The following is a 144179-nucleotide window of genomic DNA, read 5'->3' as shown; positions in this document are numbered from 1 at the left end:
GGAATTTGGAGTCACACAGCAAACAACAGCATGCTATTAACTACTACCATATGTTGATCATGAATTTGCAACACATGCTGGCTTTTTTTTTTCTTTGAAGTGAAGCCCTATTATTATGGAGTCCAAATCTTTAAGAGCTGGAAAAGCAGAGAGTTTAGCAATCCACCCCATGTGGGGATTTTCTCTGCGGGGTCCCTTGTGAGGAGGGGGTCTCTTTACAGAGATTTGTAAGCCTAAAATGTCAGGGCAGAGTCTAGTCTGTAAACAGAAAGAGATTTCCTCTGGGTGGGGTTAAAGGCTGATGCGACCTACGTCATCTTTCCCGTCCCATCCTCCCCCATCCTCAGACCGAGAAGTGAGCAGGCCAGATTTCACTGCAAAGCAAAAAACACTGCTTGGTGGAGCCATGATGCTCCTTGGCCCACTCAATCCCATCCTAGCTCTCACAGGCCCTTCCAAGCTCCAGCCATGACGTCCTGGTCCCTGGCCTGCGCCATCCACCCTGCAGCAAAGAGAGGGGGCTGCACTCCTGGGCCCTGTCCATGCCACTGGGGAGCACACTCTGGCCTCCATCCCTGCCCCTCCCCCTTGTCATCACTTCCGCTCTCAAGTGGCTACTCCTATGTCTGCAGTCCTCAAGGGGAAGGGCTGAGACACATCTCTAATCCATGCAGCTGGGATCCAAAGCCAAGGCTTCTGTACATGCCATCAAATTTCAAAAATACAGAAGGCAAGAGAGTGAAATAAAAAATATATCTCCTTTCTTTCCTATTCCCCAACCACACAGTTCCCTTCTTCAGAGGCAACTTCCTCCTTCTCCATACCAATGTCTGGCATGTCCTTTAGGAGATATACTATGTATCTGCAATCATAACCATGTCTTATTAAAATATTTTTATAATGGTAGTGTATTTTACATACTGTCTGCATCTGGCTTTTTTCACTTAATGTATCTTGAAGGTATATTCATTTCAGGACATATAGTGCTATACACACACACACACACACACACACACATATGTATATATAGGCTGCTTAGTATCACATCCATACCTCTGATGGTTAATTTTATGTGTCAACCTGGCTGGGCCATGGGGTGGGTGCCCCAGGTACTTTGTCAGACATTATTATTCTAGATGTTTCTGTGAGGGTGTTCTTGGATGAAATTTACCTTTATTATTTATTTTTGGATGAGGTTTACATTTAAATTGGTATACTTTGAGTAAGCAGGTTGCCTTCTGTTGTGTGGGTGGGCCTTATCTAATCAGTTGAAGGCCTGAAAAGAACCCAAAGCCGACCTTCCCTGAGCAAGTGAGAGGTCTGCAAGCAGGCTGCTTTTGACCTTAAAACTGCAACATTGGCAGGGTGCCTGGGTGGCTCAGTCGGTTAAGTGTCTGCCTTTGGCTCGGGTCATGATCCCAGGGTCTTGGGGTCCAGCCCTGTACCCACCTCCCTGCTCAGTGGGGAGTCTACTTCTCCCTCTCCCTCTGCTACCCTCCCCCCAATTTTGCCCCCCTCCCCCCACGCTCGCTCTCAGATAAATAAATAAATAAATAAAATCTTAAACAAAAACCAAAACAACTGCAAATTGGCTCCTTCCTGGGTCTCCAGCCTGACTAACTTTGGACTTGAACTGCAACTTTTTCCTGAGTCTCCAATCTGCTGACCTCCTTCATCAGATTTTGGACTTACCAAACCTCCACAAAAACATGAGCCAACTCCTTAAAATAAATCTCTTTTTATACATAACACACATCCTATGGTTCTGTTTCTCTGGAGAACCAGACAAATACAATATGGTAATCTATTTGACCAAGTCTCTGTTATTGGACGCTTAGGCTTTTCATTGCTTTGCTATTACAAACAAGGCTGCAATGAATATACTTGTAAGCATGTCATTATGTACATGCCATGCCCATGTTGTAACCACTATGGTATTTTGCTTCTGTGTATAGGAATTTAGAAAATCCTCTCCCCTAGCAGTAGCCAGGGTAGCTTAGGTAATGCCTTGCTACAAATATTATTGTGAATGTCGTTAGTCGTTATGGAAGTGCATCATGAGATGCCCCACAAACCCACTAGAATGGCTAAAATTACCAAGACTGGCCATATTAAGTGTTGGCGAGGATGTGGAGCAACTGGAACTCTCACACCCTGCTGGTGGGAGTATAAAATGGTGCCAGTATTTAGTAAGAGAGTTTGGCAGTTTCTTGTGAAGATGAAAGTACACCAGTGGTATGATCCAGCCATTCTGTTCCTAGAAATTTGCCCTAGAGAAATGCAAGGATGCGTCCACACAAAGACTTGTACACAAATATTCACAGGAGCTTAATTTGTAATAGTCCAAACCAAGAAACAACCAAATGTCCATCAATGGGCAAATAAGCATATTGTGGGACATCCATACAATGGAATATTCCTCAGCAGCAAAAAGGAATGGCCCACTGATTCATGCATGAGGTGAGTCCCAAAATAATTATGCAGACAAAACATGTGTAAATACTGTATGATTCCATGTATATAAAACTCTAGAAGATACAAATTAATCTGTAGTGATAGAAAGAGAATCAGTGAGGATGAGGAATATGTTCACTGTCTTGATCATGATGACTGTTCCACAGATGTATACATATGTCAAAACTCATCAAATAGTAAACTTTGAATATGTGCCGTTACTGTGTTTCTCTTTCTCTCTCTCTCTCTCTAGTGTTTCAATATAAAGCTCTAACATTGTATTTTAAGTGTCAAAAGGTATATATTAATGCTTTCTTCTTTCCCATATTTTTTCGAGAAAAAATCTTAATCTTCTACGTGTAAATGAATGGCTTGGGACAATCGGATCATGTCACATACCCAGAACAGCTAAAGGGAAAAGCACATTAATATTTTTCCAAACTATTACCCTGCTTACAAATTTACGTTGTGAGCATGCTGCCTAGCCCCCACACGGCTCTTCAGCCTCATCTCCCATCACACCCCAAAGGCGAGGTAAGCCGTGTCATACCGAACCGTCAGTTCCCCAGATACACCAGCCGTGGTCCCTGGGACCTGCAGAGCAGGCCACACTGAGCCCATCTGCAGAGTCTCCAGAGCAGGAACACACTGCCAGCCTTAAGGGCAGAGCCTGAGGACGTCCGAGGGTGATGCCCTTCCTTGCTCTGAGCTGAGCTCTCCTTGCCTGGTTCCAAGCTGTGGGCGGAGAAGGATGAGTCAGTGCCCCAGTGCAGCCTGCGAGAGGCCAGGGCACTCCTCACTGCTTGGCAGCCTGTGCAGATGCCCTCTGCCAGGCCCAGACAGGCAGATGCCCCAGATATAGGGCTGCATGGTGGATGAGCAATCGGAAGCTCCTGTTAGGACACAGCCAGCCCCCTTGTGTGTCAGCACAGGCCGGAAGCGAGAAGAACACCGCTGCCTGCTGCAGGTTAGAGCTGAAGGGGCCAACACTACCTGGTCCGGCCTCCCTTCGAGGCTGCACACCAGAGGGCCAAGAGCCTTTTCAAAGTCTCATGTTTACTGTACTTCAGCAAGCCCTGAGCCCCCAAGGCCTGGCACTGTCTGAAGCAGAAGACTCCAGCAAACTTTGCTCGTCTTCTATGCAATTTCCACTGGCGCCCACTGTTGGTGCAACCTGCCACCCCCCCCTCCCCCGCCCCCATTCCACGGCCCAGCCCGGTCCTATTTTCCCAACCCCTGATAGAAGGATCTGCTGGCCTCTTTATGTTTCTCTTGGACTCCAGAGGACAATATTCTCAATTTTATGAGTTGTAGAAAGAAAGAACACATCCTGCCCAACCCCTGCTCACCCAGGGATAAATGTTAATGGAAACTGCATTGTTTATTACTTTAAAAAAAATTATAGTCCAAGTGTTTGGCCAGTTCATATTTGCAGGATGAAGAGAGAGGTGCTTGAAAGCTCAGATATTGAAAACAAAAAGGTGAAGGACTCTGGGTTCTTTGGTTTCACTTGGCTAAGACCCACAATTGTGTAGACTCTCCCAATTTGCAGGACTGCTTTAGCTTACAGGCATGGGAATCCTTGTATTCCCTGGGAACTCACAGGCTTGCTTATGCTCCTCGGCCTTGTCTGCATTTTGGAAGTTCAAGAAGAGCTGTTAAATTGAATGGTGAGGGTGGTGGAATATTCCTTTCTCAGTAAGATGTATTTGGAAGAGTCTACCATTAGTAACAACATTCGGTAAACAACATGTACAAAGAATCCCAAAATCAAGTGCTTGTGAGGCATCAAAGGCAAAAGAGTTCAGAGGTCTCATTTTATCTTGGCCGGAATGTACCTGAGAGTAGGAGCAAATTTATGCTGCCCAAGTAGAAACTGTTTGACATGCACTGTCAAGGTTATGAGGGCCTGGACAAGACGAACAGGGGGCCTCTATGCATAATTCTCAGAAATAATCTGGAGACTACACATCAGACCAGAGGTAGTACAGGACTGTATATTGGTCAGGGTTCAACCAGAGAGTAACAGAGTAAGTATATATTAAGTGATTTATTGCAAGGAATTGACTTATGTCATTGTGGGGGCTGGCTGGGCGAATCTGAAATCTGTAGGAAAGGCCACCAGGAAGGGCAGACTGGAACTCTGGGGATGGATGGAAGCTGCTGTCCACAGGTAGAATTTCTTCCTCAGGGAATCTGTGACTCTGCTCTTAAGACCCTTCAGCTGATTGAATCAGGCCCACCCAGATTAGCTAGAATAATCTATCTTATGTAAAGTCAACTGATTATGGATTGTAATCATACCTAGAAAATACGTTCACTGCAACACCTGGATTGGTGCTTGAATAAGTGGAGACTGTTACTCAATCAAGCTGACATCACAGATTCTGTCTGTTGGCCTCAGGCTAAGCCATGTCCGTGGAATCCTCCTGAGAAGTCTGGAGGACCAGTAGGTGAGTGGCAGCTGGGGCCCCGGAGGGATGGGTCCCCCTGTGGTAGGTGAAAGGATGGGCCCCAGCCTGCATGGGAGTTGATCCTGGGATCCCAGGAAGACCAGAGCCTCAGAGCTGGGTGAGCCTTTAGACACTCTCATTTGAACACTCCCTTTGTGCCTTGAGAAAACTGTGGCTCAGATCAATGAAACAGCCCAGACGAGCTAGAACAAGAGTTGAGGTCTCCCATGTGCAAGGATGAGGAAAGAAGGAGAAGGCAGAGGGGAAGCAAGGAAGGAAGAAGGCCTGATAGAGAAGGAAGGGCAAACAGGTTCTCACAGCTCGGAGCTGAGAGGGACCCTGGGGTTCCCTCATTGCACCTAGGGGGAACCTGAAGCCCAGCAGGAGGGGAGTTCCTCTAGGTCACTCTGTGAGTTGAGGGTGAGACTGGAACTGAAGCCAGGCCCATATCTCCTGGGAAGGTGCTGGGTCCCCCCACCACCTCCCATTGCCCTCTCAGGGAGCCAGAGAGGCTAACAGTGACTTCTCTTGCCCTCAGGCATTTGGAGCTCGGTGTTCTAAGAAAAATAGAATCAATTCATCAATCTGAACAATTAGTTTCAGAGCCAGAGGGCTTGAGGATTGTGTCATGGGAACAACCCCAAACACAGTCTCTACCCTGAACAAACATAACCACCTGTGTCCTGAGTCTGCAGGTGACTCCCCACCTCAGCCATCCAGGTCAAGGGCACCAGGGACAGGCTGCGTGGCTCCATGCAGGCCTCCCCCATCCCAGTTCCCCAGTTCTCACCCCCAAAGGGACACATGGCTCAGGGCAAGCGTCCTCTGGACAGCAGGGTGGGGCACCATCTTCTTATTTTTCTCCTGCCTCTTGCAAATGGCACCATGGAGCACAGAGAGGTAATTGGCACGAGGCCGGCCAACAAACCACTGCCTGAAACGCTAGTCCTCTGAGTCTCAATTCAGCATCTTACATGTGCGTTTCTCCCACTACTTTTCACTCACTTCCAGCAGCCAGCCCAGCACATAGGTGATGCCGTAGAAGGGCCTGGAAGTGTTCTCACTGCGTGTTGGTGGGCAGATGAAGGAAGGCAGGCTGGAGAGGGCTCAATAAGGTATAATTTAGTTACTCTAACTCTTACATTAAAGGAGAAGTATTTGAGTATGGTTTTGAGGCCTCGTGCTTCAGAAAAGTCACCCAGAGAAATACTGTGGGCCCCTGGGAGAAATGGGAGTCTTGGCTGCTCCGTGACTGCGTCAACAGGAGTTATGACTGTGACTCATCCAAACCACACTCTGGCTCTGCAGAGTGCGTCAGTTCTCCCTGTGGCTTCCCAAGTCCCCGCTCAGAATGGAACCCTTCTAGAAAAGAGGAAACCGATGCTTGCAGCAGAGACATAAAGCCGCTGCGGGTCACGTCACACCGCTGCTCAGAGATGCCCTGTGTTGTGAAAGGTCACATTTCTAAATGGCTAATGTTAGCACCAGATGCCAAAGCTGGGCATCAGGTTCACGGAGCTCTAATGTAGAGGCTTTGGCCAGATTGAATAGTCCTTTTATCTGTGATTCAGGGTCGATAACCCCATTTCTGGATTGTCCATCCATCAGCAAACATTTATCAGGCCACTTTTCATGCTAGGTGGTTTGGTATATAAAAAGATTGATAGACCTGTCCTGGCCCATGGAGGTAGTAAGACAAACGCATACAGATACTGAACAAAACCAGCCTGGGTGTGCACATAGAATGCCACATGAGTGGTGCCCTCTGGAGTTGGGCAGTGTGGCGGTCCAGGCCGAGAGCTCAAAGGCAGGCAGATCCCAGGGGGCTGGGCCGCTCAGGGAAGACAGCTGTTCAAGGACCATATCCCTCCTCTTCCTCTCTCCTGCTGGCAATCACTGGCTGGGGCTTTTGCCAATGAGGGTAGGAGCCTGGGAACAGCCTCGTGAAGCAACAGATAAAGGAGGGCACCAGTGTGAGAGGCAGAGGGCCCCTTCCCATCCTCCTTTTTTGAAACATCAATAGGGAAGTGGAGAGGGTGAAGCTGCTATTACCTTGTTGTGGATTGTTCAGATTCACTGTCTCAGTAGAAACAGGGTCTCCAGGAAAGGCAGGCTGTCCCCCTGTCGGGTCTGTCTGCTCTGGAACACCCTGGGAAGGGCCCCTTCTGAGACAATGACCCCTTGCCCTGTGTCCAAAAGAGAGAAGAAAGCAGGGCAGACTTGGGGAGACTTGAAACCTCATCCTCTGAGGACAGGCTAAAGGAAATTTTATTTTCAAACCATGTGAATATATTTCTTGATAAAATAATTACATTTGAAATTGTTCTGAGAAAAAAGGCAGTGTTATAATCACAATGATGTAATGACCGGAACCAAAAGACCAAATCAGGCACTTTGCAGGGCTGGCAGATGCAGGCACATGACCACTTCCTGTCACCAGGCTAATGGTGACATTCACACGGGGAAGTAAGGATGATGAAGGCGAAGGCACCACTCTATTAGAAAGCTGCTCCGAAAATTAGTTTCCCCTTTCTTTGGCTCTCCAGAGACAGGCCTGGCTCTGGTTCTCTCCGTATTCTGTCTATTTCAGTCCATTCCACCCCAACAGGTGGGTTTCATACCGTCCTCAGCGTGGCAAATGACGTGCATGTGGGTAGACTTGGCCCTGCCTCTGTAGCTGGTCAGTCTCCCCAAGGTCACCTCCGACCTCATGCACTATCACAGCTCAGAGGAATCTGATTCCATTCCCATGATGCAAGTTTTGCTGCACTGAGCTTTTATGACATTATATCTGTGTCTTGGATGAACTTGGAAGCAGCCAGATCACGTCCAGTTGCTTGAGCTTATTCTAGGCTCAGATGTTAACAAATACATTGATGAAATCAGCTTCCAAACTTTTTGTATTTTCTTGTTTTTGATTAAGTAATACATGCGCATAATTCAACAGTCATAACCTGCTCAGTGCTCAGTGAAAAGTCTTCCTCCCACTCTTGCCCCTCATATGCTACCCCCTTCCAGATTCTTTCTTATTAGTTTTGTATGTCTTTTCCAGAATATATTTATGCAAATATACATAAACACGAATGTATATTTTATCTCCCCCCCGTCCTTTGTTTACAAAAATGGTATGTGTACATTGTTCTATACCTTTTTTCTAAGGTCTTAGAGATCTGACTGTTTCTGTTTATACAGAGAGCTTCTTCATTCTTTCCATTAAAAGGGTGCAGATTGTTTATTAAACCAGTTTCTGTTGCTGACAGGCTAAACTAGTTTGGATGGTCTCAAACTTTCGCTATCACTAACACCACTATGATGAATCACATTGCTCATTCACCATTTCACACATGTGCAAATGCATCTGTCCTATAAATTCCAGGAACTTGGACTGCTGGGCCAAGAGGTGTGAAGACATTTGAAATTTGATGAGTTTTGTCAAATGGCCTTCCACAAGGGTTACACTGGTTTATATTCCCACTAGCAGCCTGAGAGGGACCAGTTTCCCACAGCCATGTCAAAAGTGTGTATTACCAAACGTTTGGATTTTTGTCAAGCTATTAAGTAAAAAATGGATTTCAGTTCAATTTTTGGGGGTAACTTAATTTTGATATAATTTTTAAATTCTTAAAAAATGTGTAAGAATATACAAAGAGTAAGCAAAGACTTCCTATATATTCTTGGTTTGGCTTTAATTTGCATTTCTTCTAGTGAAGAGTTAAGTTGTAATTAAAGCCAAAGAACTGACTGACGGCATCATCAACACAACTAGGTACAAGGTGTTCCTATGGACTACATAGAAGCAGGTAGAACAAATCCTTGCAAGCAGCAAGACCTGCTGATCCTGGTTTCCATGCAGGGATGGGGAGGGCACGGTGAAGGTGGGATTCTGCTGGGGCCTCCGCAAGCTGGAGAAGTTGCATTCCCCAACAGACGCTCACAGGAAGCTCGGCAGGCCACTCCTGGAGGGCAGCACCCTTGCTGGGAAGGTGCTCTGCTGGCTCCAGCTTGTGAGTAAGGGCAACTACACGCGGCTGGTAAGATGGGATGGTGCAGGCCCTATGAACTCTCAAAATCAACCAACCCGCGATCTCTCCCAAGACAAAGCCCCATGTTAAAGAGAACTGGGATATTATCCAACTTGAACGGCATGGGGACAATGGAACGGAGGAAGCAGGAGGTCCAATGGAGGGGGAAAACAGAGCCAGCAGGCAAGTATGAGGCCATAGTTTTCAACACTTGTGAGAAGAGCAAGCCCAAAGACGTGCTGGCAAAAGTACAAAAAGATGTATGCCACAAAATTGACTGTAGCGCTCTTCGTAACTGCAAGAAAACAGGAAACGAATCCAAAAATCCATCAATAAGATAGTCAGCCACGGCGCATCCGCACAAAGGACTCTGGGCAGTTATAAAATGGAATGAACGATATGTGTTTACTACCAGGGTGTGATGTCTGGGATACAGGACTCACTGAAAAAAGCAAGTTGGAGAAGAGTTGAGTATGCCACTATTTATTGAATAAATGAGGGTGATGGGAACGTAAGTACACATGTGCTTAGATTAAATTCGTTTTTAATTAAAAAATATCTATGGGAGAGAGAGGACAATATACAGGGGATATAAAAACTGGATACCCATGAATATATTTTTTGTAGATTTGACCTTGGAAACATGTTGGTTTTACTTAACTGTAAGAAAAAGTAAATCAAAAGGAAAGAACAGCCCTTAAAGTTGAAAAAAAAGTCAATCAGATGTAGCTGTGTATCCAGTTGATGACAAAAACCCACACAGAGAGGAATGACTTCAAGTTACTTTAAAGCCCAGTCATTCAACTTGTGGGGAGAGGCTCACATCCTTCATGTTTTCCTGCCCAAAGGCTCTCTCTTCTGGAGCGGGGGAAACAATGGAGCACTTCTTGGGTATATGGTATTGTGGGGTGAAATGTGCACCCCCAAATTCACAGGTTGAAATCCTAACCCCCAGTATCTTAGAATGTGACCTTATTTGAAAATAGGGTCATTGCAGATGTCATTAGCTAAGATAAGATTAGCTCATTAGGATGGGTCCTAATCCAAAGGACCCAGTGTCCTTATAAAAGGGGGAGTTTGGACAGCGACACACAAGTAGGGAGAATGCCACATGAAGGTGAAGGCAGAGATGAGGGCAATGCTTCTACAGGCCAAGAAATGCTGGAGATTGCCCTGATTCATATTTTGAAGGCTATGGATATCTGCTCTTAATTTTGCTGAACATCGAGTTCACTGATTTGGATGTCCTTCTTGATGTTTTTCTACCATTTAAAAGAAGCAACAGAAAGATGCTAAACCTATGTTAGCCTGTTCATATCAGAAGTCCTTAAGGTTAAAATTTAATACCACAAGCCCAAGTCATGATTTTAGCCAAGTGCAGGGAAAGTCATTTTCCCATGGTGATAATTACATAGTACTTTTCATCTTCAGGGTTCATGGGCAACACCTACCAATTACTCCTTGCAATACCCTGGGGCAATTAAAAATAGAAACCACGTATTGAATTTGGCTAAGGGAGATAATTACCAATGTTAGCAGACAAGAAATGCCTTGAGGGATTGGAAATGAATAATTAAATTGTGGTAGAAATATTTCAGGGAATAATTGCCTTCTGCTTTCATTGGGGTAAAGAAATTATGGCTTCCTTGGGAAGCAAATCTTATTTGCATTCTATAAATGAAGAAACATATTCAGACAAGAAGGTTCTTGTCCAGGTAAACACCAATTAGCCAATAATCTAAACTGAAGTTAAGATGAGAACTGTATAAATCCACAGTATTATGAATTTTGAATCAATTTTCTTCTCTGTTAAAAAAAGATTGCTGAAAGCAGCTCTTAGTATCTCAAAATCCTCATTTTGAATATCAGTAACCATTGTCCACTGTGGTGGTTAGAAGGCTTAGGTTAGTGGTTCTCAAACTTTTTGGTCTCAAAACCCTTTATATTCTTACAGAGTATTGGGGATGCCAAAGAGCTTTTGTTTATTTGGATTATAGCTATTGATAGTTACTATATTAGAAATTAAAATTGAGAAAATTTAAAAATATTTATAAATTCATTTTTAAAATAACAATAATAAGTCCATCATATGTTAACACAGACAACATAATTTTATAAAAAATAACTGTATTTTCTAAAATTTAAAAAAAGCCATTAGAAGAATAGCATTGTTTTATATTTTGAAAGTCTCTTTTTAATGTTTGGCTGGACTCTCACATCTGCTTCTGATTCACTCTGTTGTGATGTGTTCTTTTGGTTGAAATGTATGAAGAAAATCGAGCTGCACACAGATATGTAGTTGGAAAAAGGGAGTATTTTAATAACCTTTTTGATAATTGTGGCTTTTTTTCTTTTATTCTACATAAAAAACTAGTAAGTGGTAATTACTTTTTTTTAAAGATTTTATTTATTTATTTGAGAGGGAGAGAGTGGGGGAGGGTCAGAGGGAGAGGGAGAAGCAGCCTCCCCACTGAGCAGGGAGCCTAAAGCGGGGCTCGATCCCAGGACTCCGGGATCATGACCTGAGCCGAAGGCAGATGCTTAATGACTGAGCCACCCAGGCATCCCTGCAGAAGTGCTTTATGTGGATTTCCCATTTTGTTACACAGAGTATTTAAAAAATGTGGTCTCAAAGGTCAACATAACAAAATTAATAACGTTTTGTTCATCATGAACTTTCTGAATCCAAACTAGCATTTTTAAACTGCTGATGTGTGATGGTGAAGAACACCAGGATGACTAGTTGCGCTCAGTACTAGAACCACTGTTTTGATTTGTGTTAAAGCTCCAGCAGGTTCATCTTCCATTGATTGTGTGCCACCCACCAGATGTCAACACAGTGAAACAAGCAAATGATATATTGTTATGAAATTAATTTTGAACTCAAGTCCTCTGAAAGGGTCTTGGGGATCCCTAGGGATCATACTTTGAGAACATTTGGATAATGTGCCTGAGTGAATACTGAGCCCAGTCAGTATTTAAGAAATTGACATTTTGAAATCATTCCTGACATGATCATTAGGAAAACAACGTGAGAGAGACAGAAGCAAAGGCAGATAATGGGTGGATGGATGGATGGATAGATAAGATTTCAGTCTGGCTTTGGAGGTTTGACACGTTTCATATAAATCCAGCACTTCTTTATACCTAGTACCCTGTCTTTCTCCTCACTTTATAATCTTGCTTCTTGTGAACTATAATTTATTTTTAGTGCCTCTCCTTCTCATTTTTCACCTCTATTTCCCATCGCCACTGCTCCATTGAACCTACTCTCATAGACCTCACTGAATCTCCCAAAGGTTGGGAGTTGCTAAATCCAACCTTTTCTTACTTGAGACTCCTAGAGATCTGACACTATTGACTACTCTCTCCCTTTTATTCTAAGTTAATTGCATTTTTCTCAAATTAATAATACATATAGTTATAAAAACTGAAATAATAGACTTGTTACATCTACACACACAAATGTAATGCTAGCAAGAATGTGGAATGACTGGTTATTAGAATATACTTCTAATGGTAAGTGATACCAATTTTCTGGAAAATAACATGTATATATAATAATAATATATTAGCTAAGATTTTTTAAAGAAATTTTTAAGAATATCTATAGTAAATAGATATAACAGTAAATAGAATAACACTTTTTAAGAATATCTATAGTAAATAGATATTCTTCAAATGGCATTAAAATGTTTGTACTTTCTTATCTAAGAAACCCATTCCTAAGACTCCATCCTAAGAAAATAATAATTTTTAAGATGGCTTTAATGCAAAAAGGTGCTTTTTGCAATGCTATTTATAGTAGTGAAAATACTAGAACAGTTAGTAAATTATGGTTTATCCACCTGATAAAATATTATATAGCCATCAAAATGGATTCCCGTAAAGTCTATGTAAACACGAAGAAAACCATTTTTTATTTATTTATTTATTTATTTATTTATTTATTTATTTATTTATTTATTTATTTAATTTTATTTTTTAAAAGATTTTATTTATTTATTTGACAGAGAGAGACACAGCAAGAGAGGGAACACAAGCAGGGGGAGTGGAAGAGGGAGAAGCAGGCTTCCTGCTGAGCAGGGAGCCCGATGTGGGGCTTGATCCCAGGACCCTGGGACCATGACCTGAGCCGAAGGCAGACACTTAACGACTGAGCCACCCAGGCGCCCTATTTTTTATTTTTAACCGTAGTTAACACACAATGTTACATTAGTTACAATATATAACATAGTGATTTGACAAGTTTATACATTATGCTATGTTCACCCCAAATGTAGCTACCATCTGTCACCATACAACCTTGTTACAGTATCATTGACTACATTCCTTATGCTGTATCTTTTTTTCCCCTGACTCATTCTGTTATTGGAAGCCCATATCTCTCATTCTCCTTCACTCTTTCTGCCCAACCCCTTCCTCTGGCAAACTGTCAATTTGTTCTCTGTATTTATAGGTCTGATTCTGCTTTTTGTTTGTTTATATATTCATTTGTTTTTTTATAATCCATGTATGAGTGAAATCATATGGTATTTGTCTTTCTTAGTCGGACTTTTTTCACTTAGCATAATATCCTCGAGGTCCACCTATGTTGTCACAAATAGCATGATCTCATCCTTTTGTGTGGCTGCATAATATTCCAGTGTGTGTGTGTGTGTGTGTGTGTGTGTATCACATCTTCTTACCCATTCATTTATTGATGGATATTTGGCTATTTTAAATAATGCCGAAGTAAACAGGGATGCGTATGTCTTTTTGAATTAGTGTTCTTGAAAGAAAACCAGTTAAAAACTAGATATAAACTTGTATATGTGCTGCTTGTTACAAATGTTATCTAAAAGACCTTTAGAGGGGCACCTGGTTAGGTGTCTGACTCTTGGTTTCAGCTCACGTTGTGATCTCAGGGTGGTGGGATCCAGCCCTGAATTGGGCTCAGCACAGAGTCTGCTTGAGATTCTCTCTCTCCCTCTCCCTCTCCCCTTCCCCCTCTCTCTGTCTCTTTTAAAAGATTTATTTATTAATTTATTTATTAGAGAGACAGAGAGAGAGCGCACGCACAAGGGGGAGGGGCAGAGGGAGAGGGAGAGAGAAACTTAAGCAGACTCCGGGCTGAGCACAGAGCCCGAGGCGGGGCCTGATCTCACGACCCTGAGATCCACTCTGAGCTGAAGCAAGGGTCAGCTGCTTAACCAATTGCACCACCTAGGCGCCCCAATAAGTAAATCTTAAAACAAAAAATCAAAGGCCTTTAGAGGCAATTGCAAAAAATATATACAAAAATAAGATGGGCTCTGCCAAACAATAAAATAAAATCACATAGTACTAAAATGCTTATTATAAAGTACAGTGGTTCCCTTCCTTAGCCCTCCCAGCTCTCCTCAGTCTCCCTACCCACTTTGCCTGTCCCTGCCTCGCTTCCTCAGATCCTCTCTGCAGAGACAACTACTATTGATGCTTATACTACGTATTCTTTCCATCCCTGTGTTTACATCCTTCTCCAATGTGACTTTGCCGTTCCTAACATCGAGAGGGAGAGTCTAGTTCTCCATCCCTTGAACCTGGGCTTAGCTATATGATTTGTCTGGGCCAATGGAACTTTAGCAAATGTCACACAAGCCCTGCAAATGTGCGTGTGCATTGGGTTTGCCCTTTCATGGTATTCTTACAAAGCCTGCAAGAACTACATGAAAGAGGGAAGCCTGGGTGGCTCAGTCGTTAAGCATCTGCCTTCGGCTCAGGTCATGATCCCAGAGTCTTGGGATGGAGCCCTGCATTGGGCTCCCTGCTCGGCAGAGAGCCTGCTTCTCCCTCTCCCTTTGTCTGCCGCTCCCCCTCCTTGTGCACACTCTCTCTGACAAATCAATCAATCAATCAATCTTTTTTTTTTTTTCTAAAGAACTATATGAAAGACCTAGGCCATTTGCCTGCATGATGAGACACAGATGGCTAAATCATCACCACCACCCCAGCTGACATGGAACCAGCCACCAGATGGGTGAGAACATTCCAGACCATCCAGCCTCAGCTAAGTTCACCAGCTGACCACACAATTCAGCTGAGCTGACCTAAACCAGAAGAAATGTCCAGCTTATTTACAGTTATAAGAAATAAAAAGATGTGTGTGTTTTTTTTTTTTAAGATTTTATTTATTTATTTGAGACAGAGAGAATGAGAGACAGAGCGCATGAGAGGGAGGAGGGTCAGAGGGAGAAGCAGGCTCCCTGCCGAGCAGGGAGCCCGATGCGGGACTCGATCCCGGGACCCCAGGATCATGACCTGAGCCGAAGGCAGTCGCTTAACCGACTGAGCCACCCAGGCGCCCGATGTGTGTTGTTTATGACACAGCAAAAGCTTACATATATGTTCTTGCAGCCTCCCCCCTGCCCCTGCATGCACACACTTCCATATTTTTAAATAATAGGTATATATGCTATATTTTCACAAATCAGCTTTTCATACTATCTATTGGCTTCTGTTATGATAAAGATGTATTACTGTTGCTGTCATCTATTCTGCCCCCAAATATACATATTTCAATGTTTTGTGAAATCAATAGTCAGTGTTTATTTGATGATGCCATGTAATCATTATCCACAGCTAAACATTGTGGTATCCTCTGGTTAAATTTCTTTCCCAACTTTCTGTTTTTCTTGAACTTACAATAATTGCCTTGTTTACTCATGTGCTCCATTTTCTTGGCGCTTATTGTTCTCTAAGCCTTGCCACACTTTCCCAGGGACTATCATGACAGCTTAGTTGGGGGGGGGGGGTGCCAGTTCTGAATGTTTTCTTCCTGACTTACCTTCTGGTGACCTTTCTCTTCGATCTCTACTGGCTGTTCCCCAGGCCTCCCGCACAGCTGTCATCCCAAGACTTCCCTTTGCACTCAGGCTTTGAAATGCCCTTTGCTTTTCTCCTAGATTTGATTCCCTCTTCCCTGGTTCTCATGTCTTCCTCTTTCTTGGTTTTCACCTTTGTTTTGGTGTCATACATCTTCGAGTAGCTTCCTCAGGATGAAAAGCCCGTAAAACTGCAGAAGGCAACCATGCTCAGATGTCCAGTTTTCACCCTGAGCCCTTCATCACCTTTGGGAGTCTTCATCCATATCTCACCCCTGTCAGATCTCTTGTTGTCTGCGCCTCATGCCTTCCTCTTTTGCGGCTTCATTTCACTTCTTCTGGTGGCTTTCTGAAGTGGGAAGTAAAATTTTTGAGCCTTGTCTCAAAATATAGTTATTCTTTCCCCATCCTTGATGGGTAGCTTGGCTGTGTGTAGAAATAAATTGGAAATCATTTTTTGCTCAGACTTTTAAGGACAACCACTATTATGTTCTAGTTTCCAGGGTTGTTGCTGAGAATTTCAAGGCTGTTTGATTCTGATTCTTTCCATATGGCTTGTTTTTCTTCCCCCTCTCTGGAAGCTTGTAGAAACTTCTCTTTGTTTCCAATGTCTTGACATTTCACTCTGATGTGCCTTTATGTGGATCTGTTTTACTCCAATGCTATGGTCACTGAGCCAGCCTTTCAGTCTTAGAAACTCATCCTTGTAGTTTTGAGAAATGTTATTATAGTAATGATTTTCTCACTTTTATTTCCTCTCTCTCTCTTTCAGGAATTTTTATTATTTACATTTGGATATTTTTGACTAATCCTCTTATTTTCTTTTTGTTCTTATTATATCTCAGTTAAACTCAATACAAAACTCTGTCAATATGATTTCTTTCAAAGCTGGAAGATTTGGAAGTATTCTGCACAGACTCGTTTCTGTCTCTGAGTATTTCAAACCTTGTTTCTCCTCCATGATCCAGGTACTTCCAGAGCAGGTTGTTGAAGGACATGCTCACATGTAGGGAGACCCCTGGCTTTGCCTTTCATGGCACATCACCAGGTGAGTCAGCACAGTGGGAATGACAGCAGTCCTGGAAACCATTCCCAAGACAAGGAAATGCAACTGAGGCACATAAATTTCCACACACTCAAAATAATGATACCCCAATTCAATTTCTCCTTCCTTGAGTGCCCTATATCCCCATAGCCACTAGGACACCACGTGATACAAGAGGAAATGTTGTAAAGGAAAAACAGAGGAGGAAATAGCTGTCTTACCCAGTGGGAGTCAAAATCTCTTATTTTTTGCAAATTAAACAAAAACACATGATCATTTTTTAACACACAGAAAGAGACTTTTCCAGGCCCAAACAAGAGAAGGGTCCTGAAGCTGAAGCTTGTTAGATCAAAGTCTTAAACAATTTGAGAATTAGTAGGCTTAAAGCATTTTGAAAGCCTTAATTTAGAATCAGAATTATAGATCTGGAATTTGACATCATTTAGTTTAACCTAGTAGTTTTGCCCCTGAAGAAAATAAAGCCAATTGAACTACTGAGGCTATGACCCAGGAAGGTGGCATAACATAAAACCCTCAAAAGTAACAATAAAGAAATTTAAGCAATGGAGAGAGTTCCTCAGAACACCCTGAAAGGGGCTGAGGCACGACCACAGAGTTCCCTACTTACCAAGTCAGAGTCTGGACAAGGAAAACCTTACTCCCATTATAAAAATGATCATAGGCGACTAACATGCTGATCACAATTAAGCTTACCTATTCATCAGTTATGTCTTAGAAAGGAATAAAGCTATATTTCTTTTAAAACATTCTATAACATGTTCTTTCCACTGATTTAGACCCTGGGTAAGAATTTAGTGTATTTTAAGGTTGCCTGATATTTTATTATGAAACAAACTTTTTCAGGGTGCCTGGGTGGCTCAGTTGGTTAAACATCCAACTCTTGGTTTTGGCTCAGGTCATGATCATGAGATTGGGCTCTGTGCTCAGTGAGGAGTTTGCCTGGGATTCTTTTTCCTCTTTCTCTCTCCCTCTCTGCTCCTCCCTGCACAACCCCCCTGCCCTGTCTCTCTTTAAAACAAACAAATAAATAAAAATCTTTAAAAATAAATAAATAAAATGAACTTTTTCAACAACCAAACACACACACACACACTTACTCATTCACTGGAAATTAGATAAAAGGAATATCATAAACCCATAATTTCTACCAGCTTAACAACAATGGTGTTCATTTTAATATATTTACTTTTGGTTTGTGTTTAGTATTGCTGTAAACACAGTATAGACAATTTTGTATTCTCTTTTCACTTAACATTATATCATAAATATTTTTCCTTGTTTCACAATTTTAAAAACTAGAGTATCTCATCATATAGGTGTATCATAATTTACTAAACTATCACTGGTCATTTAGGTTGTTTCTAAATTTTTCTATTATAAATAATGATAAAGGATGATAAAAGATGTCCTTGTGCAGATCATTTCTCATTTTTTAGACTTTAAGAATTGATTTTTAGAAATGGCATCACTAGGTTAGAGAATGTGAATGTATTGTAGCTCTTAATACATACTATCAAAGACTTTTCCAAAATGGTTGTGCCAATTTACAATCCCACCAGTTATGCACAAAAGTATTAATTTCATGATATCATCAGATCAGGATATTATCTTTTCAAGTTATATTCCTTTAATAAAGGGAGGGGAATAATATTTCATTTATATTTCAATTCTTTGATTTTTCATTTTCCTGTACGTTTCTTAGGAAATTTTGTTACTGGTTGTGAATTGTCCATTCATGTCCTTTGCCCAATTATCTGTTTCCACTGTGATCTTTTACTTATGAATTTCTAGAATATATTTAGATAGCAAAGATATTCAATTTGCTATAGATTATCTTTCACTGTTGCCCTTAGTTTATTCATTTTCTTTGGTACTGTTATTTATACTAAAACTCCATTTTGGGGTGGGAAGGAAATCAAATCAATTGATACAGCTTAAATGTTTTGTTGACTTCTAATATTCTGTGAAGCAGAAATCAAAAATTCCAGTTTTCTTCTCTCTGTTAAGCTTCTTTCAGGTATATAAGAAATTCATTGAGAGGTTCCTGGCTGGTTCAGTCAGTAGAACATGCAACTTTTGATCTTGGGGTTGTAAGTTTGGGCCCCATGTTGGGTGTAGAGATTACTTAAAAATAAAATCTTAAAAAAAAAAAAAAAAAGAAATACATTGAGTACTATCCCTACTAACGTACAGGGAAATAACAATTCTATCAAACCATAGACTTTGGGCAGGTTGCTAAGTTGTTTCCATAAGGTAGTTGTGTTTGTTTTGGGGCCACCATCCCGTGTGATTAAAAGGGAAACATTTCAACACAACCATGAAATACGCCAAGTCAGACTTTTAAGAAATGGACATGACATCAAGAATTCAAAGGAAAGAACCATTTGAGAAGATGGTTAAGGACGTCTTTTGAACAAAGGAAGTGCTTTTTGAAATATTTCAATAGAACATTAAAGGAAAACAACTGGGTTCTCTTATTTTTATTATTTTATTTTATTAAGGAGCATTTTTCAGACAACGATTTTTGCTTCATTGAAGGGGATGGGGGAAAGACTAACTTGAATCCATATTTTCCAGCTGTCTCACACCTGATGAAACAATTTAATGAGGAATAATGGGGTTTTAAATTGATTTTTAACTAATCCTCTTATTTCTTGGAAGTAATGAATATACTGTATTATAGATCCATTCATCTGCTATAAATGCTTTTACTGACAGTCAGACTCTCCTTGGTAGAAGTCTTTAAAAATTATCTTCTCTAAGAGTGCTATGATGAAAGTTTATAGAGAAGGATAATATAGAAGAACACATTTTAACTGTAAATTATGGTGTGAAAGGTCAAATTAAAATAATATAATGAAATAATATCAGTTGGGGTGGGAGTTTTACAGCTGAAGAATTGCAATCTGCTCGTATATCCTTTTTATCTACCTTCCATGTCATCACTGGTCATATTTTATCTCTTTGTCTCTCTGTGCTGAGTTCTGGGTCTCTTTGTCAGTGCAATCTTCTGATTCATTAATTTTCTCTTAAAATGACTCGATCAAGAGTTTATCTGATCTATTGAGATTTTTGATGTTTGTTTCATAGTTTTCCATGTCAGTGTAGTTCCTTCTCCTGTTTGACCCTTCCATTTCTCCCCAGTAGCCAGTCCCCTCCTCCACCCCCCCCAGCAGTTTATTGAGATGTATTTCACCGAAAGTGTACAATTTAATGGCTTTTAGTATATGCAGAGTTGTGCCACCATCACCACAACCTAACTGTAGAACATTTTCATCAAGAAAAAGAGAACATTTCCAACACTGAAAAAGAAACTACATTAAAAACAAAAAAAAGAAGAAGAAGAAACTTCATCCCCTTTAGCATTCATCCCCTGTCCCCCACCAACACCAGCCACTGGCAGCCACTAATCTACTATCTGCATATAGATTTGACTCTTCTGGAGATTTCATAAAAATGTCTTATACAATATGTGGTCTGTGACTGCCTTCCTTCACTTAGCATAATATTTTTGAGGTGCATTATGTATCATTCCTTTTTATTGCTGAACTACATCCCATCAGTATGGATATACTACATTTTATTTTTCCATTCCTTGCTTAATGGACATTTGGATTGTTTCCATTTTTTCCTATTTAGTAATGCCACTATGAACATTTGTAATGAGGTTTTGTGTGCACTTGATTCTCTTCATACATGTAGGAATGGAATTGCTGGATATTACAGCACCTCTATGTTTAACTTTTTGAAAAACTGTCAAAACTTTTTCACAACAGATGCACCATTTTACATTCTCACCAGCAATGTATGAGGGTTCCAATTTCTCCACATACTGGCCTTGTAAATTTGGACATGTAATTTAACTTCTCTGTGGCGTTAAATAATTTAAAAGTACCTGCCTTATATTGTTGAAAGGATTAAGTGATTGGATCCAAGCATGGAACACAGTGAGGGCTATGTAATTTTTTTGTGTGTGGGGGGGGGAGCGGAGTGTTACTGTAGTCTAAAGTGGAGAAATGTCATAATTCATTATGAGTTAAATTGCTTCCACTGCACTCCATCTTTCAGGGTAGCCTGACTCAACTATGGCCTTCCAGATAGTTTGGAAATATTATCCAAACTAGGATAATTGTCCATGGACAATTCTTTCAATGTTGCAGAAGTAAACAAAGTCTCTGCTCTTCTAGAATTTACATTTTAGTGGCGAAATAATCAACAAATCAACATGTAACTTCAAGCAGTGTTCACTGAAGCCGTATCAGTGCACTAACCTTTACTCTGAATCCACTGGGGTCTCCATCCAAGAATATACTTGACGGAGAGGAAGGCCTTTCTATTCCCTAAAAGGTAATGTACTTGCCAAAGAGTTAAACCATGTATTTTTTTTTATAAGACTTTATTTATTTATTCATGAGAGATAGAGGGAGAAGCAGGCTCCCCAAGGAGCAGGGAGCCTGATGCGGGACTCGATCCCAGGATCCCGGGATCATGACCTGAGCCGAAAGCAGACGCCCAACCATCTGAGCCACCCAGGAGCCCAAACCATGTATTTTTTAAAAAGGTAAAAGCCTTAAGTCTCGTACAAATACAAAATGAACACGTGTCAGATATTTTATTTACTCACTTAATGAGGAAACCAGTAACATATCAGAACCAGTTTAAAAGGAGAGTTTAAAGTACTCCTATTCTTAAATTGTGAATGGAAGATGAATTTGCAAATAGAAGCAAAATGCCTTTTTCTGAGGAGCGGTAAGATTCAATGTCAGGTTCAACGGACAGGAGTATTTCCTCTTGGTATTAGTTACCTACAATAGAGCTGTACAGAGTTCTACAAAGAAAGGTGGACAGCCCATATACAATCAGGATACCCAGAAAGGTGTGTCAGACTACGGCTGGTTTTTCACTGAAGGCACCCCGTAGTCTTTTGGTCCATTTTAATGAGCTTCACAATTTTTCCCAGTAAAGCTCACTCTTATCTGTATAAACCCAGCAACCAAGCAGTTCTTCCACTTTATCTTGCTCCTGTTTTCCTCAATCCTCTTAGTTGCCTGAGTTAGGTGTTATTTCTTTGCTCCCACCAAAAAGCCCGCAGAGTGAGAGAGTGTGAAAACCTAAGCCTATCCCCTCCGACAAGCCCCCAGTTTCCACTCCCGCAGTGACGAAGGCGCCCGGGCGGGGACTAGCAACGCCCCTTTCCCCCTGGCACCGCCCCCGACCAGCCAAATAATCGAGCAGCGCGCAAAGGTCACGTGAGCAGTCGCAGTCCCGTGACGCCCCCGGAGCAGAACGTGGCAGACATCACTCAAAAAAGTCCTTCATGCCCGTTTTCTGCCACCAACCTATCTCGTTTCTGCCTCTACGCATTAAATGCCTCTTTTCTTGCCGCTCTCGTCCCAGGGATGGTAAACTACCGGGATACCCCGAACCTTTCTAGGCCTTCGAGCCTGCCCTTGCCCTCGCGTAAGAGGCGGGCCTCCTTTAGCGCTAAAGGGACTCGCACTTCTGATTGGGCGTGACGTCTTGTCAATCTCCAAGTTTTCCCAATCAGGGGCCGAGCCCACCCCGCTTTTCGCTCTTCCATTGGCCTGTGTGCGGGGAAGGTGGAGGAAGAGGGGTAAACCGAGGTCGCGCGAGAGCGGCGCTCGGCACTCAGTGCGCAGGTGCAAGGAGCTGGCTGTGGCCCGGGCCGGCGGCGGGCTGGAAGACGCGTCGGTTGGTTTTGGAGGCTGTGGCAGAGCTATCTGGGTTCGACTTCTGGGCGGAAAGCGTTTGTCAGGGGCACATCCTAGAACGAAGGTTGTGAGATTCCCGATGGTGTCCATGACTTTCAAACGGAGCCGCAGCGACCGGTTCTACAGCACCCGGTGCTGCGGCTGTTGCCATGTCCGCACCGGGACGATCATCCTGGGGACCTGGTACATGGTAAGGGCGGGCGGGGCTGGAGGGTTGGGGCCCAGGGGAGTGCGCATGAGCGGGAAGTGGGGGAGCCAGGTCTGAAATGAAGGGAGTGTTCACTGGGAGGGGGTGGGACTGAAAACGGGGTCTTGGGTGGGGCGAGAAGGCATAAGGGAGCCTCTTTTTAGGGTGCTGTAACTTTGAGGGAGGGGACTGTGGCCAGGAATCGGAGTGGGGGTGGGTAGGAATGGGGAGATTGTTCCTCGGCTCCAATTAGAGGAGAAAATCGGGGTGGGGAGAAGCGGGGGCGTTGTGGGCGGGCGAGAGGGGCATGGAGAATAGGGGTAGGTGGGAGAGATGAGGATACTGGGATTTGGTGGGGAGTTCTGGAAACTGCCTGATTTCGGTCCTTTTTGTAGTTCCGTGATCAGAAAGAACACTCTTCCACCTATGCTCGCTGGAGTTTTTTTCCCCTACAAAACAATTAGGAGTAGACCTTGAGAAATGCAGCGGAGTTTCGACATTGTCTTTCCTGGAAGGAAATCGAAAGGTCCAGCTGTAACGCAGTTGCCTGTGGTTCCTGGACTGTATTTGTTACAGTGTGTTTGTGATGTAGGCAGAAAGGCCTCTGTTGTAAATCTGGAGATTGTCTCGGAGGCCGTACCTTTCTGCCAGGATTTACACTCGATCGGCCTTTTCCTGGTGCAACTACCCCCTGCCCATTAGACGCTTTTTATTCCGTTTTTTAGGAGACCTTTATTGAGAGCCTTCTCTATTCTGGCCACATACACTGGCATTTCCTGGGTTCCAAGATCTGTGTAATTCTATGTCATAACCAAGTTGACAGTGTTATTGATTGGTGGTTCACCAGTAATACTTTTGTGATTTCTTACCACCATCTCCAGTATCCCTACACATTGAAGCTAATTTATGACTGTTGGGATAGCTTTAGGCTATAATGATGACTTTACTGAAGCTTTGACAAACTTCTCATATTGTTGACTTCATTGGCTGCTTTCACTAGTGACTTTGTAATTGGTTGTTTTTGTGGGGTTGTTTTGGTTTGGAGGGTTGTGGCATTAGTGATACTGTATGGTTTCTGTTAACTTGCGTGAACTACAAAAAACAAAAAAGGAAAAGCTTTATCACATTCTTTTTGCCTTTCTCTGTTACCATTCCTTACCCAGTGCCTTGAAATCATTACCATTTGAACAAACACCAGATGAGAATAATCTTAGTTAGGCAGATACTGTTTCATGGCCGACCCCCAGGGGACTACTTCTGACCGGGGATTATTTCTGACCGCCCTGTTTTGCTTTATTGGTGTACATTAAAAACAACAAAACTTGAATGTGTAGGCTTATTTGCTTGTTTCTGAGTTTATTTTAGTATTTTCTGTACTTTCATATTCAGAAACATCATCTTATTGATATAATATCAGATTTCCCCTCAAAAATTCTCTTTTGTTTTATATTTTATCTGATTTGTAATATTAGACATTAGTCAGTTAATGGCAATCGCATTGTATTTCTAACTTCCTTTTCTCCTACATTTTGCTAAGGATCTGGGTCTTCAGTTTCTTTTGTTTGTCCTTAGTTTTGCCTTCCATTCCCCTAAATGAATCATTCAAATCTTTAGGGTCCTCAAGCCTACTCGACCCTGCCTCCCTCATCTTGAGAAGATGACCTCCCCTCCTACTGAACTGAGAAGTTGTGTCCATCAGCTGGGACTCTTGCCTGGAAACCTAATCTTCCCGTTTCTTCTCAGACCCTTCTCTCCATTCACAGAACAAAGGATTTCTAACTCCTTTTCAAGAAGGAAATAAACACCATCCCAGTTTCAACCATCTGAATATTATTGGCTGTATTTCTTTCCAGTCTTTTCTAGGCAGATTTTTTTTTTTTTTTTTTTTTATATGCTGTGGGCTCTGCTCATAAAAATGAAAGGAATAGCAGGGAAAAATACGAGTTATATACAGCAAAACCCAAAACGCAGGGAGAAAAACTTTAGTAAGGGCATTTATTTTCCATTGGAGGCACTTGATGTGAAAACATTTCACATCTCTTCCTTTTCCCCTGCTTCGGTTTTCACAATTTTAGAAGGAGGCCATACCTGTTCTTCCGTTGCATGGACTTTTGGGTTAGCAGAACATTATAAACTGCTAAAATCAATTAGTCTGTCTTATATAAGGGATTTACTGATCATTTGCAATGTAAAAGGCTTTAGTGGACATATAAAAAGAATAAATTACAGGGACCGTTTGTTGTTATCTTTTGTATTTCTATTACCTGCCACACAAAGGCTCTCAGATGTTTCTTGTCTTGAAAGTGGTATCTGCCCTTAAGATACGGTATTAGAGATTTTTAGAGCACGGATACGAAAATGAAACGGTACAATGACAAGAGGAGAAGGTGATCAGTAACATCAGATTCTAATTGGATGAAGGACTGGGAAAAGGCCATTGGTTTTGTTGGTGACTTTCAAAAGTGTAGCTTCAGTACCACAGCAATATAAAAAAACACAATTTCTGCCAATTGGGAAGGCATGTAACCTTTTAGAGAACAAGGCCACCTACACGAAAGTGTAGTATAATACCTCTAAACAAAGAGGACTTGTCCAAACAGTGTATTTTGTTGCTGGAAACTTCTTTACTAAGACAGAAGTAATAAGGAATTGAGTGAGGTAGAATGCCACTTCCCTCTTCCTCCCTTCCTCAATTTCAGTTGGGAGGTTATGTACGATCCTCTTTAGATTGCCTCTGTGCTGTTTGAAACCTGGGATGATTGGGACAGCCCTTCCTCCTGCTGGGCCAAGACGCTGTATCAGTCAGTCAATCTGATACAGTGTCATTGCTTTCTGGCAACTGGTCTAGTGTTGAGGCCATTCTAACACTGTGTTCTAAAGTATTCTATGGTATTAAGTAGTGCAGTAGGACATAGAGAAGCTGGAGCCAGTTTTATGCGCCAGAGAGGTACCAGCGCTGAAGTGTTAGCTTTTGGCGTTTTAGATTGGAAAGAAGCATAATCCCCGGTTAAGGGATACAAAATTTCAGAATGAGCTCTAGTTTAAATTCTGGCATTCCTTAAATTGTTTGCTCTGTTATTTAGCCAGATGATTTCAGACAAGTTTGTGACACAGTGTAAGTTCAAATGTTCATTGAATAATTGAAAATAGGCGTACAAATGGGCTATAGGACTGTCCTCATTCATGATTGATGTTGTTACAAGAATACATTTTGAGCATTTGTAATAATTTTAGGTCTTGGAAAGACTTAATATGTGGCTAATTTTTAATGAATGTCTCAGACATAAACAATCTGGAGTTTATATCTGGGAGAGAAGTGAAGACAGCTTTCCTCAAGCTCTATTCCTTTCCAGCCCTCATTCCTGGTTTCTTTAAATAAGAGTGAAGCTTGTTTATATTTCAAAGTTAATATTCTTCCTCAAACACTTTTTTTGTGTGTGCCTCAGTACTTTTGCATGTGCTATCTCTTCTCCCCCCTTCCCCAAGTCACTTTTTAAAAACTTTTTAAAAGAAAATGTCAAATATAAAGAATAGCGAGATAGCATTAACATCTCCCATTTACTCATCACCCAACTGTGACTAATAACAACATTTTGCCAATTCCGTTTAATTTTTTAGTGGTTAGCTCAGATGTTTTCTTGGTGAAGCTTTTCTTGTTTCCCAGCCAGAGATAATCTGATTTCCTCACTGTGTACCTAGAAAAGTTCCTACATACCACTTGTATGTGCTCATTAAATAGTACTTATTACACGATTACTAATGATTATCTTTTTATTTTTCTCCCCCACAAGATGTTCTCCTTGAGGGAAAAAGATGATAGGTCTTACTCTATAAAATGTGTGTAGTAGCTAGCTTGTTAATTAACATTTAAAGTGTTCATTAGACATTTGTAAAATTAATTGTCTCCTCCCAAAAGTAGTAGGAATAACTCATTTGTAACTGCACGTACCAGTAAACAACAAAGTTTATATGTATGTGAAACACTTAACAATTTTTAGAGATTGACTGTTTTGATCTTCACCTGCTGAGAGTGCTTCACTGAGTCGCTTCGAGTGCAGCCTGTCTGCCTGTGAGACCCTTATCAGGATGCCCTGAAGCACGTACATTCTTTTAATTATAGTCTCAGCAGATACTGGGTTGTGGCAGAATCCATGGGAATCTAAAGAATAATGATTTAAAACAAAAACCAGCTCCCAGAGAATGTTCTGGGATGGGTGTGGCAGTGAGATGAGAAAGCGAAGAGGAATTCCTTTCTGGAGGCTGAGTACTTCATGGGTCTGATAACTGTAACAAGTAAAATCTACACATCTGGTTTTTGTAATTGTTTACTTATACAAGGTGTGCAAAAGGCTTGCAAAAATAATGCAAACCATATTTGACCCAATAAATTTATAGGACTCCTTCCACATTGAATGGTATGTCCATAGTCCATACCATTGACATATTTACTGTATTCTGTACCTCCATATTGTGAGGTTTAGAAGTTAATCATTATTGTAATTACATTTTTGTTTTATTTCCTGAATAAATAAAAGGAAAAAAATCAATTGGGAATAAAGATTCTGAAATATAATTACTTGCTCTTTTCAGAGAAATTTTGTATCAGAAATTTTATATTGTAAGGCTGTAAAATTGATTTTTTTTTTTTTAAATGCTCTGTGGAACTTAGTAGAAATATCGACTGTAATCAAAAGTAAATAGCACAGGACCGGAATAGGAGCACAGGACGGGTGCTCAGTTTAAGATCACAAGGATGGATTTCCCAGGTTAATACTTTAAAATGTAAGGTGAAGTTCTAATGAAATATAGTGATCTAATGGAATATAATTAACTCAGTGAAGATTGGAATTGTGTGAGCTTTAAAGAAGTAACACTGCAATTTATTTTTTCATTTCTTGGTCCTTTTGATTAGAGCTATGATTTTTGTTTAATACTCAGGGTTGTGACAGTGAAGTGAAATTTGAATTGTCACTAATACTACAAGAAGATAATAGTGGATGAATCTGGCTTATCCATGTAAGAGAAAATAGATGCTATAAGTCCTATGTGCAATAAAAATATTTAGGAAGGGAAAATTAAACTTCTAAATATTTTTGGTTGTGTCATTTCCTTCATTTAGTCACTGAGTTTGTTTTTCTTGATATGAGAATGTTTTTTCTGTACTGTGCAGAGCTTTTTTAACTATGACTATATTGTGGTTAGCAAAGAATAATTTGCTGAATTGATTTCAGACTGATTTTCGTACACAGAATCTATGAGGTTTAGGTAGATATATCTAATCGCTCAATAATTAATTCACCTAGTTGGATGAACTACTCATACACGGTAGCCAAAACCCATTGCAATGAAGATGGAAAAAATCAGGCTTCAACCAGGGAGCCACCCTTGCAAATATGATTGTCCTTTGTAAGACCTTTCAGGAGTTGGAGGATAAAGTACCTTGCTTTTGAGCATTGCATGTTACTGAACATCTTTACTTGGACAGTAAAGTATAAACATCTTATAACCTTAGATAATAGTTTCTTCTGGAGAGACCTCAAAACAGGAGTTGCTTAGGAATGGGTATAAGTAATCATGTGGTGCTCTGAAGCAGGTTGTCCTAAAAAGAAACAGGTTTGTATCCTAGCTTTCTCCTCTACCATATCAGTGAACTTACCACAAGTTATTTCACTTGCTGAAACTTAGTTTCCTCGTCTGCAAATGGGCTTTAGTAATATTTTCTTCACCAGGTTGTTGTGAGGAATGAGTGAAGTAATATATGTGAATATGCCTGGTATATAGTATATCCTCAGTAAATGTCAGTTGATTCTGAATTTGGTATTGTGACATTGTTTAGATCTCCTAATCTTATTGAATGATAAAACTTGGGTTGCTTGTCTTAGAGAATGTGAAGTGCCTTCAACTGAGAAGCTGTTATTTTTCATTCAGGACAAACAGGAGAGAGCTACCTAACAGAGTTTGTTTAAAGTACTGTTGATAAGGCTCTGATGTTTCTTAAAAATACCAAATACTCAGATTTTCGCAAAAGGAAGAGGACAGGTTCTGTGAACTTTTAGATAGGGAAGCCTAACTCCAGTCCTAGGTGGTTTTCTGTATTGAATCATTAATGGGACTGTTTTTGAGCACCTCAGGGAAGGGGTGCCTCCTGGGCTGCTGCAGGGATTCACTAACCACTGGAGGCATAAATAATTGCTTCTTGAAATTGAGTTAAAACCTTGGTAAATTAGGAGAATTCACCAGATACTACGATGGAATTTTGGCAAGAAGTTTGACAAAGACTCAAGATGTTTCTCTGAAAGTGATAAAGAATTTTATTCAAAGATTGCTGGTTAATGGGAAGAGGACAACCTCTGACACCTCCTGTGCTTGGCCTCCTGTGCTCTTTTACTAGTGACTGAGATGGAGATACTGATTACATGCCGACCATATTTTCAAATAATGAAAGCTAAAAGAGATAGGAAATCTGTAGGGTATTCCGAATCTAGATCCAGAACATCTTGACAGGCAAGAATATATACGATGAAATTCCATTGCAAATGTATAAAGGCTTATGCTTGGGCCTCTGAATCTAACCGTACAGGTTCAGGTGGTAGCTTAGCAGGATCAAGTGTGAAAAGAATTAAGGGTGGGAGTTACTCTGACACGACATTCAAAAAATTTATGAAGCCAGTACGATTTCAGGCTGTGCTAGTTGAAATTTGTTAGCTTAGACTGTAGGAACTGAGATCCCTGTGTGCTCTGACCAGGCTGATCTTACCTCATTTTCATGGTATGTCCAACAAACTGGAGTCTGTGTATAGAGGAGAGCAGAAGGAGGTAGTGAGGTAGCTGGACAGTGTTAAACCATTAGAGAAATGGTGGAAGTACCTGAATGTTTATTCTAGAAAAGATTATTTGACGGCCTGTGTCAGCTCCCCTTAGGTGTTAGAGGTGCACTCACTCAAAAAGGGGAGCACATTATTTCAAAAGGTAGAATTAAGGACAGTAGGCGAAAGTCAAAGTGAGCTAGTTAAAATCTTGGAAAGTCTTTTAAGCATTTGAGTCAGGCCTAAGAGGAAATGAAATAGTTTTCTATCATTAGATAGGACATACTGTAGAGGAATGTCAGGCTTATCTGATGGATCACTATTTACTTAACTGATGGCTATTATATATATCTGATGGATAAGTATATTGGATGAACTGTAGTTTCTTCAAGCCCAGGAATTCTGAGATTGGTGTATGAATAAATACATGACTGAACACAAACACTTTGTAATGATTCCTTTTAATTGTTTTGCCATTTATTAACATAGGTTCAGTCATGTTTAAGTTTATACTTTAAGAAATACTGACTTTTAGGGTGGTATTGCATATTTTATCTACAGGTAGTCTGCTACTGTTTTCTGTCTTTGTTAACTCCAAGTAAAACAGGTTAAACATGGGAAGACCTCTGAAGATTGTGGTGAGGACTGTTTCCTGGTTAATAATATAATGGATAACATCTTATCTTTCACAGGTGGTAAACCTGTTGATGGCAGTTTTGCTGACTGTGGAAGTAACTCATCCAAACTCCTTGCCAGCTGTCAACATTCAGTATGAAGTCATTGGCAATTACTATTCATTGGAGAGAATGGCTGGTATGTTTTTAGTTGGAAATACCTCCTGCTCATCACACACACACACACACACACACACAACACAGAGATTATTTAGAGGATTGATTAAATTATATTTAAGTTACTCTACTTGCTGAGGCGTAAAAGTGTTTTTGTGGGTTTTTCAAAGATTCTCAGTGAGAATTGTAATTGAGCACTTCTGGCCAGAAAATGTTAAGGACTACCAGAAGATTTTTTGAGAAATGTACATTGTATACCTTGATTCTTGTCAGTGCTGTGGAGAGAAGAAGAAATTACAAAAAGACTTGTAAGCCTTTAAGGTCAGCTGGCAAGTGTAGTAGAGGATGGGAGCAAATAGGCTTACAGGAAAATAGGAAATACGAATTATTGGAATATTTGCTGATACCTTTTGCCCGAGGGTCACAGTTCTAAATATATTTCAATCATTTAGATGAAGGAAGATGATATTGGAGTTAAAAATTGTAGACATTCATGGAAATTGCTTTTTTAGACCTGTTTATTCTCTGATAGCATTTTCATTATCTAGCTTTCTCTGAAATACAGGTGCAGAAAGATTCTAGTTAAGATTTTACATTGGGGGGTGGCCGGGTGGCTCAGTCATTAAGTGTCTGCCTTCAGCTCAGGTCATGATCCCAGGGTCCTGGGATCGAGCCCCATATCGGGCACCCTGCTCGGCAGGAAGCCTGCTTCTCCCTCTCCCACTCCCCCTGCTTGTGTTCCCTCTTTCACTGTGTCTCTCTCTGACAAATAAATAAATAAAATCTTAAAAAAAAAAAAAAGATTTTATATTGGGCACCTGGGTGGCTCAGTCCATTAAGTGTCTCCCTTCACCTCTGGTCATGATCCCAGGGTCTTGGGATCAAGTCCTGCATCTGGCTCCCTGCTCAGAGGGGAGTCTGCTACTCCCTCTACCCTCCCCCCCTGCTCATGATCTCTCTCTCTCTCCCTCAAATAAATAATAAATAAAAAATAAAAAAGATTTTATTTTATAAATGTTAGAAATTTAATATTTGAACAGAAAATTATGCCTCAAATTTTCAGTGCAAAGTTTTTTGCATGTTTAAAATATCACTTCAGAAAAATGTTCGGAGTACTCGTGTGTATTTATAATGTTACAGGATCTAAGTTATTTTTAGGTTTATTAGCTTTTATTATAAATTCTTGAGCTTCATTACATTTATGATCTTCTCTGATAAATTTATCAAGTGGTTTTTAAAACAAATTTGGTTGTTAATTCACATAATTCACTCACTGTCTACAGGGCTAACTGCTGTTTCTAGGATTCAAGTAGAGTTTTGTGGCCATCTGTTGACATTATAGTATGAAAACACTAACAGTTGTTTAAACTGTGTTCAAGTGCTTTTTAAATGAGTCTACTGATTGTCTATTCAGATATATATAATCCTTTAATTCTGTTGTTAAATGCGATAAAAGAGATACCAAGAACATACTAGAAACATCCCTCCTGGTGTTTGTTTTTTCCTCCCAAGTTAGTCTATTTCTGTTTAAAAACCAAAATACAATAATGAATAAAACGTTAGTTTTTAATGGCTATTTTTGGTACTTTAGGCTGTAAAATTAGTAAAACCTGATGCAGTGTCAGCATGTGTTTCTCTTAAAATCAAGGTGTAGGAAAAGATTTATGGTTATTGACATTCTTGTAGGTCTGTACAACTGGCTGCCTTGGCTACAGCTGCAGGGATGGAGTCAGGGTTTCCTGAATGGTCTGTGAGTGCTGTGCCTGCTATAGAGAGAATCAGATATATTCGTTATCATACTAGTGTTGATTGTAATTCTGCCAAGGCCCCCTATTCTTGACAGAATATAAAAACGCATAGCACTTGGTCATATGGTAGTTTGTGTGTCTCTTTGCAGGTGGAAAGTTGATTTTCCCATGACCCATTGTTATAATGGCAAGTTAAGTTCTGATCATTGGCCTGCCAGCGGATTTTATTTATTTATTTTTTTATAGCCTTTATTTATTTTTTAAATTTTTTTAAAGAGACAGAGACCGAGACAGAGAGGGAACACAAGCAGGGGGAGTGGGAGAGGGAGAAGCAGGCTTCCTGCTGAGCAGAGAGCCCAATACGGGGCTTGCTGGGCTCCATTCAGGACCCTGGGATCATGACCTGAGCCGAAGGCAGACGCTTAATGACTGAGCCACCCAGGCACCCCAAGATTATTTTTTTGAGAGAGAGAGAGCACGCACAAGCTGGGGGAGGGGCAGAGGGAGAGGGAGAAGCAGACTCTCCGCTTAGCAGGGAGCTCAACCTGGGGCTCCATCCCAGGACCCTGAGATTATGACCTGAGCCAAAGGCAGACACTTACTTAACCGTCTGAGCCACCCAGATGCCCTGGCCTGCTGGCTGATTTTAAATAATAAGGTTCATGGTTATTTTTAATCAGCTAAACAGAATACGACATTCAATGTATATGAAACGCTTCTGCAACATATACAAGCTGTTTTTCAAATATGAATTTAACTTTATATTCACGCTGGTAATGGGTGAACACTTGGGGCCCCCTGGAGAAAGTTCTTAAATGTGGTGACTGGAAACCGGAGGTTCACATCTGGGTATTTAGCCCTCATATTTTGTTTGCTTTATTGACTCACAAATACTGGAGCATCTCTTGTTCTCGGTATTATATATGTATTTTTCACCCGTCATCCCATTTCTCCCCTATTTGGCTATAGGGCATCTAGAGGATATTCTCTATCCTCTAGAAAAATTTAAAGAGGGCTCTTCTTACCTAATATAGTGCCAGATATTGATGTTTGTACTGCCAAGTGACAAGATGGTACATGACATTTATCTAATAGTGGGAATGTTTGGCAATTATTCAAACATCCGTTATTATTAGCACCCTTCTGGTTCTTAATCTCTATCCAGAGTTAAAGAATTAACTTTAAATCTGTGCTAAGAAACTCAAGTCGAATGTGACTTAATATTGTTGAGATTACTCTGGTGTTTTGTGAGGCAGTTAATGAACTTGGATAATGTAGAGGAAGGGGACAACCTGAGAAGGAGGTGGGGAACAAAGAAAAGGCCTGTAAAGTATCGGAGAAATCATGAAGAGGGGATGGGGAGCAGCGAGTTCACATGTTGGGATGAGGGAGAGGAGGTTAGTGGAGAACCTTGAATTTCTGATTGTGTAGTTTATCTGAGGTTAGAGGGGGCAGCTGTAATGCTCTGTATTTAATATATTTGTGTCTTTCAAACAAATACCAGCTTTTCCCTCGTGTGGAACCCTGCTTTGCTCACAAGACCCAACTTGTGTCATTTCGTATTTTTTTCCTGATTCCCCCCGGGAAAGCTAATTGTTTCTGCTTCTGTTGTAGCACTTTGCCACATTGGATTATAATTCTCTGTTTGCACACCTTCAGACTCTGGGCAGAGATCTGTCTCTTTAGCTGAGTGACTGACTGGTTGATGATAAAAGTCAGTGAGTTGTAGCCAATTTAATAAACAAAAACAAAGGCGTGAGTTCGTCAAATGTCATTACTTAATGCCGAGACAGATTTTTTTTTTTAGCATGCTTGGTCTTAGATTTTTTCATAGCCAGTCTTGAAAATACTCATTTTTTAAGCTAGCTTTAAAACATCATTTTGTCATGAAGAGTTTTGTTCTTTTTGTTATGTTTGTTATGTAAGTAGCTTAATTAGATTTTTGTTTTTGTTTTCTTAGATAATGCCTGTGTTCTTTTTGCCATCTCTGTTCTTATGTTTATAATCAGTTCAATGCTGGTATATGGAGCAATTTCTGTAAGTATTCTATATTTTCGACTTTTAGAGTTTGACCTTTACTGAGTGGTACTTAATAATTTCATATTTATGTTGTGATGTTGTGGTTGTTATTTTTTGTCTTCAGTATCAAGTGGGTTGGCTGATTCCATTCTTATGTTACCGGCTTTTTGACTTCGTTCTCAGTTGCCTGGTTGCTATCAGTTCTCTCACTTACTTGCCAAGAATCAAAGAGTATCTGGATCAATTAGTAAGTGTGTATGCTAATTAAACCTTTTTTCTTTATTTTAAGTAAAATATTTAAATAGAAAATTTGAGTCAGCTTTAGGTACTATTTTTATTTTATTTTAATCTACCTACGTCTTTAAAGTGTTTTAAAATAATTATTACTTCTCTTAATTACCATGTTGAAACCAGTAAGATACAGGTAGAATATCCTCTAACTAGTACCATTTGAATATTCCAGTGTTAAAAGTCTCTAAAGATGGATATCACAGAACGTCAAGGAGTAGTTCAACTTTTGTTTTGAGTATACTAGTAGTATAATAATTTGGCTCTAGAGGTTTCTCCCTCTCTTCGAAAGTAGAGCATTCCTCTGAAACCTTATTTAAGCAGAAATGTTGTAAATGTTTATTCCCAGACCCCCAAATAATCTTAGTCTTTTCTGATACCCAAGGGCACACCTTGCTAACGGATGCACAAAACAAAGTGCGGTAAAGCACGGATGCTCACAGACTCCGTTCACCCCTCTGGCGGTTGGACGCTGAGACGCTGGGCGGGGCTCTCAGGGAGGGGGCGGGGCGGGCTCTCAGGGAAGGAGCTCTCAGGGAAGGGGCGGGGCGAGGCTCTCAGGGAAGGAGCTCTCAGGGAAGGGGCGGGGCGAGGCTCTCAGGGAAGGAGCTCTCAGGGAAGGGGCGGGGCGGGCTCTCAGGGAAGGAGCTCTCACTGGGGTGTGCGCTGTCGCTCCGAATAGCTTGCTTCCATACGGACGCTGGATGCTCTTGTTGCTCTAACTCCTTTTTTCTTTGTAGGCATCCATAGCTAATACTTGAATGCTTACTGTATCTTTCACTCTATTTGAGGCAAATCGTTGATGAATAGTGTAGGTACAAACATAGCTTCCCTCTCTCTGAGGAGCAGCCCATGGATTGGGGGAGTTAAGAGGTTATCTGTGATAACGAACTGGAACTGTCCACTGCACCATTAAGTGCGGAGCTTAGATTAGTGCTGTATGATGAAGCGGCAGGGAACCTTCTGGGCTGGAGTAAGATCTGGAAGGAGGCATGGAGTCCAGAAAAATAAAAGTTCATTTAAAAAATGCTGTCTTGGGGCGCCTGGGTGGCTCAGTCGTTAAGCGTCTGCCTTCGGCTCAGGTCATGATCTCAGGGTCCTGGGATCAAGCCCTGCATCGGGCTCCCTGCTCAGCGGGGAGCCTGCTTCTCCCTCTCCCACTCCCCCTGCTTGTGTTACCTCTCTCGCTGTGTCTCTCTCTGTCAAATAAAAAATCTTAAAAATAAAAAAAAAATAAAAATAAGAAATGCTGTCTTTTAGGAATTTTCTCCCCGCTTTCAGATTTCCTGAATAGTCCATCTTGCATACCACAAATTTATCATTTGTTCAGAAAACATTTGGTGGTTGCTTCTTATGTGCAAGGCACTCTGCTGCATTCTTGGGATACATCAGTAGAACTTAATTGCTAGTGAAGGAATTGGAAAATTGATAATTACTGCATTAAAACTGTGGTAAAAAACTGTGAAGGGAAGGTAGGCTGCGCGAGTGAATGTCACAGAGCTGTCAGATGTGGGCTGGGAGCAATTCACTCTTGAATTGCACTCAAGAGTCTGAGTAGGAATTAAGACAGGGAAGATACAGAAGCAGAGGTCACAAAGACCCCTCGAGGTGGGAAGGAACATTCTACTTGTAGTCAGAGGACTGTAAGGTGACCGTGGTGGCTGGCACATAGATTAAGTGAGGGAAGCAAAGCAGCAGTGATGAGTCGGAGAGAAGCAGCTGGGGGCAGAGCCTAGTGTCCGGGTTGGCCGTGGTCAGAAGTTTCCTCATTCTAGATCTCTCTTGTCATGTCTGGCTGAAAAACTGCAAACCTCCTGAATAAAAGCTATAGCATTCCCCCATGAACCGGTCCCATTCAGTTTTTGTCTTTCTATTTATAAATGAAGGCTTAAAGAACAGTTTTGTCCCAAGGAGACACTTAGCTAGGGTTTGGAGTTGGTGTGTGGGTACTTTTCTTCTTTTTCTTTTTTGGTCCTTTGGGGTTTTTGCATGCTGCTTTTTTGTAAAAATTATTTGGGCTTTTGTGTTGACATTTCCAGTAAAAACATGTTTTCAAAAATTAGATGAGTTTTAAAGGAGAACATTAGAAAGAATTTTTTTTGCTATTCCTTTTACAGACCCCAGTGGTTTCTCCCCTCTATTATATTCATTTGGTCTCTCAGACTGGCAAGTACCTTCTCTGTTGGCCAGCTTGTAAATCCTTAATTATTTTTTCGTAATGCCCTTCTGGAACCCAGCTCATTGCCTTGTACATGATAAATGCTAAGTAAATATTTGAGTAAATAAAGTTGACCCTTCGCAGTAGAATGTAGTATGTCTGCAGTGAATTACAGAGGTTTGCTGTTTTTATAACCAGGGGCGTGCCTTCTTTTTCCCCTTTCTGATGAGCATTGAAACTGATGACTGGCTTTTAGAAAAATGAATTTCCCGAGATAGGACTAAATGGCCCATGGAACTTAGATAAGTCTTAGCACCTCCTGACTTGGTGACTCAGGGACAAATCTACAGTTGTATACAGGAGATAGTGGTTTTCCAAAGGCCAGAAAGATGTAGAATAGTGAAAAGTAGAGAGAGGATGAGCTCTTCTCTTTGGACAGCAGTATTCAAATATGTTTTAAGTGTTCAGTGGCATGTATTAATGATGATGAGGCTTAAAGGTACCATGAGTTAAATTCTGTTTATAAGTTTTTATTGGAAATCAGTTCTGACTTCGGTGCCTTTTCTTTGTATTTTTAAGATGCTCTCTAGACTATCATGAAGTGCAAGTGCCATAGCTGAATGATGAGTGTGTGTGTTTAATTAATAAACTTCATGGTTTAGAGCAGTTTTAGGTTAACAGCAAAACTGAATTGGAAAGTGCCCCCCACCTCCCCCACTGTCCACATCCCAAACCATAGTGGTCCATTTGTTACAAGTGATGGGCCTGCATGACACATCATTATCACCCAGAGTTCATAGTTTACTCGAGGGTACACTTGTGGTGTACATTCTGTAGGTTTGGACAAGTGTGTAAAGTAGTCACTGTGGTATCAAACAGAATAGTTTCACTGCCCTAAAAATCCTCTACTTTGCCTGCTCACCTTTCCCCCCCCCCCCCCCCCGCCTTTTTTTTTAATAGCCCGATTTTCCCTACAAAGATGACCTCCTGGCATTGGACTCCAGCTGTCTCCTCTTCCTTGTTCTTGTGTTCTTCGCCTTATTCATCATTTTTAAGGTGAGTTGCTGACTAAATGTTTGGGCAGCCAGTTAGACTGTGGCACAGTTCGTCTAAAACCTTTTTGTTGCCTTTTCTCCTTATAGTTCACTGTTAGGGGACAGTGTTCTGACATAGCAGTAAAGGTAACTTCTGGGGGATGTCCTCCCTCTTGTTTCCGGAGAGTGGTTGGAATTCCAGGATCCTTCCTAAGTGTAAGGAACATCATGTTTTTGGATCAACAGATGAATGATTTGATTGAAAATCTGTTAAAATTCCAAAGGTTCAGAGACAGAATTTCTTTTGCAGTGCAGTGGTTATCAGACCTGAATTAAAACCCTAGTTCTGGTTTCTCCGTAAAATGCTATCAATAAGACTTGTGATATTTAAGTGTGAGCAGGTAGGGAAAGGGCCTGGCCTGTGCTAGGTTCAAATGGATGTATGTTCCCTTCTCCATGGAGCACATGTGGGGGAAAGCATAAGCCACCTTAATTTTAGAGCAGGTAGTCTGTTGAGTTTCTAGCATATGGAAATTTTGTTTGCCTCTTTCAGGTGTATCTAATCAACTGTGTTTGGAACTGCTATAAGTATATTAACAACAGAAACATGCCAGAGATCGCCGTGTACCCTGCCTTTGAAGCACCCCCGCAGGTGAATGACCGTTTTAATGTAGGAAATCCTCAGTAGCCATTCTTGATTATTCTTAAGAGCCTAGATCTTGACTTCCTCTTCAGTGCCGTATGTATGGTTCGGGCATGGATAGCTTACATCCGCAAGATCAGCGTTTCCCTTTGGAAACCTGGGTGTGTGGGTGAGGGGCCTCCTGCACTGCTCGTTCAGCTTCACTCCTAGGGAGTCTCCAGGATGGTTGCATTTGCAGGGGAGATCAGGCAGGAAGCAGCCGTGTGAACCGTATCAGGCTCGTGGCTTCTGGAACCTCTAAGGATGGGGTACTGTCATGTGCAGCTTGTGTTGCTTTCAAAAAACACCCACATGATCGAAAGGGGAAGCTGGTTTTTCTGTGGGGAGATGAATGCAGTGGGTTCCGTGAGTCTGTGGGGAGGCTTACTTCAAGGGCCCTTTAGTTGCTGCTGTATTAGCTCTTCCCGGTTTTCAATATGTAGAATGTATGTGGCCCATGTAGGGCCAGCCTGTCACACTTGAAGACACTTGGGTTGGAATGTCACTCCTGCATAGATGTGCCCTTTACCCTAGAAGAAATGATAGAAGGGCCTGATCCTTTGATTATAGATTCTGATGAAATCCAGGATCCAGCATCTTATTGGAGGTTTCCTTTAGTGTAGTTCCGTGATGCCCTTAACCTGGATTTGCAGCCCCTGAGGCACTGGTACTTTGTCAGTCACGCTGTGGGGGGGAGGAGAGAGCCCTGCCACCTACTTCCTTTCCTGTCAAGGTGTCCTGGTAGCCTCAGGGTCTGTTCAGAAGCAAAATTCTGCCCCTCTCCCCTCCATCCCTCTGTCTTTAGCAGTCTTGGATCAGACAGCTCACCTCCAGTTACCAGTCCTCTCTACGCTCAGGAACTTTTCAGCTCACAAATTCCTCAGCTAAAATCTGAAAGCTGAATTATTCCAGGTAGGATTGTAAAGATGCTTTAAGTCAATATAATTTTTTTCTCTCTTCAGTATGTTTTGCCAACCTATGAAATGGCTGTGAAGCTGCCTGAGAAGGAGCCGCCGCCTCCTTACGTACCTGCCTGAGGAGATCCTGCCTTTGTCAATAAACCCTATACCAGCTTTTGTCTCATTTATTGTACAAGATGCTGCAGTGCAGGGCTCTTCAGACTTGTTTGATATAAAATTCGTTTTCCTTTGTTGAAGCATTTATTTTCAAACACTAACAAGCTCTTTGGACATCTGTTCAAAGTCTGTTTTTTTGTTTTTTTTTTGTCAAGTCTATACATTTTAATAGTTTTTGGAGACAATCTAGGTTAAGCAAGAGCAAAAGTGCCATTGTTTGCCTTTAATGGGGGGTGGGATGGGGGTATTCTCTACACATTTTCTTTTTTAACTTTGCACTTTCTTTATATAATAGTTTGCATTTTGGTTATTTGCTGCCCTGGATACTTTCAGGAAGAATGACTTAAATATTCAGGGTGAGTGAGTTGGATATAAGATCTGAAGTTTTCAGCTATGAAAACAGGAAAAATACATAACCTTTTAACTTGACTGTGGAAGATGTTGGTTGCATGTTTCTAACTTGTATGTGTTTCCATCTTTGTGATAAGATGCTTTAATAAATCTCTTAAATATTTACTGTTGTCATTTTTTAAAAAGTCCATTACCCTTTTTTGGTAGATAGAATTTAACATCTTCCATTACAGTAAACTCAGACTGTCAGGGTCTTTTGGTACTTTGAGAATACAATGCGGCTTAATTAGAAAGCATTTCTTTAGTCCAGTAACTCAAATCTTACTTAATGTTATGGTGAAGATGTTACTTGAATCACAGGCCAGAAATTACTGATGGTTTGTTAGAAAAATTATATGATGAGGGTAGCAAGCTGTCTTTTTATGTAGAGATCATTTATTATTTAGGTAATGAGTTCATCAAGAATAATTCAGTAGGTGCGCCTGGGTGGCTCAGCCATTTAAAAAGTGCCTGCCTTCAGCTCAGGTCATGATCCCGGAGTCCTGGGATCGAGCCCTGCATGGGGCTCCCTGCCCAGCGGGGAGCGTGCTTCTCCCTCTCCCTCTGCCTGTCGCTCCCCTTGCTTGTGCTCTCTTTCTCTCTGTCAAATGAAAAAATAAAAATCCTAAAAAAGAATTCAGTAGTTCAGGAATAATTGAAAAATGTATCAGTTGACCTTCAGAGTGGAGCCAAAGAGAAAGCAAACTGTGCTTATATGCACAACTAAAACTTTTCTCCTAAAACTACTCCACCTTGCATCTTGCTAAGAATGTAGTAGTAGTGGCCTTGCTCACATCGACCATATAGACACATGAACGTATTTTACACATTTCTTAAAGGGTTAATGGAATTGTTTGGCTGCAGTCTCACTTTTATAAACACCTGCCACCACCAAAATAAAGAGTAAACTTTATATTTAGAAAGGACATACAGTTGTGTCTGGGAGTATACCCAGTTTCGGGTAATATATTTTACTGATCTTACGATTTTAGAACATTTCAAAATCATAACTTTTCTGGGCTAGGTCTCACTTTGTTTCTTTATAAAAACTGAAAAAGAAATCTTAGAGATCCATCAAGTTACCTTAGTTATTACTGTTGATTTAATTGTGTTGTCTGTTAAGATCATGCTAAGCAGTGTTTAGATATTAACCAAACTCTTATTAGCTCTTTATTAATGGTGGGATTACATCAAAATGTGAACACATCAGGACCCCGACTTGGTGGGGCTCCTTTTAGGGCTGGGGGTGGGAGTGGCATTTGCCTGTAATCCATAGCCAAGCTCGGTGGGCCCAACTGGGCATTGTTTCTCCTGGAGTGGAAATGGTGGGCTTTATTTGGAGCAGGTTTATCTTCTGGAAAAGGACACAGGCCTTGGACTTCATGAAGGACAGTCACAATGTGTTAAACCCAGTCATTTTCCCTAAGGCAGGGGAAAAACTTAGATTGTTAAGGGGTCATGTTTCCAGTAAAGGGAAATTTGTCATATAACAGTTAAATATCCTCCTGAACATGCCAAAATTGTTTGCCTTAAAAAGGTAAATTCCCTCTGCTAGTTTTGCAGAAAAATGTTAGTAGACTAGTATATTTGATTCTAAAGTTCAGGTAGAGATAACACTGAAAGATAAATGTTTAGGCGTTTGGCCTTGTTTTTTAAAATAGGAAGCAACTCCAGCTTAAGTAAGGAGCTCATAAATCTCACCATTCTGACTTGAGTTTGGCACTGCTTCTGATATTCCCATAATAAAGTCTCATGAGAACTTGATGCCTTCCTAAATCACAAAGTCCTGTTATATTTGCTTTTTTAAAAAATTTATCCATCTGGGGCGCCTGGGTGGCTAAGTCGTTAAGCGTCTGCCTTTGGCTCAGGTCATGATCCCAGGGTCCTGGGATCGAGTCCCGCATCAGGCTCCCTGCTCTGCGGGAAGCCTGCTTCTCCCTCTCCCACTCCCCCTGCTTGTGTCCCTTCTCTCGCTGTGTCTCTCTCTGTCGAATAAATGAAAAAATCTTAAAAAAAAATTATCCATCAGCAGACAGAGTGCAAGCTTGGGGGGAGGCAGAGGGAGAGGGAGAATCCCAAGCAGACTCCCCGATGAGTATGAGTGCAGAGTCCCAACGTGGGGCTCAATCCCAGGACCCTGAAATCATAACCTGAAGTCAAGAGCTGGACGCTCAACTAAGTAACCCACCCAGGTGCCCCCCTGTTAAACTTTCTAACCTCAGTTTTGGTTTTTATCATCCAACATCGTTGACTACCCAACCTCTTGGCTTTCACAACTTTTCACTGAGTTTTGCCTATCTTTGTCATCTGTTTGGATTCCTTTTGTAGCTTTTTCACCTCCATCTGCTTTGTCCACTCTGTGCTCTGGTTTTGGCCTTCTTGCTTCACATTCTCAACATTTACTTATATGAATGTGGCTAGCTGTAAAAGCTCCATAAAGTTCCAGGTGTTTCTGAGGCCTATGAAACAAAACTTGAGCCCTGTGAGGCCCTTGTTTCCAAAATTGAGCTCACTGGAGCATGCATTTTCTCTGGCATTATTAGCACATTTGACGTAATGGAAAGAGGATGGTGTTAGGGATTATCTGCTGGGTTCAGTACCCAATTCACACTCTAACCCTGAGCAAAAGTTTAACTCAACTGATATATTTTGAGCCTGTACTTTGCTCCAAGTGCAAGAGACACAGTGATGGGCAAAACAGTAAAACAAAACAAAACCCAAACCAAAAAACCCCCTCCTTGGTCTCCTTTTAGTGGGGAGAGACTGATGATTTAAAACGATATAGTAAGTTAGTGACAGAGCTACGGAGAGAAGGAGACAAGAAAGGGGAATGGGGTGGGTACAATTTTAAAGGATGTCAGGAAAGGCTGCACTTGGAATAAGGTGACATGTGAGTGAAACCTGAAGGAGGAAGATCTTAGGCAGAGGGATATGTACTAGTGCACTAGGCGAATTCAAAGAATAGCCAGCTTGAGTGAGGAGAGTGGAAAGGGAGGAGAGCCAAGGGCAGTGGGCAGTGAGCTCGGGGAGGTATTGGGTTTGGCCACTGTAGGTCATTACGATGACTGACTTAGTAGAAGGGGAACCTATTGGAGGACTCTGAACAGATGAGTCCTAAAAGGACTTGTGGTATAACTTCTCTGAATCTGTTTTCTCATCTAGAAAAAGACTCTGCTAACTCACAGAGTTGTAAATAATAAATGATATAATTCATGTGCAGAATCTAGAACAGTGTCTAGCACATAAAAAAGATCAGTAGATATTATAAAGCAGGTTGTATAGAGGAGTTGTTGAGAAATCAGATACTGGATTCAGACAAGTTGGTTTTAAACTTCAGTTCTGCCACTGATTTACTGTGTGAGTCTGGCCAAGTTACTTAACCTCTGTGAGCTTTAGTGAGCGCCATGTAACTTACTAAGAGAAGACAATGTGTACCGTGCTTAGCACAACAGCAGACCGACTGACAGCAAGTCCTCAGAGAACACATCTATATATATTGAGAGATCTTAAAATTACTTAGAAGGTTTTAGTAAATTAGGTAAACTCTGTAAATTGGCCATTTTCTCTTTTGATTATTTGGCAAATGGACTACCAGGGCATTCGCTTTGAAAAATGATTTGTTGAATCGGCCTGCTTCCTTTCCTCTTCCTCTAGCATCTGGGAACATCCCTCCATTAAGCTCATGTTTTATTTTGTCTGTGTCTCTGTTAGTGAACAACTTAGAGATGAGGCCTTACTCTTTTTCCCATCTGCAACACTTGGCACAGTGGCTCACACAAAGTTGGGAGGGAAAGGGAGGGTGGTAAATGTTTACTGAATGAAATACTTTGTCTCCACAAACTGTACACTGCTAATAGACTGTTTTCAATATGAAGTGGATATGATCTAAACGTTGGGTGTACCACACCTACATTTAAAGGTACTTGCGGGGCGCCTGAGGCTCAGTTGCTGGGCGTCTGCCTTCGGCTCAGGTCATGATCCCGGATAGAGACCCGCGTCCCCACGTCGGGGCTCCCTGCTCAGCGGGAAGCCTGCTTCTCCCTCTCCCACTCCCCGGGCTCGTGTTCCTGCTCTAGCTGTCGCTCTCTGTCAAATAAATAAATAAAATAAAAAAATACTTGAAATACAAAACCAAGAGCCTTTCCATTGATAAGTTGTACATTTTCTTCTGTTTGGTGATGGTCTAATCCCTGTTTTCTAGCCTGTGACTAATTTGTTCATAGTCATCATGAACTTAGTTTTTTCTAATTGTTTCGATGTCGCTTACAGCAAATGACCAATGTTCCATTTTCAGGACTCCTTTTACGTTCAGAGAAGGAGCATGTTATAAATAAGCCCAAGCAAAGTAGTACTTTTGCTTTTCTGAGGTTGCTTTGTGTTCCTATAAAAGTCGTGATTTTGGGTATGAGAAAATAATTTAGAAGATGCATGCCAGAAACATGGAATTCAGGCATGTGAGAGAGGCAGTATGGGGCTGGCAGAATGAGCACGCAGTCTGGAATCAGAAGGTTGAAATTTCAGTCCTAACTGCATCACGCTATTAATCCCTCGTGCTGGGGAGTTTAACTCTGGTTGAGATTCAGTTTCTGCATCTGTAAAAATCAGGAAGATGCAAACCCCTGACCTACACCCTTCTGGGAGTTGTTTTTAGGATCAAGTGAGGTAACAGACATGGAAGAGTTGGCAACTATCAAGCACTGTGTAAATATTATCACGAGGGGAGTGTGTGAGCAAGGAGTGGCGAGAGGAAGGATTGAAAAGGGAGAAGGGTATTTGATCTGGAAACCAGAAAAAGAGTAACTGTTTCTGGTCTGTTAGAAAGGAGTTTTGTACCTGTCATCATTCAGTGAAGTAGCTGAAAATCTGGATGAGGCATCAGGAAACCTGATTTATATTCCCTCGCCCTCCCACCAGTTGAATGACAGTAAATAATTCATTTCCAAATGAGTGGCTGACTAGGTTCTTTCTTGTGTTGACTTTCTGTGACTCTTATTTTTGGCTAAACAGTTAATTATCTTTTAAAAAGAGGAAGATAATTTTTTAAATTACATATATACTCATTTAGTTACCATTTCTGGTGTTTTTCTTTTTGTAGATCCACATTTTCACCTGGTATCATTTTTCTTCTGCCGGAAGAAAACTTTTTTTTTTTGCAGTGTGGTTCTACTGCTGATGAATTCTTTTGGCCTTCGTATATCTGACAATGTCTTTATTTTACCTTTGTTTTCAAACAATTCTATTCCTGGATATAGAATTCTAGGGAGTCAGGTTTGTTTGTTTTTAAAGATTTTATTTATTAGAGAAAGAGAGAGAGCATGAGGTGGGGGAGGGTCAGAGGGAGAAGCAGACTCCCCGCTGAGCAGGGAGCCCGATGTGGGACTTGGTCCTGGGACTCCAGGATCATGACCTGAGCCGAATGCAGTTGCTTAACCCACTGAGCCACCCAGGTGCCCCTGTTTGTTTGTTTTTTATTCAGTACTTTGAAGATGTTGCTCCACTGTCTTGTACATATTGTTTCTACTGAGAAATTTTCCATCATCCTTAACTTTGTTCATTTATTTTTTTAACTTTTGATGATGAAAAACTCTGTCACTGGTTTTAAGCATTGTTTAAAATATGTTCTTTGGTTTTGTTTTTTTTTTTTGAGGTATAATATATACAAAAAAGTAAGGTTTTGTGTGTGTGTGTTTCTTGTGCTTGAGGTTCATTGGGTTTATCGGTTTCATCAAGTTTCACATGTTTTTCAGCCATTATTTCTTCACATTTTTTTTCTGTCTTCCCCTCCCTCTCCTTCGGGGATTGCATATAGCTGGAAAGATAAGGGTAAGCTTCCTGTAATGAAGTGATTTGAGATAGGCTTTGAGCATTGGACAGGATTTGAACTGGTGGAGATGCGGGCGGAAGACTTGATAACTTTAATACAAGGGGATCAAGAGAGGAAAGAGGACATCAAGATTCACCCCCATGTGGCTGGGAGAACGCTAGCTCCACAGGCAGAAAGGAGGCATAAAAGGAAGGTCATTAAAGAATGTGGAGGGACGCCTGGCCGGCTCAGTCAGTAGAGCAGGCAGCTCTTGATCTCAGGGTTTTGAGTTTGAGCCCCACATTGGGTGTAGAGATTATTTAAAAATAAAATCTTAAAAAAAAAAAAAGAGGAAGATGTTGAGTTCATTCTCAGATGTGGTTGAGCCTGAGGTGCTTTTGTGATCTTTGAATAGAGAGTACAACAGGCAGAGTATTAATGTAAGTCTGTTGCCCAGGAGCAGGACTGGGACAAGAGACATGGTTTTGGGAATTACCACTAGAGAGATGGCAGCTGAACCCACACTCAGTGGAATTCCTAATATGATGGTACACAGAGGCCCAAGAAGGCCTAGTCATTGAGATACTCCACTTATAGCCAGAAAGAATAATAGTTCACAATGATTCACAAAAGGAGATTCATTGAAGCACTATTTATCATTAAAAACAAGTAGAAACTAAATGTCCCACAATGGAGAATTGCATAAATAAATGGAATCTATGATGGAATACAATATAGCCATTAAAAATGATGTATTAGAAGAATATAACAAAAAATGTTCACTATACATTAAGTACAAAGAGCAAATAATAAGATCACAATATACAGTGTGATCTCATTTTTAATAAAAATATATGAGTATACAAGGAGAGAAAGAGATAATCCCACATAGCTAACCTTTGGACGTCAGTGTTATGGATGGTCTTTGTTTTCTTATTTTTGCTTTACTACATTTGCTAAATTTTCCACGGTAAGTTGCATTACTTTTACCGTTAAGAAAAAAAAAATCTATTACAATTTTTTAAAAGCTGACCCAGGAAAAGTCTTGTGGATTTCTAGACTGGGAAGCAGTAAAAGAAGTGGAAAAGGAAATAGACAATTCATGTAGAATCAGGATTACAGAGCAGCCCTGCCGGAAGGCGCTAGAACTGGGACACCTGACAGCTGTGGAGCTGTCTGAACTCTCTGAGGAAGCCTTTGGATTTGGTGATTTGAGTTTTAGTGACTGCTCTTGAGAAGTGTGACGGAGGAAAGAGAATACTCACTCCCTGGCCCAAGATGTCTTCTGACCATACAGTCAGTCCCTCAAAGGCCTTCTGTGCTGGGGGGCCACTTCCTTGCAGGGGCCCTTGCCCTGGATCCCGCCCAGGCCTGTTGTGGAGACCATCAGAACCGGGACATTGCAAACTCCCTCAGGTGTCAGTTGCCTAGAGAGATTGTTGAATGCAGATTCCTAGGCCCAGTCCCAAACCGTCTGCCTTTTAATGCCCGAGTATCAGGAAGCTGCCTTTTAATAAGCCTCCTGAGGGCTTCTTAAGACTCAGTCAAGTGGCAGAACCTCCGCATTCAGGCGTGCACAGTAGGCCTCCTTCCCTTAGGTTTCTAGCATGCAGAGTCAGAGAGAATTGAATCTGGGAGTTTCTGGAAATTAGCACAACTAGGTGTTTTGGTCACGAAACAGTAAGTCCAGGATGTGAGAAAATAGCTCTTGGAACCCAACCGACACCATGGCCTTGCACGTGTCCCGGCAGCCTTTTGGAGCTGGGCAGCGCGCAGAACCTAGAAGGTAAGAGGGGGCGTGGCTCCCGGGGGTGACGACGGGTCTGAAGAGGCTTCCAGAGACATTTCCCAGTGGGTCTGAGCTGAGAGCTAGTGCAGCTACCCTATCACAGGACGCCAAACAGCAGGAACAAAGAAATCAATCCACGGAGGCTCTCCCACCTGGGCCCCCGGAAAGCTGTTAGTGGTCAGGATTAGGGGCGCCTGGCTGGCTCAATCCGGGGAGCATATGGCTCTTGATCTCGGGGCTGTGGGTTTGAGCCCCACCTTGAGGGTAGAGATTACTTAAAAATAAAAATCTTAAAAAAAAAAAAAAAGTCAGGATTGGATGGCCCAAAGGGAGGGGCCTCTGACGAGAAGCTGATCAGGATTCAGAGGCCAAAGATTCTTACCAAATCTAGAGAGGAGACCTCAGAGGGCACCCCCCCTCCATCCCATTATAAAAGGTGTATAAATAAATTGTGCTAGATTGTATTATGGTTTGCAACGATTTTGCTGTAAAAGCCTTCTATTCCCCACCCACAGACCTTTCTTGCCCACATGACTTGCTTTGGCCAATCACATGTGAGTGGGATTGATGTGAGCCATTTCTTGCAGAAATGTTTGGATCTGTCATCTGGTTCTTCCATCTCTCATTTCCTTCCTTTGCCACAAGACCAGCATGTCTCAGATTGGGTCTGCCCCTTGTTTGGGTTCCAGAATGAAGACGACGTGGGGAAGAATTGCAGCCAACCTAGGAAGGACACATAACAGAGCAAGAAGTACATTTCTCTTGTTAGGAGCCCCTGAGATTTTAGGGTCGTTATTACCATAGCCCAACCTAGCCAGAGCTGACCAGTAAAGAAATAGTTTCTATTTTTTTTTTTTTTAGGATTGTAAAAACAAAATGGTAGTATTATAATGAATTTTTAGGGAAAACTACCTATAATTTCTTCCCTAGCCTAACCAAATAGTTTTAATCTTCACATATGCCTACATGCAAATGTGCTGAAACAGACTATTACACTCTATGTTGCTTGTACCCCTGAATTTCTTCAGAGAAGGAGTCTGGTGGTGGAGGAGGACCAACTCCCCACTAGAGGAGGCCAGAGGAAAGGGCTATCTGTGGAGCCAGTGCCCAGCACAGAGCCATCTGTTGTCAAGCAATGAAGTGAAACTGAGCAGAACCATTTCCTCAGCATCCTTGGGCTCTTGGATAAAGTAATGCCAGGTTATTTCTTTTCTTACAGTCTATCGTGCCTGTTTACTATCCTGCCAAGGCAGAGTTAAATTTCAGCCCTGTTCTATGATCTTCCATTTCCTAAATTTTCAGTCCCATTGCAGACCTGCATGCGGTAAGGAGGAATTTACAGGAAGTCAGCACCGAACAATGCCAGGCATCAGCTCTGCCCTTCTGGAGCCTACAGTCTGGTGGGATATAAAAATAAATAAATTGAATATAAACTGAATAATTAGAAATTGAATAAGTCCCCCAAACAAAACACACAGGATGCTATAACAGAGCAGAAAGGCGGAGACAGTAGGAAAGAATCTATTTAAAACAGAATTTTTTAAACTGCTAACTGGGAAACATTAGTGAACTAAAAACTCATGTACTCATGATCACATTTAAAAAAAAAATGAAATAGAGGGACACCTGGGTGGCTCAGTCCGTTAAGCGGCTGCCTTCGGCCCGGGTCATGATCCCAGAGTCCTGGGATCGAGTCCCACATCGGCCTCCTTGCTCAGCAGGGAGCCTGCTTCTCCCTCTGTCTCCCTCTGCTTGTGCTCTCTCTGTCAAATAAATAAAATCTTTAAAAAAAAAAAAGTGAAATAGAACTGAATGGAGGTGGATAGAATAGCATCAAATGTGGTTAAGTGTCAATATTGTTTCGTGCAACTATCATTTCTGTGGATATATGTGTTATCTATGTAGCTGCTGGCTCATAATCTAAAATGTAGTTGTTATAATGGATTGTGGTAAAAATAAGTTTGAAAAACTAAGATCTGGCCTCAGGGAAGGCTGCTCTGAGGAAGACATTACACTGATGACCAAGGTGGGAACAAGTTTGGCGTCCTCCAGGACACGGGGAAGGCTAGCATGACTGAAGCATGGAGAGCAGGAATACAGTTCTGGATGTTGGTCAGTGCTGCAGAGAAGGTGGGATTGAATCTCAATGAGCCTTGTTGGCCGTGAAAAGGAATTTGGATTTTCCTGGAAGTGAAGTTGCAAGGTTTAAGAAGAGAAGTGATTTTAAGGTTAGTGCGTGGAGTGTGGATTTTAGAGGACTAATAGTCTGGAAGCAGGAAGACCAGATTGGATCTGTTGGAACTCACCTTCATTGTCAGGTTTTAGGATCCAGCTCAAACCTCACCTGTTTTTAGAAGCCTTCCTGCTTTCCTCAGTCTGCTGCAGTCTCTTTTTCCTAAATTCACCATGTTCCCTTAGACAGGTAGACCATTATGCTTTCTCCCGGTAGACAGTTCTTGGAGGGTCCCCTGGGTAGCCTCCAGCCCCGTGCTGCCACCGTCACTCTTCCGGAGAGGAAACGGGATTTAGGGAGCGCCTTGGAAGCCTCTGTTGGTACAGGCTGTCCTTCCAGCTGGCCGGGAGGGTGGGGGGGGGCTCTCTGGGGAATGTATATTTGACTTTCTATTCCTGTAATATAAGTTCAAATGTTTACGGATGTTTGAAGCTGGGATGAAAGCATTTCTATTCATGCTGCCAGAATCTGTGAGGCTTTTTTTTTTTCCTTTTACTGAGAGCCCACAGCAAAACTTGGTTACTTGGCTGGCGAAAGGAATGCAGGGCGAGCAGCGAGATGAAACCTCGCCGCAGGCACTGCTGGCGGGAGCGGGAAGGCAGAGCCCGGGGTCCCCTCGCCTGGGGCCGGGGTCAGGCCTGCCGGGTCAGGAGGAGAGCGCAGGGCCGGCGGGCTGCAGCCGGGGGGGTTCGCAGGCCAGGGCACAAGTCTCGGGAGAGACGGAGCGCGGCCAGGAGGCGCCCGGCCGAGCCCACCCAGACGAGGCCCGGCGGGGGCCTCCGCGGGCCGGGCTCCGGGCACCGCGCCGCCGCCGGCTCGCCCCAGACATTCCGTTTCTGCCGCCGGAATGCGCGGACAGGCTCCCGCGGGCCCCGGGCTCCGAGCCCGGCGGCTCCTCCAGCGCTCCGGCGGGGGGCGGGGCCGCGGGGCGGGGCCGCGGGGTGGGCGGGGCGCGGGGCGGCGGGACCTTTAAATTGGCCTCCTCGGCGCCGGGCTCAGGCGCTCGGCTGCTGGAGCGAGCGAGCCTTCGACGACGACACCTGCAGGAGTGCGGAGCCCGCCATGCCGCGCCACCTCTCGGGACTGCTCCTGCTGCTGTGGCCGCTGCTGCTGCTGCCGCCGCCGGCCCCTGCCGCCCCCGGCCCCCTGGCCCGCCCGGGCGTGCGGAGGCTGGGGGCTCGGGGCCCAGGGGGCAGCCCCGGGCGCCGCCCTGCTCCGGCCGCCCCCACCGGCGCGCCCTATTCCAGGGCCAGCCAGCGCGGCGGGGCCCGCGGCGCAGGTACCGGGCCGGGATGGGGACCCCCGCCTGGGAGGGACGCGAGCGGGCACCAGGGAGGGACGGCCGGCAGGAGGGAGGTGGGGAGGGTCGGGAAGGAGGGATGGGTGGTAGGGAAAGCGGAGCATCGAACAGGAGAAGCCCCGTGCAGCCGCCAAGTGTTCGTCCGTCCCAGCCCGAGCCAGACTGTGGTGCAGGAGAAAGAATCCCCTCCCCGATGAGTCCTGTGAGGAAACGGGTCCAGACAAGGGAAGGGAGATGCCTAAAGTCACTCATAGTCAGGACTAGAATTTGGGTCGCCTGAAGCTCAAACTCCAGCCACTTCCCTCTGCAATTTGGGCCTGGAGGATGGGGCAGCGTGGGAACGCCGGCCGCCTCCCGGCGCTCTGTGCCGGCCCTACCTTTCGGTGCAGCTGAACAAACCCTTCCTGAGATTCTGCCTTTAGTTGTCTGGAAATCACTTCATCTTTAGCCCCAGATCAGTGTGTGACCTTCCCTCCCCTGGCCACAGCCTTCAAGCTGTCTCAGTCCAATCTAGGATCTGGATCAGAATTGGGACTGGAATTCACACGAGGGAGTGGGGGTGGGAGGCCAAGAAGGACACCTGAGGGGCCCCTGGATGGCCCCAGATCTCTCTTGTAACCGTCCTGGTCTCCACCTCCTCCTCTGCCCCTGACCAGGTGTTCTGCTTGAACTGACTGGGTCCCAATCCCAACCTGTACTCTCTTAGATCCTCAAACACCCAAGACACTGGGTCTTTGGTGAACAATTTTCCATTCCCCTTTTTGGTCTATAGTTGGTTCCTCTCGCAGAGATTCCTAGAGTAGCAGAGCTTGAAGATCACCTGACACAACCCCGAAAAGAATATAACCTGAGGCTTATCAAATGACCCAGCAAATCAGTGTCAGAGCTCAGAATAGAACTCAGGGCTCCAAAATCCACACAAGGATCTTTCCACTGCTACAATCTACCAACCTCTTAAAATGGGCTTACATAAAATGTAAAGTTTCAGTCTTGCTGAAGAGAGGCGGCACCAAACCATTTTCTGGGTCTCCAGTCTCATTCATGCCTCAGGTTGTTTCGTCTATCCCCTTTTGCACCTTTCTCGATAATGCTGAGAAAGAGCACAAAGGATTCTTTCCTGCACCAGCCCCAATGGGCTGGATTTGAAGTGGTGACAGCATTGTCTTTGAGCCAGGGCGTACCAGGGTTCTCAATGGTTAAATTCAGCTGGTAGCCTACTTTGCTCCAGGCTGGGAGGAGGGTGGGGGTGTAGGGAAGTCTATCTTTTAAAAAGTAACCTTGCCTCTGATCCTGACCTACCTCTCTTGGGGATGGGACTGGACAGGGAGGAGGGATTCTGCATGGGATGTTCATGTTCCCCCAAAGCAGCACTGGCCCTGCATTACTTGTATTCCAAACTGATCTTGAATGATAATCCTTTAATAAACAACACATTTCACCCTTTCCCAAATTCCCTCCTTTTTGCAACCAGAAATTGCTACGCTTTGCTATGGGCTTTTATTTCTAGCAGGACTATCAAAAATCAGCAAAATTGTAAGTATGGAAATCTTTTAGGAAATTCAGATTCTCACTTTCTTGGTTTCTGAGACTCAAAGTGCTGCTATCTAGAAAAGGGGAGTGAGATTCAAAAACAGTGATGTTGCAGAGGGGGTCCAAAGCGGGGGGGGGGGGTAACCAGATGCTCACGGAATTTCCTGCCATCCGAGTTGAGCCTCTGTATTAGTTTTCTATTGCTGCTGTAACAAATTAGTACAAACTCAGTGACTTACAAACAGTACACACTTATTATCTAAGAGTTCTGTAGACCAGAAGTCCAACACTAGTCTCAAAGGGCTAAAATTGTGTCAGCAGGGCTGCGTTCCTTTGGGAAAGATCTAGGGGAGACTGTTTCCCTGCCCAGTTCAGCATGTAGAGGTTACCTTCACTCCTTGACTCATGGCCTTTTCCCTATTTTCAAAGCCACCAAAGGCAGGTTGGGTCCTTCTCACATCTCATCACTGTGATCTCCTCTCCTGCCTCTCTCTTTTCCACTTTTAGGGGCCTCTGTAATTACATTGGACCCACCCCAATAATCCAGGATAAACTCCTCATCTCAAAATCATTAACTTAATCCATCTGCAAAGTCTTTTTTTTTTTTTTGTCATATAAAGTAACATACTTACAGGTTCCAGGGATTAGGAGATAGATATTTTTGGGGGTGAGAGGGCTTTATTCTGCCCACCACACCCCGCTGTAACCTCCCATAAAGGATTCCATGTGAGAAGGAAGGAATCATGGACATTTACCATAAGAACATAACCTTGACATTAGGACAAGATTTGGGTGTTAATGAAATCATTGTCAAATATGGGTTTCATATCACCATGTATTTTTCCTTTTATTCCAATTATGTAAAATACCTACATCTATGTCCAGGAAGGATTTTCAATAGGATTCTTCTTCCTTGCCCCTGATGCATGGTAATCAAGGGATGAAATGAAATTCGGGAGTTGTTTAAAAAAAAAAAAAGACTTGATTCCTTTTGACTTAACTAAATACATGACATATAGCATATTTCAGGGAGGTGGCTCAAAGTCAACAAGCAGGATGTTTACTAGGTCCGTGAGATAATATTGATTTTTTTTGTGGTGGAAAATATTACCTCAGAGAGAGGCAGCCATTCAGTGAAAAGCCCCTTTAGGCTGGGAGTCAGGAAAATTGGAGTCCCATCCATGACCTGCTATTTTTGGCTCACACACCTTCCAAAACCTCAGGCTTCTCACCTGTAAAATGGGTATAAGAACAACTCTGCACCTCTGACTTCACGGGGTTGTTTTGTGCTCTATGATCTCTAAAACGTTATTGAAAGTAAGGTATGATTTATTTTCTTAATTGAATACCTCCAGGAAGCAGGATAAAACCAAGAGAGCATGAGCCAGGAGGAGGGGCAGAGGGAGAGGGGAAAGTAGGCCCCCCCCCAACCCTCAGCAGGAACCTGATGCAGGGCTCTATCCCAGGACCCCGGGATCATGAAGGCAAACCCTTAAGCGACTGAGCCACCCAGGAACCCCAAAGATGTGTGGTATTATTACTAAGTGCTTGGTACTTTTTTTTTTTTTTAAGATTAATTAATTTATTTGAGAGAGAGAGAGTGAGAGAGGGAGGGACAGAGGGAGAGGGAGAGAGAATCTCAAGCAGACTCTGCGGTGAGCATGGAGCCAACGTGGGACTTGATCTCACCCCTGAGATTGTGACCTGAGCCGAAACCAAGAGTCAGAGTCTTAACCAACCTACTGTGCCACCCAGGGGCCCTGGTGCTTGGTACTTTTGAGTAGGAAAGATACAAGCTTCTTTGCTTTTGTAGCCCCAGGGCTAAATACATGGTAGGTCCTCACAAAAGTATTTGGTGAATGAAAAAAATGAAAGGGGTGACTGCGAGAGTTTGGTGGAGGTGGAGGGTAGATACCAGTGGACATCTCTGCTCCTGAAAACCAGGCACACGGACAGAATTGGAAGCACAACAGATGTAGATCAGATTCTCATTCCTCTTCTCACTTTTAAGTATCTCAGGCTCTCGGGGCCCCAAAGTTCACTAAACCTGTTGAATGATGAGAAGGAAGGAGCACTTAGGGCTACTCTGCGTGCGGTTTTTACCCCATTGGTGAGGGAGTAGAAGAAGGAAGCTTCCAGAAAAGCACCAGTGTGCTTGCCTCGAACTCTGCCATTGCCTGAGGTGTCTGTGAAGCCTGGGCAGGGCACCGAGGCTGTCCCGAGTTTACTTTTCACCCTGTTCAGGGCCACTGTCCCATTGCCACTGTTCCATTGTCCCATGGCTGAGGTGCCCGAGAAAGGTCTGGAAACCATTCATTCCTGGGAGTCAAGAGGAACCTTGGGAGCAATACCTGAAGCAGAGGAATGAGGTTCTAGGTGAAAGTTTGAGGTTCAGCCAGCCCGTAGGTGAGATATTTGGAGAAACTTCACCCCTCTATGTGAATTCTCACTAGGGAATTCGGAAGGACCTTAGTGCTTTCAGCATCTAAAGGGAGGATGGTCTTGGGGGAAGATAGCAGACAGGGGCCCTCCAACCCCAGGGCTCTCTGGGTGTGAGGATTGCCCCATTTCTGATTGGGCTCCCATCCTTGCTCAGCCGTGCCCATTCCCCACACCCTACTTTGCAGGTGTTTGCAAGAGCAGGCCCTTGGATTTGGTGTTTATCATCGATAGTTCTCGCAGTGTGCGGCCCCTGGAGTTCACCAAGGTGAAAACCTTTGTCTCCCAGATAATTGACACTCTGGACATTGGGGCGGTGGACACACAGGTGGCAGTGGTGAACTATGCCAGCACTGTGAAGATTGAGTTCCACCTCCAGACCTACTCAGATAAGCAGTCCCTGAAACGGGCCGTGGCCCGGATCACCCCCTTGTCAACAGGCACCATGTCAGGCCTGGCTATCCAGACAGCGATGGATGAGGCCTTCACAGTGGAGGCAGGTGCTCGGGGGCCCACTTCCAACATCCCTAAGGTGGCCATCATCGTGACAGACGGGAGGCCCCAGGACCAGGTGAATGATGTGGCGGCTCGGGCCCGGGCATCTGGTATTGAGCTCTATGCCGTGGGTGTGGACCGGGCCGACATGGAGTCCCTCAAGATGATTGCCAGTGAGCCCCTAGATGAGCACGTTTTCTACGTGGAGACCTACGGGGTCATTGAGAAACTTTCCTCTAGATTCCAGGAGACCTTTTGTGGTAAGTCTTTGCTCCCAACTAGAATATTCAGATATTGTATATCCAAAGAAAGAGAGTTATTCTTTTTTTTTGTAGAAACTTTATGGAAAACTGAAATATAAGCAGTGCTTTTCTTGAGTTTTTTACCAACTTAAACACACTTTGTTGGTTTAGGAATATAGAGTTGCTTTATATATAACTTGGTTTGCTCATAAAAATCTTCATGTTTGCATTAGAAATGTGAAGGTCTGGAAATATCCTGCTGGATAAATGATCCTGCTGTTCCCTGATGGGGTCAGAAAAAAACAAAACAAAACCAAAAGCCACCTCAAGACACCTCTTTTCTCCCATCTGCCCACAACTCCATTTTTCCCAGATATTTTCTTTAGCTTTACCATCTCTGGCTTTAACAGAACTCTGTTTGTTTTCCTGCAGAAGACGGGCAGCAGCATCTGTCTGCCCATGGAAGGATCCGGGGGCTTTCCAGTGTAACTGTCAGTCAGCGTTTTGCTTATTCTCTAGATCCTCTAGTTTTCAGGTTCTGCTCTTTCTCTGATTATTCTTTGTGGAGGGACAGGATTAAGAACGGGGGGAGGGATTGGGATTTCAGTTCACTTGTGAGATAGCAAGAAGCAGATTAAAAAAAAAAAAAGATTGTTACTGTCCTGTCTTTTTTCGTTTAGGATAGAGTTTGAATATGAGCATGCTAATTTAATTGGAATTTGTAGCATGAATCAGTCAAATCCATGAATATGAATCCATTTAAGGCGGGGCTTTATTCTTAGTCACTGATCAGAATTATGAATACGTAAGACTCATACTTTTTTAAGTTTGTTTTTTTTAAATATTTTTGCTTATTTATTTGACAGAGAGAGAGACAGCGAGAGAGGGAACAAGAGCAGGGGGAGTGGGAGAGGGAGAAGCAGGCTTCCCGCTGAGCAGGGAGCCGGATGTGGGGCTCGACCCCAGGACTCTGGGATCATGACCTGAGTCGAAGGCAGATGCTTAATGACTGAGCCACCCAGGCACCCCCCCCTTTTTTTTTTTTTAAAGATTTTATTTATTTATTTGAGAGAGAGAGTGCGCGAGCAAGCACAAGCTGGGGTGGGGGTGGTGGAGGGGCAGAGGGAGGAGCAGACTCCCTGCTGGGCAGGGAGCCTGATGCAGGACTTGATCTCAGGACCCTGGGATCGTGACCTGAGCCAAAGGCAGATGCTTAACTGACTGAGCCACCTAGGTGCCCAAGTTTCTTTTTTTCTTTGTATCCATCTATCTATGTTCTGTCTTTCTATCTACCCATATTCATGCTTTATTATTTTTTTTAATCATTTAGAGATATAATCTTTCAAAGCCCTCTGTGGAATTATCCAAACAGGTGTGGACAAATTTTTAGTTCAGGTGAATTTTAAAATGTAGATACTTTTTGCTGTGTAACCTATTCCCCACCTCTTTATTCGATATGCATTAATTGATCACTGATGATACAAAGATAAAGGTATTCCCTCCCTCCTGTCAAGCAATAGTCTGGAGGTGGTGACGAGAAACAAGTGAATCAGTAATTACAATTGCGAATTTCAAGGCGACTTTACATTGAAATTAATGTGGAACTCGGCAGTCACCCCAGTTTGTCAGGAAATGGGAGATGAAGTCTTGGTCTGGAGCAAAGTTTGGCCTCAACTCAGCCAGACCTGGCTGGTGGCCCCTTGTCTTTCCTATCCCAGGACACTGGGCCTTCACAAGCTGTCCTTGGCTTTGGTGGCATCTACTTGGCATTCATTGGTTTCTCAAAAGAACATGGCTTTCTTTCTCCCAGGAAAACCCCCTGTGCTTGTGGGTGAGAGCTTTTCCATAAAGACGTTGGTCTGTGGCAGAGTTGGTCTCAAAGCTAGCACCTGGGGTTGGGCTTGAAGGCCATAAAGTAGCAAGTGGTGAGTGGCAATCTTTTCCTTCTGGTACAAAAGACCTGCTTGTTCTGGGGGAAAAATGTCCTCTCTGTGGAAAAAAGACTGAGGGGCAGCTTGTTGTAGTCAATGGGTTGGAAAGATCATTCCATGAAAAGGCCCTTCTTGGGAAAATATTAGCCTTGACCTGTTGCCAGAGCAGTCGGGGCTGGGTTACCTGCCCAGGGGTGCCAGCCTCCTCCAACAGGCCTCCTTGGTTTCTCAGAAATAACTAAATTCATTGATTCTTCTTTCAAAACATGTCACTAGGAAAAAAAATCCAACAAGATATAAACACCTCCAGGAGTGAAAAGACGGGGATGCGGCTTAGCTGACGTGATCTCGTTTATTCTGTTCTTCTTTTCTTTTTACCTGCTTGCATCCATCCTGTGAGTCCATTCTCCTTGCAGATACCAGAGGCCCTGAAGTTGCGTTAGTGTACGTTTAGGCTCACGCACCCATGCTGCTCATTCAGAAGGCAGTTACCTGCCTTGCCCTCCACCATTTGCATGTTCAAATATGTATTGCCGTCCAAGAGTGAATGAGTTCCAGGCCGAGAGACATGCCTGTGTGTGAATTCTTTTTTGACACAGACTATAGAGCTCTTGGAAAGCAGATTCTGGCTGCAACAGGACAACTAGCTCATAGACCTTCCAGGGGTACATTGTAGTTCTCCCCGTTTCTTGCAGTTGGGAAGTAAAAGGTCTTTTTCCTGGGCCAGGTGGATACATTGAATAAAATATCAAGTTGTCTGACCCACGTAAGTGTTTGGCTTCAGCTCCAAGTTCAAAATTTCCTTTCTCTTTGAGAAAGTTGAAATGAAATTTGTAATTTTAAATTAGTATCATAATTCGTGTAAGAGTGGTATTTCCAATAAGGTAGAGGCAGAAAACAAATAGTTTTTATAGCGAACCTCATTGAAGAGGAACCAGAGGGTGGTGTCTTTTTGACAGGGAAGGAAGTATCTGGAATGTTTCTTATGTGTCGATACTGACGATTTTACACCTGCGGTGTGCAGCTCCAGACCCGTGTGCCCTTGGCACACACCAGTGTCAGCACGTGTGTGTCAGTGATGGGGAAGGCAAGCACCACTGTGAGTGTAGCCAAGGATACTCCTTGAACGCCGATATGAAGACATGTTCAGGTGAGGCCTGCTTTGGGGAGGGTGCGTGACTGGGACTTAGCCGGGGACCTACTCTGCAGGTTCGGGACTGGCCTTATGCTTTTCTCCTGACCGCCTTTTGGGTGGTTCACGGTTGCTTGTCAATGTTTTTCCTCTAAAATTGTTGGAGAAAAGTGAGGTAATACATAAATCAGCTTCTTTATAGTACCTATAATTAGTTTTCGAGAAAAGGGTTAGTAGGGAAATGGATTAGTCAGGAAGGGGGCCAGAACTCTTGGTCCTTTTGAGGATTTTGGCACTTTTCCTGGATTTTACTTAATTAAATACAAGCTGCCCCTTTGTCTCTGTGACCAGAACCGCTCACTGAATTTGGACACAGAAGAAAGTTTAGAGAGGGTCTCATGCATCTGGTATATGGATACTCACATGCAATCAATAAAGATGGGAACTAGGTCCATTTTTTTTTTTTTAATCCTCGAAAAAAGTTTTTGAGAGGAAGGAAACTTAGAGATCATTTAATTCAACTTGCTCATTTTGTAGATGATGAACTTGAGACCCAGGCAAGGAAGAAGACTTACCCATGTCATGGGGTCTGTTAGTGAAAGAGCCAGCACAGAAATCGGTTCCCAACCTCCTGTCCCGTGGCCTTTCTCTTATGCCAAACAGTCCCCGTTTCAGTGTGTGTGTGTGTGTGTTTGTGTGTGTGTGTGTGTGTCATGGCTCATAATTAATTTACCACGTTTTCCTTGTGTTTACATTTGTCCTGATGGTCTTTTGATAGCTATCGATAAGTGTGCTCTGAACACTCATAGATGTGAACACATCTGTGTGAACGACAGAACTGGTTCTTACCATTGTGAGTGCTACGAAGGTTATACCCTGAACGAAGACAAGAAGACGTGTTCAGGTAAGTGGAGGAGAAGGCTCTCCTTTAGCTACCTCCCCTTCTGCATACCTCCTTAGCCAGTGTTGGAGGGGTAGGTCACACTGACAAGGCCCTTGGTTGGTTTTTCTCTCTTGGGCCTTTCCCATTTCTGAGTCGTATTAGAAAAGTCCAAAGTTGCAGCAGGTGTGTATGTCTCATGGCCCCCATGTGTGAGTGTGTTGTTCATTTCCTTCTCAGTAGCCAGCCCTGGTGGTGCTTTCCAAATGCTAAAGACAGTTTAGTAAGTTAAAATCAAAGAACGCTCCACAACATACTTATTACCTACAACGGGATAAACAGTTCCTTCATAGTGGAGAGACCTGGCAGACAGCACTTCAACCAAGTGATCAGAGGGAACTCCACCAGTAATGACCCACAGTGACATCATGCACCTCCTGATGCGATGTCCTGAGGGCACAGGAGCACCTCTGTTGTCTTCGTTAAGAATTCAGCATCATGAGGAAACTTCAAACGAACCCAACCTGGGAGGTATTCTACAAAGTAATTTTCCAGGGCTTTTTAAAGCTGTCAAGCTCATGAAAGACAAAGATGGAGGAAATGTCCCAGAGAGGAGGGGACTAAGGACATGAGACAATGAAGTGCAATGTGGATCCTGGACCAGAAAAAGGGCATTAATGGTAGAACAAATGGCAAAATTTTACTAAGATCTGTGGATTAGTTAATAGCATTGTGTCAGTGTTAATTTCCCGGTTTTGATAATTGTGCTATGGTTATATGGGATGTTAACATTTGGGGAAATGGGGTGAAGTACAGCACTTTTTGTACTATTTTTGGAACTCTTCCATACGCCTGCAATGATTTCAAAATGAAAAGTTTAAAGACCAAAAAAAAAAAATTATGTCTGTTTAGAGAAAAGTGCATTGAGTGACAGTTTAGGTCTTGAGTTCTGATGCTGCTCTGAGTCAGCTGGTCTCCTTTGGATTCAGCTTCTTCACTTAGAACAGGGGAGGGCTGAATCACAGTTTCATCAAACTCAAATTCGATGTCTTTCTGAATCTAGTGTAATTAGCCACATAATTGTTGGTATCCCTCTGATTCAGCGTAAATACAATAAACCTAAAAGGAATGCTTTAGTATTTATTTGTTTGTTTATTTATTTAGTGTTTATGAGATACTTAGATTATAAAAACTCAGTTTGGATGATTTTGAAAAAGCAGTTGGGGAAAAAAGAAGAATAAGGACTGTGTCTGGGATTTTGCTAAACTCCGCTTTTAGTACGAGCTTACAGTACGGATGGCTGTGGAAGGTTTCCAATAGGTTTGCCTCTCATATATTTCTAGCCGCAGGTAAGAAGATTTCTATATATGGGTAATAAAAGACTTCTCCACTTTTAATGTCTTTTCTCCTGGACTTTTTTTGGCAGCTCAAGACCAATGTGCCTTTGGTACACATGGCTGTCAGCACATTTGTGTGAATGACAGAGATGGGTCCCATCACTGTGAATGCTATGAGGGTTATACTCTGAATGCAGATAATAAAACGTGTTCAGGTAAGGTCCACTCAACAAATTCTTTCCTAGCTGGCTCTTTCTATGGCAGTGAAACCAACTTGCAATTCACACAGTGAGAGGTTCTTAAAGATACTTTAAGGAATCAGGCTCTAGACCTTCTTTTTTTTTTTTTTTTTTAAAGATTTTATTTATTTATTTGATAGAGACACAGCGAGAGAGGGAACACAAGCAGGGGGAGTGGGAGAGGGAGAAGCAGGCTTCCTGCTGAGCAGGGAGCCCGATGTGGGGCTCGATCCCAGGACCCTGGGATCATGACCTGAGCCGAAGGCAGACGCTTAACAACTGAGGCACCCAGGCGCCCCAGGCTCTAGACCTTCTATCCTGCTTATAGACCAAGGCACACATTGCTCAGACAGCAGTGAGCTCACTTGATTTTGTGAATATAGCTCATTTCAGAAACGGGTAGGGAGTGAGGGATATGAGAAAAGCTAATTAAATATAAGATCCTTATCCAGGAAAATTTTAGAGCTTTGTACACTGGGGACTTGTAAAGCAAATGGGAACTTTAGAGGAAATCAGTTGGACAGTAACTGTTTGGTGTGATAGGCTGGACTGATCTTTTTCCAATTAAAACTTGCCCTGGAACTTTTCTGTAGCGTTAATCTTAAAGCTGGATCATTTTAGTAAAGGAGACTTTGTCAATGACTGAATTAGACCCACACAGATCTTCCAGTAAATTTGAAGTAAGTTGTTCCCTGACGGTTTCTAGATGATCAGTCTTCTGTGAATCTGAGCCTTATGACTTGGCGAATCCTCATTAATTTGATTTAAACTCACTGGCAGAACAGGATGGCATTTATAAAATAAAAACACTCCTGAGAGAAATTCCTGCCTCTAAAGGTGATGTTTAATTTTGGCCTATTCAAACTTTTTTTTAATAGATTTTTATGTATATGCTCCTGTCCCTTGAGAAGAGATATTATGTGACCTTTTCAAGAGAGACTAAGGGAAATGGCACATGACCAATTCCCTTTAAAAAAAAAAAAAAGGAATCAATTAAAGAGGACTGAGCACCTATTTTGTTCCCAGGACTGTGCAAAGCCCTGTGGGGATGTAAAGAAGCACATTTTCTGCCTCTGAGCAATTTGCAGGCTGGGCCCAAAGAGAACCAACACCCTGAGAAAGCAGAGACTAGCCAGGGAGAGGGACAGACAGTAATGGAGGGCTATGGAAGTCTGGGGAAGGGCACAGAGCGTGTAGGGCAGCAGGTGGGCCTCGAGGATGGTGGAGGTTTAGATGGAGGACAGCAGAGCCAGATGGCCAAGGGGAGCAGCTTGTGTTGGTTTGTTCTGGGGGTAGGACTAAGTCAGTTGGGGTGGAGAGACCTCAGGGCTGCACTTCTCAAACTGGTTATAGGTATCCCACTTGGTACCTTAAGCAGCCAGGGACATTGAAGACCTTGAAAAAGGAAACTACAACAAATTTACATTTAAACTAATAGATATTGTGGAATAAAGTGGAACATTTAAAAAAAAAAAGTCAAAGAAAATGTTCAGTTAAGGCAGATTGCTCCAGGCCATACTCCCAGGTCACCATAGCCAACGTTCTTCAGTGCCTACTGTATGCAGTACATGGTCCTAGGCATTTCAGACACAGTCACACATTTATTGTTGCTCACAGCAACTTTATGAGGAAGCTGAGGCCCAGACAGGTTAAGTAACTTGCCCACGGTCACACAGCTAGTGAGTTGCAGAGCGAGGATTTGAACCCAGGCACTTGCTCTGTTGTGGTTACACATGCTGTCACATGTCAGGCCATCATGTTTCAAGGTTGTACAGCACAGGATAGCAAAGGTAGAAGAGCAAGACCAGATGGCAGAAAGTTAGAGGGTCAGAAAAAAATATATTTATGGAGCCCAATGCGGAGCGGTATTTATATATTTTAAAGTAATGATGGATACTGTTCTGAAGCTGAGGTACATAACATGGGTCACATTCCCTCTAATAGCCTGCTTTTTCCCCTGCTGGGCAGTAGCAAGGCTTGTAGATCAAAGGTGGAGCCCCAGATCGGGGGCTGGGGGTGGAGGCGCGATCAGCTGCTGGAGTAGCTGCTAGGCTGGGGGAGGGAGAGGGAAAGGGACAAAATCTCAAGCAGACTCCACGCTGAGTGCAGAGCCCAACGTGGAGCTGCATCCCATGACCCTGAGATTATGACCTGAGCCAAAACCAACAGTTAGACGCTCAACTGACTGAGCTACCCGGGTGCCCCCTATTATTTGGCATTTTGCTGGAAAAATCTTAAGTAATGAAGGGGACTATCAGTGTTAAAGTTAAAAAGACACTCTATGGATAAATTATGTAGAGACTTGCATTTCACTCAAAGCTCTTTTATAGGCAATAGTGAGCCATAGAAGTTTCCTGAGTGTGGAGGGACACTGAAGAGTTAGAGGGGGACAGACAAACGCGGTTGGTCCGTGGGATGGTGGAGGAAGAAACTGTGTCTCCCGGGAAGACTTTCTGGGTTTATTAAAGGAGATCTGCTGTTTTTATTTATCCTGGGCCAGTCTAGATATGGGATGAGATGAGCATAGCACTTTGCTCTCCACTCAAATTTGGGCCAACTGTCTTCCTCCTTGTAATGTACTTACTGTGACAGATAATAAATGCTCCACTATCCAAACCTACACCTCTCCTCACCATCGTCACTAGTATCACTATCTCTGTGCGTATGTGCGTGTAGGCTGGTGCTTTCTGTCCCACTCTGCCCACCATCAAGGGCAGCCCCTTGGTCAACACAGCGTCAACTTCATGTGCAGCATCAGACTTAGCTCCATGTGCACGTGGGTCACTAATTATTTTTGGTGATGGTGAAGATGATCCATGTGTAGCTGGAGATGTTGGAGGCACTAACAGGCATCCGGAGAGGCCGAAGGTAAGTTCTGGAATATAATCAAGACTCAGTGCAGCCCCAGTCCTGCAGGCAGGAAGAAAAGAGGAGGCACCCCCAGATATCTGCGAGAAATGAGAAGGAAAAGGGGGGGAGGCAGTAAAAGGTGGGGCTGGAGGGATGTGAGATGTAGGAAAGGAAAACGGGCTTTCTCCTGAAAGGTGGGAGCGGTGTTGCTGACCGCGGAAGGGTCCATTCTCAGCACCTGTTGAGACCAGACTGAAGCTTTTCTCTCCCATAAATCTGTGTTTCCTTTGTCACTGTAACCTGGGACGGTTTTCTTTCCTGCCCCACTCCTGGGCAGTTCGCAGCAAGTGTGCTCTGGGCTCGCATGGTTGCCAGCACCTTTGTGTGGACGACGGGGCCGCGGCCTACCACTGCGATTGTTACGCGGGCTACACCCTGAATGAAGACAAGAAGACGTGTTCAGGTAAAGACTGTCTCTTCGAGCCCATTTTGTTTGGAAGGGTCATCTTCTAGGAGCAAGTTTTCCTCTTTAAGTCTGAAGCACAGTTCTGAGTGGTCCTCCTGGTCCGAGGCCTCTGGAGGTTCCCAGCTGTCTTCACGATGAAGCAAGTCTCCCCCCAGCCATTCTTCCCCCAGGATTCCTTCGTCTCTCTTTGTTTTTCTTTCTAATTACAGTCTCTTCCTAAGTTGGATTTTTGGTTGTTGTTGTAGTGACGGTAAGATACACATAACATCTGATTTTGCCCTTTGACCATCTTTAAGCGTCTAGTTCAGCGGTGTTAAGTGCATTCCTATAGTTGTGCAACCGTCCCACTCCCCATCTGCAGAACTTTATCATCCCAGACTGAAGCTCTGTACCCCTTCCCTTCTGTCCCTGCCCCTGGTCACCTCTCTTCTTCACCCGGTCACCCCCTTTGCCCCCGGATTCACTGCTTCCACATCCTCTGCTCCACCACGTGGACACCTGGATACTCCAGGAACATGCCCTGCCCGTTTCCACCCTTGGCTGGGACCCCCTTCCTTCACCACTTTCGCTTGTCAAAATCCAAGAACCACACCCTTGCCAACATTTGGTTTTGTTGGATTAAGTGTTTGCCAATCTATCAGAGGCAAAAAAGCGTCTCCCTCTGGTCTTTATTTTTTTATTTCCTGGCTACTTCCTGTATTTATTGGTCATTTGAGGTTTTTATTGGGAAAGGCTGTGTATACCCTTACTTTTCGCTTGGGTTATTTGTATTTTTCTTACGGATACAAAGGAACTCTTCGCATTTCTGGATAGAAAGTCTTTGTTGTTTTATGTGTGGCAAATATCTTCTCGTGTTTATATTTTTTGCTGAAATGATGTCTGCAACAGTATTCATGATATTTTAATTCTTGAGTTGTGCGGTAGCTTTATTAGTGTTTATTTTCATTATGCTTCATCACTTGCCTAAGTGTTCTCTAAATTGCTTTGTGTGAATCAAATACTACACAATAGTGTTGGTATGTTTGTTTCTCTAATTCCCAGGCCTAGTTCAATTTTACCCCCTCTACCAGAGTTTTTCCCTTTTCATTCCATTGAGCTCGGTCCTCTTTCAGCCCAGGACGCCTTGTGTTGGGGTTACTTGTGTGCTCCTTCAACCATTCCATCGTCCATTCGGTCAACAGAGCGCCTGCTGTGTTCTAGGCACTAGGTATATAATCGTGAACAGAACATGTATGGTCTTTGGTAACAGTCTAAGGGGAAGAGACAAGGAAATAGCAATTTATAAAGAAGAGCCGTGAGAAAAGAATAGGGTCCTGAGACCATGGGGGTTGGGGGACCTACTTCAGATTGGGAGGGTCTCTCTGAGGAAGTGACATCTGAGACCCGAGGATCAGCGGTAGTTAGGTTGGGATTGGGGTGCTGGTGGAAGGAGGGAGAGTGATGCCAAGGCCCACGTGGTGGCTTTAGGGGGAGAGGCGGGGAGAGGCAGCCAGCGTGAGGGAAGTACCCCCAGCCAGGGAAGTGTGGTGTCACTTTGGAGACGGAGGCAGGGGCCGAGTCATGCTGGCCTTCTGGGGTGAGGGGACGGAGTTTATATTTTGTTCTACGGAAAATGGGAAGTCACTGGAGAGTTTTAAGGAGCGGAGCGGCATGATCCTGCTGCTATGTGGATCGGAGGGGACGAAGAGCAGAGGGCCGGGACCAGCCCGAGGCTGTTGCAGTGGTCCCAGGTTGGGTGAGGAGGGTGGCAGTGGTGACAGAAGCAAGCTGATTCCAGATACCTTTCTGAGGCAGAATGACCAGGATTTGGTGGTAAACGGGATGTGGGGAACAGGGCAGGAGAGGAATGAGGGTAACTTTCCTATTTCAGACTTGAGCCTGAAGTCTGAAATCTTCGTTGAGGTGAGGAAGACTGAGAGTGAAGCAGATTTGGGGAGAAAAGTCAGAGTTTGAGACTTGTGTGTTTATGCTCCTGTAGACAGTAAACTCCAACCCCTGAGGGTAGTAGATGTTGTCTGTATTCCTAGCATCTTCCATAGCACCTGACACTCAGTAGATACTTCTTCAGCTGAAGTAAAGTATGGATCTGCTTCTTGGGGAGGGTGAGGATAATAGGGAATAGCTTGTAGAATTTGAATATGTCAGGGTACTGTTACCCTATCTAGGGGTTTAATCCTCAAAAAAATCAGTCTTGGGCATTATTTCTTCTCCTGGAAGACGGGGATTCCAGCCTCATTTATGATGGGTTAGGTCCTGACCTCATTTGCCTAGCCATTTACTTCTCTGCTCAGCAAGTATTCATGGAGCTACTCTTATATATCTAGTACTCCGTCAGGCCTTGAGGAAGGAACTGGAGACATATCAATGTTTTGTAGTTTGTAGTGTACAAGTCTTGCACTTCTTTTGTTAAATGTAATCTTAAATATTTTATTCTTTTTGATGCTATTGTGAATGGGTCCATCTCTCATCTTTCAATTGTGCTGCATCCCAGTTTTAAAATTTTCTGGGAGTGTTTTAAATAGACTATCCTACTGAGCCCTTGCCCTCACAGAACTTATAGTTCATCAGGCAAGATACACTGGAAAAGCATCTTGAGTGCCAATTATATGCTCTGTATAGGGATGATGGGCATGTACTTAATTTCAGGAGATACTTTCTGGCTTACTGACTGACTGATTTGGGCTGGCTGTCCCCGAAAGTTAAGAGGATTTGGACAGGTAGATAGATTATATTTATGGTCATGTTAGCTCTATATCCTATCTTTGTAGAATGTGGGAGAAAACATAGGAGGCAAAAGACCATTCTCTGTCCTCAGGTGATGGTACTGCTCAATGGAAGATTATACATCAGTCTTCAGATCTGGGAAGTTACTCTTATTTCTATTAGGCAACTTTAGGGGCTATGATAGTGAGTAGGAATAGCTGCTTCACTGTATTTCAGAAAGAACTAGGAGTTAGCATTATCATTCTCCCAGGTTCTTTGCTTAAATGCTGACACAAACCTAAATTTTTACTTCCAAAGTATTTATGGGTAAGAACTAGAACTCTCAATTCAGACCATTCACTAGAATAACAGTCTGTATAAGAAATCAGGAATTATCTAATTTTAATTCTTGAAATATTTTGGCCAAAGAGAGAATTCGTTTCCTTATTTTCATTTCTTAATGAGGACACAGTATCATAATAAGATTAATTATCTTAGCTCTGCATTCTTGGCTTCCCCCTACATCAACTTTTTAAAAATTTACCTTATACCATAGAAAGTTTCCAATAGTTACAAAGTATAGAGAATATAATGAACTCTCAGATAATCAACACTCAGGTTTGATGATTGTAAATGTTTCCCAAAATTCAATTTCTTCTGTGACATTAATATTTCAAAGTATTTTCTCCTCTTTCTGTGTGCTCTTATATCCTTTTACCTCCTGGAAAATGCATTTAGGTAAGTCTTAAAAATGGAAGGATTGAATTACAGATTTCCTGATTTGCTATGGTTTCTAATTAGCTATAACATTTTGTGTACTGTCGTCGTCAGCCATTGAAGAAGCACGAAGACTCATCTCCACGGAAGATGCTTGTGGATGTGAAGCCGCACTGGCATTCCAGGATAGGGTCAACTCCTATCTGCAGAGACTGAATGCCAAACATATCCTTTCTGGAAGGTTTTCTGCTTTAAGCCACCCCAGGTAGTATAATTGAGCCAAAAATTTTAGGACATTCCACAGGATAAGGGCCCTATTCATTACGTTTTAAGATGAGCAATAGTAATACAGTGTTTATTTTTTTAGAGTTCTTTTAAAATGTTTTAATAGACTGTTTTGCCCATTTAATATTCACATGCTAAAAGCTGCCTATTTCTTTCTCTAGTGCTTTTCCATAGCAGTATATGCTGTGTTATTAACAGATGGAGCTATTATGCTATGATTCCTTAATATGGGCTTTCTTAGTTCAGAATCTGTAGATGGACGGAAGGAGTTAGCTGATGAGCGAGGTGATAGCTCTAGACAACTGGTCAAAAGCAGATTTCACAATGTAACATGGTACCATCTAAGGAACTTTCGAAATCAGTTCTGTAACTAAAGGAGTAATTCAGGAAAAGTACTTTTTCTTAGATCAAGTTAACAACACTGTCTCTAGGTATCTTAGAGGAGTGGTATTCAAATTGGGGGGGGGGGCGCAGAAAGTTTTACAAAAATCCATTTTGAAATCCTTAAATTGACCTACCAAAAATGCTACAGGGGGTCAGCTGGCATTCTCTGTTCCCATCTCTTACTTCATATTGCCATTCTCCTAACTTTACACAAGGAAGGCATACCTCTTATCTAACCCGAATCTTCTAAGGTGAATTTCTTGGAAAAGTAAAATCTCCAGAGAGCCAAACAAAAGGACAGTTCAACAGTTTTCTAATCAAGCTTCATAAACTCCCCCAATTTATTTCATTCATTTCATTCATTCATTCATTCATTTCATTCCCCCAGTTAAATTTTGCCTTTTATTTTTAATAATTTTATGTCAACATTTATAATTTATTTGTTGTTTGATCAATTATGTGCTCATAATAGTTGTAATGATAACTCATTCCAGATGATTAAAAAAACTATGGGCCTTATGGTCAAAGAAAATTAATTTAAAGGTAGTTTCAATATAAATGTATATGTGCTTGTTGTTTGTATAAATTTACCTCAAAGAAGTCTTGGTGATAAAGAAAAGATTTTCAAGATTCAAAGTAGAACAAAATTCTGTGGAGAAAGCAGAAAGGAAATACAAATACAAGGAAATACAAATTCCTTTATTTTAAATATTTGATTTTAAAAGACAGATAGTAGGTATCCATTCAGTATGGCATTAATATATAGGATATATTTGAAAGACTAATTTAGATCTTATTTTTTAATTAAAAATTTTTTTTTAAAGATTTATTTATTTCAGAGAGAGAGAGGGACAGCAGGAGTGGTGGGGAGGGGCAGAGGGAAATGGAGAGGGGGAGCAGACTCCCCACTGAGCGTAGAGCCCAACACAGGGCTGGATCTCAGGACCCATGAGATCATGACCCAAGAGGAAACAGAGTCAGACGCTTAACTGACTGAGCTACCCAGGCGCCCCTAGATTTTATTTATAAAAAACCAATACTTATGATATGGCAGAAATTGCATATTTTGTAACTAAAACTTATGATGAAAATTTTCATATAATTTAAATATGCACAGACATCACTTGTCAAAATTATTTTAGGGGATAGGAGCAAAAATGTTTGAAGACAACTGCTCTGTATCATCATCTCTGAAGACCACTGCTTTATAAAATGCTCTCTAAAGAATAGAATTTCTGAGTTTTAGAGTTTTGATGAGAAACAATTTCACTTTTTCTTTATTGACAATAGAATGTAATTATTTTATCTTGTATTGAAGTGTTTGAAAGTGTGTTTGTGTTTTGTGATGTCTAAAAATAAAAGGAGTTGGCCTTAACAACTAGCCACTTGATGACATTTTGGGGAAGTTGCAAGCAGATGAATATGGACAAATACATCATTGAATTACTCAGATTTTTCACCTGGAAATACAGAGGGCTTGGTGTATTTAATATTTTTGCATACTTCAATGTTCCTGCTAATAATTTGCCATTGCAAATGCTTGGATATTACTGGATAAGTAGTATGAGGATCTTCTGGAGAATCAGTATTTTTTTTAAGGAAATAATTACATTCACATCTTTAAGAGCAAACTTTAGTGTCTCTAAGCTATGACTGTGAAATGATTCATAGGAAATAGAATGAAAAGTTTAGTATTTCTTTACCAATTGAGCCATTTAATTTTTAAATGTTTATATTAATAAGATAACCATTCTTACAATGGGAACTTTTGATCTATTGATCACTCTTATTGAGAGTGTGAATTATACAAAGTATTTACACATTAAAAAGTTCATATAATTAAACTGAGGTGAATATAATTTAGAACTGTTTCTTTAACGCTTTGTTTTTGCTCAGCTTTTGTTGGAGTATTACTGAAGCTGTGATCAGGGGATTGTAACATGCATATCTAGATCAAGTGAACACTACATGAAATATTATAAGAAACCCATAACTAAAGACTTTAGTTTTGAATTAAGAGCGTTATAACTTTTTACTAAGGATAAAAAAATCCTACATTATCTTTACTGTTTCACTTTAGGATCCAATCAATAAAATTATATATTTATAAATATTGCTCTAACAAGTAACAACAAACCTAATGTCTTTTTAAAGTTTAAGCCTAACTTTTTTTCACTTACATATTTGGTATATGTATTTTTTTTTCAGCTTGAAAGCTTATAGTTTTTAGAAGAAAACAGTCCTTTAAATTGTGACTACTCGTTTTTTTTGTTTGTATTGTCTTTAGTATAATAAAAAGTTACTATATTATTGTCATGACTTTTTAAAATTTCATCTATTTTCATATTTCCTTAGACTGAATTAACAATTATTTTGAATATATGATGATTTCTTGTTAAAGGACACAGTGTTGTAACTCTTCCCATAATTTAATCGCATACTTTTAAGGTTAAAAATGTAAGTTCAGGTTAAATAGGCTTTTATCAAGGATGTTATGGGAGAGGGAATAAAACAAAATTATCTAAATTTGGATAAAATAATGAAGTACATTAATATAAGCACCTGAAATGTAAATATAACTTACAGATGTAAACCTAAAATCAGTCAAAAATCTAAAAAAGAAACTTTAAAGAGAAGAAATGAAAAATAAATACATCAAGGCAGTATATATTAAATGAAACATACATTGTCATTTCTCAACACTTTTGAAAGATGACTTAGAGCAGTATTATTTTCCAAACTTATTTTAACACAGAATCGGTAATATCTATTTTTTTTGTTTTCGGTAATATCTATTAATATGTCATGGACACATGGTGCTATAGAAGGAATAAATGACATTTTGTGTGCAAGCACTGGGGGAAGGTAAAGAGATGATTTTTCAAGAGTGTGACCATCTGTAACTAGTTTCAACTAATCATCTCTTCTACTTCACCGATTGATTGGAATCCCCTGGCTTAGGTATTTCTGATTCGTTTCATGAGCCCAGTATAGGGAGCTCGTTGTGCACAGGCGCCAACATGTCTTCAGAATTTACAGTCTGATGTTGAAAAAAGATACACATTTGAAAACAAACATATTATCTGAATGGGATGGGGGTTAAGTTTGGCAGTAATTTCTCAGGGAGACCTGATTTTTACATTTGGCTAGGCACAATTGGCGGAGAGGGTAGGAACATATAAAATGGCCTCGGAGGCAGAAAGCATATTGGCTTGCTTAGAATAGGGGCACCGTCGTAAAGGCATTTCCCTATTGAAGGAAAAACTAATTTTAGCTGGGGTTTAGATTTGATGGGAAAGGCACTGGGATCCTTGTCAATTCTTGAGTGTGCTCGGCGAGGTAATAGACCCACTTCAAAGGATCTGAACATTATTTGCCTGAAATGGGGAAAGACTAGGTGGGGGAATTGGCTCCTGCTGCTGCATAAAGTACGAGCTAGATTATACAACTCAACACCAATAGCCGCAGAATATAGTAAAAGGGAAAATCAGATATAAATTAAAAGACGAGCTAGACTAAAATAATTCCACGGGAGTTTCTGCCCTGTGCCCAAATTATGGTCCCTTGTAACTCTCCAAGCATTCAAAAAGGACAAGGGAGAACTGAAGAACGAATTAAGGTAGAAAAAGGAGATAGAAAACAGTCGACCTCAGGCGAGAAAATACCAAACACCAACCTTAATGATTCAAAAATGGAAGGCTATGCCCCAATGGCAATTCTATGCCCCAAAGGCCCAACGCTCATACACATTCCTTTTACATGAACCACTCACTGGGCTGCAGTAACAGCTTAAATAAGCTGTTAAAAAGTTCCAAAACAGAATAAACACCATCTCCTACCCCCAAATTGTGCCAGTGTTCTCCAATCCCCAAAGGCTTATAAGGGAAGGATTGCGCTTTCACTTGGCGGACGGCGCCAGCCCACCGAATACAGTAAATGACTTTCCTTTCCACAATGCTGGGACTTTGGGGCTTACAAAACACCCAACCACTGTGACCTCATCTGAATGAGCGCCTTTGCTCCGGAGTTGACACTGACACCTCAGGCAAGTTCCACCGCGACCATCTGAGGTGTGACCTGACCTCCGAGCCCAAGGAAAGGAGGACAGCTAAGGCGACGAGGTGGGGCGCTGAGGTCACCCTCCTGACCCCAGGCGCAGGGCAAAAAGGCCCCCACGAGCTCATCCCCGCGTCGGCGGCTGGTCCAAGACCCCCGACATCCGCGCAGGCGCACGACGCCCGGCCGAGCGGGGACCAAGCCGGAAGTGTCCCTCGGCGCCCCGGATGCGACCTGGCGGCGGTGGTTGCCAGGGCGACGGGCGCTCGCAAGAGCTGCTGGTACTCGAGACTGGTGAATTAGAACAGGTTTCCTTTGGTGGGCCTGGACGGCGGGGCTCGTCCTCTCGGAGTTCCCAGGATGTTCTTTTACCTGAGCAAGAAAGTGAGTTTTCCCGCGGTCGCCCTCGCCTCCGCTTCGTTCTCGCGTCCCGCGGGCGATTCCCGCATCCTGCCGGCGAAATCTGGCGTCCTGATCCCCAGCTTCGCCTTCCCGCCTCCCACCGTCGTGCATCGTCCGGCCTCCAACGGTCCCGAACCCCAGATAAATCTCGGCGGAGCCAGCAGCCCTCTCGCACAACTCTCCCATCCCTGCCCCTGGCTGGGTCTTTTTGGGGAGCCAGCAAGACGGATCATTGTGTCCCTCTCTATCTTTTTTCCTCCACCTATTGTTGACCAGGTGCCTCACGTTCCTTGGATTGTCATGGGCTGCCGGGCAAGAGAAAAGTAGTAACAAAAGGTAGCCCAAGTGTTGTGTGTGGAAGGGGAATATGGGCTGATGGTCTGCATTTATACCTCCGTTTCCCTCTTCCTTCCTGTAAAACATTCATCAGGTGACTTTCGCACTGGGTTCCTCCGCGGTCAGTGCCTTTCTCTTGTGGGCACTTTTTTCTGTCTTTCGCGAGTGGTAGGGCAGTTCAGGAGATCCTGCCCTGCCCATTTTCACCACAGCTCACACTCTGCAAGAAGGACCGTTTTTCTTCTTGGGGTGTGTGTGTGGGGGGGATTTTCTTCAGCCTTCATCTCTCAGTCACTAGCCAACTCCCTCGTGAAAAGCTGTGAAAGCGGCTGTGGTTGCTTTTCAGATTGCCATTCCCAATAACGTGAAGCTGAAATGTGTATCTTGGAACAAGGACCAAGGATTCATAGCATGTGGTGGTGAAGATGGATTACTGAAAGTTTTGAAATTAGAGACGCAGACAGGTAAATGAATGCGAGCCCAAAGGTTTGAACTTGATGGAAAATTGGCTAGTATCATTTGTTCACTGAGATTTGCTCATGGTGTTTGTTAGTATGCAATTCTAATTCTTTTAAAACCAAAAATAAACACAAAACTCCCAAACAGTTACTGGCGTTTTCTGTAGAGTATTTTTGCAGTAAAGTTCAGAGAATATCGAATATAAAAATCAGATGGCTATTGCTGAAGTTCTTGATGGAAAAGGAAAAACAATGAGGAATGAGAACTATATTGCCTTGTCCTTTTCTGTTTATTGTGCTCTACTATTTGGACTCTAATAAAAATGATGTGAATCCACATTTCAGTTAGGTCACAAAATCTCACATATTGTCAGATTATTTGCAGGCCTGTATCATCCTTTCTGCTTCTCAGATATATTAATAATTATTCATCTAGTTTCCAAGAACAGAAAATGAGACTTTAAAACATTTTTGTCAGTAAGTTTCATGTGATTACAGGTTGCTTTCTCTTTTTTTAGTTCTCTGGAATCATAGCAAACAGTTTCACATTTCTTTTAACGTCCATAGTATTGCTCTAGAATGGAGAGCTAGACGATCCCCAATCTATATTGGAGATCTAGATGAGGAGATTGGAGTTGGAATCTCAGCTCTGCCATACTGACTTTCAGCAAGTTGGTCAACATCTTTGGGTTTTAGTTCAGTCTTCTGTAAGATAAAGGGCTGAACTAAATTCCATTTTGGATTCAAAGTCTCTACACTTCAACCCTGGGGCCTTTGCACTTGCTATTTCTGAGTCTGGACTACTCCCCTTTCCCCTCCTCTTTTCCCCACCTCACTTGGCATCTCCAGTTTATTCCTCAGTCTCAGCTTCAATATAATTTCTTCAGAAAGCCTTCCCTGGTTCTCCCTCCCCCCAATCTAAATTAATCTCCCTCTGTCACTATCTTATTATGCCTTTACTTCCTCAATTTGTAATTTTACATATATGCATATATATTTATGGGGGTGGGTGAGTGTCTGTTTAATAATATCTGTCCCCTCGGTAGACTACAAGCTCTCTAAGGGTAGAGGCCTTAACTATTTCATTTATCATTTTATATTCAGAAGCTTCCACAGTGCATGGCACAATGTAGACATTTAGTGAATGAATGAATGAATGAAAGATTCTGCAAAATCTAGTAAAAACTGATTTCCAAAGACATTGCTTTCTGATCCCTCTTATGCTTTAGAATTTTCAGTCTATATGTCATAAATGTTTCTATTTATGATCTTTTGGGGAGGAATAAGTAGCAATAATAATTACTAATATATTTAATATACTGGGTAAACTGTTTTTTTTTTAATACATTTTGGTTTTTTTGTCAGAATAATATCTTTACAAGGGGGTACATATTATTGTCCTATGTTTCCACCATGAGAAAAGTAGATCAGAATGAGGCATACTTAAAAAATCTTTCTAATATCATCCAGGAATAAGAACTCCTTTTAAAATAAGGAAGAAATGTCAAAGTCTTATAATCTGTTAGTTTAATGTATTTGCCGTAATATTTTTTTCCCTAGATGATGCAAAATTGAGGGGTCTTGCAGCCCCTAGTAACCTTTCTATGAATCAGACTCTTGAAGGTCATAGTGGTGAGTCATGTAATTTTTAAAATCGTATTTGAATAGTCTTTAGGCATTTAGAAACCATCTACTTAATGCAGAAATGTTATCATTTTTAATAATGTTAATATTTAAAGTAATATTTTCTATTGAGCCATAATTAATTAATTGAGCCTAGAGTCTTTCAACAACTTTTACATGATTAAACAATGTCTTCAGTAAATCTAAAACAAAGTTGGTCTTATTTTATATATTAAAAAATACTGTTATTTGTCTACAGATAGGATATAACCCTTTTTTAGAATCTGCTCCGTGGTTCCACATCAAAGTAGACTAAAGAGACATGACAACTGAATGCACTCTATGATCCTAGATTGGATTTTGGAATGAGAGAAAGAAGTACCTATAAGGGACATTATTTGGACAATTGATAAAATTTGAATGTGGACTGGGGTTAGATAATATTGTGTCAGTGTTAAATTCACTAATTTGTAATATGGTTATGAAAGAGAATGTCTTCTTAGGAAATGTACACTAAAGTACTTAGGGATTAAAAAAAAAAACAACTAAAAAAACCTCAGTTGTTCATATAACCCAGAGGTTTAAGATATGCTCAAGAGTGTGTTTCTAGGGGGTGGGGGGATGGGGTAACAGGGTGATGGGTACTAAGGAGGGCACGTGTTGTGATGAGCACTGGGTGTTATACACAACTAATGAATCACTGAACACTACATCAAAAACTAATGATGTTTACAGTGGCTAACTGAACATAAAAAAAAAGAGTGTGTTACTAATAGAATGGAAAATAAGAGGGGGGAAAAGAGAAATTAGGGCATATATCAACCACAAACAACCCCCCCATCCCTCTAAAAAAAATCCAAGTACTTAGTATGATGTCCTTTGGGCATTATTATCCTTGGGAGTCAGGCCAGCTGGGTAAATCTTACTTACATTTGTTTCTGTCATCAGATATATGGCAGCTCTTGCATCTGACCGTAATAGGTGCCTTTGCTGGCCTGGAATAGGAGCAAACATGAAAATATCACATGTTGTAGGAAATGAGTGACAATAGTGACTACATCCTATGAATATGTTTGAGTGATTTATTAAGAGTGGCTAGTTGCACAGGAACCATATTGATTTGAAGATGCTATTGGTGTTTATTATAAAAATACAAATTTGAAATTGTCGCCTTTTTTAAGTTTCTAAATTGTTTTATAATTTTTTTTAGGTTCTGTTCAGGTTGTAACATGGAATGAACAGTATCAGAAGTTGACTACCAGTGATCAAAATGGGCTTATCATTGTTTGGATGTTATATAAAGGTATGCTAGGAGAGCTTATGGAACCTTTCACAGATTGGAGTCTGGGTTATGGTATTTGAATGGGGAAACTACATATTTGAAATAGACTCCTTTTAACCAGCAGCAGGAGTTCATCCTGATGACATGGGGGAAATATTTCTGGATTTATTGCTGCCTACTTTTCCTTTTAACTTTATTTTTTTTTTTGAACTGTGACCTTGCATGAGGAAAGTGAACTAGGTGACTGTTGGTTATCTCCAAAATGAACATAGGCCCTTAGCAGGATAGTTTCTACTTGAGATAGCTTTTTTCCCCCCCAGGTTTCCAATAAGAATTATTTTCTGTGTGATCAGTGGCTAGAGTTAATCCAGTGGGTAAAAACATTTATTAAGAAGTCAGGGGCAATAATTCATTCCCTTTATTGAGTCATTTAGTTTCCTTTTCTTTCATGGATACAGATTTTATATCAGCTCTGACAACTGGCTCATGATTTGCACCTTTTGGCTACAAGAGAGAGCAAGAGAAGGATTAATTTAGGTGCATCACTATTACCAGAAAATAACACATAATACTTGATCTCTTGGGGCCTGTAGCCATCATCTTTAAATGTGTGTTGTTTTGAAAACATTCAGGGTGTACCATTTAAAAATTCTTAATTAAAAATATGCTGCACATGAATTTATGTTTTTCAAAGCTTATGTATGTGTGTGTATATCTGTGCAGGGAGTAGAATATGAGAGTACAGGAGATTAGGGTAAACTGTCTTTTTCCAAGGTGGGTGTTCTCTGGGCCTCAGTCCTTACTCTGATAATGCCCTCTTCGACTAGTTATTTCAAATTATGTGATAATTTGCTTGGCTGTAGGCCAGAATTCCTGATACCAAAATGTAGTAAAAAATAAAAACAAAACAAAATAGCCTTGTGATTTGCCTCACATTTGGTTACACTTTGAGACCTCTCACTCCAGCCCTGTGTACAAGAATAGTTTTGTCATTCAGCATTAGTGATGTGAAATCACTAAAGTGATTTGCACTATTGAAAATTTTTTTCAAGCAGGTTTAGAGTTTTTACCTAATGTACTTGTATTTAATATGCTTATAATTAGTCATTGGAGAGTTTATGCAAATATATAAAATTATTATGGTTATTTTGTTTTTTCCTTGGTTATTATCTGAAGTTTTAGACTTTGAGAAAAATCGGTTGTTTTGGCCTGTCAAAAGCAAATAAAGTTTTATTTTTTAATGGACAGAAAGGAAGAAAGAAGGAGAGAAAAGAGGGGCATTTATTGTGTTTTCTGTGATAATCTTTGAAGCAGTGGTTGGTCAAGGCCTCAGCTAATTTTTTATTTTGTTTTTGTTGGATTTGAAGGTTTTATAGTTTAATGTCTCAGATTGTAGAAAATTTTGCAGTTACTTATCCCACAGTGTGCTTTATGGAATGCTTTCAACTCTTATGTGAAAGTTTTGACTTGTAATTTTTTTTTAAATTTGTGCAAATAGGTTCTTGGTACGAAGAGATGATCAATAACAGAAATAAATCAGTGGTTCGAAGTATGAGCTGGAATGCCGATGGACAGAAGATCTGCATTGTATACGAAGACGGGGCTGTGATAGTTGGTTCAGTGGATGGTAATGCTTTGTTGCACACAGAACTAAGATCAATATTTGGTTGGCATTTTTGTCTTTAGAGGTTTAATTAATTATATGTTAGCTTTCTGACAGAAAAGTAAACATAAAAAGAGAAAACAGTTGATATACAATTTAATGATGTTCAAGAAACATTTATTTTTTTTTAAGATTTTATTTATTTTTTTAAGTAAACCCTCCACCCAACATGGGGCTTGACCTTACAACCCCATGATCAAGAGTCACGTGCTCTACCAACTGAGCCAGCTAGGTGCCCCTAAGAAACATTTATTTTTACGTATACTCAAGTAAAAAATCTATTTTTAAAAAATTTCCTACAGTGGCACTGAAAAAAGAGTGAATTAATTTTTCAGGATTATTTTAAATGTCTGCCTAGTTATAATTCATTTTTACACTTGTTAGGCTATTTTATTATAAATACGTAGATCTTAGTTTCAATAAGTATGTAGGGATATAACAATCTCTGGTTATTTTTAAACAATTGAACTATTGAATATTATTGACATATAACATTAGTTTTATTTTTTATTTTTTTATTATTATTTTTTAAAGATTTTATTTATTTGAGAGAGAGAGAGAGAGCGTGAAAGCACAAACAGTAGGGAGGGACAGAGGGAGAAGCAGACTCCCAGCTGAGCAGGGAGCCCGATATGGGGCTCGATCCCAGGACCCCGAGATCATGACCTGAGCTGAAGGCAGCCGCTTAACTGACAGAGCCACCCAGGCACCCATAACATTAGTTTTAGATGTACAACATAATGATTTGATATTTTTATGTGTTGTGAAATGATCATCTGGTCATTTTTAAATAGAGCTGAGCATGTTGTTGTTATTGTGTTTTATAGCTTTAAAACCTATGTTTTTCAAATTTTAGTTCTTAGGTAACACTGGGGCTTCTGAGAATCTGTACCTTCATTTTAATGTGAAACTCTATAGAGAAATAATTTATTTCAAAATGATTTCCATTTGTTTTTTTCTAGTGTAACTTCATTTATTCCACAAATGTTTCTGAGAGCTTACAAAGTCACAGCTATAGTTCTAGGCACTAGGTACGACAAAAAATATTTCAGATCTAGAACAGGAGAGATGGATAAGTAACCAGGCAATTACAATGCCTTGTGGTAAGTGTGGAGACAGGGAAAATACAGCAACATATAGTAGAAGTATCTAATTCAGGCTTGGAGGGATCAGGGAAGGCATCCTGGAGGAAGTGATATGTGCTGAGGCATTAGGCACCAGGAAGGTTGGTTTGTAAAGTGTCCTAGGCCTAAGAAATAGCATTTGAGGAGGTCCTCAGGGGTTGAACTTAGCTATGGTTAGGGTATTGAAAAAATTTTGAGTCACTGTAGTATAATATTAAAAGGAGAAGAGTTGTATGTGATGAAATTAGAGACATTAGCAGAAGCCAGATTATGCAGTTTGTAAGTTATACAAGGAGTTGGGATTTAACTTTAAGGGCACTAGGGAGCCAATGAAAGCTTTTAAGAATGGGAGCAGTGTGATCGAATTTGTTCTTTGGAAGCATCTCTGTGACTGCAACATGAAGACTGGAGGGAGGAAAGAAGGATAGGGGGCAGGTGTACCAGTTGGGGAATTACTATGGTAATTCAGGTGAGGTGATGGTGGATGGTGGCTGAACCAGGGTAGTGACAAAGAGGCTGGAAGTAAGTGGCCATATGCTGGAGATACTTAGGAGCTAGAATAGATAGGGCCTCATTATTGATCAGTTTGGGGATGAGGGGATGGAAGTGTCTAGAATAATAGCCAGTTTTTAGCTTTGACAACTGGATAGATGGCCAGGACCATAAAAATAAGGGATGTGGGAGGGGCGCCTGGGTGGCTCAGTCAGTTAAGCGTCTGCCTTCGGTTCACGTCATGATCCCAGGGTCCTAGGATCGAGCCTTACATCAGGCTCCCTGCTCAGTGGGGAGCCTGCTTCTCCTTCTCCCATTCCTCCTGCTTGTGCACTATCTCTCTCTCTCCCTGTGTCAAATAAACAAAATCTTTTAAAAAAATAAGGAATGTGGGAGAAAGACTGATTGTGAGGGAAGATTTCTTTTTCGGACATATTGATTTTGTCATGCCGGAGGACAGCCAAATAAAATATGTCAGACCATAATTACATGTATGCATCTGTGGCTCCGAAATATCTGGGCTAGAGTCATACTTTTGGGAATCACCAGCAGGTAGATGGTAATTTAAACCATTGGAATAGATGAAAAACCTACGGGCCACTGTGGGATAAGAACCTGCAACATAAGTGTTGGAGATAAAGGAGTAAACAAATGCACAGAAACCAAGAAAGAAGGAAGGGGTGGTTAAAGAAAAGCCTGCAGTGGACCTAGCAACAGGCCTTAGGGACCTCCTGAAGGTCATCTGTGGACGTGTGGGGTGGAAGCCGGATTGGGTTGGGGCTGAGGGTTGAGTGGGAGATGAGGAAGTGGTGACTGCAGGTGTGAACTCTTTGGAGAAGCTTGGCTGGGAGAGGAATGGTGGAAATAGGGTAGTGGCTAGAAGGGAACTTGGGGTCGAGGGAGATGTTCTTTGTTTTATTTGTTTTTATTTGAGGTGGTAGTTTTGAAGGATAGATCTGAGTATATTTAAATACTTGTGAGAAAGGGCCTGGAGAGAGAGTTTCAAGAGAAAGAGAAAATGTGAATAATCAGTAGAGGGGGATCTTTGCAAAGCTAGGAAGGGCTTAGACCAGAAAGTAGGTGGAGGGATTCACCCTAGGTGGGTGTCTGGTTGGGGATATACCTCTTCCTTTGTTTTGGGGGGCAAAGCAGAAAGGGTTATCATGGATTCAGTTTTGTCCTGAATGTTTGAAAGTGGAAACGAGGGATTTCTTTTTTGAAAGCTTTTATTTTCTTTCCATGGTTGAAGATGAGTTCATCTGTTAATTGGGAGTAAGATCCTAGATTAGAGTTTTGAAGAGAAGGGAGAAAGTTGGAAACAGCTGCTATTTCAAATGTTTAGTAGGATATTTGGCACATAAGAGGTGCTCAGTAAATTTTATTGACTGCATAAATTGAGCAAATACATCGTGCTGTGATGAATGTGAGAGCTCTTTAGGGAAACAGAATTTTAGGGCAGTTGTTGGACAATTATGACCTTGAACCTTTAATGAAATAATTATGTTTTATGTTTTATTTTAGGGAATCGCATTTGGGGAAAAGACTTGAAGGGTATACAGTTATGCCATGTAGCATGGTCTGCAGATAGTAAAGTCCTACTTTTTGGAATGGCAAATGGAGAAATACACATTTATGATAATCAGGGGAATTTTATAGTAAGTGTATATATTTTCATATATTCATTAGTTTTGGTTACACAATTTTATATGATTATTTTATGTATCATTCGTATATGTATACACGTTTGTTATGATGGTTTGTGTCATCAAGAAAGTCTTCATTTCAATTTTTTTCCCAATCATTTAGATTTTTTAATTAAAAAAAAAAACGGTCGCTTAAAGGTAAATTAATGCTTTTAGTTCAGACTTCTTGGTAACTGGGAAGGACAACATTTCAGTGTATTGAAGCTGAGGGATAATGAGTTGGATGAGGTACAGTTTAATCTTTGTGTCTTCTAATAGCAGAAGCCTAAGTTTACATGAGATACATATTTTTTTTCCAATGATATTTTTGTAGCAAGCTACTCAAGGTTGTTTGTAAAAAGAATGGAAGACTTAAACAGTAAAGGGCAAAAATCAGGTCCTGGGAAGAAGGCAAAATAGAAGAGGCTCAGCAAGCACAATCTCAAGAAAAACTCTGGCTTTGTGAGATTTAGCTGTGTTTGATCTCTGATCTTACTTACGGGGCAGTTTGGTTTGTCGTGAGGCTGAGGACATTACATAAATCTATTTATTCGCGGAAGTGATAATAGCCAGCTTTTCCATGACACTTTGCTATTTTTGAGGTACTTTCATATACCTCTTGTCATTTAGTCTCATAAATTCTCTGTGAGTTTCTTTTAATCCTCATTTTGCAAGAGGGAAAAACCGAAATTCAGTTGAAGTTGTTTGTCCCAGGGTTGGTAAACCCGTAAGCCATGGGGCTGGCATTTGAAGTCAGATTTTTAAATCCCATTTTCAGTGTTCTTTCTACAGTACTCTATACTGATCTGTTTTAAAAGATGAAATATTAACCTAACTCATTTGTTTAGGTGAAAATGAAACTGAATTGCTTGGTGAATGTCACCGGAGCGATCAGTATTGCTGGGATCCACTGGTACCACGGCACGGAAGGCTACGTGGAGCCAGACTGCCCCTGCCTCGCAATTTGTTTTGACAACGGGAGGTGCCAAATCATGAGACATGAGAGTGACCAGAGTATGTAATTTTTCTTTCTTTCTTTTTTTTTTAATGTGGAGAACTTAAAAAATATTTTAAAATTATTCTGAAGATTATACAGTTCTGTAGGCTAAGTATTTTACCGCAATTACCTCATTTTTTTCTTTTTGACTAGATCCTGTTTTAATTGACACTGGCATGTATGTGGTGAGTATCCAGTGGAACCACATCGGCAGCGTGTTGGCTGTGGCAGGCTCCCAGAAGGTGGTCACTCAGGATAAGGATGTAAACACTGTGCAGTTTTACACTCCATTTGGTGAGGTAAATGTCTCTTTTCTTTCCTATGTAGCGAGTAATGTAGGGGAAAAAGGTGGAGGAAGCGGTATAAACTTGTCACCTTTTTGAAAAGGGACATTTTGAGTAAAAATGATGGAATAACAGGCATCTTGTCTTTGATTAATGTCCTCACTTCTAAGTCTTGATAGATGTATTTCATCATGGAATTTAGTTTATCCTCTGTACCTTTAGAAAATGAGCTGTTTCACCTAAGAAATCACTATGCAGTAGTATTTAGAATATTTTCTCTGTGATCTGAATGTGCATCTTTTTTCCTAGCTGGTTTTTGTGTTGTTTTTAATATAATTTAGTTGTTTCAGATTAATATTTTGGATTTTTAATGTGATATATTAAATGTACATAGATGTTAAGCACACATATCTGTCTCTTCCTCCTTCAGACTTCTTCTTTTTTTTTTTTTAAGATTTTATTTATTTATTTGAGAGAGAGAGTGCAAGTTGGCAGAGGGGCAGAGGGAGAGGGAGAGAATTCCAAACAGATTCCCTTGATTGTGGAGCCTGATGCAGGGCTTGATCCCAGGACCCTTGAGATCATGATCTGAGCTGAAATTACCAGTTAGACACTTAAGCAACTGAGCCACCCAGGCGCCCCTCCCTCCTTCAGTCTTCTAACAGTTTTAATTTGTTGAGGAATAACCAACTATTTTAAGAAAATCTATCTTAATAACTAATCTTAAGTGATGCTACATTAGAATACAAGCATTGTTTTCATAAATGCATGTGTTATCCTTCTTAGTAGTATTATTAATTAAATTTTTTTTTTAGATTTGATTTATTTATTTGAGGGAGAGAAAGAGTGTGCGTGGCAGAAAGAGAGGGGCAAAAGGGGAGGGAGAGGGACAAGCCGACTCCCTGCTGACTGCAGAGCCCAAAGCAGGGCTCTATCTCAGGACCCTGAGATCATGACCTGAGCCAAAACCAAGTCAGTTGCTTAACCTACTGAGCCACCCAGGTGCCCCTAATGAATTTAATTTTTAAGGAGAGTTTTATTGAAGATGTAGTGGAAAATATCAAATAGGAGAGTTAATGTATTGTGAATTTTAAAGAATTTGTAAAGTGAGAACTTAGTAACTTAAGCTTAATAATTTTTTGCCTGTTTTATTTTCTGTCTCTAGACTCTATTTAGTCCCTATTGGTTTTTATAAATTCACCATAGACTTCAATAATATGTGTTTTTGCTACATAAAAGCCTTCCCCAGTTGTTTTAATATTTTAAAATACATTTTAATAATTTCTCTGAGGGTAAGAAACGGTATCAGCTCATGCTTTTGAATCAATGTCTCAAAATACCCAGTAGAATGTGATGTAGAGAATAGATTGTACATTGCCAGCTAATATTTTGGTAGATGTTAAAAGCTAAGGGAAAACTGAAGTATGGTTCTCAAGGTTCCTAACTATTAAAGATCTGAATTCATGGGGCGCCTGGGTGGCTCAGTTAAGCGTCTGCCTTCGGCTCAGGTCATGATCTCATGGTCCTGGGATCGAGGTCTGAGACAGGCTCCCCGCTCAGCAGGGAGTCTTCTTCTCCCTCTCCCTCTGCAGCTCTCCCTGCTTGTGCTCTCTTGCTCTCTCTGTCAAATAAATAAATAGATAGATGGATAGATTAATTAATTAAAAAATATCTTTAAAAAAATCTGAATTTGTTCTTAATTCATGTTCTTTGTTGGTTATTTTTGTCAACCATTGGCTTGTTTATCATTATTTTATCTGCTTATTTTTGGTAGTTCAACCTTTTCTAAGTGGAAAAACATGGATTCTAAGGCCTATTTATCTTGCAAAACAGTGTGTTATGTGTTAAATTGACAACTGTAGGTTGGTTTGGCATGCTTGTAATTAAAAGTATCTAGCATAGTTCCTCAGGGTATATTAGTCACTTGGTATTTTTTTGAATGAGTGAATATATAGGGGACTTACTTTGGATCTATGTTATTAAGATAGGGAAGGTAACTTAGAAGGAGGTTATTTAAAGGTTTAACCTTAAGGAAACCTCAGGGAAGAATTTGCTTTTGATTCTGAAGGCCTGAGTCTTCTGGTTTTTATACAGTGGTCTTAGCCAGAGAAGGGGATGACAGAGCATGTGATTTGTCATCAGGTTGGCCTGGCTTTGGCTGTGAATTCCATTTCCACAGCATCGTCTCACTTGGAGAACTTCTTTCACCTCTGAGACTTAGTTTACTTATGTTCTGAAATAAAGGTAATACCTCATGGCACTGTTGTAAAAATTACAGGAGGTAACAATGAGAAAATGCCTACCCCAGGGCTAGGTGAGTGCTTACTACAAGTTGGTTTTCTCTCGGTGTTGCTGCCATCACCTGGCTGGCCTGCAGAGTTGGGAGATGGCCTTATTCTCTTCCCAGTGAGGCTCGTCACTCCTAGGAGTGATGTCTGTGAGCAGGACAGACAGAGTGGACCCTCATAGGTTAAAACATTTTTACCCCCATTGGTTTCCCTGGCAAAATGGAGTTTCATACGTTAAACCTGACTTGCGAGCATATCTGCTTAAGAACAAGGGATAGCAGTACGATTTATTAAAATTCTTGGGTCTGTCAAAACATAGATTTACAGTATTTTCTTTTTATGGCCACATTAAAATGTCTTTGTATTAATTTATTCACTTGTTAATTTAGCCATAAAATGGGCTATGTTACAGTTAGAGCTGTAAGTTGGTTTGATATCATTGTAATTAAAAGTTTCTAGCATGTCTTCATATATGAAGACATTAATTTGAGTGCATTTATTTACTTAATAGATATTTATTGAGTACCTGTTTATCAAGCAATCCGTTAAGGGACAGGGACATAAATGTGAATATGATGAAGTTAGTGCTCTCTGGTAGCTCACTTTCTGAATTCTCTGGACCTGTAGAAGGAAGGAAAAGGCAGGAAACAATGTTAAAGTTGCATCTTGGAGGATGGAGACTGTGCTCCAGGAGCACAAGGGAGAGTAAGGCTGGGGAGGCAAGGGAGAGGAAAGGAGGATTTCAGGCAGAAGGTCTATTATCCAGGTCAAAAGTTCGGAGGCACAGTAGCCCCCTCATGAGGGAGAACACAGGAATTATGGCTAAATAGGGAGGTACTGAGCCAAAGAGTATAGCTTTGAGCCAAATGGGAAGAGGCATTGTATACTCTGCTAAAGAATGTGATGGTGGGAAGCTATTGATTTTTAAAAACGATTAAACATTTTTTTAAAGCAGGATAAGATAATGACTGGATTTGTGTTCCAGAAAGGTAATTTTGACAGTAGAACAAATATTGAATTTGGGGGGTAAAGGCTGGGAAAGAGAAAAGAGATGAAAGGTAAAGATTGCAGTTAGACCATTACCATAGGTCATTCAGGAAAGGGGGGAGGGGCAGTGGAGGATAGATGAGAGTGAGAGCAATAGGACTTGGTGACTGATTGGCTATGGAGGATGAAAGAGAGACCAGACTTAAAGATTGCATTTACTACCACAATAATTCATTCATCCCAAGAGGCACAATTTTTTTTCAAAGATTTTATTTTTAAGTAATGTCTACACCCGATATGGGGCTCGAACCCACAACCACCCACTGAGCCAGCCAGGTGTCCCCAAGAAGCAGAATTTTTTACAACTCCAAAATTGGAATGCATCTTATAATCAAAGTTTTCCTATTTTAATTAGCAGAATGTTTTATTCTTCCTGAGTTATACATAAATATGCATATTTAGATCTCTGGCATCTTGGATTTGATGAAATTTGATACTGAATTCTTTCGCTTTTGTTTGTAAATTTCTCCTATCATAAGTATGTTTTTCATTATAAGAATTCAAGGAAAATGATTTTGAAGTGAGTAGTAGCCTTTCACAAAATAATTTTTATAACATCTTTGATCCCTATGAAGTGATTGGTGGTAATTTATATTTTATTTAATTGTGATATTTTAGGTTAAATATAATTATTTTTTCAGCATTTGGGTACCTTGAAAGTTCCTGGAAAGCAGATGTCTGCACTATCTTGGGAAGGAGGAGGACTGAAAATTGCACTAGCTGTTGATTCTTTTATATATTTTGCAAACATTCGACCTGATTATAAGGTGAGTATTGTGAGCAGTTGTTAAAAAAAAAAGCTGTTTTTATTTTTATTTTTTTAAAGATTTTATTTATTCGTTTGAGAGAGAATGAGATAGAGAGAGCATGAGAGGGGGGAGGGTCAGAGGGAGAAGCAGACTCCCTGCCAGGGAGCCCGATGCGGGACTCGATCCAGGGACTCCAGGATCATGACCCGAGCCGAAGGCAGTTGCTTAACCAACTGAGCCACCCAGGCGCCCAAAAAAGCTGTTTTTACTAAACAGTTTTGCTACAGCTCAAAGTATAATGTACGTTTCTTGCATGTGTTCACAGCCACTTGATTTTAGAAATCAGATGAAAGGAGACGTTTTTAGTGTGAAGACTTTAGAACCTGAAAACTTTCCTAGAATACTATACATAACTAATAAAATACCCCTAACAGTCAGGGTCTCAGCAGGAAACAGATGACACACTCAAAAGAAAAACTGAAGAGAGACTGATGGAGGGTTTATTACAGAGGTACGGGCATGGCTAATGGGTCCTATAAGGGATGACAACGCAGGCATCCAGGGATTAGCAACAGTGGGCAAGGTAGGAAAGTATTGTTCCTGGAACCCACTAGAGCTGTGGCTGTGCAAGAGGGATTAGCCTGTGGGAGCACAGCCTCTGCCGGCTGGCTGTGTAGAAACAGTTTTGGGGAAGAAATACGTCAGCCCATCTCTCTACCTGTTGGTGCCTTCTATTGGCCAGACCCAACTGGAAACCAGAAGGCAAGGTAGCCTATGTGTTGGAGTTCATAGAAGTCAGTCTCCAGGGAACAGCAGGGTAAAAAAAGGCAGCGAGAGAATGGATCAGAAGGGGAAAATGAGAATAAGCAGGATAATACTGATCAATATTTTTTAAAAAGATTTTATTTATTTATTTCTTAGAGCACAAACGGGGGTGGGAGAGGGAGAAGCAGGGAGCCCAACACGAGGCTCGGTCCCAGGACCCTGGGATCATGACCTGAGCCGAAGGCTGATGCTTAACGGACTGAGCCACCCAGGTGCCCCAATACTAATCAATATTTTATCTTAAATTTAACATTTGACCCAAAACAAGTTCAGAATATGAGATTACTCAATCTGGTAAACTACTAGGAATATTTGCTATGAAAAACTTATTTTATTTTTAAAAGGCAAAGCACGTTGGAGAACTGTCTGATTCTAGGACTAGGGTGGGAAAAATACAGGAGTCTCTGACGGTGCCAGAAAGTAAGCAAGTGCTCAAAACACAAAAGGATAGGGCATACCAAAGAGACAAAGGAGCCAACCTGGAAGAGCTCCCAGTGGCCAAAACTGGAACAATTTGAGCAACAAAATAAATGATGTAACTTTGCATTGCAACCAAATTATAAAATAAATGCCCACAAGCAAAAGCTGATCTAAAATAAATTGTTTAAATAAATAAATGGAGGAGAAGAAACAAAGCTTCCTTACAGAAGTATTCGAATTACTTAGATGCTACCCCCTCTGGTCCCCGGCTTCCCTAACTTGAACATGAGTTGCATTCAGTGACTCACTTCTGAAGAGCAGGGTATGGAAAGGGGAAAAAAGAACGTCCCCTTACCGTGGAGAGACCTAGCAGACACCACCTTGTCTTGGCGGTCAGGGCTAGTGTCAGCGGCGTCATGCAGGTATCGTGTACCCCCTGAGGTGGCACATGAGGAGAGCCCTTCGCTTCTGTCATGGGCTCACTAAAAACTGAGAATCCCAATCTGAGCGGGAGAAAAACACCAGACAAACACAGATTGAAGGATATTCTGCAAAATACCTGACCGGTACTCGTTAAAGCTGTCTAGGTCATTAAAAACAAGGAAAGACTGAGAAATCATCACAGCCCAGGGGATTCTAAGGAGATATGACTACTAAGCATAATGTATGCCAAATAGGATTCCGGGACAGAGAAAGGACATTAAGGAAAAACTAATGAAATCCAAATAAAGCGTGAAATTTAGTTAGTAGGGCTGGATCCGTGCTGGTTTCTTAGTGGTGACAAATGTACCACAGTAGTGTAAGATGTTAACAATAGGGAGAGGAGTACAGGGAACTCTGTATTATCCTTGTAACTTTAAAAAAAGTTTTTTTTATAGAGCATGTGTGAGCGGGGGGAGAGGGCAGCTAGGGAGAGGGAGAGAGACAATCTTTTTTTTTTTTTTTTTTAAAGATTTTATTTATTTATTTGAGACAGAGAGAATGAGAGAGACAGCACATGAGAGGAGGGAGGGTCAGAGGGAGGAGCAGACTCCCTGCAGAGCAGGGAGCCTGATGCGGGACTCGATCCAGGGACTCGATCCAGGGACTCGATCCAGGGACTCGATCCAGGGACTCCAGGATCATGACCTGAGCCGAAGGCAGTCACTTAACCAACTGAGCCACCCAGGCGCCCGGGAGAGAGACGATCTTAAGCAGACTCCACACTCAGTGCAGAGCCTGACACGGGTCTCGATCTTACAACCCTGAGATCATGACCTGAGCTGAAATCGAGGGATGGACACTTAACCGACTGAGCCACGCACGCACCCCATCCTTGTAACTTTTGTATAAATCTAAAATTATTTTATTTTATTTTATTTTTTAAGATTTTATTTATTTATTTGACAGAGAGAGATAACAAGAGCAGGAACACAAGCGAGGGGAGTGGGAGAGGGAGAAGCAGGCTTCCCGCCGAGCAGGGAGCCCAATGCGGGGCTCGATCCCAGGACCCTGGGATCATGACCTGAGCCGAAGGCAGACACTTAACTACTGAGCCACCCAGGCGCCCCTATAAATCTAAAATTATTTTAAAAAGTTTATTTTAAAAAGTAATCATAGTATAAAAAGTAAATATGCCTTAGTTTTGGATAGTAAACACAGTCATAATAATATCAACTCCGAATACTGATTTATTAAAAATTACACATGAATATATTAGGGGAGTTAGCTCAAGAGAAAGAGGTTCCATTAAGTTCTTTAAGTTCCACTATCTCATACATAAGTGATATGGAGGTAAATAACAAAACAGTCAAAGCTCAGAGTTGTAAATGGCTGCCCCTGGGAGGAAATTAGTCAGTGGGATCTGCATTTTATTTTTGTTTTAAAGAAGCCACATAGAATTATTTGACTCTAAACTATGTGCACATGTTACTTTGGTAAAAACAAATGTAGAAAATGTGGATGGGGAAAAAAGGCAAAGCATCTGTTTTTGAATTTTGGCTTGGGGACCCAGAATATAAACTTGTATTTATTTATTTTTTATTATTATGTTATGTTAATCACCATACATTACATCATTAGGTTTTGGTATAAACTTTTGGTGGGGATCACTCTTCTGTTGTCCCCCCATGCAGCTGGTAATGACTATTGAAAAATCTGAAATTTTCACCACTGAAGCTTAAATCTTACAAATGAAAATGAGGAAAGTTAAATTTATTTTTGTAGTACAGTCTTTGTTTGATAACTGTATTGCTTTTAGATTTTGTTGTTGTTATTTCAGTGAGAAAAGGTATTAAGCTGAATGTTCAGTCCTTCTGTCTTCTATTCCTGAAGAAGATATTTGGTCAGCACCAAAAAAACCACATATCTACAGTATATAATAAGATTTTTCTTTTTTTTCTTTTTTCTTTCCCAATGTTAAATGTTCTTTTTCTCTTTCTCTCCCTCTCTTCTTCCCTCCTGTTCTTTGCTCCTTCCTTTCTTCCTAGTGGGGTTATTGCTCAAATACTGTCGTTTATGCTTATACCAGACCTGATCGTCCAGAGTATTGTGTTATCTTTTGGGATACGAAAAACAATGAGAAATATGTTAAATATGTGAAGAGTCTCATTTCTATTACTACCTGTGGAGATTTCTGCATTTTGGCTACAAAAGCTGATGAAAATCATCCTCAGGTGGGTGTTCCTTTATATGTTAAAGCTAAGATGGGTTAACCTCTACCTTCTTAAGCATAGCCTCTGTACTGGTAGGTGCAGCAAAGTATTGGGTCTACTGGCCATGTCTGTCTAGACCTCTGTTTTAGAAAATTATGTGACTCCATTGGTTCTCTGTCCCCTGTTTTTTTTCTCCTATCAGCTAATCCATTAGCATTTCATATTGACCAGGTCAGTACGGAAGCTTTTTGTCTCTGAAATATATTTAAAATGCCATACTCCTTTTCCAAGTTAAAATTCCACAAGGAAAAATGAATATCCAGATGTCTAGTATAAACGCTCAAGAAATTATGTAATGATGACCATTATAACACTTTGGGTAGCTTTGGCACTGAGAAATATACTTTTATTTGGAATTACATTGCTTTAAAAATCAATGTCTCACAGGGTAAAATAAATAATGTAAATAATGCCTTTCTAAAAAGTATGCTAACAATTTAAATATTTGCAGAAGCTTATAAATTTTTTTTTAAAAAGGATTACCATTGTCTTTGGCTGGGTTATAAATTATTTTAGCCCGTTAAAAAGTATAGAATTTTTAGTTTAAGGTGGCCATTTGAACAGCCACCTTTGGCCCTGTTCTCTCCTGAAACTCACAAAACAACAATAAAGGTATTTTTTAAAAAGTCATAAGCCCATAGGGACCAGAAAGGGAGAGGAAATGGCAACATAGTTTTAGAGGTTAAAGAGTAGGTGGATTAGTGGTAATTACCTTAGCAGACCTAGGAAAGCTGAATCCTAAGTCATCAATGGAGAAAGCAAAGAAGAAACCAGTTTTCATCCCAGAATCCTGAAGAGACACAGGACTTAATGGTACCTGGTAGGAGAAAGAAACGAATGGAAAAACAATTTGGAAGTAATAGAGATTATGCAAGAAGGAGAAAATTAAAAACAAAACATATAAAGAGTCCTGCCTGAAGAATCTGACCAGTTCAAGAGAAAAGACCTCTTAAAGTTACTCCTGTGGGGAGTCACCAAGGAAAGCTCCCTGCCCCATCACCTTACTGTGAAGACCAGAGTCATGGGGCTCACTCATAAACAAATAGATTCCAAACAGCTTTTTAGTGTCATACTCTTAAATAGAAGCAGATAGACAAGGATTGTCAGACATTTGAGAAAAGCATCTTATTTAACAGACACAAAAAAATAAACACAAGGAGAAAAGAATTGGGAGGAAGCAGAGACTATGCAGGGAGAAGAACAATGCAGAATAATTTCAAATTATCTTCCTAGAGTTAAGAGATACTACATCCATAAAAGAAGGAAGGAATGCTATAGAAAAGGAAGTTTTTGGAAATTACAAATATGATAACAGCAATGAAAAATTTGGCAGAGGGGTTAGAAGATAAAATGAAGGAAAACTCCTGTAAAGCAGAACAAAAAGACAAGGAAATGGAAAACAGGAGTGAATAGATAAGAAAATCAAAGGACCAGACCTGGAAGTTCAGTGAACAGGCAAAGTGGAAGAGAGTAATTCTGAAGAAAATATTCAAGAAAATTTCCCTTGACTTTCTAGATTGAAAGTGCCTAGCTCAGTGAATGGAAATATTTCCACATCAAGGCACATCGTTGTGAACTTTCAGAACACTGGGGATAGAAAAATCCTATAAGCTTTCAGAAAAACAGACTTCATAGGGTCAGGTGTCATCATGGCATTCAACTTGTCAACAGCAATACTTTGGAGAATTGCTTTTGAAATTTTGAGGGAAAATGATTTCCCATCTTGAATTCTATATGTTAAGCAAACTATGAATTACAATGAAGGTAGGAGACAGATTATGCTTCCAGCATGAAGGTTTTGGACACGATGGTGTTGCCGGTCCAGGTCTCTGCTCATCAATCTCGGCCACTGCTCTGCCTGTTCCTCGACATTGCCTACGGAGCCAAGCTCAAGTTACCTGAAACCTCGGGCAGAAGAGGAAAGGAGGAGAGCAGCTGAGGAGAAAAAGAAGCAGGATGAACAGAATGGGTTGAGAGAGAACTGGCAGAAGCCCAAGAGGACAGCATACTAAAGTGAGCCTGCCTTTCTCTGGAATGGTGTGGATGAATAAAGGTTCCTGTGTTGTGTGAAAAAATAAAATAAAATGAAGGTAGGGGAAAGACATTTTTAGATGTACAAGGTCACCGAAAATTTATCTTCAAGCTTTCTTATCTTAGTTACTTCAGGATATGGCCGACCAAAATGAGGACTAGACCAAGAAAGATGAAACTGGATAACCCGACAGCAATGGTGAAGAGTGGTACCAGCTGACAGTGTGTGGCATGCCTAGTGTGTCATCAGATGACAGCACGTAATATGACTGCAAAGGAAACTCAAGATGAAATTAATAGAACACTTAATGTGGTTGAACCCTTGAGAGGAGACACATACCTGGGAGGTAACTGGGGACTTAAGTTAGTAATCAATACAGAGAAACTAGCAAAGAGAAAAAAATAAAGACAATTACCAACCACAGGGAAAGCAAAATGCACTTGAAAGGAGAATAAATTGTGACATACTTAAAAATCAGCTATGAATAACACTTACATAGTCAAAATGATGTTTTTTAAATGGATTTTTTTAGTTAAATGGATTTTTAATTAAAAAGAGCCTTTTATTTGGAGCTTAATGACCATATTAACCCCTAAAATTCTGATCTAACAAAATGGTAGGTGGGAAGCTGGAGGCATAGGGGTGTGCCCTGTGTTGGGGGCTGGGAAGGGGGCTGAAAGAGAGTTACATACCTATCTGTGATAGTGGGAAGTCAGTAGAGAATGTCCCAGATCTAAACAGAACAAAACAAGAAGTAGCATCATAAACACATTATTTAGGTTTGTGGAGGTAAATATCAAAAAGATGAGTTAAAGGAGCTGAAAGTTGTTACTTCAGGGAGCAGAAAATGGGAAGTTAGTGGGGAACTTCTATTTTTTTTTTTTTAAAGATTTTATTTATTTATTTGAGAGAGAGAGAGAGAGCACATGAGAGGGGGGAGGATCAGAGGGAGAAGCAGACTCCTCGCTGAGCAGGGAGCCCGATGCGGGACTCGATCCAGGGACTCCAGGATCATGACCTGAGCCGAAGGCAGTCGCCTAACCGACTGAGCCACCCAGGCGCCCCGGAACTTCTATTTTTAATAAGTCTTATGGAACTACTTCATTCTTTAACCTTGAGCATGTAGATTACACGTGGATTAAAAAATATACATTATTTGTGGTACTTTGTGGCAGTAAATCAGCTTATTTTAAGTAGTAGAAGAATAAATTATATTTCGGTACAATTTTTGTCATTTAGTTTCTTAAAAATTTTCCTTAAACATTTTTTCCTTATTTGTTTTTCAGAGCCCTGTCTGAAAAACAAACAGGGTTCTAGAGGGGAGGGGGGTGGGAGGATGGGTTAGCCTGGTGGTGGGTATTGAGGAGGGCACATTCTGCATGGAGCACTGGGTGTTATGCACAAACAATGAATCATGGAACACTTCATCTAAAACTAATGATGTAATGTATGGGGATTAACATAAGAATAAAAAACCCCATTTTTTCCTTAAATTTTTAATTGTATTTATTTTTAAAAGATTTTATTTATTTTTATTTTATTTTTTTAAAGATTTTATTTATTTGACAGAGAGAGAGAGAGGGATAGTGAGAGAGAGAGAGCACAAGCGGGGGGAGCGGCAGGCAGGCTGAGGGAGAGGGAGAAGAAGGCTCCCCATAGAGCAAGGATCCCGATGTGGGGCTCGATCCCAGGATCCTGGAATCATGACCTGAGCTGAAGGCAGCTGCTTAACCGACTGATCCACCCAGGCACCCCTATTTATTTATTTTTAGAGAGAGAGAGAAACCTGTGTGCCTGCATGTGAGCGGGGTCGAGGGAAGGGGGGAAGGGCAGAGGGAGAAGGAGAGAATCTCAAGCCAACTCTACTCTCAGCATGAAGCCCGATGCAGGGCTTGACCCCAGGACCCTGAGATCATGACCTGAACATGAGGACTCAGAAATCGAGTCAGATGCTCACCTGACTGAGCCACCCAGGTGCCTCTAAATTTTTAACTTTAATTCCAGTATTATTAACATACAGTGTTATATTAGTTTCAGGTATACAATATAGTAACTCAACAATTCTGTACATGACTCAGTGCTCATTATGATAAGTGTACTCTTAATCTCCTTTACCTATTTCCTCCCCACCCCCCCACGCCCCGGTAGCCATCAGTTTGTTCTCTATAGTTAAGAGTGTGTTTCTTGCTTTGTCTCTCTCTCTCTTTTTTTTTCTTTGCTCATTTGTTTTGTTTCTTAAGTTCCACATATGAGTGAGATCATATGGTGTTTGTCTTTCTCTGACTTATGTCGCTTAGCATTATACTCAGTAGCTCCATCCATGTTGTTGCAAATGGCAGGATTTCATTCTTTTTGATGGCTGAGTAATATTCCATTGCATGTATCTATACACCACATCTTCTTTATCCATTCATCTATTGATGGAGACTTGGGCTGCTTCCATAGTTTAGCTGTTGTAAATAATGCTGCAGTACACATAAGGGTGCATTTATCTCTTTGAATTCGTGTTTTTGTATTTTTTGGGTACTCAGTAGTGTAGATTCCCGGATCATGGGCTGGCTCTATTTTTAAGTTTTTGAGGACCCTCCATACTGTTTTCCAGCAGTGTGGCTGCACCAGTTTGCATTCCCACCGACAGTGCCTAAAGATCCATTTAGTTTATATTTATGAAATCAAAGAAGTTTTACTTAAGCTGAAAAAAAGAGAGAAAGACTATATGTAAATAGTACATAGAGAATTGGTTTATTTGAAATCATTCTTTTCAGGAGAACATCTAAGTAAAACAGTATTCTTAGCACAAGATAATAGAAAAGGTAACAGAGTAAAATTAAATTATCACTTTAGAATGATATGGTGTAAAGTGTGCATTATACTTGATTATTTTCCTTAATATTAATTATTGGTAATTGTGTTTGTGCTAACTAGTGGACATTGTAAGTCATTTTTCACTAGATTGGATTATATTTTTTTCTGAGTTAACTGATTTTTTTCTGAATTTCTCATATCCTTTTTATATTGCTTCAAAGGAGGAGAACGAGATGGGAACATTTGGTGCAACGGTAACAAATTAAATTAGTTCTTATATAGCTGATCACAGGATGAAAATGAGTTTTGAGGTTACAGCTGATCAGAAGTTTTAGAAGTGTAAATAATGAAAAGTAGCCAGTGTACTTGCGTTTCTTAGGTGGCCTCTTAAAAACCACTATGTTCCATTATATTGAGAAATCAGCCTTGGTTTAATTTTAATTCATGTTTCTTTATGTTTAATGCTGTAGATTATATTCTTTGCACTTAACAATTTTATCAGTTATTTCCCAGTCGTGATACTAAGCATGATATCTTTTTTTTTTTTTTAATTTTTTTAAAAAATTTTTTAAAGATTTTTTTATTTATTTATCTGAGAGAGAGAATGGGAGACCGAGAGCATGAGAGGGGGGAGGGTCAGAGGGAGAAGCAGACTCGCCGCTGAGCAGGGAGCCCGATGTGGGACTCGATCCCGGGACTCCAGGATCATGACCTGAGCCGAAGGAAGTCGCTCAACCGACTGAGCCACCCAGGCGCCCTAAGCATGATATCTTAAGCATTGTTTCCTTTATTTTAAAGAAGCAGGAGCTCTGATACTCTTTGTTTTTTGTTCACAGTTTGTGCTTGTTCTTTGTAATTCTATTGGCACACCTTTGGATCCCAAGTATATTGATATTGGTAAGGAAATGTTAATGTCTATTCCTTTTTTAATCAATCTTTATTTGTAACACTAATTTAAAAACCTAACAATGGTATTATTAATTAAAATGGTATTCTCCAAGATAAGGATGACCATTCTTCCTGGTTTGCCAAGTCTAGCACCAGTTTATGCCTATTGTCGTGGTAAAATTATTAATAATGCTCCACTTCACTGTTAGAAGTATCCTGTTTAATACAATAAATTATAGGTTACTGTATCTAAAAGCCACAGTAATCTCATGAATGCTATACTGCCATCATTTGCTTTCAATGGGAAATATAATTGTATAGGAATTGGTATGCAGCATAAGGATTAGCATGTAATAAACTGAGGATTGTAGAAAGAATTTTGCTGTTAAACCACTTTTATTATTAATAAACTGCTTGTAAATACCTCTCTCCCATAAAAACACTTTAGCTGCTTGTAAAAGTGCATTTGCTCTTTCCAGATTTTTCTAATGAAATCAGTCAGTTAATAGGGACAGCTTTCACAAATTCCTTTTTGTTTTCAGAAGACATTTGTTACTTTAGATTTACCATTTCTTCTAGCTAACAACTATGAAAGTCGCCATTAAAAAATTGCACATCTTACTCTAAGTTTTTTTGTTAAAAATCATTACCAAATATTTCGTTGCCGTTTCACTGCAACTTCCAAAAGTAACATTTTTTTTAAGTGTGGTAGTTTATTGAATATGGTATTAGAAAAGTTATTAGATTTCAAAAATTGAAAACCCATTGAATTATTTTCTGAATCTGAGAGCTTGTCATTTTTTTTTTTAGATTTCATGTTCAATCTTAATCAGATGTTAGTGTCTGTCTTCTAAGTATATTTTGCTAAACTCTTTGGGTGATACAAGCAAATGAGAAAAATACTTACTGGCTTCAAGGATTTTATATTCTCTGTTCAGGGTCTTGGTAACTCACTTTTATATAGTGAAACTTTTCAGCTTCATGTCTTACGTTCATTGTTACTTAGGTATATGTTTATATATGTGCACACATGTATATGTTAGTGTTCCTTATTAAAAGTCTTCACTTAAAATTACTACAGATTCTTGTTACATGAATGTCTTCTGTTAGAAACATAATAGTCTTTAAGGTGTGAATTCTGTCAGTCTTTATAGGCTTTTTCTTTTGATATCAAAAGTTTTAACATAGAATAATGATGATAGGGTTAGCCTCAAAGTAATTTTAATCACAGGTAGTCTTTTTTTTTTTTTTTTCATGAAGCCAGATGTCAATCCTTCACCTTCATAAAATGGCCAATACTTGAGGGCATGATTATTTGTATTTTTGAGTCTCGAAACTTTTTTTTTCTTTTTGCAGTCTCGCTGGCTGAAATTTTAACAAACAGTTCTTTCATTGGTCTGCAGTAAACCCAGCCAAGGACTCAACATTTTTGTTTCATACATATCCTGTAAAATTCCTTTTTTCAGTTTGTATGCCAAATTTTCATGAGGGCCAGAGGCGAAAATGAAAAAAGTATGTAACTGATGTTTTTCTGGAAAGTGTAATTTTTGTTGTGCTACCTACTCTTCCTCCTGACAAACTCTATAGGAACTTTTTTAAAGAACTTTATACATTATTATAGAAGTTTAGTCCGTGGGACTCTTGTTCTGTACATGAAGGAGTTAGGTGCCCGTTTTTGGTGCTCTTCCTTTGCTTCCTTAAAATACCTTTGGTGCACTTCTATTCACAGTACTGCTTTTTACTCTGCACTGTGATTATCGATGTTCTTGTTAGTCTTCCCCACAAGATTTTGAGCTTCTTAAAGATCTATGTCTTACTCATTTCTGTGTCTCCTCTACCTAACTCTATGCCTGCCCCATAACAAATGTTTATTGAACATATGGAAAATATTTATTTTCTATCATGAAAATAGAAAATGATAATTCATTTATTTAGCAAACCTTCAGTGAGTTTCAGGTCCTGCACCGGGTATCTGGAGTTATAAGAAATTGACTTTGAAACTTCCTGTAGGATATTTAAACAAATAATGAAATATAGTTACTCAGTTGAACACTGGCTTACTGCTCCCCCATCTGTGTGCTAGGATAAGTGGATGTTGGTGAGTAAGGACAGCAGGGACATCTTTCCTACTTAGAGACAGTTTCATTTGACCTGAATTTCGAAGGATAAGTATTTCTTCAGGTGACTTTTTAAGGAGAGAAAACAGCATTTGCAGAGGATTGGAGGCATGGAAAGTGCCTGAAAGTACCAGGTGCCTGTACTTTGGCCATTTTGGTGAGAGCATGTCGGTGGCTTTCCAATGATGGTCTCTAACACATGCACTGAGTCCTCCATATAATCTAGAAAAAGGCAATTTGATGAAAACATGTCAGTGCAGTTTCAGTTTACCAGCTCTTTAAGGGGCTGAGAAATGAATAGGAAAGTAGGGGAACATTACAGATGTAGACATTTATTTCAGGCCTCAGCATTAAAATATTACAAGCAGGTTTTACTTATATGTGAGTTCCTAGATTGTTTTAAGTTATTTTATATTCTTGCTTGCCTAGTAACTACTCCTTCTTAGTGTTAAAAAGTTCAGTTAATGGAAGCATAATTTTTTTTTATTAGTTTCAGAGGTAGAATTTAGTGATTCATCAGTTGCATGTAATACCCAGTGCTCATTATATCAAGTGCCCTCCTTAATGCCCATCACCCAATTATCCCTTCCCCCACCCACCTCCCCTCCAGCAACCCACAATTTGTTTCCTAGAGTTCAGCGTCTCTTATGTTTTGCCTCCCTCTCAATTTTCATCTTATTTTATTTTTCCTTCCCTTTCCCTATGTTCATTTGTTTTGTTTCTTAAATTCCACATATGAGTGAAATCATATGGTATTTGTTTTTCTCTGACTGACTTATTTTGCTTAGCGTAATACCTTCTAGTTGCTTCCATTGTCATTGCAAATGGTAAGATTTCATTCTTTTTGATGGCTGAGTAATGTTCCATTGTGTGTGTGTGTATGTGTGTGTGTGTATATACCACGTCTTCTTTATCCATTCATCTGTCGATGGACATCTGGGCTGCCCCTTCAAATCACTATGTTTGCATCCTTTTTTTTTTTTTTTTAAGATTTTATTGATTTATTTGACAGAGAGAGACACAGCGAGAGAGGGAACACAAGCAGGGGGAGTGGGAGAGGGAGAAGGAGAAGCAGGCTTCCCGCCGAATAGGGAGTCCGATGCGGGGCTCGATCCCAGGACCCTGGGACCACGACCCGAGCCGAAGGCAGACGCCTAACCGACTGAGCCACCCAAGCGCCCCGTATGTTTGCATCCTTTGCATAAATACCTAGTAATGCAATTGCTGGGTCATAGGATAGCTCTATTTTTAACTTTTTGAGGAACCTCCATACTGTTTTCCAGAGTGGCTGCACCACTTTGCATTCCCACCAAGAGTGTAAGAGGGTTCCCCTTTCTCCACATCCCCGCCAACATCTGTCATTTCCTGACTTGTTCATTTTAGCCATTCTGACCCGTGTGAGGTGGTATCTCATTATGGTTTTGATTTATATTTCCCTGATGCCAAGTGACGTTGAGCATTTTTTCATGTGTCTGTTGGCCATTTGGATGTCTTCTTTGGAGAAATGTCTGTTCATGTCTTTTGCCCATTTTTTGAGTGGATTATTTGTTTTTTTGGGTGTTGAGTTTGGTAAGTCTTTATGGATCTTGGGTACTAGCCCTTTAACTGATATGTCATTTGTAAATATCTTCTCCCATTCTGTAGGTTGCTTTTAGTTTTGTTGCCTGTTTCCTTTGCTGTGCAAAAGCTTTTTATTTTGATGAGGTCCCAATAGTTCATTTTTGCTTTTGTTTCTTTTGCCTTTGGAGACATGTTTAGCAAGAAGTTGCTGTGGCTGATGTCAAAGAGGTGCCTGTGTTCTTCTCTAGGATTCTGATGGATTCCATCCATTTTGAGTTTATTTTTGTGTATGGTGTAAAAGAGTGGTCCAGTTTCATTCTTCTGCATGTGGCTGTCCAATTTTCCCAACACCATTTGTTGAAGAGACTGTCATTTTCTTAAAAATTTTTTTCCCAATAATCATTCTAGATATTTGAAATTTTTTTGTAGATAATGAATAGTTGAGAAGGGCGTGGAGTGCTTTTATCCTGGTTGTGTTCTTTTTCTAAAATGTTCTATCTGTTAAAATTTAGATTCTTAACTTTTTCCTGGAGGTTTAGTTCTAGGAAACTAAGAATGAATCCACCTGGATGGGTTGGATCTTTTAATGAATATCTAGCATAATTTTTGTAGGTAGGATTATCTACCTATATGAATTTGCTGAAATTACTACCCTACTGATTCAAAAGAATGTATGTTTCAGATACATTTGTATTTGTTTTTTATATTGACCGGTGGGTTTGTGTGTGATTTTATTATAAAAACCTATGTAGGTAATAAAAGTAAAGAAAATAATAGTAACCACATCTAATACTTATTAACCCTTAATGAGAAGCATGATGCCATAGTGGTTAAGGACACAGCTTCTGGAGCCAGTTTAACTGGGCTTGTGTCCCACCTTCTCCCACTTTCCAGCTGTGTGTTCAGCAAGTTATTTAACTCCTCCATCTTTCTGTGTCTTCATCTGCTACATGGGGATAATAATGCCTACCTCAAGGAGTAGTTGTGTGAGTGAGAATAGATACTATGGAGTATTTTCATTATATATTAATACAATTATATATTATATATAACTATGTGATTATAATTAGTATATTACAATATGTACCTGGTATATATATACATTTAAAATTCAATAAATATTGGCTTTGAAGTGATTATTAAGCCTTTATTCTATTCCAGGCACTGTACTATGCTTTATGTTTACTATCTCTTTTAATCTTTAAGCAGCTGTATAAGGTTGGTATTATTATCATCTTCAGTTGCAGTGAGTAAACTGAGGTTCAGAGAGAATAAGTGATTTTTCTAAGGCCACAGAGTTAAGCTAGAACCTGTTGCTTTAATCCCAAAGTCTGACTCTTTCCATGAACCACTAACATTTTACTTTTGAATTAATCAGGCTAACGATTAGTTATTGTGATTATTTAGGATGTATCAGAAAGGAACAGGGGCGCCTGGGTGGCTCAGTCAGTTAAATGTCTGCCTTGGGCTCAGGTCATGATCCCAGGGTCCTGGGATTGAGTCCCACTTCAGGCTCCCTGCTCAGCGGGAGCCTGCTTCTCCCTCCTTCCCGCTTGTGCTATCTCTTGCTATCTCTGTCACTATCTCTCTCAAATAAATAAAAAATCTTAAAAAAAAAAAAAAAGGAACATGAATATAATTTAGTTGTAGGTAAACAGTGGATAGAGGAATGCTTTTATATGCTTAAGAAAAATTGTATTATTAGAAAGTAGTTTAAAAGTTTGTGAGCTTCCTTTAAATCACACTAAGGGCATAATAGTTGGCATTAGATAATGTGTCTGTGGTAGAATTTACTAAACATTTAGCAAAGGTCTTAGGATTTAGTGAAGAGCCGGGGTCAGAGAAAGCTGAGGAAAGCCTGGGCCTGGCGTGCTCATTCATCCCACTCCGCACTCCCCAGGGCTTTGCTCCCCTTCTCCAGGACTGCCTTTCAACCGCTTGTTCCCTACAGGAAAGGCTTCTGGCTCCCTCTAGAGTTCAACAATAGTATGTGTTTTGAATAGAACAATCTTGACAATTGTAATGAAAAAGGTTTTTTTTTAGTATGATTCAACTAACTGAATTACTTAGCATATAAAAATTCTTGAATTTGAAACCCAAAGTTGGTAATCTCCTTAATTAACATTTCACCATTCGTCTGGTTTCTAATTCTTAGTCCACTTTCCAAGTCTCTTCCTGCCTTAAATATCTTCTTGGACTGTGGCAAGAGCTCCCTAAATGGTAGAGCTACTACTGACACCATTCCTTTATTCTGGCCGTACGAGTACTTTGCTTAATAGTTAATAAAACATAAGTTTTACACTATTCTCATTATTCATGAGTTTAGAAAACAGGTACTAAAATGATCTTTTATGAAGGATTTTTTTGTTTGTTTTTACATATTTTGTGTGAATGTGTGTGCTTACTTTTATGGTGTTTAGTTTGTTTTGCGACCATGGGCAAGTTATTTTACTTCTTTATTCCTCCATTTAAAAATTTTTGAGATAGATTTGATAAGACTGTGTCATCAAAGGGTACACAGTAGGAGCTAATTAAATGTTCTTTAAGAAACAGAACAGAAAGGAGCACCTGGGTGGCCCAGTTGGTTAAATATCTGCCTTCAGCTCAGGTCATGATCCCAGGATCCTGGGACCAAGCCCTGGGTAGGGCTCTCTGCTTAGTGGGGAGCCTGCTATGCCCCCTGCTTGTGCTCTCTCTCTTTCTCTCTCTCTGTCAAATAAATAAAATCTTCAAAAAAAGAAAAACATGAAAAAGATGAAAAAAAGTTACATGTTTAGGAGAATATTTCTGAAATTAGGAAGGAACTTTGGAGAATTTTCTTTCCTAAATTAATGAGGAAATATAAGACGTGAGATTGGAGGGAAGGATAAAGGCCCAAAACAAGCAGTAATAATAGTGGGGACAGGTGGAAGGAGTGGGAGTTGATTTATTCATCAGTTAATGGACATTTGGGCTATTTCTACTTTTTGGCTATTATGAACAATGCTGTTCTGAACATTTGTGTGTGAGCTTTTGTGTGGACAAGTGTTTTCATTTCTCTTGGGTATATACCTAGGAGTGGAGTTGTTGGGGCCTGTGGTAACTCTGTATTTAACATTTGGAGAAACTGCCAAACTATTTTTCAAAGTGGGCGCACCACTTTATTTTCTTACCATTTCTGTACATCCTTGGCAATACTCATTATTGTCTAGCCTTTTGATTTTAGCCATTAAAATGGGACGGAAGTAGTATCTCATTGTGGTTTTGATTTGCATTTGCTTGATGGCTAATACTGTTGAACATCTTTTCCTTTGCTTACTGGCTGTTTGTATATCTTCATTGGAGAAATGTCTGTTCAGATCTTTTGCCCATTTTTTAATTGGGCTGTTTATCTTTTTATTATTGAATTCTAAGAGCTCTTTACATATTCTAGAAACAATTCCTTATCACATATATGATTTACAAATACTTCCTTCTGTGGGCTGTCTTTTCACTTTTTTGATGGTGTCCTTTGAAGCACAAATGTTGGGGCGCCTGGGTGGCTCAGTTGGTTAAGCATCTGCCTTCCGCCTCAGGTCATGATCTCAGGGTCTTGGGATCGAGCCCCACGTTGGTGTTTCCTGCTCTGCGGAGAGCGTGCTTCTCCCTTTCCCACTGCTCATGCCCTCTCTCACTATCTTCCTCTCTCTCAAATAAGTAAAATCTTAAAAGAAAAAGTCTTTTGAAGCACAAATGTTTTTAATTTGATGAAGTCCAGTTTATCATCTCCATTTTGTTTTGTTGCTTGTGCTTTTGGTGTCATCTCTAAGAAACTCTTGACTAATCCACGGTCACAAAGATTTATTCCTAAGTTTTTTTTTTTCTTCTAGGATTTCTACAGTTTTAGCTCTTACATTTAGGTCTTTGATCCATTTTGATGTAGCATTTTTGTATAGTTCTACAAGCTTTTGATTCTTTTTTGATTTTAGAGACTGTGTGTGAGGTATATTGTCTGCAATGAGGAGTCGAATGCAGTGCTCACTGAATTCCTTTGCAGCACAAACATTCTGCGTTTCTGTGTAACTGTAACCTAACTGTCTTAACGCTCTTTTTAATAGTACCGTTATTCGTTGCAATGACCAAAACGCATGTGGTAGCGGCTTCAAAAGAAGCATTTTATACCTGGCAGTATCGTGTGGCAAAGAAGCTCACAGCATTGGAAATTAATCAGATCACGCGGTCTCGGAAAGAAGGGAGAGAAAGGTACGTCTTTTGATGTATGGTTTCTAGTAGCTCAACCCTATCGCATTTAAATTAGACATAGTTAATTATAAATTGTCATGCTTGAGAACTGTAGATTGTTTTGGTTACTAGAAATAATATTTTTCCATTAACTTCAAAACCTTTCAAATTATTTGTCTAAATTTATCAAAATAGATGAGAGGTAGCGTGGTGTAATTAAAGAAAGCCCTTGGAGATAGAGTGGAAATCTGTGTTTTTATAAGGAAATAGCTGTTCTCACTCATCTGTACTTACCATATTAGGATAAAGCATAAATATGGTTATTCAAGTGAATGCCTAACCAAAGCTTCATTCTTACGGGTTAGTGGATAGGTGTTTCCAGAAGGGTGGGGGTGATTCTAGTATCAGTCTCCATAGGAGAGATTCTCAGACAGGTTCTTAGATAGGGAGGAGGTCTTCAGGTGGGGCGAACTGGTCACTTGGCTTCTTTTTCTTGCCGTGGATTCGAGGGAATCTAGGATGGGGGGATTCCCTGTAGTAAGTTTCAAGGTCCAGATGCATTTACTGTGTTTTGTTAGTTATATTGTCTCTGTTGGTGATACTCTTTTTGCCCTTTTGTTGTTACCCTAAGCCTTTAAAGAAGGCATTTTGTTGAGTGTTCCAAGCTAATAATTCTTAATCAGGGCATAGGTCTGTGTTGGTGGGAGTGGGCAACAGGGGTCATGTCAGAGCATCTTCCCTCACACATGCTTGAGATCTTAATGCAATCTTCCTTTCCCTTTAAGACTCACTCATGTACTAAGATAGGAGAAATGTCCCCAGTAAAAATATTTTAGATATGTGAATTCATATGGAAACAAACAAACAAAAAAACCCCAAACCAAACCAAACCAAAACAAACCAGCTGAGGGACACCTGGGTGGCTCAGTTGGTTATGCGTCTGACTCTTGATTACGGCTTAGGTCATGATCTCAGGGTTGTGAGATTGAGCTCTGTGTTGGGCATGGAGCCTATTTAAATTCTCTCACTCTCTCCCTCCCTCCCTCTCCACCACTTCTCCCTCTCTAAAACAAAACAAAACAAAACAAAACAAAACAAAAACCTCCAAATGGTTGAAAAATACGGTATCTTGTTTTCTTAGTAGTTCTGAAAGTCTAAATAGGAAGAACCTTTGGCCTCTCTCAGGACAGCATGTGACAGTGGTAGCAATAATAAGCAAGGGAACCACAGTCTGCAGGGAGATCTTAGGACAAAGTTGGAACTGAAAAGTCTAGCCTCTACATAGAGTAAGTGTCCTCTGAGAGCCAGCTAAAGATATTCTGGCTTAAGATGGCAGCATCTCCCTCTGTTTCTGTCTGGGACACACTTACTGGTTTTAATGATTGGGCAGGTTCTCTCTGGGCCTCAGTTTCCTCATCTGTAAAATATGGTGGATGATGGTGAGAACAGCCATCACTGATTGAGTACTTCTAATATGCTAGATACTACAGTAAGCCTAGTCAGTACTCTTATTAATCCTGTTTCAGAGAGGGAACTAAGACACAGGAGCTTAATTTATTTGCCAAAGGTCACCAGCTGATAAGTTGAAATGGGACATAGAGTCAGGTTGATCTGGCTCTGAAATGCTTACTCAGATTGGCCTTTCTTGTAGCACTTTCCTTGTTTTAAGAGAGGGAAGATGGTCACATGATCTTGAGAGACCGCCTATTCTGACCTTTGACTTTTATTTTGTGATAACTAAGTAGAATAATAATAGTAGCTGGATATACTTAATAGAAATGTATTAAAATGCAGAAACCTGGTACCTCTAAATTTATTATTTTCTTTTTTTAATATATTTTCTTTCTGCATTTAATACATTGCTGTTTAACACTTGATCTCATTATATTAATGAAAGTACAATTATGATTTCAATTTAACAATGATAAAATTTCATGATATTTTAAAGACAGAAAATGGCTTGATTTTCTTGTGACTGTATTCCATCTATGACTTCTTGATGATCAGGCTCTGTGCATATGTGCTTTACAAACATCATTTTATTTATGCCTCTTAAAAAACCCTGAAAAAGGTTGCCCTTATTCTCCACATGGAGAAATTGGGGCTCAGAGAGGTTAAGTAGCTTGTGAGGGCCTCATAGCTACTCTATGATGTATCCTCCCTATTCACCTTCACTCATTTTAATATTTTTCCAGCAGACATAGAGCACCTGACAGTGTGTGGCACTGTGCTGGGCACTGGAGACATGGTCTTTGCCTCCAGGAAACTCCTCAACTGGTGTGAGAGACAAGTAAAGTAGTAGAGATGCTATGGTGTGAATAGTATTATATTGAAGGTATCAGATGGAGGAAATCCAAAAAGAGTGCATCTTCACAACACAGGGAACATAAGAATGCTTTTTTTTTTTTAAGATTTTTTTATTTATTCATTTGTCAGAGAGAGCCCAAGCAGGGGGAGAAACAGGCAGAGGGAGAAGCAAGCTCCCTGCTGAGCAAGGAGCCTGATGCGGGACTCGAGCCCAGGACCCTGGGATCATGACCCGAGCTGAAGGCAGATGCTTAACTGACTGAGCCACCCAGGCATCCCAAGAATTATTCTTCATTTCAGAACAAAAATTCCATTAATTAGAGCTTCCCAAATACATTTAAGCTTTACCTTTATTAAGCACATTGATAGGGAAATTATGGAGAAATAAGAGAAACTTAGTGTATTGAAGTTATTTCTGAGTGATGTTCATTTGCAGAATAAGGTAAAATATCTGTTGGGGCTTAATGAAATTTATTGGAAATATGTGATTCAATGTTCAAATATGTTTTTGGCATAACTTTCAGGAACATATCACTTGCATAACTAGTAAACACCTGGTAGGTAGTTTCTACCTTTATGGGATCGAGCTGTGTCAAGAACTCTTTAAAATAATCAGGACATTTATGTTACATAGTAGTATTAATTGGCATTATCCAGTCTTTTAATTGTTTTAGAGATTATGAAATGGTATAACCTGTACTTAGACCATCTTTGAAATTCTCACTTATTTTTTCTCCAGAATTTATCATGTTGATGATACTCCTTCTGGATCAGTGGATGGGGTGCTTGATTATAGTAAAGCCATTCAAGTAGGTGATCTTATTATTGCCAACAAATGTTGGTATCTGTAAATTTCAAAATACTCTAACTTTATTTTGAGATCTGAGAATTTTTTACTGAATAGCATCTTATTCTAGTAATTCTTTAAAAAATGTCTATTCTGAAAACCTTTTTTCTTGGCCTGCTTTTTTTTCTTCTTTTGACTTTTAAAAACATTTTTGAAATAATTACAGGCTCACGGGAAGTTGCACAGATAGCACATAGAACCTCTTTACCCTGCTTCCCTCAGTGGTGACATCTATAACTGTAGGATAATATCAAAAACAGGAAATTGATATTGGTAATGACACTGTTAACTGGACTCCCACTGATTCCTTACTCAGTTTTCACTAGTTTTTCCATGTACACCCATGCGCGTAGTTTCATGTCGTCTTACCATCAGGAAGGGACATGCCTCATGCGAGTTCTCCACTTTTGCACTTGCTCTCCACCCCGTCCCTGCCCCCTGGCAACCACGAATCTGTTTCCATCTCTAGTTTTGTCACTCTGCGAATTTTTTAAATGAAGGGAATCCTGTAACATGTAACCTTTTGAAATTGGCTTTTTTGCACTAAGCTTATAAGCTGTTGAGATCCATCCAGGCTGTTGCAGTACCGAGTGACCTCCCCTTGCTCATTCTGGCAAAGGGCTGTCTGTCCTTCCGCCATCTCTTCTTTTATGACTGAGCTCAGGTTTCTGCCTCCCTGCCTCCTCCTGTATGGGTGAGATGTTCCTTCCTATCACTCTCACAACTCCTGAGCACATCTCTACTTGTATTGTGCTGTCTTCAGGTGTTGGGCCCCCTGTCTTCCTCAGTAGGCTTTTGAGGAATCCCTGAGGGGTAAGGTTTTATCCGCATGTCTCCAGTGCTTAGTTCAGTGTCTAGCACATAGTAGGTGCTCATTAAGTAAATGTTAAGTTAATAAACATATTGGAGTATTCTTCTTGGTGAATTGCATACTACCTTATACCAGATTAGTCATTCAATAAATATTTGTTAAAGGATAACAATTTATTTTAGGGCACCCGGGATCCGATTTGTGCCATAACTGCATCTGATAAGACATTGATTGTGGTAAGTTCGAAGCAAACTGATTTTATGAATAATAATTGTTTAAATTATAAAAATAGAGTCAAGTAATGTGTTTTGGATTTGAATATCATCTTGTGGGCACCTAACTTACTAAGTCCAACATAAGAAATAAGAAAGTTTTAAAGGTTGCCTCACAAATTGTTAAGCATTTGCAAAAACACCTGTTTATAAAATGGGTAGAATAGTGGCCCGCTGGGGAGAGTTTGACACTGGGTTGAAGAAGCCACACAAGGGTTGGCAGGTGCAGGGTGGATTGGATGGTGGTAGCAGGTCTTCGAAAGCTTCCTCCTCTATGTGGCCTGCTATTTTGTGTTGGAGAAAGGTTTTGGCTCAGCTACTTTCGTAAGACTTAAAATGAAGAGGTCTTGTGTTTGCTAACCAGTAAAGTGAAGAAGTCTAGGGCAAAATTTTCAAATAAAATCAATGTTACAGTGTCTTTTCTTGAGCTCTGACATATGAAAATATTAATTTTAGAACTAAATGTTTAATATAGTAATGCTGGTGGAGTCATTGAATTTGAATTATGTAATCAGAGCCTTAATAGTGTATATTTACAGTTCTAGTTATGTTCTTTAGCCATTAGAAATTTTATGGGGGACAAAATCTTAAGAATGTCGTATTTGTTTTTCCTCATTAGGATTTTTATAGCAGTTTGTCTTACAGAGCCTCTTGTTTTCTTTTTAGATTCTTTGCTGTATGGCAGGGTTTTTTTTTTTGTTGTTGTTGTTGTGTTAGTTGTGTTTCTGATATTTGCAGAAAAAAATAACATGCAACTCATATCAATCACAAAAATTGACATAATTCCTAAATGACAGAGTCTACCTGAAGAAACGTACTCAGTTTAATAACAACCAGAAGTTTTGTGTTTTTATTTTTTTATTTTCTTATTAACATATAATGTACTATTCTTTTCAGAGGTACAGGTCTGTGATTCATCAGTCTTATACAATTCACAGCGCTCACCATAGCACATACCCTCCCCAGTGTCCATCACTCAGCCACCCCATCTCTCCCACCCCCCACCACTCCAGCAGCACTCAGTTTGTTTCCTGAGATTAAGAGTCTCTTATGGTTTGTCTCCCTCTCTCTATGTTTCATCTCGTTTCATTTTTCCTTCCCTTCTCCTATGATCCTCTGTCTTGTTTCTCAAATTTCTCATATCAGTGAGATCATATGATAATTGTCTTTCTCTGATTGACTTATTTCACTTAGCACAATACCTTCTAGTTGCATCCACATCATCGTAAATGGCAAGATTTTTTTTTGATGGCTGCATAATATTCCAGTGTGTGTGTGTGTGTGTGTGTGTATACACCACATCTTTTTTATCCATTCATCTGTTGATGGACATCTAGGCTCTTTCCATAGTTTGGCTATTGTGGACATTGCTGCTATAAACATCGGGGTGCATGTGCCCCTTTGGATCCCTACATTTGTATCTTTGGGGTAAATACCCAGTAGTGCAATTGCTGGGTCATAGGGTAGCTCTATTTTCAACTTTTTGAGGAACCTCCATACTGTTTTCCAGAGTGGCTGCACTAGTTTGCATTCCCACCAAGAGTGTAAGAGGGTTCCCCTTTCTTCGCATCCTCGCCAACATCTGTTCTTTCCTGACTTGTTAATTTTGCCATTCTGACTGGTGTGAGGTGGTATCTCATTGAAGTTTTGATTTGGATTTCCCTGATGCCGAGCGATATTGAGCACTTTTTCATGTGTCTGTTGGCCATTTGGATGTCTTCTTTGCAGAAATGTCTGTCAATGTCTTCTGCCCATTTCTTGATTGGATTATTTGTTCTTTGGGTGTTGAGTTTGATAAGTTCTTTATAGATTTTGGATACTAGCCCTTTATCTACCAGCCAGAAGTTTTAATGGAGAAAGTACCTTCTGCATTTAAAACTTCTTTTTGCCGTTGAAATGTAAAATGTATTTTTTAATTTTTAACGATTTTATTTATTTATTTGACAGAGAGACAATGAGAGAGGGAACACAAGCAGGGGCAGAGGGAGAGGGAGAAGCAGGCTTCCCGCGGAGCAGGGAGCCCGATGCGGGGCTCGATCCCAGGACCCTGGGATCGTGACCTCAGCCGAAGGCAGATGCTTAACGACTGAGCCACCCAGGCGCGCCCCCCCCCTTTATTTTTTTAAAGATTTTATTTATTTGACAGAGGAATGTAGAAGGTTTTAGAATGATTTCTTTTTCAAACCTTGGAAGCCACAGGAGCCCTTTTTTCAAAAACAAAATCTTATTTCCTACTCCAATATGGTAAATCTTCTGAAACCCATACTTCCCTAATATACATTAAAAAATATTCTCTCCCTCACCCTTCCAGCCTTTCTGGTAGGCCCCTCTTGAGAGTCATGCTGCAAAAGCAATGCCGCTCTGATTAAAAGGGGAAGGAAAGATTGGCTGAGTGGAGCCTTCTGCTTTGTCCCGTTGCCATGACCAGAGGCACGGAAGGGTTTGGAAACCACAGTTCTGTCCTGATTGTTATACCAACTGTTGATCTGTCAGCATTAAGGCTTGCACAGAGTTGCATAGTAATTTATATTGTTTTATTTTTATTTAAAAAGATTTTTTTTAAAGATTTTATTTATTTATTTATTTATTTATTTGAGATAGAGGGCATGAGCCGGGGGACAGAGGGAGAGGGAGAAACAGGCTCCCCACTGAGCAGGGAACCCGATGTGGGGCTCGATCCTAAGACCCTGAGCTCATGACCTGAGCCGAAGGCAGACACTTAACGACTGAGCCACCCAGGTGCCCCTGTACTGTTTATTTTTAGGCCGATTTAAACTAATACTCATTGTATCACTGCTTTCTGATCATCTCCCTTTCCCACTAACTAGTATCAGATAGGTGGCTATAGATGAAAAATATAGACTTTCAGTAACAACTGTTTCATATGGTGATCTTAAATTAATTTTTCATATATATGAAATTTAATTCAGTGAGTGCTTTATATTTTAGCTTTTCGTGTACCCTGCATATTAACCTAGACAACAACTGTAAATAACCCTTGTTATTTTTTCCTTGTGATATAAGCATTTATGTAGTATGGAACAGCTAGGTTTCTGACTTCTTTCTTAAATGCTACATGAAAAAATTAGATCACCTTCAGCCACTTTTGAAAGGGTTTTAATTAAATTAGGAGATACATATGTAATCAGTAATGTGATTCAGTATCAGAATTGGCAGTTAGTTATGACACCATCACTTTGGTTTTGGAAACAAATGTGTGAACATATAGACAGACCTGTATTTGTATTTAATTTTATTATGTAGATATGCTTTAATAATCAAAAGTAATTTCCATAGGGTCGTGAATCTGGCACCATTCAGAGATATAGTCTTCCTAATGTTGGTTTAATTCAAAAATATTCCCTTAATTGTCGAGCCTACCAGTTATCCTTGAATTGCAACTCTAGGTAAGTCTGAAAATTCTCATGTAGTTGTTGGGTTTAGAAGTTATCAATTGGGATTGTTGGATTTATGTAATAAATGCAATAAATACATTTGTATAAATACAAATGTGTATTTGTTTTAAACTTATAGTTCAGTGTGATTTTACTATACTATATTTATATTTAGATAGTTGTATTTATACTGTGTTTAGATGTTTTTCTCTAAGTGGGCAAAATATAGAAATTCTAATGTAATACTTTAAATTGTTTGCATGTCAGTTGCTTTAATTCCTTTGGATACTTTTTCCTCACAAGGAAGCAAAATGGAGAGTAGTCCATGTCTTCTCTATCAAATTTGTAAAAATTTGTTTAAAACCAGTTATTTCTTTAAAGCCATTTCTGCCTTCTTCCCAGATTTAGATGAACTGATTTTTGCAGAAGAACAGTAATAGGTAATTATATTTGTGATTGCTGATTATCATTTTACAATTTTGTTTCCCTTCTCCAATGTCATTATTTGTAGTCGTCTGGCTATCATAGACATCTCAGGAGTTCTAACTTTCTTTGACTTGGATGCTCGGGTAACAGACAGCACAGGACAGCAAGTCATTGGCGAGTTGTTAAAATTGGAGCGGAAAGATGTCTGGGATATGAAGTGGGCCAAAGATAATCCAGATTTGTTTGCAATGATGGAGAAGACAAGAATGTATGTTTTCAGAAACTTGGATCCTGAGGTAAACACAAGAAAGGAGCATAAGCAGTACATAAATAATGAGCCAGATAGCGAAACCTGGCTATTTCCCTTATGTTTCCTTAAGAGGTTTGTTGGTTGTTGGTTGCATGAATTTCTGAAAATAAATAGAAACATCTCTGTGGAATTGTAACATATTTGGTCTTAAGTGGGAATAATACCGATTCTTTAAATATTCTCTGCTTTCTCTGAAAGGCACTTGCTAAGCATTTATCTGTTCTTTTTAAAAGATGGAGCCATGGTCTCTAATATATAGTCTTTATTTTTTCCTTGTGAAAGTTAAGAAAAAAAGAAAATCAGTAGTAACATTTACCAAAATTGCTTAAAACAACCTAACTAAAGAAATGGGATTTTGAAATTGCTTTGTGCTTTTATTCTCTTTTGCCTCTCTGTCCACCTTAATCTGTGCTTCCTTGGTCTTATTTATATTCATACCAACTCTGTCAGCCACGAATCCTGGTCTTTCTCACTCTGATAATTTTATGAATATGCAAGTGTGGACTGACTAATCTACCCTCTCTGGAGTATCAGGAAGCTCCTTGCTCACTAATTTTAAAGTTGTATTTTGATTTTCTACTTGCAGCTCACATCAGCTGTTTTAAGCTTGGAATTTTCCTGTCACTTGGTCTGCTCTGCATCAACTGTTAGCATTTGTGTTTAGGAAATTCAAAATAATTTGAGTGGTAGCCTAATCAAAGCATCATTGAAATAAATCTTTTATACAATTTTTGAATAATTAATGGATTTTCGGTTTGGAATTTTCTGTATGCTTGCTGTACCCAACAAATGTAAATAATAGATAAGTTGATAATTTCTGTATGTCATTAATTGATGTGTGGATTTACAGTTTCCTTTTTGGAAAGAAATTGCATGCTTGGGCCCCTGGGGTGCCAAAGATCTTCTAGAGTAATTCATTTAGTGGTAAACTATTTGTCCTTTTAATATCCTAAATTATTTTCACATTTCCCCATTTTGGCTCTACTCAGGATCTTTGGGTTGGGAAATGACCTGATATAAATTGCTCTCAAAGACTTTGTTAAAGCTTTTAGGAGTCTTAAGGATCTTAGTAATTTTTAGTCCCTGAGTTAGGTTTAGAGGAAAGGCAATCAGGGCTGTTGCATTTAACTTGTAAGCAGGGGCTTCTCTCAAGGGTCCAAGGGAAATTTGATGCTTGCCACAAAACAAGTGTGAAAATTTGACAGGTAACCACAGGATAACTGTGAGGATAGGAGAGGAATACTTTTTGAATGTTGGGGTCCTTTTCCATCGTTGGCCCTGTGTGCACTAAGTCAGAAATCGTATGCCGGATGAGTGAGAGTGTTGTGCCTGCCTGGCTGTTCATAATGTGTGTGTAGCACACATGCTCAGTCTAGCACTGGGGGAAAAGACATCCTGGCCTGGTGCAAAGTGCTTCTTAAGCAATTTGAACAGAACAGTTTTGTTTTGTTTTTCATTTCTTTTGAGTTTGTTTTCTGGCTTAGCGAGTAGTTCAATTTCTGTTGGATTTAGAGCTAGATGAATTTCTTTCAACCTTACCACTGACTGGATTTCCTTATAAACCCTGCTGTTCTTTTCATTCATGAGGACACTGGCTGGCTGTGATCCCGGCTTGGTTAGTCTCTCTCCTGTTCGTTCCTGTAGCTGCTTATTGACTGGTCATGTAAGGACACACACTTCAAAACCGAATTTGCTGGGGCTGCTTTAGGGCATCGTATTCTTTTATTATTCAGGAGATAGGCTATCATTTGACAGTTAATACTGAATACATTTTTATCCACTTGAGTGTTGTCATGAATTCTAGATTCATACCTTTCTTTAAGTTGTAAAGTTTTCTTTAGATTATATGTGAAAAAAGGGTGCCATTTGAATGTGAAGTTGTAATTCACCGATAAAGCACACTTTCTTTGAGAATTTGGAAATGAGTATTTAATGTTGATATTCCCTGCTTGATCATTTTTATCTCCAGTGACCCTCTCAAGGTACTGATTCCGCTTTTCTAGTCTTTTTCTGGAATCTTCCCTCTCATTGATGCTATTTCATATTCATATTCCTTTCATATCTCATATTTTTGTCACCCACCCTCTCATTTTTATATGCTTCTTTACCAAACAAGGGGTTTCCAAACTTTTGTATCTATACCTTTGTATGTGTATAATTATTTATTAGAAATTATATACATGACCTACCATATTAATACATTGTGAATCATGTCCCTGAAACAGAAATTTTAAAAGAATGAGAAAAAAATAACAGGAGGTAAACTTTATTTTAAAATGTCATGGTGTTATGGTTCATGCTACCATTAGCTAGTGTCTCAAACATAATGCACACTTTATAGAGTGCATTATTATTAATATGCACTATATAGAGTGCATATTATTCCACTAAGTGGAATTATTAACTTAGTATAGGTCCCATGTTTCAAATAGTCTTCTTGATAATTTCCATTTTTTAACTGACTTTTTGTCAGACCTGATTAGACTGTCATTGTTTTCACTGTGTAATGTGTTTTCACTTTGTAAAAACCTTGGAATCTGTGCGAGGAGTAAGGGAAGTGACTGTTCTGCCTTGTCTTGTTTGCTTGTGCTTGCATTATGGGTATTCCAGTAATTCACAAATTCTTTGCAGGAGGATTTTGAAACTACATGTCCAATTTATGAGGGTTAGCTAAAAATTAGAAACTGTAATCCCTAAATCCACTTAGCTAGGTGTGTCCAAACTTCAGTATGTCACAATGTGCTAGAATTGAGGGGGTAAGTACTTCAGAGTACCTATGTTATATTGCACATGTTATGAGACCTTCTGACTTCTGTACTGAATGAGAGTACTTAATATAGAATAGATTAGTGAAGTTTTAAAAACTTTCTTGGTAAAAATAAACTTCTTGCGTACCGTGTAGTGGAGGGTGTCCTGCTTTTGTCATCCACTGGTCTAAGACTTCATATTCAGTTGAAATGTGGATGGATATCTAGTGAATTTTGGAAAATAAAGAGAATTAGTTGAGATCAAGCAGAAGTTGACTTTTTAAAATCTGAATTACACAAATACTTGCATATTTACTTACGTGCCAATAGGTTATTTTGGAAACTCTTAATTTTTGGTCTCTCCTCCTCCCTGTATTTTCTTACTTTCTCTTTATTTTTGGTATAACTTTTATCCACGCATCATCTTTTATGACTTTATTTTTTGGCTGCCTTGCTTTGTTTTTTATCTAGCCAAATATAAAACAGTTTTCTAGTGACAAACATTTTTGTACAAGTATATTTGGACACATGTAGTGTCAAAATAATTCAGGTGTACAAAATGCCTCTATAATTTAAAGAAATATATCCTTATATTCTTTCTTTTTGAATTAAATTTTGTTCTGATTCTCTCTGTGTGTTCATTGCTCATAAAGGCATATTATTTGCCTTTACATAGTACATTTTTTTTAAGAAATAAAGGGATTTTGTAAAAATTTTCTCATATAATCAACAATTTTTACTTTTTATTATTTATTTTTATTTTTTTATTTTTAAAGATTTTATTTATTTATTTGAGAGAGAGAGAATGAGAGAGAGAGAGAGCACATGAGAGGGGGGAGGGTCAGAGGGAGAAGCAGACTCCCCGCCGAGCAGGGAGCCGGATGCGGGACTCGATCTAGGGACTCCAGGATCATGACCCGAGCCGAAGGCAGTCGCTTAACCAACTGAGCCACCCAGGCGCCCAACAATTTTTACTTTTTAAAAGAAAATCATCACTTTAAGACTCATTAAACACATATAATGTGTATACAAGAACCTTTTTTTTTTTTTTAAACATTTTATTTATTTATTTGACAGAGAGACACAGTGAGAGAGGGAACACAAGAAGGGGGAGTGGGATAAGGGGAAGCAGACTTCCCGCGGGGCGGGGAGCCCGATGCGGGGCTCGATCCCAGGACCCTGGGATCATGACCTGAGCCGAAGGCAGACGCTTAAGGACTGAGCCACCCAGGCTCCCCCAGGAGCTTTATTCTTAAACTTTGACATACTAAAACTAAATTTGATTCAATTTTTACCTGTAATTTCCATCTTTTTAGTATCTTCCTATTATAATTTTTGTAGTTTCTATCGTATGAAGAACTAAGTTTCAGAGTTAAAAATTCAATATGTTATTTCCTTTGGATTTTGCTTACTTTCTGTTTCATGATATACATATACACACATATCTAAAAAAAATTACATTCTGGTATTATTTCCATTACCAGACATTAACTTATCCTTTCTACAGCGTTCTTGGAGGTAGTAAGTATATTGAGAGTTTATTTCTTTTTGTTTACATAATATTTATACCTAATTTTTTCTACTAGGGATTTAGGGCAGCTATTTTACATTGTAATATGCATTTACTACACTTTATTTCTATAAGCCTGCATAATACCAGGATGAGAGACAGACCTGTAACAGACTTGTATATTTACATATTGGCAAATTAAGTCTTCTTATATAGAAAATCTATCAGGAATGCTCTCTGGCTAATGTTACATAGGATGGACTTTTCAGTATGGTACAAGTTTTCTTTGATATATGTACTTACAAATATAGTGTTTGTCAGTTTTATTAAGAATTAAATTTAATATTGCATCACATGAATAAGAATTATCTAGTGGTATCAGACGCTTCCGGATTAAGAAAAATTGGACTGATATTAGATGCTATTCGGGAATTAATATTGATTACATAAGGCATAATAATAGTAATGTGGCCATATAAAGAGCATCTTTTTTTTTTTTTAAGAACATCTTTATCTTTTAGAGATATGTACTGAAATATTTAGGGGTGAAATTTCATGATGTCTGTAAATTTACTTGATTTACTTTAAAATATTTCAGCCAAAAAATTGACTGAAGCATATTTAGCAGAATGTTAATAATTATTTAGATGATGGACATATGGGTGTTAATGACATTCTTTCTACTTTTCTCTTGGTTTGGAAATGTTGATAATAAAATATAAAATCATATATTGAAGGAAGGAAAATTTTGTACAGTTTAACATAACATTTGTTTTTATCTTTAAAGGAGCCCATTCAGACTTCTGGATATATTTGTAACTTTGAGGATTTAGAAATTAAATCTGTTCTTTTGGATGAAATACTGAAGGTAATTCTTAAAAAGCAATTGTATTTCTGTTGCTGGCTTGGCTGGGATTTATTTTTTCACCAGGCAGTGCAGTGTCCCTGTTAGGAATGTGGATAGACCCTGCTCTGTCACTTGCACCACTTTTAGACAGGTTCCTTCACCTTTTTGAGCTTCATTATCCTTTCTTGTTTACGAGCCTCAATTTTTTGCCTCTATAAAATGGGGATAATAGTAGTACCTATCTTCCAGGATTGTTATTGTATAAGGTAATGTGTAAAAAGCACTCAGCACAGTGCTAAGATCAAGAGCTCAAAAAATGGTAGCTAGTTGTTGTTGTCATTTTTTATATTATCAACAGAGGAACTGAAGGAATATTTGACAATTTAGTGTTTTGTAGTTCTAGGATACTTGAGTAACTTTTTTTTTTGCAGGGGCACTATCCTATTTTTTTTTCAGGCTTTATAAAATAATCCATTTCTGATGCCAGATATCTTTTTGAACCTCTACTTTGGCCCTCATTGACCATATTTTAAGAATTTCTTTCTCTAAGGATATATTGAAAAGAGTTTTACCTTCATTTTATACAAAGCATTTACTTTTTCTGTGTACTTCATTCAGTTTTATGGAATTAGAATAGTAGATTTTTACATTTCTGAAGTTGCAGTTGGTAGCATGTTTTCATGTTTTAGTTTGATGTATAAATTGTAGCCCTTTTATTATGAACCTGTTTTTTTTTTTTTCCTTGAGAAATTTCTTGGAGGACTAGAGCAGAAAGAATGCAAAAGGAAAAGGAAGGAATTTACTAAATTTACATTTACTAAAGTACCTTTCATAGGAGGTGTTCATTTGTCATTTGTCATTATATGTTGTTTTTCATTTGTCATTACAACCATGCCTGGTAGGTACTACACAGACCTCATTTTTAGATGAAGAAGGCTCTTAGTGAAATGATTTACCAAAAGTTCATCTGTTCATTGACTCAGGAAATGTTTACTGGCAGTCAGTAAGACACAGTTCCTGGCCTCAAGTAGAGGAGTTGGGGAGATAGACAAGAAATTCAGCAACCAGACAAGGCGTGGGGGAGCTGTAGTTCAGTTGGCAGATGTATCCCTTCAAAGGTCTGCAGCAAAAGAGCATTGGGTCAGTTCTGAGACTGTGAGTAATGTGAGTAGCACAACCAGGTATTGTGCTAACTGTTTGATCTCATTGAATCCTCACAACTCGAGGAAGTAAGTTTGATTATTCTCTTCATTTGTTCAGATGAAAAATGTGAGGCTTGGAGAGAGATAAACTAGTTTGCCAGTGACACCCAGTTAGCAGTAGGCAGAGACGTGATTTGCCTCTAAGCCGTCTGGCTTCAAAACTGTTGTGTGTATGTAACTGGTAGCACTGGCAGAAATGAAGAAGGGGAATGGTCATGGGGTAGGTTGGCCCAGGTTATAAGAGGCCTTGTGTGCCTTCTGTGGAGTTTGGACTACATCCTGGAGTCCTTGGGGGCGTAAAGCAGGAGAGTGACATGATGGGGTTTCTATTTGGGGAAGATGGCCTTGGCTTCCTGGGTGGCGCTGGGAGGGGGTGTAGAGCAGGTTTTAGAAAGAGTTGTCACATAGCCAGTGAACAGTGGAATAGGATTTCAGCTTAGGGCGGCTTGAATCCAAACCTCATGCTCTTTCCATACTACTTTCTATCTTGTGCCAGGGATTTCCCAGAGAACTTTTTGGCTTCTGAACGCAGAAGCTGGTTTAGTTGCAGGGTGAGGAGGGACACATGCAGCTCAGTTCTGGGAGCCATTGCTGTTTTCTCTAATTTTCTCGTATGCTTCACTTTTTCTTTGCTTGGAATATGTAGGATATTGGTGAGTTCATTATAACTGTTTTCTTTGCCCATTAGCTAGCTCTTTCCTGCAAGGCTGGCCTTCAAAAAAAAAATTTTTTTTTTTTTTTTTTTGGAGGGGCCAGCTTGCAAAATTAAGAAAAGAAAGAGGTGATGAAAACTGGCCCTTTTCCTTTTATTTGCTTGTCTGCTGCCCAGCAGCACAGGGAGCAACAATTTCATTGCCCCTGACAAGGAAAGAGTAGATTAAGGAGTGAGGGGGTAGAGGACCCTGCACACGTGTTTTCTGCTCTGGTGGAATCCACAGCACTTCGGGCGAGAAGAGAATAGTAGCTCCTGGGAACATGACATTTAAGCTGAGGGAAAATAGGCTGCATAATTGTAAGAGACCCCTACTTCCACCACTGCCTTTTCCCCATGGGCAGCCTCATAGCCTCGGGAGGAACTTAACTGGTGGGTTGTGGGTGTTTTCCAGATGACTTGAAAGACCCACACATTGGAATAGCTTTTCTTCCCATTTTGGTTCACAAGGTGAGGCAGTTGTGTGTGTGTGTGTGTGCGCGCGCGCACGTCTGTTTTACTGTAAAAAAGAAACACGTACTCTAAGGGCAGCCATTTGACTTTCTTTTCGTGTTTACTTTTAGAATCCTGAACATCCAAACAAGGATTATATAATTAACTTTGAGATTCGGTCCTTGCGAGATAGTCGAGCATTGATTGAGAAGGTTGGCATTGAAGATGCATCTCAATTCATAGAGGACAATCCACACCCCCGACTTTGGTATTTAAAAATAAAAAATCTTCCTCAAATGACTGGTGTATGCTTTTTATTTTTTTATTTTTTAAAGATTTTATTTATTTATTTGACACAGAGAGACACAGCGAGAGGGGGAACATAAGCAGGGGGAGTGGGAGAGGGAGAAGCAGGCTTCCTGCCGAGCAGGGAGCCCGATGTGGGGCTCAATCCCAGGACCCTGGGATCGTGACCTGAGCCAAAGGCAGACACTTAACGACTGAGCCACCCAGGCGCCCCATGGTGTATGCTTTTTAAAGTTTCAGCTCTATTGTCCCCCACTCTCGTGGTAGCCATCATGGGGGGTAGATGTCCATTCTTGCTCTTCTTTTTAAAATACAGAAATCATTTCAGATGTGGAAGTACTCAAAATGAGCATAATATTAAGTGAAACATGTATAAATGTGTTTATCACTTCCCACCAGTTTGAGTAGGAACAATAGGTATAGTAATTGCATTCTGGTTCAGACTTGTTTATCAGTAATTGCAGTAAGCTTTTCTGTTTCTTTTGTAATACAGGCGCCTACTGGCTGAAGCAGCTCTTCAGAACCTGGATTTGCACACTGCAGAGCAAGCATTTGTACGCTGCAAAGATTACCAAGGCATTAAGTTTGTGAAGCGTCTGGGCCACCTGCAGAGTGAGTCGATGAAGCAGGCCGAAGTTGCTGCGTACTTCGGCAGGTTTGAAGAGGCCGAAAGAATGTATCTTGATATGGACAGAAGGTAAGTCGTGAAAGTACAGGCACCCTGAAGTACTTCAGCATTCGTGATCTTTTTGTACAATAGACTAAATGTCTCATGCCATTTCTTTAGAAAATAATTTCAGTTTGGATTACCAGCTGGATGTTCCACAGGTCCCTCGTTAATGTATGTTTTGTAATTTGGAGGCGGTTTTCTTTGCTGTTGTTACATATATTAATGGCTGGCCGTGGATTGCTTTCATTTGGTAGGGAAAAACCATAAGACTACAGAGACTGGGGGCTTTTATCCTTTATTACACAGCTCAATATTTGGGTTTTCTTTTTCTGTTTAGGCCTTTATTTAACTTTTTGTTGTCAAGGAGCATGAAATAAAAATGAACGGTATATAGGGATTGATTTTTATTCCTCTGTTCATTTTAGATTTATATAAAATGCTGTATGAACTTCATTTCAACTGTAAACATTGTGTCTCATTTTTATTAATATTGTACTTCCAGGAGATCCCTAATAACAGCCTAAGCCCTGAAAAGAAAGATAAACCAAATGTGTTTATATGTATGGTTTTTAAATAAGTCTGATCATGTCTACAAAATTGATGAAGTGATTATTATTTAAATCATTATTTTGCTAGGAAAATTGGAATTCTAGGGAAAAAAAGGCAGGAAATTACTTCCTTTTCCCTATTTCAGGTTTTCCCCATTGCCTCTTTCCTGGTTAAGTTTCTAAAATGTTCGGAGAGGTACGTTGTCTTTCAGTTCCCTGCTGTGTATTCTAGTTCCCTGGAATTGAACCTATCACGTGGTAGGCAGTTGTTAAATTATTTGTCACATGAATGAATACATGCTATCTTTTGTAGAGATCTTGCTATTGGCCTTCGGCTGAAATTGGGAGATTGGTTTAGAGTACTCCAGCTCCTGAAAACTGGATCTGGTGATGCAGATGACAGTCTCCTAGAACAAGCCCACAATGCCATCGGAGACTACTTTGCTGATCGACAAAAATGGTAGGTAACCTAAGTGGACCACCTTCTCCATTCATGCGGCACTTAATATGGTAGCTGCCTGAGTAACTCCCTATGACACAACGCTGGGGAAATTGAAGTCCATCCTCCTGGATCCTAAAATTCAAACAGCTTTAGATTCACACTGGGGAGCAAGAGATCCTTAGATAAGTGTTGTAAAACTTTGGAGTTTTCATACCCACAAAATGTGTGCCTAGCTTCAGACAGCTTTCTACTATTTAAGAACACAGTGTGCATTTCAAAGATATTATATGATCTACTTCTGAAAAAGGTAAAAAAAAATTTCATATTTACTCGTTTTATTGTAGGTTATTTTCAGAAATCATTGACTTTTATTCTGAAGTTTTCATTTTGATCAGTATGCTTATTTATTTATGTCAGTGTTTGGAAGTACAGCTGTGTATCAGATTACAACAATATTTCTTAAGAATATCCAAAGGATGTTGCAACTAAAATATGCTTCGCAGTTTTTAGATTTTTTTTCCCTCCAATTTATATGCTTCAAAGACATACTATAACTGAAGGTGGTAACTAGAGTAATACTAGTAATTCTAATGAAGGAACATTTTTGGTGAAAATGCTTATTTACCAGGAGGTTCACATTAGTTTTAAAAGTTTTTGCTTCTTTTTATATTCTATAGGTTGAATGCTGTACAATATTATGTACAAGGCCGGAACCAGGAACGTCTAGCTGAATGTTATTATATGTTGGAAGATTATGAGGGATTGGAGAATCTTGCCAATTCACTTCCAGAAAACCACAAGTTGCTTCCAGTAGGAATTACAAATTTTAGGTTTTAGAGTTGTTAGGTTATTTTATAAGGTTTTCATGTTACAGTCAGGAAATATTTCTGTGCCACAAAGAAAATTTAAAATGAATCTATAATCTTATAGTTTCTTAGATGTGAAGTGATACTTTTAATTGTTAAAACAATATGTCAGTATTACAGAATGCTTGAAAATGGAGGGAAAATTAATCATATTCCCACTACTTTAACATGTTCACAATCTACCGTAGTCTTATCAGTTTTATAAAATTGCTTTTAAAGTTAGCTGAACACATGAAATATTTCCAGCTAAAATGATATCTTATCAGAGATTTGCCTCAAAATGATCCAAGCTTGGTCTGGGGATTAGTGTGTATGTATGTATTTGAAATTTGCTATAACAAAAGTTAAAAAAGATAGCTTGACTTTTATTAGGTTATTTTAACAATAAAGTATTTAATGTTAAAAAAAGAGAAACAAAAAGAGTTTTCTGGAACTTTGTTTTGAACGTTCTTTTTAAGTGTATTAATTGTTGAATGATGTTAATGAATTTATATTTTATTTGTTTTATCTAAAATGTAAATAACTGAGTTGTAAAGTACCTGTAGAGTTAGCATCTCTCAACTGCATGGTCTGGACGTATATCAGTTGTGAGTTCTACCATAAAAATTTTGTCAATTAATAGATGAATGAATAGTAGAATTCTGAGAATTTGGTTTTCTCTTTTGAATCAGAGCAGTTATCCCTGTAATAATGATATTTTCAGTTACCTTTATTTTCAGTCCTGTGCTTTCTTGAGTAGGAGAGAAACTGAAATTACTTACAACCCTGGGTATTAGGACAGTGTATACTACATTAATGTCATCTGTTAGGTGTGTCTGGTGATGCAGAAAAGAGTGTTGCTATAGAATATCCAAAAAAGTATTATTACTGAGTAAATACTAAGTAATTATAGCTATAATAATAATTAAATAATTAAAATGATTAGAAAATTTTAGTAGTGCAAATTTTAAATCAAGTTTTTGGAGGAGTTTTTTAATAATATGGTAAAATGTACATAATATTTAAGTAGGAATTTCAGGGTGCAGAACTATACATAATATCACAATACATACAGCAACTCACACATCCATATAGATTCATAGGACAAAGATGTTAGGAAATTACATCACACCATTGAGATAGATTTCCTATGGGTAGTGAGATTATGAGTCACTTTACATTTTTGTGCTAGAAAACATTTTTTTTTTCCCACCATGAGAATGTGTTACTATTTTCTAACCAGAGAAATACAAATATTACTTTTAAAAAGATAGTTGGGTCCAAAATGTACTTTTATGATTTTCCCCAAATACTTTATTTTTTTATTTTTTTTTTAAAGATTTTATTTATTTATTTGAGAGAGAATGAGAGAGAGCACATGAGAGGGGGGAGGGTCAGAGGGAGAAGCAGACTCCCTGCCGAGCAGGGAGCCCGATGCGGGACTCGATCCAGGGACTCCAGGATCATGACCTGAGCCGAAGGCAGTCGCTTAACCAACTGAGCCACCCAGGCGCCCGTCCCCAAATACTTTAGAAATGAGGGTGGGGAGAGAAAAACTCTGGCCAAGTAGATACTCAGAAAGAAAAAGAAAATTGATTTTTCTGAAAATGGAAAGTAAGCCCGATGGGTGTGGTTGGGTTTTGTTGTGATCTCCCTCCTCACCACCACCCTGCAAGGGAGCTCTGTTTTGGATCTAGCTTCCTGCACTAACAAACGGCTGGCTTGTCTGGGGCATTTCTTTAGAGAGGTATGTGAGAGCTCTGTGAATGTGAGATTCCGCTGAAGCCTCTAACGATGACCATTGATTATACCATCGGTTGCCCTAAATGGTTTTTTCACACACTGCTATGGAGTTTGTTTCAGAACTTGACATTTCTGTAGAGTTGCTACTGTACTGGGAGGAGAAAAGAGTGCAGTATGTTCAGGACCTGGTTAAAAGTCAGATCTGCGGCGTGAGCCAGCGAAACTCTGGTTTTATAGAAAATGATGCCTTAGCATCCTTTCTGGTTTTTAGCCGCTGTCCCTGTGTATATTTCAACGAAAAATGACTGTAACCATTAGTAAATTTAATACTCATATGTCCCTGTGGAGTTTTGTAAATGAAAATATAAGTGATTTTCTTGGTGTGTGAAATCTGAGAGTAATGTTCTGTCCTTACAGGAAATAGCACAGATGTTTGTGAGGGTTGGAATGTGTGAACAAGCAGTGACTGCATTTTTGAAATGTAATCAGCCAAAGGCAGCAGTAGATACCTGTGTCCATCTCAACCAAGTAAGGACCTGAAAACTAAAGTCCCTAGTCATCCTTTTAGGCTGTTGCCGGTGTAGGGTTGAGGCGAATTTTGTGAAAGGAGCTAGATAATGTCTTACTTTGCCGAGGACCTAGAAAATGTTGGAGTTTGCACTTACCTCTTAAAGTGCTACCATTGAGGGTTACCCGCTCATAACTAACTCAATATGGGACAAACCCTGTGCTTCTAGTCTGGCAAGTTTTTGTCTGGAAGTAATTTCATAGTCTTCTGTATTTTATTAGGGTTTTGTTTCCAAAGAAGGACTAGGTAATGGTCATTGCAAGAGGAAGGAATTGGGTTACCTTATCAATATTTATTTTGGCAAATCTATTTTCCTGTCTCTTTATAGTAAACATATATTTGGTATTTTTAAGAGCTGGAATTTAACTAAAATTAAAGTACAGAATCGTGGAAATTGCTGAATATCAGTGTATTCCTTTAAGTACTGAAGTATTTTATAAAGCTCCATTTGCTTTTTAAAATAACTTTTAAATGTTAAATTTTCTTAACTGAAATTGCATATTTTGTTTTACTATAAGCAAATGTAGCTTTTTCCCATGCCTTGCTGGTGCAAAATTGAATTATAATATTGTGAGTATAAACTTTGAAGTTTTCCTTTTCCAATGGACTTCCTAAGCAAATCAAAGTCTTACATCATTTAATCATTTTGACACGTTTAACTTATAGAACTTATAATTGCTCTGATTTTAGTTAAATTTATTTTAAAAAACATATACAGTTTTTAGATTTTGATGTATCATTATTTATTACTATAAACTTAAATCTTTATTGTATGAAATTTATGACATCTATGACTATAAATGCTTGGGTAACTGAATGGTATATTTTTCCCCCTAGTGGAACAAAGCTGTTGAATTGGCTAAAAATCATAGTATGAAAGAAATTGGATCTCTGTTAGCGAGGTATGCATCTCATTTATTGGAAAAGAATAAAACTCTTGATGCCATAGAACTCTATCGGAAAGCAAATTACTTTTATGATGCTGCTAAACTGATGTTTAAGGTAATATAATAATCTTGGTGAGTATTTGATATGTTCTAGTTACCAATGTTTTCTTGCATATTAAAGAACACATTTTCCATTTTCTTTGAAAACAAATACTTATAGCAAAATGCCTCTGGTTTTATTACTATATTTTGTATAGTACTATACTATACACGTACTATAACTACGTGTTATCTTAGTATTATTACCTTTTACTAAAAAGGCTGTTTATTAGCGTTAGCATCTTATTGATATCTAAACAACTGAATATTAATACTGAAGTTAACAAAGAATTATAGAATTTTCAGGGACCATAAAGTACAAATTCCCTTACAAATTCAATCCTATTGATAATAGAATTTTGAGTCCTTTTCAATGTACACATTTTAAAGACATTACATTTTTTCATAATATGCATTTGGAGGGAAGATGACTAATATATGGTATTAATGTATGCAAAATTTACATCCTATTCTATTTTTTCCCATTTGACTTAACGGAAAAGGGAAAACTCCCCTCAGTCTTCTAAATAAATCTTTATTTCTGAAGGCTGTGCCATGTTAAAGTCCTGTTATTTCAGTATATTTGGAACATCATTTTAAAAATCTCCTTATGGAAAATGCTACCCCTTCCATGAAAAGTTTCTTCATTGTGACTTAAGAGCATTTGTTCTTTTTGGAGATTGTTAGGAGTTGTAACTCCATGGCTAAATGCTAAGGAAAGAATGGAGTCCTTATAAGCTAAAGAAAAGAAAATTTTTTAAAATTTTTATGTTAATCACCATACATTACATCATTAGTTTTTGATGTAGTGTTCCATGATTCATTGTTTGTGTATAACACCCAGTGCTCCATGCAGAACGTGCCCTCTTTAATACTCATCACCAGGCTAACCCATCCTCCCACCCCCCTCCCCTCTAGAACCCTCAGTTTGTTTCTCAGAGTCTATAGTCTCTCATGGTTCGTCTCCCTCTCCGATTTCCCCACCTTCATTCTTCCCTTCCTGCTATCTTCTTCTTCTTCTTCTTCTTTTTTAACATAGAATGTATTATTTGTTTCAGAGGTACAGGTCTATGATTCAACAGTCTTACACAATTCACAGCGCTCACCATAGCACATACCCTCCCCAATGTCCATCACCCAGCCACCCCATCCCTCTCACCCCACCCCCACTCCAGCAACCCTCAGTTTGTTTCCTGAGATTAAGAATTCCTCATATCAGTGAGGTCATATGATACATGTAAGAAAATGGGTTTTAAAATATTTATTATAAATGGGTGGTATTTATGTTCCATCCTACTGGTTTTCTCTTTTTATTAAAGATCAAATTTCAGAAATGATTATACAAATATAATTTGATTAAGGAATGTCTTCCCATATTCTTTAAATGTTTAAAGATTGCAGATGAAGAGGCAAAGAAAAGAACCAAACCTTTACGTGTCAAGAAGTTGTATGTCCTATCAGCTTTACTCATAGAGCAATACCATGAACAAATGAAAAATGCTCAAAGAGGAAAAGTTAAAGGAAAGAACTCAGAGGTAAGGTAGAACATTACAGAACATGAAATCAACTCATGTATTTAAGAAAAAAAAAAAAACTATCAAACTTCTCTTTATGGACAGCCCATAAATAAGAGAAAAAGGACTGATTTGGAATTAATACTCAAATTTAGAAATTTCTACTTAGGAATATTGAAAATTTTTTCTGCAAGACTAATCTGTAGCCTTTGCTTTCTAACTAGTGAGTTTTAGAAACTTTCCTAGAATGTATATATTATTTTATGTGTAAATGAATCTCTTATTAACTTAAAGTTTATACTCAGTTCTATTTTAAAATTTGACCACACCATGGGTCACTGTGTATTGTGTGTCAGATCACCACGAGGTACACTTTTACTATCTTATAAGATTTTATTATTTATTTATTTATTTGAGACAGAGAGAATGAGAGACAGAGAGCACAAGAGGGAGGAGGGTCAGAGGGAGAAGCAGACTCCCTGCCAAGCAGGGGGAGCCCGATGCGGGACTCGATCCCGGGACTCCAGGATCATGACCTGAGCCGAAGGCAGTCGCTTAACCAACTGAGCCACCCAGGCGCCCCACTTTTACTATCTTATAATTTTATTTGTCAGTTATACCTCAGTAAAACTGAAAGAAACTTCTTATTATACTGGCTTAAAAAATACAAATTCTAATGGAGAAATTAAATCTGTAATGACAGTTTTGTCATGATAAAATTGGCTTACTTGGATATTTTAATGTATAACCATTCAGAAACTATCTTTATTGGAATGACTGTCATGGTTGTGCTGACAGAAAACGTGGGTCTGCTTGACTCATAGGCCACTTCAGCTTTGGCTGGTTTGCTGGAAGAGGAAGTTCTGTCTACAACTAGTCGCTTCACAGATAATGCTTGGAGAGGGGCCGAGGCTTACCACTTCTTTATACTTGCACAAAGGCAGCTCTATGAGGGTTATGTTGACACTGCACTGAAGACAGGTGGGTATATGACCTAATGTATAGAATGTGTCTAAAACGGTCAATTGAATATGAAGGGCCAGCTCCCTCAGTTTGCCCATATATTAATTTCAATAACATTTTAATCTATGGGTTTATTTTCATGTTTGAGATTTGCCATCTGTGATTTGTTTTGTGCATTCCCCATTTTGAAGCACTTTTAATTTTTTTAATACATAGAAAGTAATAAGTATGGTTCACATTAAAATCAGAAGTTTGAGATAAGCAAAAAGACCATCTATAGCATTCACTATTTTATTCATTCAAAGTTAAACACTTAATAACCCAGTCCATATGCTTTTGAATTTATATATATATATATATATATATATAAATTTTTTTTTTATATCAGGAGTATAACAGGCCATACTTTTATGTCCTTTTTGAGAAACATTGCTAGGTTGTAAGATATTTCCATATTAATAGCTTTCCATAGCATTTGTTTTTTATTAAAATGACATGGATGTAAAAAAAAATGACATATAACAATTTAAGTCAAAACAGAAAAAAAAATACAAAGGAAAAGGTAAAATAATCTAATAACTTGTAAAATAATCTTGTAACTCAGAAGTAATGATTGCTAATGTTTAGGTGAACTTCCTTTTAGACATTTCTCCATGCCTATAGAATTGTAGATAGTTGTCCTTAAAATAATATCATACATGTTGTTCAGGAGCTTGCTTTATACCCTGTGGTGAATATTGCAGTCATGTTTCCACATTGACGAACATACATCTGTGTTATCATTTGTATTAGCAAGGGGACTGTAAAGTTTTTTTCTAATTGGTTATTAGTTATACACAAGAACCATTTTTGTTTTTGTATGTTTATAACTGACCTTCATTTAATTTAACTGATTACTATGTGGTATAAATTATGCAATTATGTTTAAAATGGTTGTATTTTATATAACTTATACACAATTTCTAGACTTATAAGGCAAATTAGAGCTTTAACTTGAGAGTTTTCACCTACTGGGTGAAGAAATCCATATACAATCTATTAATTCTTCAGTACATTTTAAAGAAAGATTATATATCTCTAGTATAGAAAAGGTGAAAATAAGATAAGAATGTCAAAATGGCAGCTGTCAAAATAAATTTTCTGAACTGACAACTTAGAGGCTCATCGTGACTTCTTTTTTCTCAAAGTTCTGTTGTTTCGGTAAGACAAACAAAAAAACAATCTGTTCAAAGAAACGCAAAGAAAAAAACATGATTTCATGCTGCTTTGCTTTTTTTACCGAGAGGAACAATGATGTTATCTTGAAAATTATGACTAACAGTATAATACTAGTTTACTTTTCTGGAAGGCCACAGAAATTTCTAATGTATTTATATGAAAAAAAGATATGTTTCGACAACAATTTTTATTTTTTTGTCTGTGTGTGTACTTCTCACCGGCACAGTATGCGCATCATTTGGTGGTGGTGATTTCTGTAGCACCTGAGCTGTTGGCTAGCGTTACAGAACTGTGAGCTCGGATAACTTACTTCCTTCTACCAGGCTTCGAGCACCCGCCATTGTTTTTTTTTTTTTAAGTTTATAAAAGTTCATGTAGGTTAAACTAAAGCTGCTTAACATAGATTCTTCTCCATGCATGATCATGATATTATGATTACTTTTCAAAATCTAAATTGTCCTCTTTTTCCCAGCTCTTCACCTGAGAGACTATGAAGACATTATCCCTGCCGTTGAGATCTACTCTCTGTTAGCTCTCTGTGCATGTGCGAGTAGAGCTTTTGGTACTTGTTCAAAAGCTTTTATTAAACTTGAATCTTTAGAGACCCTCAGTGCAGAGCAAAAACAGCAATATGAAGATCTTGCTTTAGAAATCTTCACGAAACATACTCCAAAAGATAACAGAAAATCTGAATTGGACAGCCTTCTTGAAGGGTAGGCTGATTGTGATTAATGTTGATTAGAAGCTGGGATTTCTGTAAGTGTAATAGCGTGATGTAATAATTTAAGCACGAAATTTTGAAGTAATTTACCTTAAGATTATACCCTATTTTATTTAGTCTTGTAAGTGTTATTAATGCTTTATTTTCTCATTGTAAGAGAAGTTTTTAATTGAAACTTGCCTGGAGATGTTTTTCATCCCTTAATTTTTTAAGTGTAATAAATGGTTTAAGTAATTAAACCATTTTAAACTGTAATTCATTGTTTTTCTTCTTGTTTTTACAGAGGGGAAGGGAAGCTGCCAACGTGTGTAGCCACGGGAAGCCCGATCACTGAATATCAATTCTGGATGTGCGGCGTGTGTAAGCACTGTGTCCTGGCGCAGGAAATAAGTAACTACAACTTCTGTCCCCTGTGCCATAGTTCAGTGGGGTAAAGAAATGGCAAATCGTGTAGAACTGCAAAATATATGTAGCAAATACACATAGCTATGACCGTATATATAATAAGATTAGAAGATTTCATATTTTATGTGAAAATCGGCATTATTTCATAGTTGTATTGTTACACAAAATTATATGTATACATAATACATATCTGTATATATAATACAGATGTTACATATACATAATTTATAGATATAATTTTGTGCAAACATACTACTATGAAATAATGATGCTGATTTTCATATAAAACGTATGGAAATCAACCTTATTTCCTGTCTGTCTTTCTGTCTCTCTATCTGTTATGATTACATGATACTATGAAAATATTCCAAATAAGAAATTTTTCTCACAGTTTCAAGGTTACTAATTCATCAAAAACCTTGGCAGGGGTGGGTGGGGAAGCACGGGAGTGGGGCAAAGTTCAATTTAGGGAATTGACATAACCTGTATTAGAAAAAGGTTAAATAATTGTAATATTAAAATGAGCTCTACTGTTAGCTGTATTTCATTAAATAAGTATCAAATGTCTTCTGTATTTTATTTTCAGAAGTGAGAAGGCACTTTAAGATATTTTTATAATTTGAATTGTTTCTAATAGCCTTATTTTTTATATAGCTTTTCCTTTTTTATCTACCCTTTTAGCCTCATCTGAGAGATGGCATTTAGCATTACTCTTTATATTGTGCAGAAAACTCGGCCCTATTTATGATAAAATCTATACAACAACATCCATTTTGTAGTTACAGTTCTAGTTGAAACATTGTTTCTAAGCAGGGCCCTTCATTTAAACAACTCTAGGGTGTGGGGAATGATTCTTTCTCAATAATGTGTCTGTTTTGACTTATCATTAATTAAAAAGGAAAAAATTGTAACCAGCAATGGGTAATTTCTTACCTGTTTTATGTAGCTAATAGTGTTCTTCGTGTAGTTCTCATAAACTGTGTCCTTTCATTTTGCGGCTACAGGCTAGACTCTAGCACTGTGTCATCACCATTATTTACTCAAGATTGGTTGATGTTTAGTAGCGGCAATAAGTAAAGAGAAATATGCCACATTGCTATTGCCGATGCGATACGTAGGTTGGTCAACCACTCTCAAAGTGCTATGTTTTGAGTGCTTTAGAGACAAATTAAGCCTGTTGCAGATCGAGAATAGTGAGCTCTGAGAAGAGGTTTAGAGCCTAGATGAGCTTACAGTAGTGGGCTCATATGCCTAAATAAAATAAGAGGACCCGAAGTCTTGGAAGTCTCTGTCTGTGTTCAAGGGCCTTGTGGGAAGTTACCGTGATGCAGTGTTAGCCTCCAGATATCCTACCAAGCAAGCCATTCCAGAAGTCACGGAGCAGAAAGTGGTACAGACCAGTGAGGATGCTTTAATTCACAGGGTTTATTGAATCAATTTGAAATACACAGGAACAACGAGAAAGTGTTTGGTCAGATTAATACTGTTGTTAGGGTAGGGTGTCAGTGGGATACAGAGATTACATTACCTGAATCGTGAGTTCTGTTCTGTTCTTGTGTCCTGATTGCCATTCTGCCCAGTCAGCTTCCCCCTGATAGTATGGCCACAAAGAGGACCAGAGCTGAGGTTTGAGCCAGGTGACCCAGGCATATGGAATGTGCCTGAAGCTAGTGATGGACACTTGCTCTATAAGAGGCTATGGGGCAAGTATATCAGGTCGCAGCCATAGGTTGCCAGTTAGTCTACTGAGCAGTCATGGATTTGATTGGATTGTATCTCTTGGGCAGAGGACCGGCCGGAGTAAGTATCACCAGTGACTAATTGTATCCAGATCTCACACATATTGAACACTATAGGTCTCATGCATATTTAGCGCATCATGAATAGTACACTGGTTGCCTTTTGTATTTTTAGTGCCTCTTTAATATGAGGTATGGTCATACATATATACTCTACTTACTTTGTCTAACACACCTCATAGATTACGTACTTGTTTTTTTTTTTAAAGATTTTATCTATTTGACAGAGAGAGACACAGCGAGAGAGGGAACACAAGCAGTGGGAGTGGGAGAGGGAGAAGCAGGTTCCCCGCTAAGCAGGGAGCCCGATGTGGGGCTCGATCCCAGGACCCTGGGATCATGACCTGAGCTGAAGGCAGATGCTTAACGACTGAGTCACCCAGGCGCCCCATAAATTACCTACTTATTTAAGTTTAACACAGTTTCATCTAACTGATTTGTTTTCTTCTATGACCAGAATAGGATATTCTTCCAAATCAGAAAATCACATACTAACAAAAGGATCAACCCTAGGGAATATATCTCCTGTTGAACTTAATTACATCTTTTTTTTTTTTTTTAAGATTTATTTATTTATTTGAGACAGAGAAAGGGAGGGAGGGAGCATGAGTGGGAGGGGCAGAAGGAGAGGGAGAGAGAGTCTTAAGCAGACTCCACCCTGAGCATGGAGCCCTATGTGGGGCTCTATCTCACAACCCTGATATCGTGACCTGAATGGAAACCAAGAGTCAGATGCTCAACCGACTGGGCCCCTTACTTACATCTTTCTATAAGACTTTCTTTTTTCAGGATAAAACTACTCTCTCCTTCATCAATGGAAGAGAAATTTTTAGGGATGTAGGGTGAAGGATTCCTGCAGGACTGCATGTTCAGAGTTGTGATTCTTAGTCCATGGTCTAATTCCTGCTACATTTTCTTTCTCTTTTCCCATCCCAGGAATCAGCTGAGAACTGATTGTCATTCCTCTAGACCTTACTGTACATGTTGATTACACTCCCAGTAGCTTCAATTCCAGTTCCATGTAGATGTGTGTATACATACATGTATACGCACATATTACAGACATATCTTTTCTACTGTTGTGAAAGTTTATGCCTGTTTGGGACTTATATCTCTGAAAGTTTTCGTGATCTGCCAGAATGTCTTGGGGACCTTTGTCTTGCTTAAAAATAGTACTAGGGAAAGACCTATAGTATGAGTTGACCTAATTCGGTTTATTCAGCATGAAGGAAATTTCAGGATAACACCACCAACAAACTCTCTCCTGTTCGATGAAAGGAGCAAAGAGAAGCAAAATTGTCTATATGTAACAAATACTTGGGGAGAAGTTGGACAGAATGAAGCATATATTGAAGACAGTATAATGAAGCAGTTATATTGTTTCTCTTCCTGTAAGAAGCATGTACTGATTCCATTTAAGTAATGCTGAGTTGCTCTTTATCACAAAACTTGGCCTGAATTATGTGAAGTTTCAAAGTAGAATTATATTACCTTTCAGAGTTTGAAAATACTTTGATAGGCCAAAGTATTGAGATGATGGGAACAACAGATAAAAGTTTACAGTGATAAGCAATGTGCTTATTAACATTGTTGACCTGCCATCATGCACAAATGCCGATTTTATTACACATTTTTTTTTTCTAAAATACACTTTGAAATGATCTTTTTGTATTCCAAGAGCTGAGATTTTAGGTTTTATGTGGCATTAAGTAAAAAAAAAAAAAGAAAAAAAAGAAAAGAATAAGCTTTGAAGTAAAAATGACTTGTATTTATCCCCAGTTTCCTTTATCTATAACTTAAGGATAACATGGTATTTGTTTTGTTTTGATTTAAATATTTTGGTGGGGGTTGGTTAGAGAGTGTTGGGCTTCAGAGTGGATAGGGGAGAAAGGGACAAGGAGGTCCAGTAGATTTCTAATGTCATTTTTTGCTACCAAACAGAAAAAACAACTTTTTAGAAAGGTACTAGGCAAATGTCAGATGACTGGAGGTTGCAGTGAATTACTCTAGAATCATACAGAGTTCTCATTTAGAAATGGGGGGAAAGTTATTTTACCAGACTTTTAAGAGAACATGGGAAATACTTATTTGATAATGTTACAGCTCTAAGATATTGCTGCTGAATTTCTAAAATGAAAATGGCAATATTATGTTGCCCCCTACTGTCTATTCTTATGATTATTCTCAAGTTATTTTTTTAAGAAATCAATGTGTATTTTTTGATAATAAACATATTTTTAGAAAAGTAACATATATCCACAGTAGAAAACTACAAAAATACATAGAGTATTTATGAGAGATGAGAAGTGAAAATGGTCTTAATAACCTCTTTAAAATTAAAGGCATTAATTTATATTTTAGTTGAATTTAGGAGAAGAAAAAACAGATCAAACTGAAGAAATTGCTGTACTGTAAGTTTTCTTCATGACAAGAGCTATTCTTAAGAAATTTCTCTAAAATTAAAAGAAACAGTAGACATGAAGAGGCTTAGAGTTAATATTTACTCTTCTTATTTGGCATAGCTTAAATTTCTAGTTCGTAAAATCTAGAGAAAAATGGGATACCACTCACACATCCTGTAATAGCTAAAATTAATATTGCCAAGTATTGAAAAGGATATGGAACAACTGAAACCCTTATACACTGCTGGTGCAAATGCAAAATGGTAGACCTACTATGAAAAAGTTGAGTTTTAAAAGTTCTCTCTATATTCTAGGGGAAAAAATATATGTATATGTGTGTGTTTGTGTGTATGTGTATTTTTTTCCCACTGCTCTAGTCAATGAGAGTGAAGCTTTACTGAGGCCCCGGGGCCATGGGGCTCAGGCAAGCGGCGGCCCTGTAGGGGAAGGAGGAGCCCAAGGAGGGACCTTATTTGACTTTCTTCTCAGGGCGTGGGTGGTCGGTGTGGCCACACTTTGTGCAGCAGTTGACAGAATGAGGTTGCAGGCGAACATAACACTTTCAGCAGACCATCTTGTTGCAGCTGTATTTCTGGGTGAGCTGGCAAAAGGAGGCTTGTTGATGCCCCTCCCCAGGCAAAGCACCACCTGCAGGTGGACTCTGAAGATTGATGTGAGAGGGAGGGACAGCAACTGAGCCTCGCCCCAGCACTGAAATCACAGGTTAGGCCCTCCAGTGTCCTCCTGCAGACCAGAGCTTCTCAAGTGGACAGAGACCCCATGTCAGAATCCTCTGTGTGTCTTACCAGTAGACACAGCAGCCCAGCATCTCCTACATTTCCCGTATCAGACACCTGATTTTTGGATATTTTCTCCCATTCTCTGGGTTGTCTTTGTACTGTTTATAGTCTTTTACAAAGGTTTTAAATTTTCGTGAAGCCCAATTTGTTTATGTTGTCTTTGTCTTTGGGGTCATATCCAAGAAGTTGCCAAATACAGTGTCACAAAGCTGTTGCCTTATATTTTCTTTTAAGAATTTTATATTTCAGCTCTTACATTTAGGTTTTTGATCTATTTCGAGTTAATTTTTTTATATGATGTTTCCATCCAACTTAATTCTTTTGAACGTGGATATCTACTTTTTCCAGCAACATTTACTGAAAATACTCTCTCTACGCTAATACCACAGTGTTTTGATTGCTGTAGCTTTGTAGTTAAGTTTCAAAATCAGGACGTGAGTATTCTTTGTTATTTTCAAAATTGTTTTTGGCTGTTTGGGATCCCTTGAAATTCCATATTAACTTTAAGATGGATTTTTTGTATTTCTGTAAAAACATCATTGGGATTTTAAAATGGATTCCCTTTAACTTAATGGTCCCTTTAACTTGAACAAAGGATGTCTTTCCATTTATTTATGTGTAATTTTTTCCAGCACTGTTTTGTAGTTTACATTGTACAAGTCGTTCACTTCTTCGTTAATTCCGAAACATCTTATTCCTTTTTGATGCTATTATAAATTAGAATTGTTTCCTTAATCTCCTTCTCTGGATTGCTTTTTAGGTAATTCTTACTTAAACATACTGTACTTAATAAATTACTATCTGGGTTTCCCTTTGGCATTGACAGCCAGGGAATGTAAACTAACATAACAGACTGTCAGCACAAAATATTATTTAATGGATCCTTACACTATTCCAGAGGTTCAAGAAGTGTGCAATCTAGGCTCTTGGAGCTAATAAATGGTCATCGGAATTCGTAAGCTCGAGGGATTTACACAGTGTCTCGGAGTAACGGCGGCCACCCTCTACCAGGTGGTTCGCTAAGAGTGGGCGCTGGAACCCCCGGGGCGCTACAATGAATCTGCGGGCCCCTGAGCCATTCACGAGACAAACCAAGCTTCCTTCTGCTTCCGGCATGGTGAGGCTCCCTCCCCCGCAACTCGCTCAACTCGCTGTAACAAAGGACAAGCTCTTCGCAACATCAGTCAACGGACCTGGAAACCAGTTTGGGCCCATCAATCTACTGCTCTTCTGGAAGAGGAAGCAGGCGGAACCAGCAGTAACAACAGACCGCACTTCAGAGGAGTGGGTCAGACTTCCCCGGGCCGCCTGAGTTCCCGGCCAGCACCGTGGGACTCATCTCGCGAGATGATGGGTCCTCCGAAGGCACAAACTTCCCCTTTTGCTAAGCGCCCAGGTTTTGCGGTCAAATTAAATCCCGGGAGTGCGGAAGTGGCTCTGTGGCGCCGCCTCTAAACGCCCAGAAGTCAACCCCCTTTCTACACGGAACGCTAGGCCTCTGACCGCCATGGACGGGCAGCAAGGGCAACAAAGCCACGCAACGTTCGCGCTCGCCCAAGCTCACTTCAAGAAGGGCGAATACGCGGAAGCCGAAGCCCTGTACTCCGCTTACATTCGCCAGTGCGCCTGTGCAGGCTCCGTGGGAGCGGCGCCCGGGAGGTAACTATCGCGAGAAGTGGGGCAGCGGCGCCTCCGGGGGGAGGCAGGGGTCGTCGGGTCCCTCGGTCAGCCACCGGAGCTGTCTGGCGCCGAGGACGCAATGCGCGGACTGTTTGTCTTTCCAGAAGGGCGGCGAGGGGCGCCGGCTGCCTTCCCCCGCGGGGGTCTTAACTACGTTACTCACTCTGACGCAAGACTTAGAGCGGATAGGGCTTTTCCACCTGTCATTTTAGCGGGCGGATGTCTGAGACCTGGAGACGGCGAGGTGACTCGCTAGTACATGGGACCGCGACTCCAGCCACCACCTCACCGCAAGGGTGTTTCGTTTTTCACTTGTGTGTGTGTGTGTAGTGGGGGGAGGATATCACTCGGCCTAAATACTACCATTTCACCCACGCATTCATCCATGGATATTTCAAAATGCATTTCTAAATATTAAGGATTCTTACGGAAACAGCCACAGTATCATTATTATTACGTGATTGCTTGATATGAAATATGCAGTCAGTGTTGGTTCCTGATAGATTAATAACGTTTTTGTTTGGCTGATGTGGTTTTTTTTTTTAGCAGTTTGTTCAAGTCAGGATGCACACCAGGTCTCTTAATCTGTAAGGCTCCCCCTTTTTTCCCCTTGAAGTTTGTTGAGGAAGCCAGTCCTGTGTCTTGAGAGTTCCCCATATTTTGGATTTGCTGAATTCATCCCCCTGATGTCATTTAATACGGTCCCTTGTCTCCTACACTGCTTGTGAGTTGGTAGTTAAAGCCTGAGGTTTGATCCAATTCAGATCCAGTATTACGACGAGCATATGTTAGGTGGTGCTGTGTGTTTTTGTTAGAAAGCATAGAATACTGTCTTTCTTATTGTGATACTAGCGACTTCACCTGCTAATACCTGCTTGCCCAAAGTGCCTTGGATTTATGCCTGGATGTGTAGCATTTGTTGGTCCTCCAAATTTTGCCTTTGTTCTTCTTGATGGAGTGATGTGGGCTAGGATGAGAAAGAACAGAGAGGAGTGGAATGAACAGCTGTTTGACGGTTTTGAATCATCTGCACCATCACTCTTCTCTCCCTTCAAGGATTTGGTTTTTCTTGACAGGATGTCAGCTTGTCTTTTGCGTGAGGCTTACAATTCTTCTCCTGTTTGTTAAACTCATGTGGAATTAAACCAGAAAAATAAAATTGCTTTCATGTTTTGATAATACACCAAGGTAACAGTTAATAGAAATTTCTGAACAGGCAATAAGACCATCCCCTGAGCCTCCCCCCCAGCCCCCCCCAAAAAGATTAGTAAACATAGAAAATGTAGTTTTCTATAATTTCAAGCTAATAGGTTTCAAAAAGTATTCATCAGCAACAGATACACTGACACCATCTAGTCTCCTTTGCACATTCAGCCTAAGAGCACCAGTATGTGTTTATAGTAGATACAGTATCTGCCTCTTCCCAACGCAGGGAAGAAAACCTCCATGGTTTGCTAGAAGGTTGCTCAGCCTGCCTGAATGAACCTTCCAATTTCCTTATAGTTCTGAAATTCTTCTAGGAACTCATGAATTTAAAATGGATTCTGTCATTTCAGATTTTTTTCCTTAAAAATACCTTTTAGCTTAAATTTATTTTTTAAAATAATGGGTCACTGAACCATTTTGAAGAAGCATTTGCAATTTTTGTATGCCTGTCACTGAATGGTTTATAACATTTTCTTTTCATATCCCAAAGTACAGCCTTTCAGATTTTTTTTTTGCTCAAGTTTGCAAATGCAAAAAAATCCACATTTGTGTTAGGAAGTTAAATTCTAGCATGATAAATAGTATCATTACAGAAATCTTAATATTATCAAAAACATTTCGGCTTCAATGATTAACCCACATCTTTAAAATATGAAATAGTTTCTATGTGAAAAGTAGGCTTTTAGAATTTGTTGTAATGAGATCTAATTCTAAACCGAACTTTCTATAATCCTCTGAATATAAGAAACTCATAACAAAGTTTTGAAGCTTAAAAATTGAATGTCTAAAATCTTTCTGGAGTCCCGAGGCTGCAGTGTTCTTAAAACCCTTTACGGGGGTTACAGCTAGTGCTAGCAGCGTCCAGAAGTATTCTTGCACCCAGTCTGTCCTAGCTCCCACAGACAAGTTTTCTCGTGTTGCAGTAGTTCTGTCCATCGTTAGTGAACTTAGACTTGAAGGGGACCCCTGTGAGGACCTCTTGTGGTAGCAGTGGTTGCTGTGCCTGTCAGATCTCAAGGGTCTAGATACTAATAGAAGTCCCTTTTTACTAGCATGGACGGCAGCCTTGATCTTTTCTGAGGACCGTACTTTGCACTAGGGGGCATAATGAAGAAATGACAGATGAGGGTAGCCTGTGCCTTTTCTCTATGGTTCAAATGTGAGAATCCCTTTGGAAAAAAGGAAAGGAAAACAGAATTTGTCTGACACAGAGTAGAGTCCGTTCGTGTTCTCTGTGCAGACGAATCGTCTGGCAGGGGAGGGGTGACCTGCTGAGCCGGTGGCTGGTCAGAGCTGCCCTTACTGGAGACCCCGCCCACTCAGAGCTCCCAGGGCAGCCTCTGGAGCCTTCAGAAGCAGAGCGCATTGGGCACACAGGACCCCCAGAATGAACCTGAGCCCCGATGTCCTCCTCGCAGGAGGCCAGTGTCGCCTTGGGGGCGATCCCAGCTAAGACGGGAGGGAAGGCAGCTCTATCCCCTCCTTGGGCGACAGCATGTTGAATCTTGATTTGCGGTCAACTTGTATTTCTTTACTGGTGAAAAGTGATTTAAAATCTCATTTTTGGTGGGATCACTTAGAACTTTGAGAATAACATTGATGATTCACTTTGTGATATGTCCATTGCAAACTGGAGCTCTGGGCTGGCTTTTCCTCCTTGCTCAGCATGAATTTGATCTGTCTTCTTTGCCCTGCTGGTGCGTGCTTAGAAAATGAACAGTCTTTTGAATATTGAATTCTACAAAACAAGTTGACATTGCACGAGGGCTCTGAACACGTTATAGAATTAATGTGTTTTTCGGACCGACAGGGTAGTGCTGCTACGAAGTAGATCATGGGATTAAGCAAAAATTCATTCCACTGCCTTATTTCTTTGCACTTCGTTTCTTCAGCTTGGTTTTTCAGCGTAGATACCACATGTTACGGGCTACGAAGGTTGACAAAACCCAAAAGAGAATGAAGGTGGAAACGAGAGGAATTTGCTAACACATGTTTTTAATGTGAACTTTTTGTTTAAAGCAAATACAGCCCTGAGGATTTGGCTACTGCATATAACAACCGGGGGCAAATCAAGTACTGCAGGGTTGATTTTTATGAAGCCCTGGATGACTATACAGCTGCCACACAAGTCCGACCCACTTTTGAAGTTCCCTATTACAACAGAGGGTTGATACTGTATAGGCTGGGTAAGAATTTTTTTTTTCCCTTTTGCCCTGGTCTATATTTTATGAATTCAGAGCTCTCAAATGTGAAACTAATGTAGTAATCATCAAATCTTAAAGTCATGTAAAATTTGGGTGTAGAGCCCGGAACAAAGGAAGCATTTATTTTAGGCTTCTGGTAGGCTTTACAGACCACAGTGGAGCCCTGGGGTGGGGATTGGACCGGGCGCCGGATGAGGGTGACCCCATTACTTTGAGGACAGTGCGGATGACCGACCACCTGTGAAACTTTTCTGAGTTAAAATTTTTAAAGGCACACAAGACAATATGAAGTGAAGGGGTTTTAGATCTTTGGATTAAAGGGACTGTAGGTATTGTTTCTTTTTTAAAGTGTTAAAAAGAATACTAATTTCCTGTTGCTTAATTGTACTGTAATCGTGTAAAATAGGTGATAGGATTTTGTTGAGATTTTATGATGATTTATGCTATTTCCCTGTTAAATCTCAAGAAATAAACCCAGAGCTAATTTTAAGTGTTCATTTAAAGCTAATTTAAAATTTTAATTTTAATTATTCTACAAGGGCATGCAAAATTTCTTTGATATACACATCCATATGTCGGTATTAGGAGGAAAAAATCCTTTACTAGGTGTGGTTGAAAGCTCATAAATATAAAAGCATGTGCATCTGAACTTTGTTATGAATTATGTATAAAAATACTCAGTTTTATTATTCTTTTTCATTTTTTGGGTTCTGGTACAGGATACTTTGATGATGCTTTGGAAGATTTCAAGAAGGTATTAGACTTAAATCCTGGATTTCAAGATGCTACTTTGAGCTTAAAACAGACTATTCTAGACAAAGAAGAAAAACAAAGAAGAAATTATTGAAAAAAATTTATTGCAAGTTTTAACCTAATTAAAATATTGACTCATAATCCTTATAATGCCTGGCATCTCATTCCTTATAATGTAAAGTAGGTATTGAGCTATTTTGATTTATATTTAAGATAAAGAGATACATGCATTAACACTGAAAGTTAATCTATTTAAAGTAGTTAATTTCAGGGCGCCTGGGTGGCTCAGTTGGTTAAGTGACTGCCTTCGGCTCAGGTCATGATCCTGGAGTCCCGGGATCAAGTCCCGCATCGGGCTCCCTGCTCGGCAGGGAGTCTGCTTCTCCCTCTGACCCTCCTCCCTCTCATGCTCTCTGTCTCTCATTGTCTCTCTTGCAAATAAATAAAATCTTAAAAAAAAAAAAAATAAATAAAAATAAAGTAGTTAATTTCAGATTGAGTAACTATGTTGAATAAGTGTGCTTTTCATAAAGTGTAAATAAATAATATCAATGCATAGTTGTATGTTATTGCAGTGAAATATTTAAAGAAATGTGTAGCATTTTCTTCTGTAAAACTATATTTTTTGTTATTTTCATTCCCAACTTTTTATTTAAAAAATTTGACATCTGGACTGAGCCACCCAGGCGCCCCTTCTTTTGGCTTCTCTTCTCTTTCCCTTACTCTTGACTGGGGTCAGATGTAATACGAAAAAAACAAAAAGCAAAAAACAAAACCCAAAAAACCCAACTCCGTAAAAGAATTTATTTGGTTTCTTGGATTCAGTGATTCTTCATCCTTTGTCAGAAAAAAATAAAATCACTGAAGGTCAGAATCAGCACTTGGTGATTAGAACCCAGATACTTATTTTTCTCTTTATTACTGGAAATAACTGGTCAAAACTTTAGGCATTACACAGATTCTAAATTTCTGATTTACTAAATAATACCTTTGTTATGTGCCTTCAAGATATTCTTTTATGTGTGCTATTGCTTAGATTTCTCCTATTTTAGTATTTCTACTAAAAACATACCCAAACTGGGTCATCTTCCAGCTTTTCTCTCTGCGAAAACAAGGCAGAAAATTGTGGTTTGTTACAAAGTAAGGTAAGATAGAGTAAATGGATGGAAGTTACTTTTGAGCTTAGAGAATTACTCTTAAACTAATTAAAAGCCTGGAGCTATTTATGTTTTTTTCTGAAACCTAGAACTGAATGAAGCCAACGGACTTACTTTCTAATAGCCAAGTACAGTCTGCTGGTGGAACAGCAAACTCGGTTTCCCAGTCAGCTTTTAGTCATTACCTATTTGCCATCTCTTGGATCTTCTCTGGTTTTTCTGTCTTTCACTGGCTTCTTTAACTTTCCCTCACTCACTACATAGTCTTCCCCCGACCCCCTTTTGCAGGTCTGAAGTCTTTCTCAGTGGGCGTGGTAGATGCCAACCCACCTTCAGGGCAAATCAATTTGGCATTTACGTGGATTTTAGTATCCTCTCTGCCAAGCCTAATCCCCCTTAAAACTTTAACTCAGTTTCTAAACCTCTTTCTTGCCTGACAACCTTAATTTTTCCCTGAAAATGTTTCTAAGTGAAAAGCCCTTACGTGAAAAAAAAAAAAAAAGCCATTAATTTAACTTAATTTAAATTTTTAAAAAAGATTTTATTTATTTATTTGACAGAGAGAGAGAAAGAGAGAGAGGGAGAGTGCACAAGCAGGGGGAGTGGCAGACAGAGGGAGAAGCAGGCCATACAGGGCTCCATCCCAGGACCCTGGGATTATGACCTGAGCCGAAGGCAGACGTTTAACTGACTGACCCACCCAGGTGCCTCAAAATCCGTTAATTTTAATTGAAAAATATTATGAATTCCATTTTAGCCCAAGATACCCAAATACTTTTCACAGCTAGAAAAATATATTGAGTAATGAAGACAAGTGTATATAAGTAATAGCAGTTTGGAATCACATATTTACAGCAGTTACATCTGGTGTGATGGCATGAATGCTCACTGCACTAATTTTTTTC

The 144179-nt window shown here is 40.0% G+C and overlaps 4 protein-coding genes across 5 annotated transcripts; all 4 read left to right on the top strand.

Annotated features, from left to right (window-relative positions):
* The first annotated feature begins 22481 nt into the window (after positions 1-22481).
* On the top strand, positions 22482-39872 carry LAPTM4A (lysosomal protein transmembrane 4 alpha). The gene is made up of 7 exons (XM_035000647.1): positions 22482-22759; positions 30255-30375; positions 34062-34138; positions 34245-34367; positions 37527-37622; positions 38154-38252; positions 39245-39872. Exons 1-7 carry the CDS (start codon positions 22649-22651, stop codon positions 39317-39319), a joined length of 702 nt encoding a protein of 233 aa, XP_034856538.1. The 5' UTR covers positions 22482-22648; the 3' UTR covers positions 39320-39872.
* A 10654-nt stretch (positions 39873-50526) lies between these two features.
* MATN3 (matrilin 3) lies at positions 50527-70275 on the top strand. The gene is made up of 8 exons (XM_035000646.1): positions 50527-50852; positions 55031-55597; positions 58535-58660; positions 59421-59546; positions 60949-61074; positions 64286-64411; positions 67949-68059; positions 69890-70275. The coding sequence occupies exons 1-8, from the start codon at positions 50636-50638 to the stop codon at positions 69943-69945; spliced, it is 1455 nt and encodes a 484-aa protein (XP_034856537.1). The 5' UTR covers positions 50527-50635; the 3' UTR covers positions 69946-70275.
* Positions 70276-72712: 2437 nt separating this feature from the next.
* Positions 72713-132187, top strand: WDR35 (WD repeat domain 35). Its single transcript, XM_035000645.1, has 27 exons — positions 72713-72943; positions 73644-73761; positions 75316-75387; positions 76589-76681; positions 78159-78287; positions 81461-81594; positions 82470-82635; positions 82772-82917; positions 86879-87004; positions 90700-90885; positions 96598-96658; positions 104403-104547; positions 107573-107642; positions 108674-108727; positions 112061-112170; positions 112670-112880; positions 117939-118019; positions 120476-120612; positions 121144-121347; positions 122182-122328; positions 122988-123120; positions 125316-125426; positions 126304-126468; positions 127847-127987; positions 128791-128947; positions 130620-130860; positions 131152-132187. Exons 1-27 carry the CDS (start codon positions 72920-72922, stop codon positions 131300-131302), a joined length of 3513 nt encoding a protein of 1170 aa, XP_034856536.1. The 5' UTR covers positions 72713-72919; the 3' UTR covers positions 131303-132187.
* Positions 132188-137058: 4871 nt separating this feature from the next.
* Positions 137059-142350, top strand: TTC32 (tetratricopeptide repeat domain 32). Of its 2 annotated transcripts, none has more exons than XM_035000643.1 (3): positions 137059-137933; positions 141180-141346; positions 142084-142345. In XM_035000643.1, exons 1-3 carry the CDS (start codon positions 137782-137784, stop codon positions 142209-142211), a joined length of 447 nt encoding a protein of 148 aa, XP_034856534.1. In that variant the 5' UTR covers positions 137059-137781; the 3' UTR covers positions 142212-142345. The 2 variants fall into 2 exon arrangements, with proteins under 2 accessions (XP_034856534.1, XP_034856535.1); XM_035000644.1 differs by lacking the exon at positions 137059-137933 and adding an exon at positions 137950-138250 and having other exon boundaries at positions 142084-142350.
* Positions 142351-144179: the final 1829 nt, after the last annotated feature.

Source organism: Mirounga leonina, unplaced genomic scaffold (assembly GCF_011800145.1).
Source record: "Mirounga leonina isolate KUSES-001 unplaced genomic scaffold, KU_Mleo_1.0 Mir_125, whole genome shotgun sequence".
Classification (NCBI taxonomy): Eukaryota; Metazoa; Chordata; class Mammalia; order Carnivora; family Phocidae; genus Mirounga; species Mirounga leonina.
The sequence above is the reverse complement of the archived record's forward strand: the minus strand, read 5'-3'. Positions and strand labels throughout refer to the sequence as shown.

Coding starts and splice junctions, on each gene's coding strand:
- LAPTM4A (XM_035000647.1), top strand. CDS start 22,649: ATGGTGTCCATGACTTTCAAACGGAGCCGCAGCGACCGGTTCTACAGC. Junction 30,376..34,061: donor TTCATTGGAGAGAATGGCTG/GTATGTTTTTAG, acceptor TTGTTTTCTTAG/ATAATGCCTGTGTTCTTTTT. Junction 34,368..37,526: donor AAGAGTATCTGGATCAATTA/GTAAGTGTGTAT, acceptor TTTTTTTAATAG/CCCGATTTTCCCTACAAAGA.
- MATN3 (XM_035000646.1), top strand. CDS start 50,636: ATGCCGCGCCACCTCTCGGGACTGCTCCTGCTGCTGTGGCCGCTGCTG. Junction 50,853..55,030: donor CGGCGGGGCCCGCGGCGCAG/GTACCGGGCCGG, acceptor CCTACTTTGCAG/GTGTTTGCAAGAGCAGGCCC. Junction 64,412..67,948: donor AGACAAGAAGACGTGTTCAG/GTAAAGACTGTC, acceptor TGTCGTCGTCAG/CCATTGAAGAAGCACGAAGA.
- WDR35 (XM_035000645.1), top strand. CDS start 72,920: ATGTTCTTTTACCTGAGCAAGAAA. Junction 104,548..107,572: donor CGGAAAGAAGGGAGAGAAAG/GTACGTCTTTTG, acceptor TTTTTTCTCCAG/AATTTATCATGTTGATGATA. Junction 120,613..121,143: donor AATCCACACCCCCGACTTTG/GTATTTAAAAAT, acceptor TTTGTAATACAG/GCGCCTACTGGCTGAAGCAG.
- TTC32 (XM_035000643.1), top strand. CDS start 137,782: ATGGACGGGCAGCAAGGGCAACAAAGCCACGCAACGTTCGCGCTCGCC. Junction 137,934..141,179: donor GTGGGAGCGGCGCCCGGGAG/GTAACTATCGCG, acceptor TTTTGTTTAAAG/CAAATACAGCCCTGAGGATT. Junction 141,347..142,083: donor GTTGATACTGTATAGGCTGG/GTAAGAATTTTT, acceptor GTTCTGGTACAG/GATACTTTGATGATGCTTTG.